Genomic DNA, 144,179 nt, shown 5'->3' on the forward strand with positions numbered 1-144,179 from the left:
TCTCATGTTACATCTAACAATTCCAGGAAGTTCTGTGTGTGTGCATGTGTATATAACCTGTCCTAAATCTGCAGATAGGCTAAATGTTGCAACTGATGAAGCGGAACTGCAATCCAAACTGTTGAGACAAAATAAGTGGAAGTGAAGCACAAATAAACTTCAAAAAAGGTTATTTCTAGTGCCGTCAGGCAATTAAAAAATGTTATCTAATTAATCGCATTTTAACCGCATAACCATTTTAGGCCTGATATTTTATATTCTATAATCATATTTCAAATTGCATGCGTCCGGATGGCAGAATTCAGTACTGTATCTACAAAACCTTCTGTTGTATTTTTGTTCAATAAACAATGTGGACTAGGCCAACAGTGACTTTCATGAAGAATGGGGAAAAAAAGTATTGAAATTGACCCAGTTTTAGCGTTTTTATCAAACATTTTGTCTGCCCAACACAATCACTGCACGTGCATATTTTAATCAATGGTTCATATGTAATCGAAATGATCGTCACAACAGGTGCAGGGCACCAGGGGGCGCTGAGAGTCACACACAGCTAGTGGCAGGCACTGATATACGCTTGCTACTACTAGCCGAATGAAAATGTATCTGTTTCACCTAACACTATTGCTCCGTGATTATAGCCACCCATCTCTAAAGCCACAACCACGTTACCATATTTGTAATAATGTAAATCATTGTGTCGTTGTACACATATTGTCTTTATAACGTTAGTAGCTAACATAGCTTAGCTTGGTAGCTATTGTGCTAACAAAATATCCCGACATCCGGCTCGCTGGCCGGCATGAACGGCCGACCCAAAATGGTTCTCTCCTCTCTGTACACCCCGTCCCCACGGGTACCCTGCCGGGGGGCCATGGACGCGACAACGGCGACAATGGTGGCAGCCTGTAGGGCATAGATATCTATAATAGAATATAGATGTCTATGCTGTAGGGTGCTCGAGCCCGTAAAGGCTAGTGGTTCACGATAGCTATGAGCTAACAACGGCCGCCGCTGTTGTCGCGTCCACAAGCTCCTCCGCAGGACACCCGCGAGGACGGGGGCACACAAAGAGGAGAGAACCATAGGCTAACGTCAGTGTAGTGGTCCTGACTGTAGGCAGCAGGGACGGCGGAGCTATATACTATATAGGCTAACTGTGATGCACCTAGTGGGCCACCATTGAACTAGTACTATGACCCGGACGGGCAAGGCATTTCCTGAAGTGACGTCACGGCCGTGCTAGCTTTTAGATTCGGCTCATTAATATGCACCTGGCTGTAGTGACGTCGGCGTTTGATAAGCTTTTTTGATTCGCATGTGCATGTTATTCGTGCGTGGACCTTTTTAACTCTTTCAGAGTGGCATTTCCGGTGTCAAATGGAAAAAAATAAATAATGAAATTATATACCAATGATGTAAACTACCCATAATTGATCAGTAGGGTTTAACCTGGAGGTTGGGCTTTAATCATCTTTAGGATAGAGGGGGGTATCATGCACCCCCCGGAAATATACTTCTAACCAGTGTTTCTAGATTTGAAAAAAATTATAGGCTTATGTTAACAAGTTGTCAGAGTGTCCCATGTATCATTTATATGCAAATTAAGGACATGATTATCAAAAAACCACAAACAAATCTGTTTAATATATCTCAGCCAATATTGCAGATAACTGAACCAATTTGGACAAGTCAATCAGGGCAAGCTTATTTGACGCATATCTCGCCTAGAAAGGCTTTCGAAATAGTGAAATGCCATTTGATGGTAGAAATTCGTTTGTTTTCACTCATAAGATGGCGGCGGTCATAAGATGGCGGCGGTCTCGTAACAATAACCTGCAAACCATCCACGTGGTACATACATGTACATAGGCTATACTATAGGTGGCAGTGAGATCCTGCTGTAACAACCTCTGTGGAAATATTATCACATTTAAAAAAGATAAAATCTCCTAACACTTGGTTATAAGTTTAACCTTAACCTAAACAAACGTATTGCTGAAAATATACACTCTATGACTGCTGTCATATACTGCAGAGAACTCTTTCATGGCAAATAAGTAATCTGGTCTTTCCAAAGACATGCGGGACACGTGTGCACGAATACACCTTAAATGATTTTCGAATATAATGCAGCGTTTTGTTCATATTGATTCTACCAAGTGTATACTTTTTATTTCTGAATTTCCCATTCTTAATTCTTACATGTGTGCATGAACACATTCATTGCTTTAGCTGCTTTGCACGAACAAACATGTACGCTAGCATATTGTTACGGTAAAATACGTGGAAATGTACATTTTAAGACAAGACGACAGTCGCAGATTTCTATTATATAATGACTATTTGAAAACAATGACTTAATATAAATGTCTTACTGGGTCGGGTCTTGCTGCTGTTCCTGTTTTTCAGGGCGGAAAAAGTTTTTTTTTTTGTGTGATGAGGATTTATATAAGAACCTCCCATGCGCAGAACAGCTTGCATAGGTATCTGTGTCTTTTGCCGGTAGCTAAATGACAATGTAATTATAATGTGATTGATTGATTGATTGATTGATTGATTGATTGATTGATTGATTGATTGATTGATTGATTGATTTAAAAGTTTATTAACAGATTGCAGAATGGGTACAGTGCAGTACAGCTCAATACATACAATTGTTAAGGGGATGCAGACCAGAGAAAGACTTCCCCCATTTTCAATTCATCATATGTACACGACTTACAGATAGACAGTACTGCTACATCTATACATTTATGACATACCAGATTTGCAAATACAGTACTGTTTGTGATACAAAAAGTGTCCAGAAAAAGAGTGTATATACATTGACGTCGAAACTGTATACATTGGAGGAGGTTGGGTAGGTGGGGTGGGGTTGGGTGGGGTGGGGGGGGGGCTGTACATTGGAGGTGGGGGGGGGGGGGGGGTTGGGCAGGGGGGGGGGGGGACAACTGGGTTAGGAAATGTTTCAACTCATTCAGAACGCAGCGGCCCGCCTGATCTCAAACCTACCGAAGTCGGCCCATGTCACCCCACTTCTTAGGGACCTGCACTGGCTCCCCATTGCTGCACGAATCCGCTTCAAGGCCCTCGACCTAGCATACCGTGCGGCAAAGGGAACCGCTCCCGCCTACCTCCGGTCAATGGTTTCTAACTACACACCCTCAAGACCCCTACGCTCTGCATCTTCTGGCCGCCTCAGACCTACTCCTATCCAAGCTCCGGGAGGGTCATCAAAGAGAAGTCGCCTATTCTCAGTCCTTGCCCCACAATGGTGGAATGAACTATACCCACCCCAGTTAGGACAGCCGAAACACGTCCAATCTTTCGCCGTCGACTAAAGACGCACTTCTTCAACCATTATCTGAATAAAAAAAAAAAAATCTAACCCTAACTAACCGTACTGTCATGCACTTGTCCTAATAAACTAACCAGCACTCAACACTTTGATGAACATTGTTGCTCAGCTTGTGCCCTTCCTGATGGCTTGTCATACAGAACATGTAAGTCGCTTTGGATAAAAGCGTCAGCTAAATGACTAAATGTAAATGTAAATTTGTAGGGGCCATGTTTCGAATTGCAGTATCCCGTATAGGTGTTCTTTGAGGGTGTTTTTAAAAGTGGGTAGTGATTCACATTCCTTTACAGCTTTGGGTAGGGCGTTCCACATTGATGTGGCATAATTGCGAAACGTGTTTAGTTCATTGTTTGAGCCGAATCTGGGTTTAACATGATTTGTTGAGCTTCCTCTATAGTGGTTGTGGTATTCACTGACCTTTGGGAAGTATTTTGACATGTACATGGGTACCTTAGTCGTATAGTGTATCTTGTAGACCAGGCCCATTGCAAGTTGCTGTACTCTGTCGTCTACTCTAAGCCATCCTAGGTTGTCAAAGTGGGCAGGGGTGAGGTGGGTTCTGGGGGTAAGGTCAAGTAGTAGTCTGACCAGTTTGTTTTGTGATGTTTGTAATTTAGATTTAAGCGCCTATGAGGTGCTTTGGTACCATGAGGTGCACGCATAGTCGTAGTATATTGAATGAGGGCTCCTGCCAGAGTCTTCAGGGTATTCTTGTTTCTTGAGAGGAGATCCGGTACAAGAATCTAGTTCGTTGGTTGACTTTTTTTATTACATTGGATGCCATTTTGTCACAGGAAAGATTTGCCTCTAGGATGGAACCCAGGTAGGTAATTTCGTCTTTCCTTGTGACAATATTGTCACCCATGCACTGCAACTGAGAAGCCGTCGGTCTTGCTGAGTTTGTTATTTGAACCGAAGAGAATGGACTCTGTTTTGCCCATGTGTAATGATAGTTTGTTATCAGCGAGCCATATGCAGATTTTGCCTATATAGTTCCGAGCTGAGGGTTTTTTCAACCTGCAACTTGTTCTTGTCAGAGACCAGCATGGCTGAGTCGTCCGCAAACAGGAACAAGTTGCAGTCACAGGCTGACGACATGTCATTTGCATAAATTAGGAAGAGTAGCGGTCCTAGTATGCTTCCTTGTGGAACACCACAGCTCACTGTGAGGGGGGGGGATAGAGTATACCGTTTACCTCTACCATCTGTTCTCTCCCCTCCAGGTAGGATTGCATCCAGCTCACTGATAAGCTATAAAATCAATTGCTTTTAGCTTGTCAATCAGAATGGAGTGATTGACAGTATCGAAGGCCTTTTGTAGGTCCAGCATGACCATGCCGCAGTATTTGCCCGCGTCCACCTCTTGTTTGATGTGGTCGTTCAAATAGAGGAGGCATGTGTCAGGGAGCAGCTAGCTATATAGCTTAGCACAAGGGCTGGAAGCAGTAGGGAGCAGCTAGCTATATAGCTTAGCACAAGGGCTGGAAGCAGTATAGGGACCAGCTAGCCTATAGCTTAGCACAAGGGCTGGAAGCAGTAGGGAGCAGCTAGCTATAGCTTAGCACAAGGGCTGGAAGCAGTATAGGGACCAGCTAGCTATAGCTTAGCACAAGGGCTGGAAGCAGTATAGGGACCAGCTAGCCTATAGCTTAGCACAAGGGCTGGAAGCAGTAGGGAGCAGCTAGCTATAGCTTAGCACAAGGGCTGGAAGCAGTATAGGGACCAGCTAGCCTATAGCTTAGCATAAGGGCTGGAAGCAGTAGGGAGCAGCTAGCTATAGCTTAGCACAAGGGCTGGAAGCAGTATAGGGACCAGCTAGCTATAGCTTAGCACAAGGGCTGGAAGCAGTATAGGGACCAGCTAGCCTATAGCTTAGCACAAGGGCTGGAAGCAGTAGGGAGCAGCTAGCTATAGCTTAGCACAAGGGCTGGAAGCAGTATAGGGACCAGCTAGCCTATAGCTTAGCATAAGGGCTGGAAGCAGTAGGGAGCAGCTAGCTATAGCTTAGCACAAGGGCTGGAAGCAGTATAGGGACCAGCTAGCCTATAGCTTAGCACAAGGGCTGGAAGCAGTAGGGAGCAGCTAGCTATATAGCTTAGCACAAGGGCTGGAAGCAGTAGGGAGCAGCTAGCTATAGCTTAGCACAGGGGCTGGAAGCAGTATAGGGACCAGCTAGCCTATAGCTTAGCATAAGGGCTGGAAGCAGTAGGGAGCAGCTAGCTATATAGCTTAGCACAAGGGCTGGAAGCAGTAGGGAGCAGCTAGCTATATAGCTTAGCACAAGGGCTGGAAGCAGTAGGGAGCAGCTAGCTATAGCTTAGCACAAGGGCTGGAAGCAGTATAGGGACCAGCTAGCCTATAGCTTAGCACAAGGGCTGGAAGCAGTAGGGAGCAGCTAGCTATAGCTTAGCACAAGGGCTGGAAGCAGTATAGGGACCAGCTAGCTATAGCTTAGCACAAGGGCTGGAAGCAGTATAGGGACCAGCTAGCCTATAGCTTAGCACAAGGGCTGGAAGCAGTAGGGAGCAGCTAGCTATAGCTTAGCACAAGGGCTGGAAGCAGTATAGGGACCAGCTAGCTATAGCTTAGCACAAGGGCTGGAAGCAGTATAGGGACCAGCTAGCCTATAGCTTAGCACAAGGGCTGGAAGCAGTAGGGAGCAGCTAGCTATAGCTTAGCACAAGGGCTGGAAGCAGTATAGGGACCAGCTAGTCTATAGCTTAGCACAAGGGCTGGAAGCAGTAGGGAGCAGCTAGCTATATAGCTTAACACAAGGGCTGGAAGCAGTAGGGAGCAGCTAGCTATAGCTTAGCACAAGGGCTGGAAGCAGTATAGGGACCAGCTAGCCTATAGCTTAGCACAAGGGCTGGAAGCAGTAGGGAGCAGCTAGCTATATAGCTTAGCACAAGGGCTGGAAGCAGTAGGGAGCAGCTAGCTATAGCTTAGCACAAGGGCTGGAAGCAAGCAACTAGCCTATAGTTTAGCACAAGGACTGGAAGTAGGGAGCAGCTAGCGCTCTGTAAAAAAATTAACTCTGACGCACAGAGATGAAATTGATGAAATTGAATTGGGTGATGGTGTTGGAGGTCTGACCCCCCACCCTGACCGCCTGGGGTCTTTCACTCAAAAAGTCCAGTACCCAGGCGCTCAGGGCGGAGCTCAGACCCAGCTCGATCAGCTTGTCCACCAGTCTGGTGGGGACTATGGTGTTGAACGCTGAGCTGTATGAACAACAGTCTCACATAGCCCCCCTTCTGACGGTCAAGGTGAGAGAGGGTGCTGTGCAGTACCTGGGAGACCGCGTCGTCAGTGGACCTGTTTGTCCTGTATGCAAATTGCATAGGGTCCATATCACTGGGGAGGGAGGCACAAATGTGGTCCTTGACCAGCCTCTCGAAACATTTCATGACCACAGAGGTGAGTGCCACCGGTCTGTAGTAATAACTGTGAATTGAACTTGCATTGCTGCACTATAGTCCATCCGTTGCAAGTCAACGCCCCCCCCCCCCCCCCCCCCCTCCATCCATTAACTCAACTGGACTGTCACTGTAATATTTATGTACAGTTGTACAGTGTCCCCCACCCACCCCTCCTACCCAACCCCCCCACCCACCCAACCACCTCCAATGTACAGTCAGATTGGTTATTTTTGGTTGAGGTTGAAAAAGCTATGTTGATTCAATATTTAATTACAGATACCATTTCAACATTTGAAAAACTGTCGTTGAATCAATTTAGTAGATTCCCCCTCCCCTCCTCCCCCTCCCCTCCCCTTCGAGAGGGTATAGTCCTAAGCAACTCGCGAGACCTAGAAGATCTCACGGGACTTGAGGTATTCAAACGTAACTTTGGCGCGATGGATGGTGTCTTCACTGACTGGCTTGACAAATAGTCTGAGCCAAACTCCTTGGTAAGTCATTGACAATATTATGTATTATGCCATTCACATACCATAATCTTGCTGTCATCGTTTGACTACATGCTACTTTGTGAATTATTACCGTGGTGGCAACTAGTAGGCTAGAACGAAGCTTGTTAGCATTATTAGCTAACATGCTAGATGGTATACTTAACTGGTAAGTGAGTTCTTATGGGAATAGTATGATTCCGTTCAGATACCATCACCGGGCTGTTATCGTTTGACTAAATGTTATCTCTAAAGTAAAATATGTTCAATAGGATAGGAGCCCCGCATTTAGTGATCTAGGAGGCAAGTATTTTGTAATAAGATCAGATAGATAGAGCAATCACAAAATAAAGAAATGAGGCTCATCGTGCTCGCAAGCCACTGTCTAAAGTCTAATTGTGTTCTCAGAGGGATGACACTGGTGATCTACACCTCTACCAGAGGCCAGCAGCCAGAGGGGGACCCTGCTGACCACAAGGCCATCTGAATCATTCTATGCTGAATTGACATGGATGGTATCTCCCTTAAGCTGATGTGAGTATAACTTCCATGTACAAACACAAACACACCCACTCTATCTATATCTCTCTTCTAGGACATGTCATCATCATCAAACCTTTATTTAATTCTTGGGAGAACAGTAGGGTTGTAAAGAAAAGTGTAAACATCTTCAAATCATTATTAACACATCCACGCTGTAAAGGGTTATTGCCCGCCATGCTTTGACCGCCAGATCTCGCGAGTAGGGTCGAGCTGCAGACTCGGAGCCTCGGTCCAGATTGGAACTTCCGCCCTGCCACAGGACTATTACTCCTGTGACAGGGCAATGCGCTGATTGGCGGAAAGTACGGAAGTATCTCGAAGTACGTCTGACGTATCTCGAATTACGTCTGATGTTTCTCTACGTTAGCGAACATTAAACGTTGTATTCATAAAATAATATAAATTCAGCAGCATGGGGAGGGCCGGGGGGAGGGGAGGTACAGGTAGTAGAAGACATAGTTATAGTACAGTGGAGAAGTAAAAATAGAATAAAAAGGCAGTGGAAACAATATACAATATTATTAACTCTAATAATAACACGCCTCGCAGGCTCATTATAATACGAGAGCCGTGGGTCTGCATTGTATAGAGCGGATCCCCCGGCCGTATTCAAGCGCTGGAGCGCTTTGCCATGGATAAAACTGTATTAATATAGTAGTAATAATAGTAGTTGGCTAGTTGCGCGCTTCTGGCCACCTCCCGCAGTGCGCGCATACACACATACTGTCTGTAGCCTATACAGTACGTGCAAAATTAGTTGTCAAGAGCCAATCGCACAGGTTGCCTCATCTCATCTGGCTCTGCAAATAGATCTAGAGTCTGAATATCATATATAGCCTGCTGATGATCTCTCTCAAATCCATTCTGAGAACGGAATGCAGTGCCTGCGACGCGGGTCTTGATTGATTGATTGATTGATTGATTGATTGATTGAAAATTGTATTAACAGATCATGCTGGACCTACAAAAGGCCTTTGACACTGTCAATCACTCCATTCTTGATTGAACATTTTATTAACAGATTGCAGAATGGGTACAGTACAGTACAGCTCAATACACACAATTGTTAAGGGGATGCAGACCAGAGAGACTTTCGCCTTGGGGGGGGGGGGGGGGGGGGTCGGGTAGGGTAGGAGGGGTGGGTGGGTGGGTGGGTGGGTGGGGGACACTGGACAACTGTACAAGCAAAACTGTACATTGGAATATTGACAAAACCATACTTGGTAATTTACTGTACATTGAGGGGGTTGGGTTACAACACAGGAGCAGAGTATAAACAACAGTACAGGAATGAGAAACAGTACTGTACTGTTGTTTATACTCTGCTCCTGTGTTGTAACCCAACCCCCTCCAATGTACAGTAAATTACCAAGTATGGTTGTCAATATTCCAATGTACAGTTTTGCTTGTACAGTTGTACAGTGTCCCCCACCCACCCACCCCTCCTACCACGACCCCCCCCCCCCCCCCAACCACCTCCAATGTACAGTCCCCCCCCCCCCCCCCCACCTACCCAACCTCCTCCAATGTACAGTTTCTACGTCAAATGTATATACTCTCTTTTCTGGACTCTTTTTGTATCACAAACAATACTGTATTTGCAAATCTGGTATGTCATAAATGTATAGATGTAGCAGTACTGTCTATCTGTATGTCGTGTATGTCATATGTTATGATGAATTGAAAATGGGGGACCCTGATGTAAACAAGACAAAAGTCTTTCTCTGGTCTGCATCCCCTTAACAATTGTGTGTATTGAGCTGTACTGTACTGTACCCATTCTGCAATCTGTTAATAAAATGTTCAATCAAGAATGGAGTGATTGACAGTGTCAAAGGCCTTTTGTAGGTCCAGCATGATCTGTTAATACAATTTTCAATCACTCAATCAATCAATCAATCAATCAATCAATCAATCAATCAATCAATCAATCAATCAATCAAGACCCTCGTCGCGGGCACTGCATTCCGTTCTCAGAATGGATTTGAGAGAGAGAGAGATCATCAGCAGGCTATATATGATATTCAGACTCTAGATCTATTTGCAGAGCCAGATGAGATGAGGCAACCTGTGCGATTGGCTCTTGACAACTAATTTTGCACGTACTGTATAGGCTACAGACAGTATGTGTGTATGCGCGCACTGCGGGAGGTGGCCAGAAGCGCGCAACTAGCCAACTACTATTATTACTACTATATTAATACAGTTTTATCCATGGCAAAGTGCTCCAGCGCTTGAATACGGCCGGGGGATCCGCTCTATACAATGCAGACCCACGGCTCTCGTATTATAATGAGCCCGCAAGGCGTGTTATTATTAGAGTTAATAATATTGTATATTGTTTCCACTGCCTTTTTATTCTATTTTTACTTCTCCACTGTACTATAACTATGTCTTCTACTACCTGTACCTCCCCTCCCCCCGGCCCTCCCCATGCTGCTGAATTTATATTATTTTATGAATACAACGTTTAATGTTCGCTAACGTAGAGAAACATCAGACGTAATTCAAGATACGTCAGACGTACTTCGAGATACTTCCGTACTTTCCGCCAATCAGCGCATTGCCCTGTCACAGGAGTAATAGTCCTGTGGCAGGGCGGAAGTTCCAATCTGGACCGAGGCTCCGAGTCTGCAGCTGGACCCTATTGGATCTCGCTGTACAGCGTTATTGAGATCAATATTGAATTTTTTCGCCATGGCATTCAAAATTCATATATACACCCATGGCCGCCTAGTTATAGTTGAAAGTGGGGGTGCAAGATTCTTTTTTATTCTTTTTTTTTTATTTTATTTTTTTTACATTTAATGAACACCTGTATGTGCAATTTCCTGCAATATAGAGCCTTCAATCTTGACCAAAATAAAGCTGCTCTTTTCACTATAAAACTCAGTTTATATTGCAGTATGATAGCTATAATAATAATAACTTCACTGCGAGGGCTCTTTTAGCTAACGCTAGCTAGGCACGTATGATAGCCAATTACTATTATAATAATAATAATAATAACTTTCCCATCCTCCCAAAGCCCCTCCGGCCCCGTTCACATCCGCAGCGGCAGTACCAACAACAACAACAATTAATTGACGCTATCAATAGCCCCAGTGAGCGCGGCGGCTGGCTGAATGAATGAATGAAAACTTTATTTAACAGATTGCAGAATGGGTACAATACAGTACGGCTCAATACACACAATTGTTAAGGTGATGCAGACCAGAGAAAGACGTTTGTCTTGTTTACATCAGGGTCCATACTAGCCCCTTTCGTGACTGTGCTGCACCGAGTGAATCCACAGTCACTTGCTCCTCAATGGGAAACCAACCTAGATTTACCCTGAAGGACTGGTTCTGGCCGAACCGTTCGTTATACAAGTATCACAGAGACATTACAAATGTGCTCACAGTTGCACGAGGGTTTCGGACAGAGATACGGGATGGTGCGCAGGCGCTGTGATCACCCAACGGCGGAAATAATGCCGCTTTGAGCAGTTTATAAAAAAATATAAAAAATATTTATTAGCAACGCCGAGCTTTCAAACCATCCCGTATCTCTGTCCGAACATATACAGAAATAAATACAGTAAAAACATACATGACATCATGACATTTATGGCATAGGGACATACATGACATACAGGTATATACTGTAGTACTGTTACATTTGTGACATATACGATATGCAAATAATATACAGTACTGTTACCCAGAGATCCTAACAGAAAATATTATATATATATGATGGGGATGAGACTGTACATTAGGAGGAGGGGGGGGGGGGTGGACATTTACGGTGGCCAGTTTCGAATTGCAGTCTCCCGTAGGTGCTCTTTAAGAGCGGTTTTGAATGTGGGCAGGGGTAAAGTGGGTTTTAGGAGTGAGGTTAAGCAGTAGTCTGACCAGTTTGTTTTGTGATGTTTGTAATCTTGTTTTTAGTGCCTTTGAGGTGCTTTGGTACCATGAGGTGCAGGCATAGTCGTAGTACCCTTGAATGAGTACTGAGAGTACCCATGATTTTTGCCATTTTGTTATCGTGAAATTGGTATTAAATTTAATTCTGATTGGCATTAAAAAGTCTTAAAGCCTTAAATCTGACTGGGCTAAACCCTGGTTATTTTCAGCCCAATTTATTCATTTCACTGCAAACCATCTGATCAATATATCACCCATACTACATAAAGCATTTACTGACGATCACGTAATTATAAACGCCGCCCCCCCCCCCTTTCCTCCGTGCATGATGACGCATAACGTATACGATCATATACAGTTGAATTTTTTAATATAGCGTGTCTAGGGAATAAACGGCAATCGATGCATTTAGGTCTATAACTCACGTTCTAGGAATTACTACAGAAAATGATAAAACATACTTATATTCTAGAAGGTATTTTTGTATTTTTGTATGAATGAAAAAGTATAACGTTCCTACATCCTGAACAATAGATAATGGATGTTGAATGCAGGCATTAAAGTGTTCCGTCTCAAGACGGATTTCCGTCAATTTGATTGGGGAGATCCGTCAATTTGATTCGCAGTCTAACGGAATTGACTACCTGGTATAATATGATTTGTAGATGCATACAGATTGAAACAAAATTCAGCCAATCAGAGGCGCCAAATATCATGAAAACGAAAATTTTTCTACCGAGGCGGCGCCAAGCAGTCATCACTCAGGGACTCGAGTGGTTGCAGCTGGAGGCTATTGGGCGAGTGACATTTGCGAGGTCTGTCCGCCACATGGCAGGGTAACAAAATAGTTGTGTCCCCTGCTGTGGTTGTGAGTATAGTATACGTTTATTAGCTTAACTCCGTAGCAACATCACACAGGTGTATCTGTAGACAGTCTCCTCCCCACCGTATATATCTTTTTTCCTACCACCCACCCCCTCCTAATGTACAGTCCCGGACTTTCCAGTGAATCATAGTGTCCTTTTTTTTCATTTTCCCAGATGCACCATGCACCAAGGATCCAGCTGATTACTGCCAATCTGGAGGATTGTTCCTTATCTGCTCTTCACTTGTGCCACTGATTCATTGACCTTTTGTGGTGTGGTATGTTTTGATTTTTACTTAGTAATACACTGTATAGTTGGGATTCTGAATTAAACAGTATAATGTTCACATATATTATGGAGCCCCCAGGGGTCGGGAGAATATTGTGGAAAACAATATAAAACTGAAATGGTAAAGCTAAAAAACTGTAGACCTGACCACAACCCCCTCGGTTCAACAGCACAATATGTTGCTTTCTCCGCTTTTAAAAGTTGAAATCATCTGATGACATTGAAGGGATAGTTCAGAATTGTGGACATAAAGTTTAATTTACTACTTGGCCATTATGTTATGTTCAATGAACTGCACTTATATAGCAATATCGCTTTTATCCAAAGCGCGTATGGCCTCTCATTCACCTATTCACACACATTCACACACCAATGGTGGCAGCTGCCATGCATATTGATCCATAAATAGTGTTTAGATTGTACTTCTATAGGTTTTTAACTTTACATACTGTATTTAAACATTATATTTGAACAAACACTGCAAGCTAAAGTTTTAAATCATTTGAATCTGTTTTATACAGCACACTTGCTTCCAAAATAAAGCAGTTTTACAATCCTGATCGTTTGTTAACACTTGAAGCTTTTTGTTTCTAACAATCTGTACAATAAAAGTGTTTCTCTGCTGAACTTTGAGTTCTGTCACTTAATTGAAGGAGTTTGATTGTAATAATTATGGGAAAACCTGTAAAATAACAGTGTTTCACTGCTGAACTTTAAGTTCTGTCACTTTATTGAAGGAGTTTGATTGTAATAATTGAGGAAAAACCTGTGAAATAACAGTGTTTCACTGCTGAACTTTAAGTTCTGTCACTTAATTGAAGGAGTTTGATTGTAATAATTATGGGAAAACCTGTAAAATAACAGTGTTTCACTGCTGAACTTTAAGTTCTGTCACTTTATTGAAGGAGTTTGATTGTAATAATTGAGGAAAAACCTGTGAAATAACAGTGTTTCACTGCTGAACTTTAAGTTCTGTCACTTTATTGAAGGAGTTTGATCGTAATAATTTAGGAAAAATCTGTGAAATAACAGTCTTTCACTGCTGAACTTTGAGTTCTGTCACTTTATTGAAGGAGTTTGATTGTAATAATTATGTGAAAACCTGTAAAATAACAGTGTTTCACTGCTGAACTTTAAGTTCTGTCACTTAATTGAAGGAGTTTGATTGTAATAATTGAGGAAAAACCTGTGAAATAACAGTGTTTCACTGCTGAACTTTAAGTTCTGTCACTTTATTGAAGGAGTTTGATCGTAATAATTTAGGAAAAACCTGTGAAATAACAGTCTTTCACTGCTGAACTTTGAGTTCTGTCACTTAATTGAAGGAGTTTGATTGTAATAATTATGGGAAAACCTGTAAAATAACAGTGTTTCACTGCTGAACTTTAAGTTCTGTCACTTTATTGAATGAGTTTGATCGTAATAATTGAGGAAAAACCTGTGAAATAACAGTGTTTCACTGCTGAACTTTGAGTTCTGTCACTTAATTGAAGGAGTTTGATTGTAATAATTATGGGAAAACATGTAAAATAACAGTGTTTCACTGCTGAACTTTGAGTTCTGTCACTTAATTGAAGGAGTTTGATTGTAATAATTATGGGAAAACATGTAGAATAACAGTGTTTCACTGCTGAACTTTGAGTTCTGTCACTTAATTGAAGGAGTTTGATTGTAATAATTATGGGAAAACATGTAAAATAACAGTGTTTCACTGCTGAACTTTGAGTTCTGTCACTTAATTGAAGGAGTTTGATTGTAATAATTCTGGGAAAACATGCAAAATAACAGTGTTTCACTGCTGAACTTTGAGTTCTGTCACTTAATTGAAGGAGTTTGATTGTAATAATTCTGGGAAAACATGTAAAATAACAGTGTTTCACTGCTGAACTTTAAGTTCTGTCACTTTATTGAAGGAGTTTGATCATAATAATTTAGGAAAAACCTGTGAAATAACAGTGTTTCACTGCTGAACTTTAAGTTCTGTCACTTTATTGAAGGAGTTTGATCGTAATAATTTAGGAAAGACCTGTGAAATAACAGTGTTTCACTGCTGAACTTTGAGTTATGTCACTTAATTGAAGGAGTTTCATCGTAAATGTAGGGAAAACTTGTGAAATAACAGTGTTTCACTGCTGAACTTTAAGTTCTGTCACTTTATTGAAGGTGTTTGATCATAATAATGTAGGAAAAAACCTGTAAAATAACAGTGTTTCACTGCTGAACCTAACCTGTCAATTAACAGTGATTCTCTGTTCTCGGGTTCTCAAATAATAAACAGAATTATCTGTAAATTTATTGTTTTTCCACTTTATTTTAATTAGGGTATTTCAATGTAAATTTTACACTAATTCTATGTCCCCAAACTGCCAGACTTTTACCGTTTTTCTACCGATTTTTTTTTTTACAGTGTACCCATAATTGCAGAGTAGGGTTTAACCTGCAAGTTGGGCTTTAACGTTAGTTAATGCTAGCTTTCGGTTAGCTGTTCAATGCTAATAACACCACCAAGCGAACCCATCAGAGCTCCCCGTCAACACCGCTCTGTCGGGAGGATGACATTTAAGAAAGTATCTGCTGTTAAAATGACAAACAGCATTGACACTTTAATTCACGGTCGGTTAAACACACGTTTGTTTTATAATGCTCACAGCAGACCGCAGTGTTGTTGATAAATTACGTGGGGCCGGGGGGATTTAAGTTCCGCAAAAAAAGGTTCCGCACCGTTGCAATCGTACGGTGCACAGCCCGTACTGTACCGGAGGACCACATTGACGCGGTACAGTACGTATCCGCGTACCGTTACACCCCTACTTAAAGCCATTACTAAAAAAACCTAACTTGGATAGTAATGTAATGGCAAATTATCGTCCAATATCCAACCTACCATTCATTAGTAAAGTACTCAAAAAGATAGTTTCAGTTCAAATTAATTCCTTTCTTGAAGAAAACAACATCTTAGAAGAATTTCAATCGGGATTCAGAAAATACCATAGCACTGAAACTGCCCTCACCAAAATAATCAGTGACCTCAGGCTAAACTCTGACAAGAGTAAGATCTCCATCCTTATCCTGTTAGATCTCAGTGCAGCATTTGATACAATTGATCACGATATTCTAATGGATCGTCTTGAAAACCTTGTCGAAGACTTTGCGATCTTCTTTGAGGAAAAAGTGGAGAACATCCGCAGCTCCTTCTCCCAACCCCCACCCATTCCAAACACTGAATCGAGAACCTCATCCTTCACTCTGTCATCTTTCTCTCCCATTACAGAAGCCGAGACCCTGACACTGGTAACGTCGAACCGTCCTACTACATGCCAGCTGGACCAGCTACCCTCCCCACTCCTCCAGACCATAGCACCGGACATCCTCCCATTCCTAACTGCAACCATCAACTCCTCACTCAACTCGGGGGTGGTCCCCACCTCCCTAAAACAAGCCAGAGTCACGCCCCTCATAAAAAAACCAACCCTGAACCCCACCGTCATAGGCAACTATCATCCTGTCTCTCTTCTCTCATTCCTTTCTAAAACACTTGAACGTGCTGTATCCAACCAACTTACTGCTTATCTCTTACAGAATGACCTCCTAGACCCCAATCAGTCTGGCTTCCGCACTGGCCACTCCACAGAAACGGCCCTCATTGCGGTCACAGAGGCACTTCACTTAGCAAAAGCGAAAGGCCTCTCCTCTGTCCTGATTCTCCTAGATCTATCTGCAGCCTTCGACACAGTCAACCATCAGATTCTCCTCGTGGCCCTCGCAGGAATGGGAGTGGCTGGATCTGTGCTGACATGGCTAACATCATACCTCAACGACCGCTCCTACCAAGTGTCATGGAGAGGGACTCTGTCGGCCACCCGCCCCCTGCGGACGGGTGTCCCCCAGGGCTCGGTCCTAGGACCCCTTCTCTTCTCCCTCTACACTAAATCACTGGGTAACATTATCACGTCTCATGGCTTCTCATATCATTGTTATGCCGATGATACTCAACTCTTCCTCTTCTTCCCTCCCTCAGATCTCCTGTCTGTCCGACATCTCCGCCTGGATGACGACCAACCACCTCAAACTGAACCTAAGCAAAACAGAATTGCTCCACCTGCCGGCCAAATCCTCCCCCCTGACCGACCTCTCCATCACAGTCGAGAATGCAGCTGTGACCGCGTCCCCGACCGCCAAGAACCTTGGTGTTGTCCTCGACGACCAGTTGAACTTCTCTGCTCACATCGCAGCGACAACCAGAACCTGCAGATTCCTCCTGAGCAACGTCAGAAGGATTCGCCCCTTCCTGACAAAAGAAGCGACCCAACTCCTCGTCCAATCAACAGTCATCTCCCGCCTCGACTACTGCAACGCACTGCTAGCTGGCCTCCCGGCCACTGCCACCAAGTCTCTTCAACTCATTCAAAACGCAGCGGCCCGCCTGATCTCAAACCTACCGAAGTCGGCTCATGTCACCCCACTTCTTAGGGACCTGCACTGGCTCCCCATTGCTGCACGTATCCGCTTCAAGGCCCTCGACCTAGCATACCGTGCGGCAAAGGGAACCGCTCCCGCCTACCTCCGGTCAATGGTCTCTAACTACACACCCTCAAGACCCTACGCTCTGCATCTTCTGGCCGCCTCAGACCTACTCCTATCCAAGCTCCCGGGGGGTCATCAAAGAGAAGCCGCCTATTCTCAGTCCTTGCCCCACAATGGTGGAATGAACTACCCACCCGTTAGGACAGCCGAATCCCGTCCAATCTTTCGCCGTCGACTAAAGACGCACTTCTTCAACCATTATCTTTCAGTGTTTTAAATAAATCATAAAAAACACTGCTTTCAGTAATAGCCTTATCGGATACAGCACCTGTAAATAAATGACAGACCCACTTGGATCACATCCAATCAATGCTTTGAGGGTTGTGCTTGACTTATAGTCACTATAAAGCTGACTTTGTAAAGCCAGTGCAGATGGCACCTGGGTCTTAAATTCAGTACCATCAATAATGACTAAAGTAGAAGGAAATTATTTTCTAAAGTTTTCAGGCATGTTTTCAATAATAATGTCTCTATGAGGCCATATGATAATTTGTCCAAATTTAGAATACATAAATTCTATGCATGTATTAAAAACAAGTCCTGCAGACTGCATGGATACTCCAAATCTCTGAGACAAATCTTGAAGTCCCAAGTTGTGTCTTAACCTACACAGTGTCAAAAATAGGCCATTTTGTTTTCCTAGTGACTTCATGTATTTACGGCCCTTTGCATAAGGTGCATCACAGCCAGCAGGCACAAGAAAATCTAACAATAACATGAATCTAACATATGTGATCCCAGTGTAGTACTTAAAAAGCCCTTTGATCTTAGTTTCTTTTTGGACAACACTTTCCACAGTACAGAATGTCTTTTTCTGAGCATCCTGTTGGAGAGATTGTATTATCTGTTCCTTTTCAATAAGCTGCCCTCTCAACCAGGTTATCGTCCTCTTCTTCTTCTCCAGCTCTGACTTCAATCTTGCACCTTCCACAGCAGTGCCCAATACTTCTAAAGGGCAAACTCCTGGAAACAGAAATGTTAAAATTATTGTTAGGGAGTTTCCACATATACATGACATCACAATAGCACTGGTAGAACGGTAGCACTGGAAGAACGCACTCGGGCCCAGGCTCTGTCAAATGACTGGTTTGAAGAGCGGAGGTCACGACTGACTGCTTCAAACTTTGCGAAAGCGGTAAACAGAAAATCTGCCCCAACAACAAAATTTCTGGAGAGTGTTTTCCGGTTAACATCCATTTGTGCCCCGGCTTTGGAGTATGGGAAAAGGAATGAGGCAAAGGCGAAGGCCAAATATCTGGAGGTTTATCCCGCCAGACATTTTCCTGAGTGTGGTCTTGTTGTCAATTCAGAGTTTGATTTCTTAGGAGCCACACCTGACGGGAAGTTGTGTGACAATGGTGAGAGTGGGATGGTCGAAGTGAAATGTCCTTATAAGGCAAGAAACTGTTTGATATTGGAGGCTTGCGACAAATTCCCAGATTTCTGTTTACAGGAAGATGAGGGGGGCAGTATTTCATTGAAGAAGACACACGACTATTATGTGCAAATACAAGGACAACTTGTGGTGACAGGCTGCCAATTCTGTGAATTCATAGTTTTTACGCAGAAAGATATCTTTGTGGAAAGAATATTCCCAGACATACAATTTATGGAAAGATTACTGCACAGACTTGCTGCAAGGTAGACCCTTACATTCTCCTTCAGTCTGAGTAGCTGTGCACGTCTGTGTAGCTGTATAACTGAGCTCCGATTGGTGGTTGATGACATCCAGAGAGGGATTGATGTTCCTGTGAAGTATCAAAATCATAATCAAATAAATGCACTTTAATTAATAAATCCATGTTGTTCATTAATCATAACATTTGGTCTCAGTATTATTTATGTATTGTTGTTTGATTGTAACAAGAACTTGCAGTATCTTTGGTTCACAAATTAATACTAGATATGAGCATTTATAACAAATGATTAAATGACATCTGATTCACACATGCAAATGGTGTTTTTAGTTAGTGATTCACATCTTCACTAACACATCACAATATTCAGACAATACCGCCTATAAGGACTTTGACAATACCCAGTCTTAGTTCTTTTTTAGATGGGGGGGTATAGCAAGGTGGTTGTCAGGATCAAGCAGGTGTCTTTTCCTTGGCAATGAACGCACCGACTTACATGTGGTCCCATCAGCTTTTATAGGGTCTGGATATTGCACAGTAGGTCCATCCCCGCCAACAAAATGCTATGAGGTGAGATAGGCATGGCAGCGAAGAGAAAGTGGGTCACAGATATTGTAAGGCATTCAGGTTACTCATGCTAGCTGATTGATTGAAAACTATATGAACAGATTGCAGAATGGGTATACAGTACAGCTCAATACACACAATAGTTAAGGGGATGCAGACCAGAGAAAGACTTTCGTCTTGTTTACATCAGGGTCCCCCATTTTCAATTCATAATGACATTTATGAGTTATGACATACACAACAGATATATAGCATGACATTTATGACATACAGATACAGTACTGTTACATTTGTGACATACAAGATATGCAAATATACAGTAGTGTTAAAAAGATATCCTAACAGAAAATATATACATACGAGGGGGAGGAAACTGTACATTAGGAGGGGGGGTTTGGACATTTACACTAACATTTAGCTAACGTTAGCTCGGTTGTTAGCGCGGAATACAACTCCCGTCACGGTGCGGGATAGTAACGTCGTATACGATAGTTTAGCTTCCCAGTTAGTGCTTAGGGTACGTTTGAACCAAGAAGAAGACGTTCTACTGCCAGAGTGCTGTGGATATTGCACGCGCTGCGTTTTAGCTAAAGTATAGGCGGAAGGCTAGGGGGTCGCACTGATCTACAGCTTAGCTTCAAGTATAGGCCTAGTAGCACAGTTAGCTCGCGCATCGCTCCACCGTCTCCCAGCCCCGCAGAGGACACAGCAACAGACGTCGCCAGACCGCACCCGCCTCCAGCATTCGCCCAGCAGACAGCCACTCCAGCTGTAGCCTGCCTAAACGTCCGCCCAGCCAGCCCCTTGCTATCACAGGTGACAACCACGGGACCGTTCGGCGGCCATCTCGCAACACGGACATTCGTTGCGGGAGCAGGCCAGCACTCGGTTGGTACACTCAAGCCAGGTACAGTTAGCGCTCCGAGCGCTGGAACTTTATCTGCGAACATTCTCCTTTTCGAGAGCGTGCCCTCTAAGGGCGAAGAGAATAGATACATTGAACTGGCACGTGCACCAGTGACTAGGGGCGCCCCGACGTTTGTTATTTTGGGGATGCCGGCTTAGATAGGACTTTTGTTTCAATTGTGGGCCCACTGTATTTTTTGGTTACATGGGTTATGTGGTTAAGGTGTGCAGACGGCACGTGTTTAATAATAATAAATCCCATTGAGTAGCTCGCGGAGCTCGCCAGTACCCTCTCTCTCTCTCTCTCCCCGCGGACGAGTGCAAAGCATATTAACCCGTAAGATCTAAGTGCTATGCATTGTGCCTTGTATTGATTTTATGCTAATCTATATAAAAGGAGAGGCGTACAAATAGGATCACTGTGTGCGTGTCCATTAATGTGCATTCTTGTTTAACCTCTTCCTTTTGGTTAATGTACATTATTGTTTAACCCCTTCTTACCCACGGCCTATGTATCATTGGGACTTTGGGTAAGGTGCAAATCTCTAGATAAATAGATACATATAAAGTGTGTTAAAGTTTCTAAAGTGAGTGATAAGGTGAGTGTTTGTTTAAAGTGAGTGTGTACATGTGGATGTGTGTGCAGTGAGTGTAGATGATGGCTTGTTACATAGTACCAACCTCCTCCAATGTACAGTTTCTTCGTCAAATGTATATACTCTCTTTTTTTAGACTCTTCTTGTATCACAATTCAAACAGTACTGTATTTGTAAATCTGGTATGTCATAAATGTGTAGATGTAGCAGTACTGTCTATCTGTCATGTATGTCATGTTATGATGAATTGAAAATGGGGGACCCTGATGTAAACAAGCCGAAAATCTTTCTCTGGTCTGCATCCCCTTAACAATTGTGTGTATTGAGCTGTACTGTATTGTACCCATTCTGCAATCTGTTAATAAAATGTTCAATCAATCAATCAATCAATCAGTCATTGTCATTGAGCATTCTGATGGCCTGGGGATAGAAGCTCCTTCTGAGTCTCTCTGTACTGGCCATGAGACTCTGGTAGCGCTTGCCTGACCGCAGCAGTTCAAAGAGGCAGTTGTTTGGGTGACTAGAGTCTTTGATTATTCTCTTAGCCTTGGCCTTGCAATGCTTGTTATGTCCTGGAGAGTGGGAAGCCCACCTCCAATTGTGCGTTCGGCTGAACGGCCCACTCTCTGTAGTCTGCTGCGGTCTTGTGTGGTGCTATTCCCAAACAGGAGGTGATGTTACCAGTCAGGATGCTCTCTATTGTGCACGAGTAGAAGTTCTTAAGGATCTTCTGACTCACTTTGAACTTCCTTAGGCACCTAAGGAAGTAGAGGCGTTGCCGTGCCTTCTTCACTACACTGTCAATGTGTGTGGTCCATGTCAAGTCCTCACATGGATTTAATCACAATTCTGTAGATTTAAAAGTATTCATGGGAACACAAGTAGCAGAAAGACTCAGTATGGAGTATTGCACATTGTACAGAGTAGACATACTGTATGTTAGCTATCATGATGTGGCAAAGCCTTCTCTGCTGGCCTAGATTGTCACATTACATTTTTTATAATTTAATATAGCCTATATCTTCATTAATGTTATATGTATTTTACAAAGTTTGTTCATCATCACCACCCACGCTATGCATAAAATATATAGGTCCGCGGAGAGGCACGCTGAGGAGGCTGTGCAAACTGCAATGGAATATGGGGCATCTTTCTCTTTACCTAATATTTAGATTCTATCCTGACATTTTTCAGTTGGAAGGGCAGTCTATATGCGTAACGTACATTTTTTTAAATAAAAGAAAAATATTTTTTTTAAAAGGGCACTTTTTTATGAGGTTCAAAAGGGCAGGTGCTCAAGCACCCATTGGGCTCTATGTGTGCACGTACCTGAGCTGGCCTAACTTCCTATATTAGGACAGCTAGCAGCCCTGTCCCAGCCTGTTTCAATCAAGCAACTACGAAAGCTACACCTGGTTTACAGCATCGGAGGAACATTGCAAATTGTATTGCTAGGTTATTTTCAACTGACAGATTTGACGATGACAGCATGTCAAGTGTGTAAGTGTGTTTCTCACTAAATGCAGTTGAAGAATGGCCGCAGCCACATAAAAATAGTGTTTCGACCAGTATTTGAGCACTTGTTATGATGTAATTGGGTTTTTCATTTAGTTTCATATATGTGAACATAAGTAGAGAAATGTTTGAAGCATTTCTGAGTTCGGTAAATAAATGCTTTGAATTTTTCAAGTTTTTGAACGTGAGTTGAAGTGAGTGAGTTGGATTGAAGAGGGTAAAGTGGATTTCCTTTGCAAAAGACATTAGTAATGTTGTCAATATGCTGCTGGTGATTATGTTTGAATCTGTGTGCTGTCACCAAATATGTTTTAATCTGTGTCTGGTCAGGTGCGTCTGTCACTGAATCATGTTTTCATGTGTTTAAGTTTCATCTGTTATGGTGGTCCGACACCAGATTTTGTCCTATAGCATGGTATGAATTATGTTTCATTGGCCTGACTGTGTGTGGTGGAAAGCCCAGCATCTTAGCTGGAATCTGTGGAGAATCTGTTGTATCCTGAGTATGTTGTGTTTTATGGGATTTTTGCTTGCTTGGTGGTCGTATGAGAAAAATTTACTGGTTGTTGTGAGTTTGTTTTAGTTTTTTGGTAATGACATTGATTTGGGCTATGGCTATGCGATGTCTATTTGTGATTCAGCATCCTGTCATACTGCCAAATAGTGGTGCATGGTGAGTTGCAACACGGTCTCTAACTAACGGTCTCCTCAGAAAATGTAAATAAGTAATGTCATAAGTAATGTATTTTTGTATTGTATCTGCAAAAGTCCCAAAACAAATATTGTGAATGCAGCGGTTGGGAGTTGAACCAACAATCATTGCAGTTGCTGGAAAGTGTTCTCACCACTACTACAGTATACCCACACACCAAGATTATGGTTGGAGTTAGTTTTTTAACATACACTTAACGGTTATGGTAAAGATATAAAGTGGATGATGACATTGATTCAGTAGTTTACAGCCACTATGGCTTCTTTTATTAGTAGGTTGATGGCGAAAAGCCTTCTTCAAAATAGGCCTACTAATTTACTGTTTTCATTTGTAATTTTCTGTTACAAATGTATTTAAATTAGGGGGGAAAGGCTCCCTCTTGTGGTAGTTTATAGTATGTGCAGAGCACCCCTTTTATGCCTCAAATGGTACAGTCCGGGTCTGTTTTCGCGCTTCTTTTGCGATCCAGTAATTGGTTTAGCGAGGCAGTCAAGGCGGGAAAGCCAGACAATTTTTGTTCCTGTTGCCGTCTTGTATTGTGTGAATGCAACTAGTGGTGGCGAGATGAAGCTTCATGAACCATTGAAGCTTTCCATCCACTCATGTGCCGATGCTTCATGGTGGTTAATTTGCTCTACTGTGTCATCAAGTGGGCAATAAATGTAAAGCAGGCAGTGATTATAATAATACTATTGTGTGTTTTTCTGACGAAATGATGGCAGGGACAGAGGAGAAAGTGCTTGTGTTACTACAACATTCTATTCATATAGTGTTTTTCTGACCTAATGTTGATGGCAGGGACAGAGGAGAAAGTGCTTGTGGTACTACAACATTCTATCCATTAATATAGTGTTTTTCTGACAATGATGGCAGGGACAGAGGAGAAAGCGCTTGTGTTACTACAACAATTCTATTCATTAATGTGTTTTTAACACTTTGGACGCCACAGCGATATGCGTGATGCATTGTTAAAAGGCAGACGCTCTAAAATATAGGAATACGTGGCGGTGTTTGCAGGGCTATAACTATATTCTATATTATAGCTATGGATACAATACTATGGCCCATTTGACATAGACTATCTATCGTTCAATATGTGTTAAAGAAATATTTTTTTCATCCATGCATTCCCGTTTTATACCGTGATGAATATGATTATAGTTTTAGAGTAATCCTGTCTAATCCCAGAAAACTATGTTATGTGCAATTCAATAAAAACATTGCCATTTCTCGCCTGTACACGCTACCATTTCAAGATCACATCTATATTATCGGTATTATGTTTCATCATGAATGCATGAAAGGGTGGGGGGGGGGTCGTTTTTTGATCATCACCAACGGCAGACATTGTGGAGTAAAATACACACATATTGTGATCGAAGTGAAATCATGGTTGGATCACAGCAAGAATGATACCATATAGGCCTTACCTTCACTAGGATGTACCCCAAAAAGAATATTCCAATTATCTGATTGAGAGTCCCAGTATTGGTGTCGATCGTGTCGCCAACATAATCCGCCACACATCATGCACCGGGAGCAATTCACGCTTCTCAATCCGACCGTTATAACCACCCCCCTTGCCCGACCAATAGAAATCCGACCGGAGACTTTTGATCGACCCACAGGCCAAGATATGTTTCAAAGGGTGCTTGATACTGCCACCTGGGTGGATGTGGCCGGTATTGCACTTTGGCATTCTCAGGATGATTCCCCATGTTAACCCAGATGTCCGTGTGCCTGTAATGAATGGAAATATCGAATAAAAGAAATAACGATGAAAACCCGACTATACTCTGGTTTTCGGGGGTCCTGGCGAGATAACCAGACTATCATCGGGTCTGGCGACCAAAGTGTTAATAGTGTTTTTCTGACAATGATGGCAGGGACAGAGGAGAAAGTGCTTGTGTTACTACAACAATTCTATTCATTAAGTGTTTTTCTGACAATGATGGCAGGGACAGAGGAGAAAGTGCTTGTTACTTTATACATTTTTATTCAGAAATAGCACATTTTCCACAGTGCTGGGGCTCAGGCAGTTTCTTTTCTTGGTCAGGATTTCACCTGCTTTGGAAAATACCGTTTCACAGGGCACAGATGAAGCTGGGGTACACAAAAACATGACAGCATGTTTATATAGGTTGGGATACACATTATTTTGTCTTTCCAAGTACTCCAGGGGGTTCTATCGATGTTCACTTCGTACAGGTACTTCTGGACCTCCACTCTTGTGTCCGCAGTGACATTCTGGGTCCAGGTTTGCAGGAATGTGGTGTCCAAACGACACCAGTTTGCTACCTAGTGAAAGAATAGCACAGTTTTTTCAATGTGTACATAATGTAAATATCTGTAGATGACAGCATCTACTCAGACGGATCTATAGATCTTAAAAGTAGCCGGCAGCCAGTGTTTCCACGGTAGACAGTGGGAGAGCAGCAGGCAGGGTGTGGGGGCCAAGGTCATCGGCCGCATTCCCCGTCAACATCCAGGAGAGGTATCCTGTTTCCAGTGTGTCATTAATTATTTTGAGACGAATGTATCACCGGGGAGGGAGAGAGGGTATCAGTCAGTACGATAAGTAAGAGATAAAAACAATGCAGATACTTCACGGAACCACAGGTGACGTGGTGAATACTGGCTGATATCCCAAAATCCAACAACCTAGGATAGACAAACAGGCTGTAAGTGATTCAATACAATAACACAAGTAGAATGTGTCTGTACATTACCTTGAGTCACAGGCTGAGAAGCTTCCGATATGGGTGGTTGTGTTGACAACGATGAGGAAGAAGATTGTGGCTAAAGAATCCTATCTTTTTTAACCTGGGATCCAGCAGTGTTGTCAGGGACACACGATGCTCAGTTTCATGATGCAGGGCTCTATAATGCCTTGAGCAGCATCGATGAGGTGTTATTGTTGTATCCGAGTTCTTTTGAACACAAGACACTTCACAACACAAGACACTTTAAAATACCAGAAATTATAAGAAAGAAATTATAAAAGCCAGTATGACGGCCGGCCGAGCCGGAGGCAACGCTGACAGTTATATATATATATTTTTAATAATTTTTATAAACTATAAAATAAGTTTGACACACATATACACACACACACACACTTTTTAATAAAACGTTTATTGTGTTTGTCAAAGTCTGGTTGCCAGACAAAACATACAAAATGTTCTCATTATCGTTTAATTTCTACCAGACAATTATCCATTTCTGTGCAATTCTGTGAGGGTTTAAAATGATATTCCTCTCAGCTAAGGTCCAGTCAAGGAAGTGACATCCTGACCAGAGTAACAGAAGTTGACATAAATATCTGACCTGGTATGGGCTAAATAATTCATTTATGTACAATAGCTTAAGTCACAAAAAAAAAAAAAAAAACATCCACAGGGGAAATCTAACTGGCGTCATATAATTTTCCCCAATCAGTCAAAGGTCCTTTACGTTTCATTTAGGCAGAAATAAACATTTACACAGATGTGTGTGTGTGTGTGTGTGTGTGTGTGTGTGTGTGTGTGTGTGCGTGTGTGTGTGTGTGTGTGTGTGTGTGTGTGTGTGTGTACATGGGTGGGGGATAGGGCAATGTCAAGAGTTCCTCACAAGACATGGAAAAAAAGTAACTTTGACTATTTAACATTGAACTAATTATATCGTGATAAAACCCTTTTTCCGTTTCTTTCCGTTTCAGCCAGAACTGGAGTTGATGACGTTAGTGCACTGAGGCTCGCAGAAGGACCCAAAGCGTCCGAAAATGTCTTTGGCTCGGACAGCAAAGTGGTAAGTGGAGCCAGACTGGAACTGGGTGAGGGTACAGGCCATAGGCAGGGGAAGGGCCTTCACTTCCCCGATCTTCTTCCAGTACTGCTGCGACGTGTTAGCGGTCGAGTTGTCCTGGTGGAAGGCATAGAGGTGATAACTGTCTATGGTCGCACAGGTCCGATCGGGCTCTGACACGCACCAGGACAACACGATACCGGTCTGGCTTGGCACCAGCTTCAGCTGGGGCTGCTGAGGGAGGGACGTCTGGGCAGCCTCCGGGGGCAGGCGAACCGTAGGGGGCGGTGCCACAGGGAGAGGAGGCAGGGCCACGGAGGAGGCCCTCGTCGGCGTGGTAGTGGTTACAGTGCGGGATTTCAAAGGAGAGTCCTACAGGGAAGAAACCAAGATGGATGAATAAATAAATACATCAATTTAACACAACAGACATGTTTATACTGGGTTAGAGTGTGTGTATAGATAGACGATACAAATGTCACATACTATGTTTATTTGGACCCATTTAAATCTTATGCCAAGGCTAAGTCCTAAGAGAGGAATGACATGTTTGATATAAAAAAATTACTGAGAATCTAAAAAGTGAATGGCCAGTGTTTTTAAAGTCAACCTAGTGCCAAATTCAACTAACAAGCCAGATTTTGAAGTTTTGAGTTTGTGAAGATGGATTGGTGGCAGCCAGGAAATTCTGTCAAGCTAATAACTCTAAAGGTTGTATTATTAATAGTATTCCATCGCAGACATCTTGGCTGGCAAACAGGTGATTGTAATCAAATAACAGGTTATCATTAAATGACAACTGTGGCTTACGACATTGCACCATAATATTGGCGCACAGCGATAGACCAGAACTCGGCCCTGCCCTATTTCGTGTAGGCTTGAAAGAATTCTTTTTTTTTGTGTGTTTTTTCTTCTTCTTCTTCATATTATTAGAATTTGAATGTATAAAAACATGTTTACTATAAAAACTAACAGTTTTAATATCTATAATAGTAACAATCCTTTGTTTAAAATACCGTAATTTTCTGACTATAAGCCACGCCTTTTTTCCCATTTTTCGACCCTGCGGCTTATATAACGGTGCAGCTAATCTATGGATTTTTACAGCTAACGGCCACTAGGGGACCTCCTAAATCTATGGATTTTACAGGTTACAGTCCACCACCTTTAACTCTCACAGGCACACAGCTGCTGCAGCAGTGCACGCCTTGCCCCTCCTCCTCCCCCTCACAGACCCATGTCAACAAACCCTTACGGCAAGAGTTGAGTGCATGAGCAGCTCAGAGCTCCTCTTTCAACATAACTGAAGCATTAAACAAAATAGCCCAGTCAACTATTCACTTTAGTTTAATACATGAGGCATTGTCTAACGTTATCTAGCTGGCTAGCTACTGATAGCTCCTGATATCAACATCTGATATCATACGTTTGGCATTCGTTTTCGCAGGTGCTGGCTAGCGTTGGCTAACTAGCTATCGTTCCGTGAGCTAACGTTAGTACCTAGCTAACGTTACTGTTTAAACAAAAATGTTAATAAATGGGAGCTTCCTCAAACAGCCATCTCTTTCCCGACAATCCCCTCTGTGCATGAACCCTTACATATGGTAATTAAACATTAAAACACCTGCGGCTTATAGTCCAGTGTGGCTTATATATGTACACATCATTCAATTTAGCTGCTGCGGCTTATATTCAGGTGCGCCTTATAGTCCGAAAATTACGGTAGACTGTTCGCTGTTTCACTCTGATCTTGTGTGGGGGATCTTGCATTGCATGGGGGTGTAATTACATTTTCATGTGAATCAAGACAAGCGCTTTCGTTTGCATTGGTGGAGTGTTAAGGCCTCTACATGCTACAGCAACTGCGACTGCAACACAACATCCACAATGCTACAATGTAGCAGACACTCTGACTTTATGCTTCTGCAACATCCATGCGCAGCCTATGCAACATTGTACCCCGTATGTAGCTAGGTTCCCTAGATAGATGAAACTTCCCTTCTCAACCAGCCCATTGATAACAACCCATATAATAGCCGTGTTTATGTTTGTTTTTGCTCGTGTTCTTGTATATAGTGTAATAGTTATATTTAGTTTGTTTGTTACGTTTATTAGTTCGTTAGTTTAAACTTTAGGTTAGTTGTAACTAGGGTTGGGCATCGTTTGGATTTGAACGATTCCGGTTCCGATTCTCCATATCGATTCCTGTTCTGAACGATTCTCGATTCCGATTCTTTGAGGTGCAGGTCACAGCTTATTTCGCAGGAGAATTTTTAATTTTTTTAAATTTTTAATTTTTTTCATACTATTCACATTTTCAGTTGACTTGATACAGTTTAATTTGTTTGCTGTACTGTAACTAGGGTATTAATTAACAAAGTAAAAAAAATAAATAAAATAAGAATCGAAATGCAGGTATGTTACTTCCGGTTCCAGAACCGGAAGTTAGGAACCGGTTCCTAATTAGAACCGGTTTTCGGTGCCCAACCCTAGTTGTAACGTTAGTTTAGGTTCATTTTAACGTTAGATAATGTACAAAATAAACGTATTTCCGGTGTTTTATTTTAAACCCCCCGACCGGAAGTATTTATGATGCTGTCGCTATCGGCTTGTGTAGTAGTTTGGTTCTTGTTGGTGTCTGTAGATTGTTGGTGAACAACTAACTTTAGGTTAGTTTTAACGTTAGCTAGCAGCAGGGATGGACGCCGTTGTGCAAATGCAGGCAGCTACAGGCACTCGAGGTCGAGGAAGAGCTGCTGAATTTAATCGGCAGGAGAGAGCTCGTCAAATGTGGCTGTGGTGTGGTCGTATAGGCACGAAAGTGCAGCTCGAACTACCTGTTGTATTAAAATAATTGATTGCTGTTTAACTTGTCCGTGTCCAGTCCTTTCGATTAGCCCCACCGTTAGGCCTGTCATGATAACACATTTTGCTGGGCGATTAATTGTCCAAGAAATTATTGCGATAAGTGAGATTATTGCGGTTTTGAGAATTTATTTTTTGAGAAATGTATTTCCCAAAAGTTTTCAATGAACCTTTTAATTTTTTTTTACTAATATAATGATAATAGCATAATAATGCAAGGAAACCGTTTCAAAGTGCAATAAACCTTTATTTAACATTGGAAGACATTTTAAATATCCTAAATCAGATCTGCGATATGAGGTAGCGTCACAAGCAGAGTAACCTCGTTCCCAGTTTTATCTCCGTGAGAGCAATGATAAAACGAGCAGAACAATGTGTGTGGACAAGAGGCGGGTTGCTAGGTTTACTGTAGGAAGGGGCTTTTAGACCCATGTTTTTCTTTTTGCTTCGAAAAGAGGGACATCCTCTCAATATGCAGGACGCGGGACATTAGGTCAAATGGTGGGACAGTACAACCAAAAGCGGGACAGCGGGTCACCCTAACTGTGGCTCTCGTTTGTTTACTGTGGCTTGCGGATTATGTGATGGGCAAGCTACTTGGAAAATGTAGTAAGCTACACTACCAGTTACTCTCGATTTAAATATAGCTCAACTACAACAAAGCTATCCCCAGAGAAATGTACCAAGCTACACTACAAGCAACATGGCAAAAATAGCTAGCTACATCGGCACTACTTTTTTTTTATTATTATCAACTCCATGATCAAGTTTCCGCCAAACAAATAGGCAGGCAATACGCAGAGTTTGATTGTTTATTATAAAACAAACTGAAACTGGAAACAAGCCCTCTGTCTGGCTTTTTGTGTCATCCTTTTAACATGTACTTGTATTATTAATGTACCTTGCGGTACCATGTACAAAATGTTAATAAAGTATGAGGAAAAAACTGTGGAAACGTAATAAATAAAAGGCAGTGAAACAATAATCAAATAAACACCAAAATATATACTATCTCTATTGAAATGGAGACTTTTCAGCACAGGATAAACTAGGGATGGGCAAAAATAATCCAGATCGATTGATCACATGATGTACTCGAGTACTCGTGGAGGAAAACGCTGTACAAAATAAACGTCTTTTCCGGTGTTTTAGACTTTGCTCTTTTATTTTGAAACCCACCGACCGGAGCGGAAGTAATGTTGTTATTATCCTAGCAGAACCTATGAGCGGACAACTTGTCTCGTCCGGTTCCGTGTTTTTGAGCTAATGATGAAACAAATGTTGAGATTGTTGGTGAACAACTAACTTTAGGTTAGTTTTAACGTTAGCTACTAACGTTAGATGCAGCTACTACAGGCAATCAACGATGAGGAGGAAGCAACTCGAAACTACCTGTTATAATAAATTAATTCATGTTTAACTTGTCCCTGTGTCCAGTCCTTTGACTAGCCCACCGTTCATTGTAAACAATGATGCATGTAATTGTATTAACGTTATTGTGTGTTGTAGCCATGTTATACATTGTATTTCGTTGGTTAGCTATTTAGCTAATGTTGATAGTGTGGTGTCACATTAAGGGAGTCTCTCACGCCAGAGTTGAAGCGTCACAGGGGAGGAGATATAGGGGAGTGGTATGTGTGTGTACGGGGTTGATTCTGTGAATGAATAAAGTAGGAAGTCACTGAAGGACCTGTCACGCGCATTATTGTATCGCCTCTTCCTTCAACTTCCCACATTGGTGACCCTGATCGTTGGATTATTAATATTATTATTATTATTATGAGTAATAATGAAGAAAACGCTGTTCGGCCCGCTGCGGTGGCAGCTGCGGTGTCTGTCAAGCTGCCCGAGTTTTGGCAGCACGACCCGGACCCGGTTCGAGGCTCAATTCCATCTGCGAGGTGTCACAGTGGACGACACAAAATACTATCATGTCGTCGCTGCATTGGATGCACAAACCACCCGTCGCGTCATGGGATTTTTGCGAGATCCACCAGCCATGGGGAAATACGCCGCTCTCAAACAACAGCTGTTACGGCTGTTTCAGCTGTCAGATACAGAGCGGGCGGAGCACCTGTTGTCACTGAACGGTTTAGGTGACAGTAAACCAACCGAGCTCATGGAGAACATGTTGGCGTTGCTCGGCTCAGGTGACGCATCATTTTTATTTATACAGTTATTTCTGCGTCAGCTTCCACCTCCAGTACGCACTGCCTTGGCCAGCTCGCCGCTCGCGAGAGCCAAGGATTATCGGGGGATGGCAGAAGAGGCTGACAGAATATTGCTGGCAACCCGCCACTACAGCGTTAACGTTAACGCTGCGCTGCCGGCGGGGGAGATGACGGGAGCTGCGGTATCGGATCGCCGGAGGGAGAATGAACTTTGTTTTTTTCATCTGCGTTATGGTGCCAAAGCCAGGCGATGTGAGCAGCCTTGCTCTTTTTCCGTCCAGGGAAATGCCAGAGCCGGCGCTCATTAGCAGCCGTGAGTGCTGGCAACACGACAAGGCTGCTGTTCATTGAGGACACGTTGTCCAGTAGGCGCTTGCTGGTGGATTCGGGAGCCCAGCGGAGTATCCTGCCAGCTTCAGCTGCGGACGACTTGAGTGGCAGTCACGGCCCCCCGCTGGACGCCGCCAATGGAACTCCGATTCGCACTTTCTGCACCAGGTCAGTGACTGTTTGTTTCAATGGACATGCTTTTAATTGGGATTTTGTAATTGCTTCTGTGTCGATGCCTATACTGGGCGCGGATTTTTTATGTGCTCAGACTTTTGGTGGATGTGGCGAACCGTCGCTTAATTGACGCTGTGTCATTTGCCACTTACCCCTGCACTCTGGGGGGGGGGGGGGGGGGGGGGGGGGGGCTCGCCCTCGCCAACATCCTCGCCACAGGGGACGTGTACCAGCGGCTTCTCGCTGATTTCCCCGCTCTGACTGTGCCCACGTTTTCTGCTATGGTCGCAAAACATGGGGTGGAGCATTATATCCCCACGGCCGGTCCGCCAGTTTTCGCGCGCGCACGCCGCCTTGACGCCGCTAAACTGGCCATCGCTAAAGGGGAGTTTGACACAATGGAGCAGCTCGGCATTGTGCGGCGCTCCGACAGCCCGTGGGTCTCGCCTTTGCATATGGTTCCGAAAGCTGATGGGAAGTGGCGCCCGTGTGGAGATTTCCGGCGCCTCAATAGTGCCAAGGATCATGACCGCTACCCTGTTCTGCACATCCAGGACTTTTCTGTTCACCTGGCCGGGACCACCATTTTCTCCAAGGTGGATTTGGTGCGGGGCTACCACCAGGTGCCAGTCCATCCCAGAGACGTGCCCAAGACCGCCGTTATTACCCCGTTTGGACTTTTCGAGTTTTTAAGGATGCCTTTCGGACTCAAGGGGGCAGCGCAGACCTTCCAGCGGTTAATGGACTCTGTGCTGCGAGGGTTGTCATTTTTGTTTGTGTATTTAGACGACATCCTGGTGGCCAGCACATCTGCTGAAGAGCATTGTTTGCACCTCCGACAGCTGTTTCAGCGGCTGAATGAACATGGGCTGATTGTGAACCCAGCCAAGTGTCAGTTCGGCCGGCCAGACAGACTTCCTATAGCTCCAATAGCCCTCACGACCGATGCCTCGGACTATGCTGTGGGGGCGGTGTGTGATCAGTGGGTGGCTGGCGCCTGGCAGCCTCTGGCCTTTTTCAGCAGGACACTGCAGGACAACAAGAGGAAATACAGCACGTTTGAGAGGGAGCTGCTGGCCCTTTTCCTCGCCACGCGTCATTTTAGGTTCCTGTTGGAGGGCCGGGAGTTCACCGCCTTCGTGGACCACAAGCCTCTGACCTTTGCCATGGCTAAGACCACGGAACCATGGTCGGCACGGCAGCAGCGCCAACTGTCCGCCATTTCGGAATTCACCACTGACCTGCAACATGTGGCGGGAAAGGACAACCTGGTGGCTGACTGCCTCTCCAGAGTGCGGGTCAACACTGTGCACCTGGGTGTGGACTACGCAGCCATGGCAGTTGACCAGTGCACGGACATGGACATCCAGGCATTCAGGACGGCCACGACAGGTCTGAGACTGGAGGATGTGGTGTTCCAGGACAGTAAGGCCACGCTCCTCTGCGATGTCTCCACAGGCCGACCTCGCCCGATGGTCCCCGCGGGCTGGCGCCGCCGCATTTACGATGCTATACATGCTTTGTCGCACCCGGGGGTGAAGGCATCAGTTAAGCTGGTGTGGGCTAGGTTCGTTTGGCCGGGCCTCAGGAAGGACGTCAAGGGGTGGGCTGCCTCTTGTGTAGCGTGCCAGCACGCCAAGGTGCATCGGCACACTAAGGCCCCGCTGGGGCCATTTCTCATCCCGGAGAGACGTTTTGATCACGTTAACGTGGACCTGGTGGGCCCGCTGCCCCCCTCCCAGGGGTTCACTCACCTACTGACCATGGTGGACAGGACCACCAGGTGGCCGGAGGCTGTGCCCCTGTCATCCACTACATCGGCGGACGTCGCTCGGGCGTTCATCTCCACCTGGGTGGCCCGTTTCGGTACCCCTGCGGATCTAACTTCGGACAGAGGGCCCCAGTTCACGTCAGAGTTGTGGAGCGCCGTGGCGGAGAGTTTGGGGGTGAAACTCCACCGCACCGTGGCATACAACCCGCAGGCAAATAGTCTCTGTGAGCGTTTCCACCGCACTATGAAGGCTGCTCTCCGGGCGGCTCTTACGGACAGTAATTGGGTCGACCGTGGGTCATGCTAGGCCTGCGCTCGGCCCCAAAGGAGGATCTGCAGTCATCTTCGGCTGAGCTCGTGTTGGGTCAGCCGCTGAGAGTCCCTGGGGAGTTCCTCCCAGGTGCCACAGCCCCCTGGTCAGCTGCAACTCATCGCTTGGCCATCCGAGACGGCGGCAGCACTTTCGCTCCCGTGCCCGCACATCACTGTTTTCCCCTGTCCTACATCCCCAAGGACTTGATGTCAGCCCTGTATGTGTTCATCCGCCGCGATGCCCACCGATCTCCACTCCAGGCTCCGTACGATGGGCCCTTCCGGGTCCTGGAAGCGGGACCCAAGAGCTTTATGGTGGACAGAGGGGGGCTTCAGGAGCGGATATCGGTGGACCGTTTGAAGCCTGCACACGTGGCCCCGGACGGGCCGGTGGAGCTGGCTCAGCCCCGACGGCGCGGCGCGGCCGTCCACCCAACCCCACTCCTGCCGCAAGTTTGCGGCCCGTGTCTGCCTCTACCCCGGCAGCAGCCCCGGACTCTCCCCCAGTCCAGCCTCGCCGCCGGCGCGGACGGCCGCCGGCTCGTGCCCTTCCCCCCTGACTGTTAAGCGCAGTCGTTATGGTCGGGTAGTCAGGCCTCCTACGAGGGGCTGAGTACTTTGGTTTTTTTTTGTATGGGTTGAGGTTGCACAAAAAAAAACACTCTGGGTGTTCGGGGGGGGGCCTGTGTGGTGTCACATTAAGGGAGTCTCTCACGCCAGAGTTGAAGCGTCACAGGGGAGGAGATATAGGGGAGTGGTATGTGTGTGTACTGGGTTGATTCTGTGAATGAATAAAGTAGGAAGTCACTGATGGACCTGTCACGCGCATTATTGTATCGCCTCTTCCTTCAACTTCCCACAATAGTATTGAATAGCATCAACACTAGATCTTTAATCTTTATTTAGCAGTCCAGTTTCTCCGGGCTGTAGAGAGTAACTACTTGGGTCTAAAAATAGCTACTTGGTTAAAAGGAGCAACGCTATTGAGAAATGTATTCAGCTATGTAGCGTTGCTACTGCCCAACATACACATGGTGCTAACAGGAGCTCCCGTGCTGTACTCTAGTAACGCCAGCGGCCCGCCTCCCCACACAGAGAGTGACTGACAAGAGGTACTGGTTCCGCCTCATTAAAACAAACACGTAAATAGCAATTAATCGCGCCCATCAAAATCATTGCATTCATTTTAATTATCGGGCGATAAATTGATTTATTGATTATCGCGACAGGCCTACTACCCACCGTTCATTGTAAACAATGACGCATGTAATTATATTAACGTTACTGTGTTGTTGTAGCTATGTTAATAAATTCTGAATGGCATTAACGTTAGTTGGGTGGCTACAACGAATTCTCACAAGCCGACATCGTAAAATATCAACACCAGCCATGGGTATACTGTTTACAAAATTGTGGAGGCTTTTAATCGTCAAGGTAAGAGGATTTGAAGGCGTATGCTATGGAAGTCGCCTGTGGCTCCACTTTGTTAAAATGTACATATTTAGGGCTATAGGATAACCACCGGTTAATTCGCTATTTTTTATTGGTTTGTCATGACAAACCAATTACATAATCCAACATATGTGTAAGAAACTAACATTCCAGTTAACGGTATATTTTTTTAATGATTCCTTACGGCGAAATCAATACTTCCATTTGTATAAATTACGTTAACTATCGAGGATAGTATTCCTGCCTGCAGAACCAATATTATTATATGACAGCCCCGCCCCCATTCGCTAACCAACCAATCAATGCTACGCAACATCAACGCAACGGTTGTTCAGATTAGATTTTGGTGAAAGGTACGCAACATCCTCGCAACACACTCTATAACACCCTCTGCAACATCTGCAACCATGTTGCGTCGCAGTTGCTGTAGCATGTAGAGGCCTTTAGGCCATGTCCAGATCCAGACTAAACCGATTTCGGTCGTATCATTCAAAGTATTTGATCGTATGTACCTTTCATCCACACGGAACTGCGTTCTGGCAGACGCTACTTTCTGAGACCGGCTTTCAGAGTGCGCAATTCTGAAGACGCCCCCCTTGCGTCACCATCTTTACAAGCGATACGCGTCTTTTCCTGAACAGATGACGCGATAACCCACCTCTGCCTTAACCCGCGTGTGCAAACTCAGCCAAACGTCACAACAACAATGGCATGTACAAAGTAGTTGCGTTCGTGTTACAGAAGCTATTGAGCTTGATCAGGCTTTTACAGCTAAATGTACTGTGCCTGCACTACCACCATCGACAACAGATTGACATCTCCCTTAATCCGCATGCAAACGGAAACATGATACATATATGTCTTATATGTCCAATGGCATCAGAGTGGTTGCGTTCGTGTTACAGAAACTATTGAGCTTGATCGGGAGGCTACTGTGATGCAATACACGATACTAGCTAGAGATTAGCGTCACATAGCTGGCCTTTTTCTGAAAACCCAAGTAGTAGCCAAGCACATATTGTTCCATAGCATACGCCTTCAGTTGATCATGACAAATCCTCTCTTACCTTGACAATTAAAAAGCCTCCATAATTTAGTAAATAAAGCTGTAGCCAGCCAGCTAGCATTGATGCTATTCAAAATGCTATCAACATTAGCTAAATAGCTAACCAACTAAATACAATAGACAGTGGTATCCTAAGGTAACGTTAAATACAGACAACGTTTGGACACAGGGACAAGTTAAACATCAATCAATTACTTTAATACAACAGAGGTAGTTTGAGCCGCGGTCTCCATCTCTCTCTCTCCACTCCTTTGAAAACTAACATTAAAGGGGAACTATCTTATAAATGGCCTTTTTGAGTGTTTAGCATTGTTTCCTAGCTATGTGAACTTATATTAATATGATCCATGTCTCAAAATTCTCATATTGGCGCATTCTTCCAATTCTCCTCTCACAATATTCACCCTCACTGAACTGAGTCATTTGAAAATGTGATGATTTGTGATGTCAGAAAGACACCGCTGCATGATAATGGAGAGGTGCAGGATGAGCTGCACACAGTGGCTGGACCTGGAGCCCAGGCTCAAAATGGCTCGAGATCTTGAGGTAGAAAAATGCTGTTTTTGAGGACTTGATTAGAAATACAAAACAATGAATAAAAAAAATATATATATTACAGAGGTGTTCCATAGACTCACAGGAATTGTGTAAAAGTGCCCAAATAGTGAAAGAAATAGTAAAATAGTTCCCCTTTAAGTTAGCTCAAGTTATCGAAAACAACGACAACACTTCCAGTCGGGGGTTTTCAAAATAAAAGAGCGTCGTCTAAAACAGGAAAGACATTTATTTTGTAAATTTGTGGCACACACTTATTATCTTGAGACGTTTTCGTTTTTACGGAAACCTTTTTTTTAAATGAAAACTAAATGAACGAAAAAGATCAAAATCGTTTTCATCTGGACAAGACCTTAGAGCGACGCACATGGCCTCCGTTTACACTTTCCATGGGATTAATGAACATGTCTCGAGTCGGACTCATCACGTTGGAGCAGCTGCACTCTGGATCAGAAAGAGATGAATGAATCGGATCTAATGAACAAGTACATATTGGACTTTGTTAATCCAGTTGATTCAGTCTCTGCACCGGTGAACACACCGCGCTATTCAACGGAATTAACGATGAGATCGGTCGAGATGCGTCTTTATGGGTAAGTGTCTTTAACACTTTGAGTGCCAATGACGCTATATGTTGTTTGTTCATGCCGACCGCTGAGTGCCAGCGACGCTAAATAGTTTTCTTTTGTAATCTTTTTTTATTAGCGATTTGAATTCATATTTCAACAATCTAGTCTCACGTTAGTGCTGCAAACTCTGAGCTCCATTGGGAAAATACCGCCCCCTATAGTCTCTCCCTGTTGTACTGCACCCCATTGGATTAGACTGAATGAAACACATGGGGGGGGGGGGGGGGGGGGGGAATCCAGCTTCCTCGTTTTACTTCTCGGGCAAGCCATCTGAGGGGATCCAAGTCATTGCAGAGCCGCAAAACAGCGTGGAATACATATTTCCAGTAACCAGCGCTGGATCAATAAGCGTGATCGATATTTGGAATGGCGATCAGGAATTGGAATAATCTTTTTGGAGAACATCTGATCTGAGGTAAGGAATCTATTTTACCAGTCTTGGGATAATCAGAGTTGTATTCGCTGAGATCTCAGCGGTTGCCCTATGTGTGATGTGTCTGTGTGTGTGCGATCGCTGATGAGGAAATAAGAGAATCGACTTTTCAGCTTGCATACGTACACATATACTATCGATAATCTAGCGTTTATTTGAAAACGATTCATAAATAGGCCAAAAAATGAAGTTTTTGTGTATTCTAGCATATTCCAGTAAATGTCTTTTATCATGGAATCTTTATATTTTCCTTGAAAACGAGGGCTTTTCAAAATGCTATAAAACGAAAATGAACCGATAAAAAAAACTATCCGCTTCGACAATGTTGACTGCAAACAAGTCATTGATAAAGCGACGGGCAGATTAGACACATAGCCATAATTTAAAACATAGATTAGGCGTTGTTAACGCTAACATTGAAGTGGATGGTGGCATTCAACGGGTAAAGGTTAAGCAAGGGCTCTGAAAGTGTTAATGTTAGCTACACAGCCATGTAAATTAAAGTTATATTGATCGCTATTGTTTCAGATAGCAAGGTGGAGAGCTACATAAACATTAGGTTGTGGTGGCTAGGAGGGATATGAGGACTGTGTGTATGTGTAACTAGGATGGATATGAGGACAGTGTGTATGTGTAACTAGGAGGGATATGAGGACTGTGTGTATAGGACTGTGTGTATGTGTAACTAGGAGGGATATGAGGACTGTGTGTATGTGTAACTAGGAGGGATATGAGGACTGTGTGTATGTGTAACTAGGAGGGATATGAGGACTGTACAGCTATTTCAGTCATGACAACATTCCAGTGACAGCACTTAATTATGTTAATGCTATTCAGGTGAGGGGGCGTTGCTGTTGCTATTGTTGATGCCCAGCTCAAACTAGCAGAAGTGTGAAATCTTTGATAAAAAATGATCAAAATCTTCTTCAAAAAATGTTCAGATAAAAAAAATATTACCCATCATTTGAAATCTTAGATTCTGTACTTTCGCAATCTGGAATAATCTTTGGCACAAACCGTTGTGCGGAGACACTTATGAATTAGGTTTGAAATTGAACCTAATGTGCAGTTCTATAGTCTCACCTGTGGGGGGCGGTGGTGGACTGTCAATTGAGTATTGTTGACAGAGTTCTGATTAATTTGTGGGGACGACCTTGCTGCAGCATCTGAACAGAGGGCAAAAAATCACAATCACACAGATGGTTAGATTACAGAGAAATAATGCACCAATTACATACTATTTCTTCCTTAACATAACATTCTTACAAATCCCATTGAAAGATTTATATTATATTATGACAGGCAGAGAGTCAAGGCACAGTGTTAGGCCTGGCTATATGTGTTTGAGACTATTTAGTGATTGGTATGAAATTACAATATCAGCTTAACACATCCACCGCCGTAAACGCTTTAAAGCGTTATTGCCCGCCATGCTTTGACCGCCAGATCTCGCTGTACAGCGTTGAGATCAATATTTCATTTTTTCGCCATGGCATTCATAATTCATATATACACCTCCGACGCTGCAGCTGGACCCTATAGGTGACGGCAACGACGGCTCAATACCGCCGCCTGGTGGATGGTCGGGCGAGTTACACTCGGAACAACAGGAAGTGGCCGATGTGTGTAGATTAAATTCATCCGGCCGTCAGACATTGCAAGGCTCCCGACAGACACATAATGGATCGCTTTATAAACGTAATAATCGATATGATTTCGGCGTTTATTGCGACATACAAACCGGAAATGGACCTAGGCGATCGACGTCCTATACTTGGGATATTTCACCGCCAGTCTCTTTGACGCACGGTAAGACAACACTAACGTTATTTTCAGCCCAATTGTTTATTAATTTCACTGCAAACCATCTGATCAATATATCACCCATAATACATAAAGCCGTTACTGATGATCGGGGAATTATAAACGACCCCCCCCCCCCCCCTTTCCTCCACGCATGATGAAGCATAACGTATACGATCATATACAGTTGAATTTTTTAACATAGCCTGTCTAGGGAATAAACGGCAATCGATAATCTATATATGTGTTTAGGCCTATAACTCACGTTCTAGGAATTACTGCAGAAAACGATAAAAACATACTTATATTCTAGAAGGTATTTTTGTATGAATGTATGAATGAAAAAGTATAACGTTCCTACATCCTGAACGATAGATAATCGATGTTGAATGGGCCATAGTAATGTCAATATACCAATAAAATTAAAAAAGTTATAGCCCTGCAAAGAAGGTGAGCCACTCCATAGACTTATAGCGCTGGCAGAGAGGGGCATTAGATGGGTACAATGCTCGGCAGGTAATGTGTTAATGATATTATGAAGTAGTAAAAAATATATAAACCACTATGCTTTTACAAAGACAGAGGTTCGACCAACATATTGCCAATATATCAGGCTGATTTTGAATATTGGCCTGATGACATTACCATCTTTCATTGGCTCAATCTTGGCACTAGAGTCCAAAGTTCAGTTATTTTTAACGTATCACTCAAAACATAGGCCTATGGCTATTTATAATTTCTGTTCAGTTCAGTCTTGTACCTGCTGAGAACTCCATGCACTTTTAAATGGATTGTTCAAATGTTTTATGAGTTATTAACCATATGTTCATTTATAGACAGCTGTGCGTTAGGGTTTGAGTGACTGTAAATTGACAGATTTTCACATTTACTGCAAATTAACACTTTGGATGCCAGCAGCGCGTTTTGTCGTTAGTTCATGCCGCCAGTTGAGTGCCGGCAACGCTATATAGCGTTTGTTTGTCGTATTTTTTTTTATTGGCGATTTGAATTCATATTTCATCAATCGAGCCTCACGCTAGTGTAGCAGAGTCTCTGAGCTCAATTGGGAAGATACCGCCCCCTATCGTCTCTCCCTGTGTAACTGCACCCCATTAGTTTAGACTGATGAAGGGGGGGGGGGGGGCCAGTTTCCTCATGTTACTTTTCCGTCAAGCCAACTGAAGAGACCAAGTGATCGCCGGCCCTCAAAACAGCGTGGATTATGTATTTCCAGCACCCAACGCTGAATCAATAAACGTGGTCGATATTTGGAATGGTGATCAGGAATTGGAATAATCTTTTTGGATAACATCTGATCCGAGGTAAGGAATCTATTTTTACCAGTCTTAGGATAATCAGAGCTGTTTTCACCTATATATCAACGTGTCCCATATGTGTGTGTGTGGCTGTGAGTGTGTGCTCGCTGATCAGGAAATAAGATAATCGATTTTTCAGCCCGCTTCCCTAGCGTGAATAAGTACACATATACTATCGATAATCTAGCGTTTATTTGAAAACTATTCATAAATAGGCCGAAAAATGACTGTTTTTGTGTATGCCAGAATATTCCAGTAAATGCCGTTTATCACGGAATCTATATATTTTCCTGAAAAACGAGGGTTTTTCAAAAAGCTATAAAATGGAAATGAACCGATTAAAAAACAATCCGTTTCGACAATGTTGACTGCAAACAAGTCATTGATAAGCGACGGGCAGATTAGACACATAGCCATAATTTAAAACAGAGATTATGCGTTCACAACGCTATCATTGAAGTGGGTGCTGGCATTTAACCACGTTTTACCATGTTAACTAGTGGCATCCAAAGTGTTAATATCGGCCCCAAATATTGGCCTCTTTCTTTTTTTTTTTAAACTTCATTTTTTAGCGTTTATCGCTTTTTCTGGTCAAGCATGACCGACAGAAACAGGTTGAATGGGATATAGATCAGGGGAAGACACTCTGAGAAAATACGGCGAGTCCGGGAGTCGAACTCGTGTACCCCAGATCCGTGACGCACACGGTTGTCCCAGACGCCGAAATGGCGCCGAGATGCGCGGTGAGCTACTGGAGCTCCCCAAATATTGGCCTCTTTCAAAGTCAAAGTTATGTTTAGTCATTTTTCCATTGACATGGAAGCACGAGATATAGTACTCAGGTCTCAGTTATAGCCATTTGATACTAGATATATACCAAATAAATAAATACTGATCCGCATGACAGACATACAAACTGATTCAATAAAAATCCATTAAAACTAATCCTTCAATAAAAACGGTCAATAAAAACAGTGAATTGATTCAATATTTGATTGACTAATTATCGATATTGGCCGTGAAAAACTCTAACCCTAACACACAGAGTTTGTCTCCTTCCCAAATACACAAACATAAATTACATATATGCTGAATAAGGCCTTACTATTGGAAATGCTGATCAATGGAGGAGGACGCTGGTTAGCTGAGGGCGGGGCTGCAACAGCATTCTTTACTCCCGTCACTGAAAACATGGAATATAATCATAATGAGAGGGAGTGCAATGAAAACACAAGATTAAAACTCACTTAAGTGAAGGAGGAGAAACAGTTTTGCATAAACCTCACCTTGTACATCATCGTCATCATCGGTGAGGTCTATGACGGAGCCTTTGGGACGTGCTCCTGGGACAGTTTTGGTTGGAGTAGACCCTGTAGCTTGGTTGTCTGAAGAAAAATAAAAACTATTAGTCTTCATTCTTTGGCCAAACCAATGTCAGTGGATCAGACAACACAAACTGTTCGTAAATCTCTCCTGTTCCTAAAATCACAAAAGGCTTAATTAGGACAAATAAACCAATTTCAATAGCAGGCCTGTCAATTGTAGCACACCCACCTGTCTTGGATGTCATAGATGTCCCTTGTGGGGGTCCCGGAGCGGTGGATCCCGTCGCTGCTGGCCCAGAGGTTGCAGGCGAGGAGACAGAAGACATAGCTCCTGCCAGAGACACCATCTGAACCGGGGACCGAGCGGTGGTTACAGTCACCCCAGCACTGGGCGTATGAATGGCCCCGGCACCCCCCTGGTACACAGCCCGGGCGAGTGAGATCTGGGCTGGGGATATGCGTGCGGTCTGGAGGGCTGAGACAGTGGCAGTGACTGAGGTAGAGGCTACTGCGGTGGTGTTGGAGAGCCCTGGCTTGAGGATGAATGTGGCGGTGGGAGTGCTGGTTTTGGCCTTGTTGAGGGAGTTGGCAGCAGAGAACGTGGTGACGGGTATGTTGACCAGCGTACCCGGTTGCCCATTGGTCATAGACAAAGGCACCTGGATGAGGAGTGGCTGGCCCTGTTGACCCGTCTTCAGCAGCAGAGTGCCTGTGGGGCTCTGGGTGGTGATGCCGGTGCCCATGCTTGAGGCTGCGTTGGAGGTGATCAGCTGGAGGATGGGGGCGTGCTGTACCATGGCTGTGGTAGTGGCAACAGAGGTTTGGATGGGATGAACATGAGAAGCTGAAATCACAGGGGAAAATGGAACAAAAAAGGATGATGAAGGCCACTGTTGTAGTTTCTGGCAAGTTGTGAGCTATATGGGTGCAACTGTTAACACTTTGAGTGCCAGCCACGGCATAATTCGTTATTTCATGCCAACCGTTGAGTGCCAGAAAGAGATATGCCGTTTTGTTTAATCGTTATTTTTTTATTAGTGATTTCCATTCATATTTCATCAATCTAGCCTCACGTTACCACTGGCACTCTCTCTGAGCTCGAATTGGGAAAATACCGCCCCCTATCGTCTCTCCGGATGGTACTGCACCCCATTGGATTAGACTGAATGAAACGCATGGGGGAAAAAAAAGAGTCCGGATTCCACATTTGACTTGTCAGGCAAGTAACCGGAGACGATCCAAGTCATTGCCCACCATCAGAACAGCATGGAATATGTCTTTTGACCACCCAGCGTTGGATCAATAAACGGGATCGATATTTGGAATGGCGATCAGGAATTGGAATAATCTTTTTGGAGAACATCTGATCTGAGGTAAGGAATCTTATTTTACCAGTATTGGGATAATCAGAGCTGTTTTCACCTATATATCAACGTGTCCCCTATGTGTGTATGTGGCTGTGAGTGTGTGTAGCTGATCAGGAAATAAGAGAATGGATTTTTCAGCCCGCTTCTATAGCGTGCATAAGTACACGTATATACTATCGATAATCTAGCGTTTATTTGAAAACTATTCATAAACAGGCCGAAAAATGACAACGTGTTTTGTGTATTACAGTAAAGCGTGATTCCTGCAGAATCTTTTTTTTCTTCCGAAAGTTTCAAAAAACGAGCGTTTTTCAAAATGGTATAAAACGGAAATGAACCGATTAAAAAACAATCCGTTTCGACAATGTTGACTGCAAACAAGTCATTGATAAGCGACGGTCATATTAGACACATAATTTAAGATATAGTTTATGCGTTCGCAAATATGAGAGCTCTGTCATTGAATAGAGCGGTGGCATTCAACAGGGTAAATAGGACACGGAGGCTGGCACGGAAAGTGTTAAGAATGACTTTGTGACTCAACCTTGAGGTTGAGGTAAATTAACAATCAGCTTATTCTAAAGCAGCAGCAGATGATACTGAAATGTGCTTGTTTTTCCTTCTGGTTTATTCTTTTCTTCCCCTTTCTATAAGCTGAAAACAAAATAATGAACATAGGCACAAGCAGCACTAGTGGGGTCCAGGCACAACGCACCCTTTTAGAGATGTAGAGAGCTTAAGAAGTAGGCTAAATAGGCTAGGATAAAATTGAAGTGTTCCGTTTCTCTATCCAGATATGTGGTGTGGAAAATGTCAAGAAGATATTATAACATTTTAGAATAGTGAAAAAACTGATTTGGAAGAAATTCTAAATGGTGGAAAATCTATCTAGATGCAAATGGACATGGCTTATATGGATATTCGACTGGACCCACAGAATCCATTTCCTGAGACTTAAGTCCAAAGCACATGGCGGGTGAGCGACGTCGCCTGGCGATGCGATCAGCTGTCGCTCAACGACAATTGCATAGCACCCCACACCACACATGACCGTTCAGGTAATAGTAAGCTATACCTTCACTACCACCGATTGGCCTGAAGATATCCTCAGAGATCTACGACAGGGCTGTACGCTAAGCTTTTTCACTAGGGGCACACTTATTTTTTAGGGGCAGATTTTTAAATAACAATTTTACCATTATAGTGCAAAAAAATATGTTCCTCCTGCCTCATTACTGTGGTCCTTTTATTTAACATTTAAGTGTGTTTGTTTTCAGGTTTATATCTTTTATAATGAACCAACTGAGAAAGTGTGTAAATCACTAATAGAACAAAAACAACAAACTGTGTGTGTGTGTGTGCGCGCGCTTGTGTAGTGCTCCTTGAATGAGACCACCACAACACACACCATTGCATTAATCAGGAGGACAAGAAACTCTGCATACCTTTGTTTCACAATGAAAAGTGCTTTATAAATAAAATGAATTATTATTATTGTAAATAACACCATGAAAGGTTTATTATTTTTATGGGTAATTACCTGCTTCATATTTGTGATGTTACTGGTTTCAGGGTGTGCCTAACGTGATCAATGTGTTGGGCCATTTATAGAGATCTATGCCAATTAATGTTTTATGTATATCCGGGACCTTTTTTTTTATAAGAATTGAGAGGCCTACTACGGTATTTGTTATGTTACCTTTATTTTGAAAACAGTGTTGCGACGCAACCTTGTTTAAGTTTGCGCTTTTGACAGTGAAATGTTCAGTTCAACTTAGCTCGAAGGAAAGACTAATCAAAAAGTTTTAATTGACCCGTATGAGGCCATAGCTCTTACGCTGGGACTTTGATTGTTTATAGAAGAGGAATGTAATATTATGCAAAACTAGAAATAAACAGTTGATTTTACCAGCAGTAAGTTGCAAGCCACTTTCATACGGGGAACCGTGACAATTATTAGTATTATCTTATTTGCATATTGTCTTATTATTAGATAGATAGATAGGTTGATACTTTATTGATCCCCGAAATTTAAGTAGACAGTATTGAAACGTCCTAATAGTGGGCTACTCACCTAATGCATGGCTGAATGTTAGAAGTGTGTCCCTGTCAATCATCACTGCCAGATCCGACTTAATTTAATCGGCTATGGTCTCTTATCATCTCTCCACATCGGATGTGGTTGTCATAAGATGGACTGATATATTGGGAGCTCCAGTAGCTCACCATGTACCTCGACGCGAAAGCGTCGGGGAATACCGTGCTGCGTCACGGATCTGGTTGACTCCGAGTTCGATTCCCGGACCCGCCGTCATTTGCCGAATGTCTTCCCCTGTTCTCCCTCCCGTTTCACCCTGCATCTGTCGGTCATGCTTGACCAGAAAAGCGATAAACGCTAAAAAATGAAGTTAAAAAAAAAAAAAAAAAAAAGATGGACTGATATCCGCTGCGTTCTTCTTGCAGAGCAAAATTAGCGGCTTAAATTTATTGAAAGGAAGTTCACATTCAGTTTGTTCGCTAGGAATTATGGGATTTGGTGTTGGATGTATGGACTCTACGCAGACAGGGACATGGTATTTAATCGCACGATAGACTACAACTACCAAGTATATAGTGTGACCTAGCCCCTTTCGTGACTGCGAGCGAGCCTGGGTCTCTACCGCAGTCACTCTCACCTAGACTGCGACCATTTGCAACTTAACGTACCAAGCGTGATCACATGGAGCGCGCTGGATCAAAAATATATCATATATGAATTTCAAAGATACCCAGCGTACAATATGGGTTTAACACAGCTTTACAGTGGGGTCTGGAAGCTCGGAGTTGCTAATAAACAGTTTAAATCATTGTTACAAAACGAGTGGTACTTACAGAGCGAGCCGTCTATTTCCGCCATTGGTGTCACCGCGCATGCGCACCAGGCATTTGCGCATGCGCGGTGACACCAATGGCGGAAATAGACGGCTCGCTCTGTAAGTACCACTCGTTTTGTAACAATGATTTAAACTGTTTATTAGCAACTCCGAGCTTCCAGACCCCACTGTAAAGCTGTGTTAAACCCATATTGTACGCTGGGTATCTTTGAAATGTATATATAATATATTTTTGACCCAGCGCGCTCCATGTGATCACGCTTGGTACGTTAAGTTGCAAATGGTCGCAGTCTAGGTGAGAGTGACTGCGGTAGAGACCCAGGCTCGCTCGCAGTCACGAAAGGGGCCAAGCGTGACCCAGATTCACTTCACACGCAAATCTTTTTTTTCCACACAGGCTATCGCAGTAAATTCATTCATTGCCGACAGATTTTTTCATAGCACCGCAACATTATGTCGCACTGTACAGCCCTGGTTGTAGGCTAATGTTTTACTATTTTTTTTATTAATTTAGGAGTGAAATGTGAATGACTTGAAATCGCTACTCGCAAGGTTGCCCCCAAATATTATTTACCACTCGCACGGGCCAAATTAAGGGGCAATTTGCGATAATCTCGTAGCAGTGTACAGCCCTGTACGATAGCCTACTATGACCACTGCTATGACAGCAGCCTTAATAACTCATTGACTGCCAATAACAAGTATATTCGTGCAAACGGTTTGTGAGAGAGGTGGCAATATTGATCCAGAAGGTGCGTTTTCACCGCACTACATTGGGAGTCAGCATTTTTTCTGGTAAATCAGAAAAATACTAAAGCCAAACCAACGAGGATGTAATGTGAACGGGACATCAGGGGGAGAGACATCCCTTCTCCAACTAACGTTATTTATTTAAATTGTTCCTGTTAATTAATAATTCACGTAAGTAGCATGGTAATAATACATAGGTTATTGATCAATGAATGTATTGATACATGTATTTATATTACAAATGATACACCAGTAGAAGTCATGTTATTTCCTCATTGTCCTTGCAGTGTCACCCGTCTGCCTAAAAAAAATAGGATTGAGGCAATATTTAGCTAGGGGGCAGAAGTTGCTGCACGATCGTCGCTCGAAAATCTCCTGATATGTGGCTTCTCTCATTCATAACAATGGAAGCGATACAATTCTGTCTGTCACCTGGCTTAAAGGATAACTCCAACATTTTGGGAAATTAGCTTATTTAACATCTTCCCTGGAGTTAGACAAGAAGATACATACCTTTTTTGTCTCTGTGCGTGCATTTCGCTTAGGGAACAGACGCTCCGTTAGCATAGCTTAGCTTCATCACTGGAAGTGAGGCGGGACAGTACCCTGACGTTCCCTACAGGTTTGTTGATATTCTCATTCCTTCAAAGGATCTGAACCGATTGAAGTTTATGGATACCATGACTTAAAATCCTCTTACCTTGACGATTAAAAGCCTCCCCAATTTAGAAAACAGTAATCCAATATAATCGTTGACAGCCCTCAAGTACAATTAGTTACTGCACACTACATCACCCCTGAGTGGAACATGGAAAGCCAAACTTTCCCCCACTGTACCGAAAATCCGTACCGAACCGTGACTTCAAAACCGAGGTACGTACCGAACCGTGGCTTTTGTGTACCGTTACACCCCTAGCGCGAATGTATGCATGGAAAAGCTAATATTGCTTGTCTTATCTGAACAGCTTGTTTAGGTTTCTAAAATTCTAGACTTCAAACCCTAGCCATACAGCAAGCAGTACCCATCGCATTAATAACATTTCATGCTGCCAAATCCATACAAAGACTAGGCAATGTTCCTTTCCATAATATCTCCATCTGGTGGACTGAATGCCATGACATTTCTTATACATACTACAGGGGCAAGTATTAATAAATAGTATGATGTTAGTTAATAATTGGTGGAAGTGGGCATTAGCCCTCATCACTTTGAAACTTGATGGCCATGTTAGGATCTTTGAAGCATGCATACCATATTTGCATATCCATCAAATGGGCAGAAGGGAAACAATTTTGTGGGCTGCGTGATTCACAGTAATGTTAATATGAATGGTGTGTATAAATTGTGACTGCACTATAACATTGGATGGCTGTCAATGACACTCGAGTCTCGAGTCATTCCCATATAGCTCGACCCCATGGCATGGAAACCCGAAATGCCGCTTTTTATAATTATTCAAGCTATCAAAGTTATTCAACAAATTTAAATATGAAAATAACTGCTGAGCAGCAGCAGGTAGGAATTTTCTACTCACCAGTTGCAATGGTCGCAGCAAAGGTTGTTGGAATCTGCTTTAGCTCCATGGAAGTCCGGACCGGCCTGTTTAGAAATATTGCAAATGTTTAGACTTGTTTATACACACACAACAGTCTGGTACTTGAACAAGAGGCTTGGATGTGGACATTCAGTCACATTCTAGGTCTTTACTTCAAATTAACTTTATTCCATAATCTGATCTTTTGTGAAAGCATGAGGCATACATATATTTCATGGTTCAAATTACTATATCTTTATTTTCATATAAGTGCTTAGCAGTGTGCAAGAGTACTTCTGTTTTTCTGGTGCTAAATACACATAGCTATTTAATAATATTCACAAACACATTATATAAATTAGGGGTGTAACGGTACACAGAAGCCACGGTTCGGTACGTACCTCGGTATTGGGGTCACGGTTCGGTACGAGTTCGGTACAACAGAAAACATTTTTATACTTTAATTTATAATTTTTTTTTTTTTTTTATCATTTATAATTATTATTATATATTTATGATAATTATTATAATAATTATTATTAAATAGAATAATTTTCTATAGGCTTGCCATGGTAGTCAGTGATACTGGTGTCATTCTGTGTTCAGGCATCCACTTGCCTACTGCCCCTTTAACAACTTATCCTTGTAAGTTTCACTTCTAGAATTTAACTTCACGAGACTGAATACTAGAGAACAGATGACATGTTACAACAATGGCAGAGGATTATTTGGATTTAAACACAGTAGCAGTTCAACTGGAGGAGCTCAGATGAAAGTCCGGAAAAGTATGTTTATTTTTTTTATTTGATCAGCTGTGCCTGTGAGAGAGTCCGCGGTTGTTGGTGTGTGTGTTGGCGACGCGTGTGTGTGTGTGTCTTTCCATTGGTTTCATTTGGTTAACATTATTGGGCAAACAAGAAAACGAAAGAAAACTCTAAAATTGTAATGCCCCTGCAGCTGTTCCAATGTAAATGTGCCTTCCTCAGTGCAGTTTCGCCCGCTCCAAGTCTGAAGTCGGACTCGGTGTGCTGTTCTCGCACGGAACCCGCGAGTGCCTGCATGTGCGACTGGTATGTATGCGCTGTGAGGCGTATTCTTCATATGGCTGCACGTGACGGCCGTACCGTAAATTCGCGGGACAAATACACGTACTGTTACACCCCTAATATAAATGTATTATATATTTAACTGCACTTTATTTTATGAAACACTGGAGAGATTAAGTACAATGACAGAGATAATGAAGCAACATACATTTCATAAGCAATTCAATAAAGCAATAATGACAACTATCCCAATAGTGTTGTGTTCCTACACAGTAGGTCAAGAGGAAAAAATGCCAGTTCTTTCATCACAACCCCGAAAAAACTCCGGCCTTTTCTTCACTCGCAGCATTTCATTGATAACGTCACGGATTTCTTTCCAGCTCTCAGTGGAGAGTCCAGTGAACTGACGCTCTAGATACATCCTTAGTGTCTTCCGTAAGTTTATAGGCAGTGCTTCCTTGCCTACTAAGCCAATATAGTTAACCTTTGAGACCCAGTCACAGTAAATGTCATAGGAGACTAAGTTGCGGAATATGAAAGAAGCGTAGCGTTCAGGTCTGGCCTTCCCATTGTTTCTCTTGCAGTTAAGGTACAGCAGCCTCTCCGTTTGTGAACTAATTGTGCGAAGTTTAATGTCTGCTTTGCATTTTCCTTCACTGTATTCTGACAACCGTGCTGCCAAAGACATATGCTGCTGGGCAGATGGGCCATCCTCATCCTCATCCTCATCCTCATCCTCATCATCATCATCATCTTCTTCTTCTTCTTCTTCTTTATCTTCCTTCATATTCTCCTTGATTGAGAGCATGGGTGTCTTGCCAACAGAGGGCGCCACCAGTCCCCCTCTGGCTGCTTCAGGCTGCGGCTCCAGCGTCTGCCGACGGAGCACGCTGTTGGGAGGAGAGGTGCAGTTTTAACTACACTCTGCACTGCCTGAGGTAACTCTCAGGCTTCACATTGTAGAACGTCACAAGACTCAGGACCTGTAACCACGTCGGGTTAAGCAGGCGGACGGCAAAACACAGACCGGAGGGCGAAAGGGGAAAGCGCCATGAAATCTTGGTTCCAAAAAAGTATGGTTTTGGTAGATGTTAGGATTGCAGTCTTTATTCTGTCTTCATTAGATTTCAATCCATTTAGTGTTTACAGATAGCGATCCAGGACAGTAAATATTCACACTGTGTTTGGCTCCCGTGTGTAGTACTGGCTTCAGTCCGGTATTGTCACGTTCATACAAAGGTTCAATGGTAAATTCACACACAATACCACCATATAAAACACTGCAACATGATTGTAATGGCAAATTATATGAATACAATTTATGTCTGGAATCTGATTGATGAAATTATGCCACCACGTCAGGAAATGGTCCGACAAACATTAGAACCTTAAGTGAAATTGAATCTTGAATACTTAACAGCCTTGCTCATAATTCAGGAAATATACTGTATATAATTTGATGAAGGTTGAATGCAGAGCCACACACATACCGTTGAGATGGAGGGGTGTTTGTAGCAGCCACAGACTTAGCAGTAGCAGCAGCAACAGCAGCTGCAAGAGCCTGCAGAAATTACACAGTATTGTGTAAGTAAGAACACTTTGAGACATTTTCATTTGAGTGACAAGAGCATCAGTTGCTGCCTTACCTCTTGTTTCTTTTTGTTCTCGGATACCTGATTGGCCTCTCCAAACTTCTTCGCTAGTCGAGCAATCTTAGTCTGGAAAGGAGGAGAGTAGGAGTAGACGTTAAATCTGTGAATCCGTGAAGGGAGTTCATTTGGATTGTTCCTAAATTAACAATCACCAGGCAGATACGGTCAAACTAAGATTTTCACAAATTTGTACATTATGTTAACACATTGTCTGCCACGCAGTTTTCCCATCTTATACCACTCTCTGCCAGTGCTGTAACCCTATGGAGTCGCTCACCTTCTTTGCAGGGCTATTACTTTTTAAATATTATAGCTATATCGACATTACAATGGCCCATTCAACATCGGGTATCTATCGTTCCGGATGTGGGAACGTTATATTTTTTCATTCATACATTGTCGTGTTAGTACTGTCGTGAATATAAGTATGTTTTTAGAGTGTAGAGCAGTAATTCCTAGAACGCGAGTTATAGGCCCGACGCATATTATACATAATCGATTGGCGTTTCGTTCCTATACACGCTATATTAAACCAATTCAAATGCATATGATCGCTATACATTATGCTCCATCATGCGTGAAGGAAAGGGGGGGGGTCGTTTATGATTCCTTGATTGTCAGTAACGGCTTTCTTTAATACGACATCATATGTTGATCAGATGGATTGCAATGAAATAAATGCACAATCGAGCTGGAATTAACGTTAGATTCTTCTTACCTGTGGCCGATGAGTCTGGAGAATAAAAATTCCAATTATTTGATTTCGATCTGCTAGATCCATTTTCCATTTGTACGACACAATAAACGCCGAAAGCATATGGATTATTGCGTCTCGAAAGCGATCCAATGCACTCAAGGTGTTTGTCTGGATCCACATAACAAGATAGCTCTGCCGGAAGATTTTCCCCCCGATGCACAGAGCGCCACATCCGGTTTAGAGTGGAGTGCAACTCACCCGAAATCCACCAGGCGGCGGTATTGAGGCGTTGCAATATCAGACAGAGTCCAGCTGGCTCCCGGAGCCTTGCTGGATGAATTATGAATGCCAATAGCGAATAAACGAAATAACGATCATAAAAACGAGTAAACTCGTTGTTGGCGTTATTAGATTGGCGGGTATACTAGTTTTTGGCGCAGAAGCAGTTAACTCATTGGTCGCCAAAAATGAGAATACTCGTGTTTCATCACCAACGGTTGAGCGCCAAAAACTAGTTCTCTAGTTTTTAGATCCTTTGATCTTTTTCCTTTGATCCCCAGTCTAAACACTCGTGCGGACCTCCCTGTGTCTCCCTGGCACCGCTGCCTACGTTAAAATTGCAATGACGATCGAATCCCACCAAGTGGCAGTACCTTCTGAACTGGGTCTGGTCTCTGGGTCTTTCTCCCTCTGCTTTTTTTTGCTGCAGGAACTCCTGCCCCTCAGAGGGAATCAGGACACAGCAATCGGTCGGAGATTTGATCGCCTCAAACCTATCGTTTCCCGTATGATAGCCATGCCCAATATACACGAGTAATTACAATCGCGATGGGACGACTCTGATTATTCATTTTGGAGTACATTCTGAGTAAGGTAAGGTCTATTTTAGGTATATTTGACCGAACCTAAAACATGCTTTTGTATCGATCACAGTGTCGTGTTTTACCGAACCTAAAACGTGCTTTTGGTAACGATTGCAGCTTCGAGGTAAAACATGGTGAAGAAACATGGTATATACCTTTGATTTGGAAATATTTGGAGTTTCAGGCAAGGCATATAACAAGTCATATCTCGCAATCTAGAAAAAAATACTGGATTATTTTGGAAAGGGCCAATGTTTAGCGTGGAATAGCGCACACACTAAAGTATGTAGAAATTAACTAGTTTCTCAGTGTTGGACTATAAACAATGCCTGTCAAATTAGCCATACTATTGTCTCCATAGCTATAATACAGAACACACGATGGGTCCGCAAACAGCACGAAAATGGTCAATAACGCTGGCGCCATTGAGTAGAGATGGGAAAACTGCGTGGCGGTCAATGAGTTAACTTGAAAAACAGCTTTCAGTCAATCAAATAAAAAAATGTATGGGGGAAAAGGTCTGCTCACTTGTAGTTGTGTAAGGGTGGTCTGGTGTTTGGTGGCACAATCAATCTTTTCTACTCTGTCCTTCAGCTCTTGTAAATCCTGGTCGAAGACAGTAAGTTGCAAAACCCGCAACTGTTCCTCCACCAACTGTTGTAGCAACTGGAGATAAAAAAGAAATACATATTTAGTGAAGTTTTCAAACATTCAACAGAATTAGACCTCTCTATAAATGATAAAATAGTTTTTCAGTAGGATGCGCCTCTTTATACCAAACATTAACATTTTAACAATTCGTCATCGTTGCATATCAAAAATAAGTGATTTGAATATATATTATAGTTGTAGTTATTGTTTTGTCTGCGTTTATATATCGAGTTGCGTACAAAACATGCTTCTTCCATGTATACAATTATCTTTTCGATCCACTTTTTCTCCCATTTTCTATTTTTCTCCCATCCCAATTTCGTATCATCCAATTCCCCTGTCTCGAACGCTGTTTCTTGCCTCCCACAAGCCGGCTGCAATGTGGACTAAGTCATACATAGCACGAGTCCCCTCCGATACTCGAGGTAACAGCAGTCGCATCTTTTCACCTGCGCGGCGCGATCTTTCAGCGTCAGGGGTCCGCCACCCCCATCGCTTCCTGATTCTACTGCGCAGGCACACCAACCGACCTGTAGGAGTCGCTGTCCACTAGGGCTGTCCCCGACTAAGGATTTGGATGGTCGACTAGGATTGGCCAAAATTTGCCGTTAGTCGACTATTGGTCGACTTAAATTTATTTTTTTTTTTTTTTATTTTTTTTTTTATCATTCCATTTGGGCTGTGGGGGGTGCTTAATGTCTGAAGGAGTCGACTGAAGGCTTCTTGTGCTCTGCAAAAGCATGCAATTGGTCCACTGATGGATACATCTTGATATTTGTCTAGTCTAGTGTGTTCATTAGATGGGTGAAATCCTCTTTCAGTGCCTCTGTGCCTGTTTTCGTAGGCAGTTAGCCTCTGGTATGCGTGCCATTAGCATTAGCCACGCTTCTAGGCCTCTTTTCTTTTGGAAAGAATGATATTTTTATATTCGACTAAGAGGTTGGCCAGTCGACTACGACTCTTTTCGACCGATTAGTCGACTAATCGATAATAGGGGTCAGCCCTACTGTCCACAACGCCCGATCCCCACCCATCAGTTTCCCACCCCCTAATACTGCCAATGTGTATTAGTACGGACGACCAGCTAAACTGAAAGCAATGTGGAGCGCTGTGCTTGAACAGGCGAACCCAGCGTCTCCAGTATTCGTGGTGAGCGCCTTGCCCAAAATATTTTAACCCAAAGTTTACAATAATTTTATTATCATTATTAAACTCTTAAAAAAAAACAAAAAAAAAAAACAGTGAAGTAACTGCCACTTTCTGTTAAACCTTGTATCAATCCTTGTATCCTTTTTGTCAAACAATAAAAACGGTCTTGCATCCAATATTGTGAGTACTCTTGACATAAACCAGACACCATAAAGAGACACTGGAAAAGGCTGAAAACCTGGAGATAAAAAGCCAACAAGCCTCTCATATTTAGACTATCTGTACCTAACCTCTGGCTTATTCCTAATGATTGTGTGTTAACGTTTGGCAGCAGTTGTCTTGTACAAAGGCCTTTGTCTGGATTTCATATCCCCGTTTTGGGTCCAAACAATGAGAAGCACACTCAGACAATCAACCTCTGCCTCCACTGCAGAGTCCAGACCATTTTTATTTTCCATTCCATAAATGTTTATCTCACCAATATGCATCATCTGTGATTTAATCTAGTGATAATTACTTAACTTTTCTTTTTTCCTTCATATTTTATTTAACCAGGGTAATCACATACATATTATTTACTGTGAGTATCATTCTTTCCCTGTATCAGTGTCAAGAGTTTAGTTCAAGTTTCAAGTTTGTTTATTAAATATCACAATAAAATACACACTTTACGGTGAAATGCTTGGTTCTGTATGAGCCCATGAGAGTGTGCTTCATACAGTAAACAAAGTAAGTAAGAAAGTAAGTAAAGAGGAATATACAATATACACCAAGTTATTTATACTTTATTTAAATGAAATTTTTACAGTATAGAATATTTTGAAATTGTTACGTTTGCTGATACTAATTTACTTTGTTCAGGGGAGGACATAAAATAATTATTGAAAACAGTAGAAAGGGAATTGATAAAAGTTAAAGAAATGGTTTGATAGGAATAAGTTGTCTCTTAATGAAAACAAAACAAAATGTATGGTATTTGGTGGTGTTCCTAGACTGTGAAATTAAACTGAATTTAAATGGAACTGAAATTGAAAGTATATGAAACAAAATTCTTAGGTGTGATTATAGATCACAAACTCTGTTGGAAGCCACATATACAATATATCAAAGGTAAATTAGCCAAATATGTTGGCATTCTGTACAAAACAAGGGAGCTGTTAAATCAGAAATGTTTGCATATATTGTATTTTTCACTTGTTGTGCCATACATGTCATATTGTGTTGAGGTCTGGGGGAATGTTTATAAAACAAATATAAATCCTATTATTAAACTTCAGAAAATAGCTATTAGAATAATAAACAAAGCTAGTTACCTAGAATCGACAAATCCATTATTCATAAAGTCCTGCACATTAAAATGTGTAGATATGGTGTACATAAAAACCTTGGAAATCATTTTTCTTGCTAAGAGTAAAAGCCTGCCAGTTTGTATTCAATGTCTCTTTCAACCAAGAGAAGGAAAGTATAATTTAAGAGGGTTACATATTCTTAAAACATGTAAAAAGGTAAGAACTAATGTAAAAGCTAAATGTGTTTCAATTTTGAGAGTTAAATTATGGAATAGCCTTAGTGACGGGTTGAAGTTGTGAAGTTTTTCTTTCTTATATTAAAATATATTTAGTTTTTAAGAATTTGTAAAGGATATGCAAAAATAAGCATGTGCTTCAGCCTATTCCTTTTTTTCAGTCGTTGATTTTGGATTTTGTGTCCGAGCTTAGGGATGGGAATCGAAAACCGGTTCCCGTTGTCCGATTCCTGGAATTGCATGCCTCCGTGACTATCGATTCCTCTTATCGATGCCAGGTTTTTCCTACAGTTGCGCATAACGTTAGCGCCATGCATGTAGCCATGGCAGACTATTTGATTCCTTAAAGGGGAACTCCACTTTTTTTGGAAATTAGCTTATTTAACATCTTCCCTGGAGTTAGACAAGAAGATGCATACCTTTTTTGTCTCTGTGCGTGCATTTTAGCTTTGGGAATAGACGCTCCGTTAGCATAGCTTAGCTTCATCACTGGAAGTGAGGCAGGACAGTAGCCTTACAGTGCCTTACAGTGTATTGCAAGGTCTGACATTGACCAAACTTGATATGCATGACCTTGGTGGGCTCTAGGTCAACTCCTGAAAAGGGGGTCAATGTCAGACCTTGCAATCAAAAGTTAGGGGGCGCACTGAAATTATGGCAAGGGTTATTAGCCCCCTAACTTTTGATTGCAAAGTCTGACATTGACCCCCTTTTCAGGAGTTGACCTAGAGCCCACCAAGGTCATGTATATCAAGTTTGGTCAATGTCAGACCTTGCAATACACTGTAAGGCACTGTAAGGCTACTGTCCTGCCTCACTTCCAGTGATGAAGCTAAGCTATGCTAACGGAGCGTCTATTCCCAAAGCTAAAATGCACGCACAGAGACAAAAAAGGTATGCATCTTCTTGTCTAACTCCAGGGAAGATGTTAAATAAGCTAATTTCCAAAAAAAAGTGGAGTTCCCCTTTAAGGGCTCAAAATTGCCTGGGTTTTGGTCATATGCTCCCGAAATGCTCCCGCTGTTTGGCTGCTTTTATGTGCAGTGAAAACTACTCCAATGTTTTAGAACCTAGTCATTGAATAACCTAAGATTAGCCTCGGAGCTAACGCTAGCTAACGTTAACTAATCAAGCTCACAGAGAGAGATAACAGCTGACAGCAGGTAGTACAGGTACAAATAAAATAAAAAAGGGGGTGGGGGCTGTTGTGTAAACCTTGTACTCTTTAGTTCACATATAATAAGAGACGGAGAGCGTGTGATCAGGTTTGTTTACTAATGTAAGCCAGGAAGTACCGTGCAACATACAAACATGTCCGTGTGTGTGTGTGTGTCTCTGAAAGACCAGAGACAGAGAAGTCAGAGGAATAACGACCTGTTGAATGCAACTACGGTTCAATAGATTAAATTAGTTTAAGATATTGAACTGTAGTTACATTCAACAGGTCGTTATTCAATAGATCAAATACATTATTTTATTTAAGTGTAGGCTATAGTTAATGTTTTATTTTTTACAGTTTTTGTATTTTTCTGACATGGGGGCTCAACAATAAATGACAATCAGAAATGTCAAGTTGCATGTTGTTATTCTAACCAGCTTAGTTCTGTTGAATTTCCAATTTATTTATTTAAATTATAAAGTGATCAAGAATCGATAAAGAATCGGATCGATAAGCAGAATCGATAATGGAATCGTATCGATAACATCTTATCAATTCCCATCCCTATGTGAGCTTGTCTTGAATATGTACATTTGTTCTTTTCCTTTTGTAAGTCCACACAGTGTGTCTGATTTGTCTGTAAACAAGACCGAAAAATAAACTTCATTCATTCATTCAGTACAATATAAAGTAGTAAAAATTAGTAAACAGCAGGGCTGTACGTTAACTTTTTTTGCACATAGCACTGGTGCTACAGAGGTTGATAGTTTTGTAGCACAGGCCAAAATCTTGTAGCACAAGTATAAAACGTGTTATAACAGTCACAAATGTGCCTATTGTATTTGTGTTATTTAGTTGCAGTGCCATGTTTGGCTGTCATTTAGTATATCGCCATGTGTTATTATTACTATAATACTCTCATATGCTATTTTCAATTAATATCATAAACAACATAAGGAATATTAGCATAATTTTGAGTGGACTGAAGGAATGAGTCAGCTTTAATAGTTTTAAATGCAAATAATTTATTGAAACATAGAAGTGGGGTCGGTTGGGACACACACACACACAATGGGGGACCCTGATGTAAACAAGACAAACGACTTTCTCTGGTCTGCATCCCCTTAACAATTGTGTGTATTGAGCCGTACTGTATTGTATTGTACCGATTCTGCAATCTGTTAAATAAAGTTTTCATTCATTCATTCACACACACTGTTTCAACTCACCACCCCCGCATCATATTGTAGTCTAGTCTGTCTTCAAACTTCCACTCCTCTCGAAACTTTTTTATATTTGAATATCAACATTATCTGTCCATCCTCAGTAATCCTCAGTTTACTATAATATACTCCTGTCCTGAGTCCTGACTAGTGACTTCATCGTCTTTCCAAACGCACGCACACACACACACAGGGAAGGGGAGAGTGCCCCCCCATTTCTCTTTCCCCAGTCCACACTGTGTCTGCTGGCTCTGCGCCTCTGCCTCTGATCAGGATTAGCTTGTTAGCTTGCTAACGTTGTAGTGATTGTAAGGTACATAAACGTTAATTTCGGGGGCGATGTGCGCATAAAGGAATGGCGACGGTGCAAAGCATGTAGATGCATTTGACCCGTTGCGAGGAGAAAAAAACACCACAGACTTAATTCGGGACGTGTAGGCGCACTGCTGTGTTAACGCAGCAGTGCGCACCAACCGACCAACGCGCTGCTCTGCTTGCAGAAGCACGGATAGGGCGGATATGACTCCTCGAGTTGTCAAGAGTTTTTTCAAAATAAGAGTATCATATGCACCTGAACGTTGCTAGCTGTCGGAGCCTAGTTATTATAGCTGGAGCTGCGCGTGGGCAGAAATGAGACCCACTACAGGATTTTCAAAAAAGGAGTATCTATATGAACCGAATCCCTATCGCACCAGTGCTACTGAAGTAAATCCATTCATCGCACAGACCGCTGTTGCTGTAGCACGTGCGATATATATGTCGCACTGTACAGCCCTGGTAAACAGTGAGGTACAATGCAGAAAATGAGGTACAAAACTTTGAAGTAAGGTGCAATTGCAAATGAGGTATGAATGTAGTGCAAATCTCTTTAATAATAGATAAATATAATGTGGTGTTAAAGTGTCTAAAGTGAGTGTTAAGGTGAGTGTTTGTTTAAAAGTGAGTGTGTGCATGTGGATGTGTGTGCAATGAGTGTAGATCAGGAGTGGGCAATACATTTTTACAAGGGGCCACATAAGAAACCTGCACTGTGTTGGAGGACCGAACCAATGATAACTTGAACTTAATTCTGCTCAATATTCATTATCTCCCATTGTAAAAAAAAAAAAAAAAAGTAGTAAATTATATATTTTGATTAGCTGCTACTGGTAATCAGAAGAATAAACATAATAGAAGTAATAAACAGTAAAAACTAAAACAATCATTACATCAGTGTTCCATTTTATTTGCAACTTGTTAATCTTCACAAACACTGAAGAGATGTTTTGCAGTGTTAAAAGACATGCAATTGATCAACTTCATACAAAAAACAATACATGCTTTAGATTTTTCTCAGTTCTTACTTGTATGAGTAACTAGGAGGGATATGAGGACTGTGTGTATGTGTAAGGAGGGATATGAGGACTGTGTGTATGTGTAACTAGGAGGGATATGAGGACTGTGTGTATGTGTAACTATAGGAGGAATATGAGGCCCGTGTACAGTATGTGTAACTTTTTACTTGTTCAGTGAGAGAAATCCAGTCTGGTTTGGGTTTGAACAAGTGCATTGAAATCTGGCTGAATATCTGAGGTTGATATGCGAAGGACATCGGAGAGGAGATCATCAGTGATAGAGGATCTGTATCTGGATTTGTTGAACTTCATCACTGAGAATGTCTGTTCACATACGTAGGTAGATCCAAAGAGGACTAGAATCTTCTGAGCATGCCTCCACATGTGTGGAAGCCGGAAGGTTCTCCTCTTTGAGAGAAGAGTAGAAATCCAGCAGTGAGACTGACCTGAAGTGCTCTGCCAGAAGTGTGTCAGACTGCAGGTCAATGAGTTCCATCTAAACATCACTGGGTGCATTATCCACACTGCAGGTGAAGGGAGAGGAAACCATGTGCATTTCACTCTCAACAAGTCTTGAAATCGCCTCGAAAACTCACCATGCAGTGCTTCGACCTTGGATGAGTATCTGTGGAGGTGATCAGCTGATGGTGTGGCTTCATTCAGTGTTGGCAAGCGGGTAAGATTGTTGTCCTTCATTTGGCTTGAAAGAAGCTGCAACTTTCTCATGAAAGCTTTCACTGTGCTGTACATTTCATGCACAAAAAGGCCCTTGCATTGCAGTTTGACATTTAGTTCATTCAGTAGTGCACATCTACAGCAAAACAAAGTTCTGCCAGCCAGTCTGCATCTGAAAGCTGTGGGATGTCTTTTCCTTTCTTCACACAGAACTCCTGAATCTCCTCTCAGGTCCCAGAAAGTTTTCAGCACTTTGCCCAGGCTGAGCCACCCGACAGCTGTATGGTATCTTACGTCACGGTGTTCAGTCTCAGTTTCCTCCAAAAGTGCAACAAATCACTGTCTGTGATTCAATGCTCTCGCCCTGATGAAGTTAACTACTTTAGTTACAACATCAACAACATGATTAATTGTTAACACTGACTTACACAACACCTCCTGATGTATAATACAATGCAAACATGTCAATTTCTGCCCAGGGTTCATTTCTGTCACTTTATCCTGCATTCTCCTCAAAAGTCCAACATTTCTCCCCGTCAGGTTTGGACAACCATCCGTTGTCACACCAGCCAGCTTGTCCCATTTAAGTCCCAACTTGTCCAAACATGCATTTACCTCCGTGAACAAATCACTCCCGGTTGTTGTCCCTTTCATTTACTGCATGGCTGCCAGCTCCTCCGTGAATTTAAAGTTTGCAGTTATCCCACGTAAGACGATGAGCAGCTGGGCAGTGTCACGTACATTGCAGCTCTCATCCAAAGCCAGGGAAAAATAGTCAAAGTTGACCGCTCTGAAGCTCCAGATTTCCTGCGATGTCCTCAACCCTCCTCGTTAGTGCGTTGGGAGAGTGGCAAGTTTTTTCTCCGGGCATATTAGCCCTTATTAACACTCTTTAATAAACTCTGTCAGAGGGATATGACATAACTCGTCTTGACAGCTGCTTCTCTGGGTGCGCAAAGTTTTGTAAAAAGTCCTTGTTAGTTTTGCAGTTTAGCTAGCAAAGCATCCAACTCCCTTGCGCGCTCTTCATCCGACAAGTTATTGTATTTCTCTTCATGTTTGGTCATGTAGTGGCGATTCAAATTGTAATCTTTGAATACGGCGACCTGTGTACCACAAACGCTTTACCTTTGACTTCTGTAAATAAATATTTAGCAGTCCATATCTTGGTAAACGCGGCATTCAGTATCAACTTTTCTTTTGTTGGCATGAGCTGACATTTGGATGGTTAGCTGCAGGCAGTGGTGCAGTGGTGATTTTAATGATTTTTATACAGTGTATGTGAGGACGTATTTGAACACACCTGACGATGTATTTGAACACACCCGACGACCTGAGCTATTGTTATGCAAAGTAGCCAGGTGTCGAGTGGAACGCATTCCAGAGTGCAGACTTGCGTGCTCCTGCTCAAAGAAGTTTGGTACGCCGTTCTGATTGACCACGGGCCGGACACGGACGCCCAAAGGGCCGGACGTGACCCACGGAAAGTAAATTGCATTGAGCATCCTGATGGCCTAGGGATAGAAGCACCTTCCGAGTCTCTCTGTACTGGCCATGAGATTCCGGTAGCGCTTGCCTGACCACAACAGTTCAAAGAGGCAGTTGTTTGGGTGACTAGAGTCTTTGGTTATTCTCTTAGTCTTGGCCCTGCAACACTTGTTGTAAATGTCCTGGAGAGTGGAAAGCCCACCTCCAATTGTGCGTTCGGCTGAACATGCCACGCTCTGTAGTCTGTTGCGGTCGTGTGCGGTGCTATTCCCAAACCAGGAGGTGATGTTACCAGTCAGGATGCTCTCTATTGTGCATGAGTAGAAGTTCTTAAGGATCTTCTGACTCACTTTGAACTTCCTAAGGAAGTAGAGGCGTTGCCGTGCCTTCTTCACTACACTGTCAATGTGTGTGGTCCATGTCAAGTCCTCGGATATGTGGACTCCAAGGTACTTAAAACTGTTCACTCTCTCGACCGGTGCCCGTCGATGCTGAGGGGGCTGTAGTCCCTGGCCCCCGACCTCCTAAAGTCCACAATCATCTCTTTTGTTTTGCAGACGTTCAGGAAGAGGCTGTTCTCCCGGCACCACAGCGCCAGGTTCTCTACCTCTCCCAGGTAGGCCCTCTCGTCGTTTGCAGAGATCAGGCCCACCACAACTGTGTCGTCAGAAAACTTGATAATTGTGTTGCTGTTGCGCAACACAATGTTGTTGCTGGTTTATGATTGTGTATCCTTGCAAACATTGCAGGCAAGAAATTTGATGATGATGATGATAATAATAATAATAATGATGATAATACTTGAAAAAATTATACTAAAATCCAGCCAATGTTGTGAGGCTAACATAAGAGTGATGTGCTCTCTTTTCTTAGTATCAACGTTGAGCTGAAGAAAGTTAAGTGACATCCAACATTTGATGTCTGCAAGGCAGGTATGACTGTTTGGATCACATGGTTTTAAAGTATGGCCGTCCTCTGTACAGAATAAATTCTTAGTCGACCAATAGTCATAGGATTTTTCAGCTAATCAATTAGTTGATTTCATCAACAAATAATAATTATAATAAAATGGCGGGATTGACTGAGTCACATGCTATGCTGAAGTAGATGGTCTAGCATTTCCATTCCCTGTGTTACTTTGATTGCAGTATCCATACTAAGCAAGTAAAGCAACAATCTGAAACCCAGCTGAAATGATTGTTTTGGTTAGAGAATTAAAAGTTTGGAGACCAAAGTTGTTTTTTTAAGGGGGGGTTAAACCAGTGTTCAGAGGGAGGGGGAAATGTCAGATGTCAGAAAACAATTAACAATAGTTAATAATAAAACCATCACCGTCTATGACTAACTTAAAAGGGATAACATCCAAGGCACAGAAGAGGGATTTAATTTAATAAATAAGATATAAATGTTAGGACACTAGATGAAATTGGTTCAAAACAAACAAGGCATAATTTATAGCAGTCACAATAAGCTCATGGTCTGGATGGGCAATACGGAACCCAATTCCCTCTACTTTTTCAATGCAGTATGCAAAGAACACGTTCCTGTGAGGAAGGTGTACCGCAAGGCTCCGTCCTGGGCCTGCTGTTAAATTTCTGGTGTACCACAAGGCTCCGTCTCCGCTGTTATTTTACATCAACATGCTACATCTTATTTGTAAGTTTGGCATTCATTTGTACTGCTATGTAGATGACACCCAACTCCCATTAAGCCAAATGATCACTTCCAATTCCTAAATTCAGAGTCATGTTTATCTGCAATTATTGATGTTGTAAAATGTCCTGCTCCTAAATGCTGACAGAAATGTGATGACACTTGTTGGCCCTGCTAGACAGAGGCGTATGTTTAAGGATACCGCTCTGAAATTTGAGAATTGTTATTTCAGTTACCCCATTAAAAAGCCTGGCGTCACATTTGATCCTTCTCTTTTCTTCGATTCACACATAAAGGATATTACCAAAATAACTTCTTCCATCTTCGTAAAATGTCTAAAAGCTGACTATATTAAAAGATATAATCTATAATGCCATCAAACGGCAACCTCTAAGCCAAAGAAGACAACATGGTACTGCACTTTGTTTACAGTTTTGTCTGATGTGTGGATTGGATTTTAATGGGTATAGGGGAGGGGTTGCTACTCCTGGCCACACCTTAAACTCTACCAAGAAAGGTCTGGAGAAATAAGTTACCCACATATCAGACCAGAATAGATAGCGCAATATCAAGCAGGCTTTTGCCTAAAGGTCACTATATGATGGCATTACTGATTATACCAATGTCAGATGCTGAAACCCTAGTACACACATTTGTATCGCATAGACTCAATTACTGTAACGTCTTGTTCTCGAGACTACCAGAACTTTAGCATTAAGTCTTCAACTCGTACAAAACACAGCTGTCAGAATCCTGACAAAACCAGATCATTTCACTTATATGATGCCAATTCTGTCCTACCTATATATCGACTCCAAATCCAAGTTGGATCTGACTTTAAAGTGCTTTTGCTAACATATCAAATTGCATGGGCTTGCACCGCTGTATTTGTCAGATCTCATCGCACGTTATTCCCTGGGATGTGCCTCTGCTTGCAAGATGCTGGTTACCCATCTATCCCTACGGTTAAAATAAATCAGTGGGAATGTGTGGAAAAGCTTCCTGATGCAATTAGGGAGGCAAACTCACTATATAGAGATATCCTTTAATCCCAGTTTACTCACTCCCTTACGGCGCACTTAGCCTTGCCTGTTCTTACGGCCTAATAATAAATTATAATAATATATTTGATTCTTAGTGCGCTTACCTTAGCAAGGAATTAAGGAACATACCCTAGGAGTGACTGTTTGTCTGGGTCGGTCAGTCGGTCTGTCTGCATGTATGGGTCTGTCTGTATGGTCCCCAGCCTTGCCTTATGCCCTGGACATCGCTGCTGAGTGTGCCTGGTCTGCACCCTGCCTCTCTGTCCTGCACTGTCTCACAGAGTCATGTGTTCGTTGTGATGCCTTTTGATCATCCTGGGTGGCGAACCCAATGGATGTCGTTGATGCCATCTCTATGGACGTTGTTTCTGCCCTGTTGCCTCCGCTTCCCACGCCTATCTATGTATGTGTCCTTGAATTAATCAACAGAATACAGTGGTCAAGTAAAACGGGGTAGAATCACACAAACCTTTTCAAGTTGAATGCGACTGCCAGCTTTCGCAGTGATTTTCAATTCCAACTCTGCCTCCAACTCCACACCTTCCACTTTGGGCCTCTTCCCATCCCTTTCCACCTCCTGTCCATCTTTCTCATCACCCTCCGATCGAGAGCGTTTCAGTCCCGAGGTGGAGCTCCCCTCTTTCACCCCTGTGAGAACAATGCAAGCACCAGGGGTCAAGTATTGAACTGGTTACTGGTGTTGAATTTTGGTTTAATGATGTTAATAGGCTAAGGTTTTCTTAGTTGTGAATGTAAAACTTTGCACTGAGCAGGTAGAGAATTAAAAAGGAAAGATGAGGTGGGTGAAGGCATGTAAGTCACAATATTGCCATTAGGTGGCGTGCTTCTTCTCTTAACCCACTGAGTAGGGCTGGGCGATAAGACCACATCACGATATTTTTCGTTGATGGTATAACGATATTTCATTTAGTTTTCCAGTGCACATTACAATGTGATATCAAGTGTAATATTTTTATGTTATTATCGTGTAATACAATTGTCATAGTGCTATCTTATTGAAGATGGTCTATTTTCTTTAATTTTATTATAATTTATTTTTTTAATACTGCTGCAAATATATATATATTCTTTTATATAACTTAAAGAAATGTATATATTGTGGATGTATGTTGTTGTAAAAATCCATAATTTTGCATGGATCCATGATGGCATACCTTCATATTTGGTATACTGGATCCCAGCCCTACCAGGTACCATATAATCTGCAATAAATTACATTGTTTCTTCTTTTGTCTTTTTTATAAGTTATTCATTAATAAGAGTTACCATTTTTGGTCAACATCCACATCCAGTCATTTGGAACAGGTAATACAATACAGTACAAATACTTTACATGAATGGGGGAAAACACAGAATTTCAACTTTTGAGATAATGTTATCCATGTGCCTTGGGACATTTTGGTCTGAATTAGAAGTTCCTATGGCTAGAAACAAACATTTATTCTGCCCCTTAATTTGTGACATTACACCAATGTAAACCTGCCTAGAAAATGTATTGCCAAAAAAATATATAGATGACTTGACTATCTTCTGGGGATCTGACAATATCCAGGACAATCTTCTGGGGATCTGGGTTCATTTTCTTGTGTGTCGCACCTTGCCTTCCTATCTACAGTGTCTACTCAAGTCTACTTCAAGTTCGCATCGGACAGCAGCACTATAATATAAAGTTAATGCATTTATTATGCATGGATGGAAAAGTTAAAATGTGTGCAACAACAAAGACAGTCTCTCATTTATTGTCACTGGAACAGCTCCAGATTATATATAGTTACAACATCAACGATTAAGGTGTATATAGTTAGGACATAGGGCTGGGTGATTAATCAAGTTTCAATTACAATTTTGGCATCTCATGATCATGAAAACAAGATAATCGAGATAAAACTATTATTTAGTCGTTTGCAGTAGGTTGTGGCAGTGATTGCGCTGAAACATATTTGGTGATATTTTTTTTCCTTATATATGTATTCATTTATTTCTTGTTTTTTGCAGTTCAATTATATTTCAAGTTCAATGTTGTCGTGTTAAAAAGAAACAGGTGTTAAAAGTTGAATGAGTAATTGTATTTAATAATTAATTTCAATATCAATCAAAATAACCATGATTATAATTTTTGCCATAATTTTGCAGCCCTATTAGGACATCAATGGGACATGGCGGCAAAAAACTTTAGAAAATTGCTTCCCCCTTTACCACTGATTCTAGAATGGGAAATATATTTTCATTTTCTTAATTATCATTAGTAGGGATGCTCGATATTGGCTTTTTTACTGATACCGATATAGTCCAACTCTTAATTTCCGATACCGATACCAACCGATACCGATATATGCAGGGTTTCCCCGCCCAAAAAACTGAATAATTTCAGGTAATTAACATTACATATCTCTTGTTGTGGAATTAACACAACATTATGCATACTTTTGACAATAAATAAAATCAGAATTTGTTCTTACTTGCTTGCCTGGGTAAATAAAGGTTATAAAATTTTTCTTTTTTGAAAACCGATAGATATTTTCCGATATCACATTTTTATGCCAATATCGGCTGATAATATCGGAAATCCCTAATCATTAGGGATGTTCGATGTTGGCTTTGTTTTTACCGATATACCGATATTGTCAAACTCTTAATTTCCACCAAATCATAATTTTTTGGGGGGTGAAATATGAGTAGTCTTTTGCCATTTAGTACCACTCTCATACCTGGGTCAGATGGAGGAGTGGATGAGGGACGAGAGGGTTTTGAAGATTCTGCAACCTCGTTTTTTTCCTTTTTCGTCTCCACTTTCACAGAGTCCACCTCCATCTTTTTCTCCTTAATTGGTCCTACTTTAACCTCCGGTTTAAAATCCTTCTCTTCCTTAACCTCCTTCTCTTTCTCCTCCTCTTTCTCCTCCTCTTTCTCCTCCTCTTTCTCCTCCTCTTTCTTCTCCTCCTCCTCCTCATCCTCCTCCTCATCTTCTTTAACTTCCTGATCCAGCTCCGGAACCGTTGAAGAGGAAGGAGCAGGGCAGGGAGAGGATGAACGAGGAGAGGAAGAGGTACCCTTTGGGAAAGTAGGTTTCTTCTCGGTTCCTGTGGTGACCTCGGGGGCCTCGGCCTCGGCCTCCATAGAGTCGTCATCCGTTTCCATGGGTTCAGTGTACTCTGGCTCCGTCCTATGGTCTTTCTCTGATTTACTGTCGGATACTGCAAGTGTGACTGGTGAACATGGAGCTGAATCTTTAACAGAATCCTTACAAGAATCCACGTCTGGTTCCTTCCTTATAGTGTGCGTTTCCTGAAGACAAGAAAAGTGTGAATGAATATGATGGCATAGGAAGTACCTGAGGTGTGTGTAACTCCTAAAAATAAAAAATAAATGCTTCCAACTGCCAACTAAAATAACTTCTGTCATTACTCCATCATTACATCTGGGAAGATTTTATTTCATCTCAATCATTATACCAACCTCTTTCTCCATCTCAGTAGTTTTCTCTTCATTCTTCTCCATTTTCGCCACCTCTGTGGTCGCCTCCTGTGTGACTTCCTGACCCTCCTCCTCTTTTGAAGCCGTCCCTGAACAGTCATTCGATGCGGTCGAGGAAGTGGTCTTCTTCGCCGCCGCCTCCTCCTCCTCCATCTTTTTCAGTTCAAAGTTCAGAGAGTGGAATGGTGATACGGGTGACGGAGGACTGTCTTCATCTACGTTGGGACTTGTGGAGGGGGGAGGGGGAGGGGAAGGGGACAAATTTAAAGAGAGGGAAGGTGGGGGGGAGCCCCCAGAGGCCAGCGAGACAGGTGATGTGGCTTGGGGGGATTTTGAGTCCGATGTGTCACTCTGCTCTTTGTCCAACCGCTTGTGTCCGTCCTCTTTGTGCGTGCCGTTCAGTAGCGGTGCCAGTGGAGGGGAGGATGAGTTGGATGAAGGCGGGGGTGTGCTGCCCGTCAAGGTGGTGTGAAGAGTGTCCAGTTGCTGCCGGTCACTGATCTTCATGGTTTTCCTGGCTCGGAAAATCTTCTTCTTCTCCTCCGCCACAGCGACTTCCATCTTTACCTGGAGGGGAGTGACAAGGAAAAATCACATGTTAGTATTAAAGCGATGCCACGAGGAGACCTGAAACAGGCCACGATGCCAAAGAGAAACTGAGAGGAGCAAAACGGCACTGGCTCTCCACACCTGTGAAACTGCCCTGGTCTACACGCACAGCAGAAGTATAGGTAAGCTGTGACTGCAGTGCTTCGAAGGAAACACTAGGGGTCACTGTGGAACCCTCTGAATTTTCTTCTTTGTTCTGTTCTGGAAGGTTCTTTTTCCACAAGGTCTGCATACCAAAACTATTCTGTTCCACAATAATCCATTTCACTGCAGATTTGACTCCAATAGGTTATTATAATCTAAGCCATTTCTCTTTACTTAAGCAGAACAATATATTCAAACTCAAGTGTTATCCTGGGTGACAAAAGTCAAGATGCAGCTCAGTGTGGCAATAAGTCTTTTTTTTTTGTCACTCAAGATTACCACTGACTGCACTGACTTTTCTCTGGCCTCAGTTAGCTGATGAGCCTCGGGATACTAAGTGAACTTCAGTCTTGATTCAGCGCACGGAAATGGCAGTGTAACAACAACAGCGGCAATGGCCAACCTTCTCTACCATCCCCCCACACTCCCATTGGTCACATCCTCAGCGAATCAGAGCTGCCAGTTTAAGGCTTTGCTGGCAACAGAAAAGAGGTTATGTAAAGGTTCAGGATTTTCCGTACAGTTTCGAACTGTTGTACGCATTCTAGTTCTGTGGCTAGTTTTCACATTTCGTGTGCCTTTATGTATGTGATGGTACAGTATTATCTAGGATAGAAGACGTTCCTGCACAGAGGAATCAGTCTAGCAAAAGGGAGCAGCAGGGTAAAAGAAATAAAAAAATAATTATCAGTCTGCATTCTTTGATACAAATTTACTTCCACAGCAAATACAATACATTACATATATCGTAAAGATTTTGATTTAATCAACAATGTCTTGGTGTCCTTTCTAAATCATAGATTGGGTGTCAAATTCTCCAGCAACCTAGGGAGGAAAAAGCACTTTAAATGTAAAATGTAAGGCAGCCATAATAATCATAGCAGTAAATAGCAGCCTCATATTTTGTAGGAAAGACTGCTGGTACCCGTCTATGATGCCAACTGTGTAATTACATAATGTGCCGCTTGGCCATTCATTTTGTACCTGAGGGAGTAAAATAAGGTAGACAGTTTTAACTACCACCAGATCAGTTACATGTACCAGGCAGTGGTTACCCTTTTTAACATCAATATCACAAGGAACCTGACAAACATAACTTACATTAAAGAAATGTCTACTCTTAAGGAGGGAGAGAATATTTTTTAGGATGCAATATAGAAATGATAACCTAAATGGCTAATACAGAAAAAGCAACATGAACACACACTGACACACACTAACCATGACCTATATGCACAAGGAACCAGAGCAAGAACTGGCTTAATGGTTCATATGCACAGGGGATCAGAACAAGAAGTCAGTGGCTTTAATGTTTTTTTGGTTAATGCTTGGTACAACTGATATGTTTTAAAGGAAAGGTGTGGATTCTATAAAATGTTGAGTAATGAAAGCAACTTCTTGTCAAGAAATCCAATTTGCTATGGCCACTCCGCTACCAGCAACATGCAGGACCAGTAAAGAATATGACGAAACAACAACAAAAGTAAAAACAATGGCCAGAGAAAGGGAAAAGTCAAAATGCAGGACAGAAACCTACAGATGAAGACCTTACCAGCAGACATTATTATTGAATGTCAGCTCAAGGTCAAGAAGCTGCCACACAGGGCTATTGTTTCAGCTGTGTTCGGTGTTCCAGATACACAAGTCTTGGTCTTTTACTACACGTCGATCACATCCCATCTAACGGCATATATTTTATATGGCATAGAAATAACTGTTAAAATGGCTCTGAAGGCAGAATAGCCCAAAGAGGCAAAAATATATACGAGAGGTAAATACTAAATACATCTTTCAATCAATCAATCAATCAATCAAATTTATTTATATAGCACGTTTAAACATGACGCTTGTCAAGTGCTTCACATAGCTAAGCTAAGAACAAAGAAAAAAAACAATCAACGGATAGACAAAGGAAAAACAGAACAACACGTCAACAAGTACGGCAAGAGTCAAAGTGAGTCAGGGAAGGCCAGGCGATATAGGTGGGTTTTGAGTTTTGATTTAAAAGACTCGATGGAGGGGGCAGATTTAATTAATTTAAATCATTTGAACAGATTGGAGCAGTGACCTGCTTCCGTTTTACATTGTGAAGTTGGTTCTAGTTACAATTCCAGTGTGCCTGAACTGCAATTGAAGACCAAGAAGAAAGCTAGAGACCATGCCAACCACCCCGTGCCTTTACTTCCTGTAAGCACTGTGTGCTTCCGCCTGCAACTTGGTGAGCAGTCATGAGATACCCAGGAAATTTACTACGTCCGCTAAGCAGACTGCACACTCATGGTGAATGTAAAACTCAGTGTCAAAATTAGCATCTGGCAAAATGTGCATAACACTTCACTGTAAACCACAGCCCACACTGCTCATGTTATGGTGCTAATATTACACAGACACAGCAGCGTTTCCGTTAGCCGGTAATTACCGGTATTTGACCGGCAAAATCTGTTGAAGTCCGACATATTTAATCTCTCCGGTCTTAATGTCCGGTGAAAATAATTCCCTGAGTCTAAGCCAGCGTTTCCGTTAGCCGGTAATTACCGGTATTTGACCGGCAAAATCTGTTGAAGTCCGACATATTTAATCTCTCCGGTCATAGTGTCCGGTGAAAATAGTTCCCTCTGGGCACAGGGCACAGTTTGATTATTTGAATTGTATTTGGATGGGCTGGAGTTGGGTGGCCTATGCGATGAACGAAACAATCATTGCGTTTGTTGTCGTTGCTTCGCCAAGCAGCCGGTCTGGTAATGACGACGCTGTGTCAGCAGAGCTTGCTGCTGGATTTGCGGAAGGCATGCAGCTGCAGACCCACAGAACCCACCAGCTTTGCTGGCACAGTGCGGTCCCCAGACCTGGAAAGCTGCTCTGCGGGTCTGCAGCTGGATGCTTCTTGCAAACTAACTGCGGCCGGCTCGCGCTGACAACAGCTTTCATTGTTGGACCGGCTGCTTGGTGGAGCAACGATGAAACGAATGTAATGAATCGTTCGTCGCATGGGCTATTTAATTTTGGCCTGTTTTGGTACGGTTCGGGTGGTCAAGTTGTGCTTGGAGGGAGTTGTTTTCACCGGACATTATGACCAGCACCAAGTCGTTGGGAGGTGGAGATATACATCACGCAAACCCACGATAATGTTGCCGTCTCTCTCTGCCAGATTTCTCAGTTCTTCGCTTGATATAATTAATGCCCACAGACACCTATTTGATTTAAAGTCGGCAGCAGCACGAGTCTCGGGACTTATTTTATTTGGAATATAATGACTTTATACGCAAAGGTAGCCTAGTTTTAAGTAAAAATATTATAAATCTACATGCCTTGATGATGTCATTCTTTTGTTTTGTTGTCATTCTTTTGCCTATCAATTGTTTTTAAGCTCAATAAACTCTGACCGGAATTTATCTCATTTGACCGGTAGATTGAAATCTACCGGACACTGAGGCCGGCAACAATTTTTTCTAATGGAAACCCTGAGACACAAGCAAGGTGTGATTTCCGTTTGCTTTATGAACCGTTTAACACATGTCCCTCAGATTCCCACTTCAAATTTTATTTTAAATAAAATTAAAGATATTTAATTCTCATAGCTTAATGAATGACCTGAAATCAATGTAATTGGTCCATCAAAGTCAGGAGAAGTCTAAACTCCCAGCATGTTATGTTCACTGGCTCAGTTCACATTCCAGTGTTATTGCACAGTGTGGTGCACAACCTCCCCCACCTGATCATTTCATTAACTGCATGTGGTTTCACTGCAGAAATTCAAAATGGCCACCAACTATGGTGTGCACAGCCAGCCTAAGCTCTCAGCAGCTAGCTGAATGCGTCTCCATGGCAGCACCAGATATATCATGTTGCTTCACCACCCCGTTCATTAATAATTTGCTATTGATGTTGAGTCAACATGAGATTGCTGGCTACATAATAAATAGATTACAGACAATATACAACTGTCAACTTAGTTAAAACATAATTTTTTTATATATTGAACACAACTGAGTATTTCTGTTTTGGTATTTTCCTCTTCTAGGTCCCATGATCCAAGTCACAACTAATCCTCAACCAACTCCATTTCATCCTTTATAATCTGCAACGGATTATTAGCTAGTCTACTGTCAATTCATCTTCAAACCATTGTGATAAAGCACAATGTGCAAACGGTCCCAAGATTAATCAGCAGTGACAAGCAGTCGTTTCATTTTCTGCAGCCAAGCCCACTACTCAGGCTGCGGTTACACAAGGGGAGAACAGGAACGTTGTATTTTCACTTTTCACAACGTTGCATTATCAGTCAGGTTAGACAACGCGTTGTCTCCTGAACTCTTTCGTTGTCAGAAGCTAGGCGTGGTCAGACGGCAATGGATCTCATCACTGAATTCAACACTGAGGCGGGGGAGGTATTTCGTTGCATGCACAAAAGCGCGAGCTCAGGGTTCAAAATGAAAAATATAGCCTCAAATGTCGACTGGGAGTTGGTGTTTCAACTTGTTCAACTTGACTAACAGGGTGAAACATCAGTTTCCTTTTTTTCCTCCCTCAATAATATTATGTTATTTATGTACGTTATCATTATGTAAACAAATGCACATATGGATTGTTTGCTGCAACGTCTCTTCACCGTCCGTTATTTTCTGCACGTCGGCAGATCTATGTCGGAGTACGTTACTCCACTTCTCCTTAAACTTATATTACGATACCGTTTCCAATCACAGCTCATGAGCAAAACCTGCTCTCTCGTAAATTACACACTGGACTGTAGCCTTTTTTCTCCCACTCCAACACACTGGCATTTACGTACAATACGCAGGTGCGTTGGCTTGCGCTGTCTAAAGTGCGATAAAAGGATATAAATAAAAATACTATCAAGTAAATAAACAGTGTAAAGATATATCTCTTATACAAATAAACAACACATAAGGTATAGAAAATAATAAATGTGGAGTTTAGGTGATAGCCTAATCCACCTTTTGTTGAACTAAATCTAATCCTTAATCTGTACCTTCAGAACAGTTTGCCTTGGAACATTGGCTATAGGCTTTTAAAACAATTGAATAGGCTAAACTTCATTTTAACTTCTTGAATTCACATTTCTTTAGTTTGCAATAATGCAACTGCAAGCCAATGTTCTGAGACATATTACCTTTTATTTGTTAGGCTATTTGAACACACCGTTTAGCCCTAAATGGTGGATTCAAATAGCCTAACAATTACAAATAAAAGCCAATATGTTTTGGAACATTGGCTTGCAGTTGCATTATTGCAAACTAAAGAAAATGTGAATTAAAGAAGTTAAAACGAATAACAGGCCGCGAACACCTGAGCTACTTGGTCGTTCGTCAACTGGAAAAATATGGCTGGATCGGTGGATCCTGTTCTCTTCCGGTTCTCACCGGACATTGGTGAGGGCACGCAGACGTCGGTGTCTAGTGCGCATGGGCGTTGGACGGCTCCGGCTTGCGCAAGGTTACATGGCACCATTCCAAGGGACTTTGAGAACGAAAACACCTTCTGAGCGTTGCTGCTGGGAGAACAAAAATGCCAGCTAAAACCCTGTTGCCATTTAACTTGGATCATTGTCAGATCATTGTCCCAAGTATGGCAAAGCAGCAGCAAAGGTTAGCGCTGCTTGAGGCTCTAACTACCCAGGTCCTTGAGTGTTCTGTTTGCGAGGAGGAGGAAGTCACAGGTGACCCGGTTTCTGCTAATCAGTTAATACTGAGGAAGATGGAACTGGAGTTTAAATTTTAGCAATTGAGACACGCCGAGGCAGAACGTGTGCATGAGCTTGGGCATGAGCGTGCAGAGCGTGATCGCGCAGCGGCAGAACATGAGCTTAGAAGAATTGGGGTAGAGGTGCGGGCAGAGCATGATGAAGATAGGTTCGATGTTACTAAGCATTTACGTTTGGTTCCCCAATTTTTGGAGAGGGATGTTGATAAGTATGTTCAAAAACGTAGCACAGACTCTGAAATGGCCTAATGACCAGTGGACATTACTTCTCCAGAGCGTGCTTACCGGGAAGGCACAACACGTTTACGCATCATTTTGCCCAAACACCCAGGTTTACACCGTGGTGAAGGCTGCTATCCTCAGAGCGTACAAGCTGGTGCCGGAGGCGTATAGGCAACGGTTTCGTGCTTTTAGAAAGAACAATGCACAGACCTATGTGGAATTCGCTTATGAGAAAGAGCTATTGTTCGACCGGTGGTGTGCGTCGGAGAAAGTTGATACCTTGGTAAAGACGCAGGAACTTGTTCTTCGAGGTATTTAAATCTTGTTGCTACAAACCCGTAACCTCTGGCAGCGGTGACGTAGGCGATGGTGGTGAGCGAGGGATAAGGAGAGACGTCCGTGAGTGTTTTCACTGTGGGAAAAAGGGGCACATAAGGGGTTTCATCCTCCACAATGATAACCGTCCTACTACGCAGATGTCGCAGATATCGTTGGTTGTGACACCCACTTCTATGGGTAAAGGTATGAAAACCTATTTACCATTCATCAGTAAAGGGTTGGTATCCTTTTCCAAGGGTGGTAGGAAGATTCCTGTGACTATATTGAGGGACACTGCTGCGTCTGTCAGTTATCCGTAGGTATGTGTTACCCTTCGATAACAGGTCTAAAGTAGATGCTGGGATAATGGTCAGATCTTTTGGTATGCATGTCATGAAAGTTCCGCTACATACTATTCATTTAGAATCTGATCTGGTATCGGGCCGGTGGTGATTGGAGTACATTTACATTTAGTAAATGAGTAGACAGCCGCTTTCCTGTCGAGGGAGTGTCGTTAATCTTCAGGAACGATCTGGCAGGAGGAAAGGTGTTGATAAAGCCAGATGTCATTTGTGGTCCAGCAGAGCCTGTCGTGGTGGACGTTCTGGCGCATGCATATACGGGAGTTGTTCCATCAAGTGCAGTTACGCGGGCCATAATGAGTACGATTCTGGCCGAGGAGGTGGACTTGTTTGGTACAATTGTATCCACTGATAATGTGGTGCCTGAGTTTCGTGACTGTGACCTACTTATGGATAATCCCCTGGGTGCATTATCAAAGGAGCCTGAAATGGAAGGGACGCTCCCGGGGAAGCTCAACTTGTTGTCATCGCCTCAGCTATTGCCAAATGGGTCCGCCAGTAGCAGTGGTGACTTTTTTTCCCCCCGCGAGGAGCTTATCGCTGATCACAGCAGTGTTCCCAGCCCATCGTGTCTTTGTGAGAAAACTGTATTGGTGGAAGAGGAGGCCGAATAACCTTTTGGGAGATGTCTGGGGTTTCAGAGGGAGGCTTCAGAGAGCAGGTGACCTGGCAAGGAGAGGTCTTGGGGTCGCGCAGGACAAGGTTAGAGGGTGGTATGACAGGAAGGTTCGACAGAGAGTTTTCATGCCGGGGGAGGGGAAGTCTCTCGGGGATCCTGTTGGGGGGGGTCCTAAACCGTGCCTGTCTGTCTGTCATTGTCTGTCCTTGAACCTGTGTTCACTGTACCTGTGTCAGTCTCGGTGGTGGCTCCATCTAGAGTTGACGTGATAATAAGCCTTTGTTTTTCAGAAGGGATGGGAGAGCTGAGGGATGATGTCATTGTTCCATCCGGGGCATGGGTGAAGGGGAGACTGGGGAGCTTGAGTGGTTGGACGGCCTTGGTCATCGTCTTGGCCACCTTTCAGGCCCTGGCCTGGCCCGGGCCGGCTGGAACTGTTGTCGGTGTCCTCTTGGTCATGACATGTGCCATCATAGTTTTTTGCAAATGCAATGATGTTTTTTTGGAAATGCCATTATTATTATTTTTTGTGTGAAGGCCATTTAAGTGTTTGGGATACATTGATATAGCATCTTCATGGTAAAAAAAATAATAATAAAAAGAATACATCCAGTTGTGGGGTTGGATGATTTTAGCGGTGGTGGACAGTTTAAATTGAAATTTTATTTCAGTGTTAGTGGACGCACCATCATCATGCTGCTTATATTTTTTGTTGCAATGCTCCAGGCGGTTCTGATTTGAAATTTTCTTCTCTAGATTTGTATAGTAGAGAATCATTTTTTATGTTCATCCCCCATCATACTTTGGGGTATGTACATTTGGGTGTGGGGGTGTTACGTGTGGGGTCTGTTTGTGCCCTGATCAGGTGTTTCCAGTGTGATGTGTTATGTCTAGCTGTAGTTCCCTGTCCTGGTCTTGTAGTCCTTGTCGTTTCTCTCCCGGGTGTACCCATTTGTAATCAACCCAGGTGTGTCTCGTCTCGTCATTCCCTCATGTATAACTGTTCTGTCTGATGCTGATCCTGTTTGTACAGCTTTGTGTTTTGTTTGTCATTATTTTATGTTACCCTTTGATCACAAAAACGATGGTAAATATTAATTAAATATCTTTTGTTGGTTACTTTGGCTACCGTATCCTTATTATGTTACATTGACCAGACAATGAGCATTCCTTCAGTCAATGGTAACGTAATACCAGTGATACGAGTCTCTAGTGCAAAGAATCGAGATAGTCGGTACGGTGATGAGAGTCTCTAGTTCTCAAGTCCCGAGTTGTGACAGTGATGGCTCTGGCAACAGAACCGGCCGCCCGAGCCCTTTGTTGTAGAGCCTGATGGCTGCCGGTATAACGGACCGGCCCAGGCGGTTTGTGGTGTGTCAGGGAGGATGAGTCTTAGGCTGAACGTGCTCTTCATTCTGGCTAGCTCCTTGTAGAGAGGGGTTCTCCAGGATGGCTTCTAGCTTTTTCCTCATCCTCCTCTCAGCCACCACCTCTAGGTTATCCAGCTCACCACCCACTACTGAGCTAGCCTTCTTCACCAGCTTGTTTAGCTTGCTGGAGTCCCTCGAGTTTATGTTGCATCCCCAGCACACCACAGCAAAAAAGAGGATGCTGGCTACAACCGACTGGTAGAATGATAGCAGCAGTTGGTTGCACACGTTTAATATATATATATATATATATATATATATATATATATATATATTTTTTTTTTTACAGCAGTTCTATATAGGCTTCAAATGAGCATACAGAAGGGCAGATGTGTGTCATCATTACATTCATGAACATGCATGTTTGTTGAAAATAAAGGTGTGATTGAGGTTATTAGCCATGTTGTCCGCTCTGAACTCGGCAGAATCTGCACCTGGCTCGCTGATAACAAATTATCATTACACCTGGGTAAAACAAAATCCATTCTCTTTGGATCAAATAGCAAACTCAGCAAGACCAACGGCTTCTCTGTTACAGTGGGTGACAATATTGTCACAAGGAAAGATGAAATTACCTACCTGGGTTCCATCCTAGAGGCAAATCTTTCCTGTGACAAAATGGCAACCAATGTCATCAAAAAAGTCAACCAACGAACAAGATTCCTGTACCGGATCTCCTCTCTGGTAAACAAGAATACCTTGAATAGCACCTCAAAGGCACTAAAAACAGGGCACACAAAACAAACTGGTCAGACTACTTGGCCTTACTCCTAAAACCCACCTTACCCCTACCCATTTTGACAACCTAAAATGGCTTAGAGTAGACGACAGAGTAGTACAGCAACTTGCAATGGGCCTGGTCTACAAGATACACTACACCACTAAGATACCCATGTACATGTCAAAATACTTCCCAAAGGTCAGTGAATTCCACGACCACAACACCAGAGGGAGTTCCACAAATCATGTTCAACCCAGATTCGGTTGCACTACAGCAGTGGTCACCAACCCGTCGATCTTGATCGACTGGTCGATCTTTGAGACTGTCCCTGTAGATCTTTCCATGAAAATAAAAAAAAAAAAAAAAAAAAAAAAAAATTTTGTATCTTACCCTGAGAGTCCACATTACAGTTCTACTTTTGTTTTGATGTGAAAAGTGATGCTGCACTTAGCACTGACTGAGAAAGTACACATTACAGTTCTACTTTATAAAATGCTAATTGTAAATATGTTTGTCAATGTTAATAATATGAGAAAGTCCACATTACAGTTCTACTTTTGTTCTGATGTGAAAACTGATGCTGCACTTAGCACTGACTGCACTTAGCACTGACTGAGAAAGTACACATTACAGTTCTACTTTATAAAATGCTAATTGTAAATATGTTTGTCAATGTTAATAATATGAGAAACAAGACCACATTACAGTTCTACTTTTGTTTTGATGTGAAAAGTGATGCTGCATAAGATGACTGCACTTAGCACTGACTGAGAAAGTACATAATAGTTCTACTTTGACGTTTTAATGTTGGACCAAAGCATTGCATGTAATTAGAATACAGGCAAATAAAAGTGATTTAGTTTAAAGTACAATCTTGGCTGTCTTTTTCTTTCAACGCTTCAATAGGTAGATCTTGCCTTCACCAAAAAAAAAAAAGTGATCTTGGGCTTAAAAAGGTTGGTGACCACTGCACTACAGGAAAACGCACAAGCAGTTTTCAATCAAAGGAGGCATGTGGTGAGTTTTTTCACGTTCAGACATGCTGTCAATGGCACAAGCAACATGGGTCACTGACCCTTATCCAACAACACCTAAGTAAACAACTAAGCCTTATCCAACACCTAAATGCCAGCCTCAACAAAGACTTCCTATATAACCATAAGATGCTGGGAATCAACAAATAGTTGTGTACTATTCTACCAGCTGCTCTACTTTATCATGGTTTATTTTTGTTGATTTGTGCCTCTTCCTGCAACTTGAGGTATACCATCATGGATCCATGCAAAGGTATGGATTTTTACTATACCGTCATCCATGATATATATATATATTAGGGGTGTAACGGTACGCAAATACGTACTGTACCGCCTCAATGTGGTCCTCCGGTACAGTACGTGCTGTGCACAGAACGATTGCAACGGTACAGAACCTTTTTTTGCGGAACTTAAATCCCCCCGGCCCTAATATAACGTGCACAACTAACCGGATGTTGTTTGTTCATCCCACACAGCCACGCAGCTACACTGAACGAGAGCTGTAATTCAGCATAGCATATTAGCCTTAGTATGGTGGGTGCAATACTAACTGACAAGCCAGAGCTAGAAGATGCTCCCACAACATTCAAGTCTCCCGTTTGGGATCATTTCGGATTCCCAGTTAACCACAGTAATGGACAAAGACAGGTGGATCGCACTAAAGCTACGTGCCGGCTAGCCCCTTTCGTGACTGATGCACACTTGTGATGCAAGCCTTGCATCTGGTTTCCGAAGCAATGTGCAGACATTTTTATAAGCCCATATTTCGCTATTAACACTTCAAATCATTGGTAAACAAATGTAGAGCTTTTGACTGCTGTTTTGATAGGGTTGGGACTTTACTCTTGACATTACTTGGGTGTCCCATGAACAGGGTTTCCATTAGCCGGTAAATACCGGTCAATGGCCATCTAGAATTTCAATTGGCCAGCAAATATAAAATGTGATGGCCATTGTGGCTGGTAAAAACATATACGCACTACATTGACTGTGGCGAGTGAATATGCATGTGCTGCAGCCGTGGCTTACGGAATGCACTGCAACGAGAGAGAGCAAATGCATATTCTGGCAGAGACATCACCTTCTGGCTATACGCAAGACACACATTCGCAAGTTCAACAACAATCACAAAGCACTGTTGTGGTCCAGTTTTATATAGTTCTACAGTCGCGGTAGACTACAGTAAACAAATGTCCCTTTATGTGAAATTCCCCCACTACTAACAATGAAGGAAACATGTGGAAAACATTGAGGCAGTACCAGTGAAAAAAAAAACTGATCTGTCAGGGAGGCAACAAGTATGAAGTACACAGGATGAGCTACACTACTGTTTGCTAATTATGTTAAGTAATGTAAGCCGTAAGGTAACTTTAACAGTATTAATGTGAAATTGTCCGAAGGAGTCCCGTCAAGATATTGTTACATCAGAGACACAATATATTTTTCTTTTTTCGTTTTCAATAAGGAGTATCTGTTGGTTGGACAGGGTTGACGCTGTATCCATCTCCGGCAGATTTATGTCCGCACATGTCTCTATGGCTGCACATGAATTACATGATATGGCCGTTCAATTTTACATTTGGCCAGTAAATTAGAATCTTATCATCAGCCATATTGGCCGGCCAAAAGAATTGCTAGCGGAGGGCGGCTACGTGGCATAGTGGGCAAGGCGCTCGCCACGAAATCTGGAGACGCTGGGCTTGCCTGTTCGAGCCCAGCGCTCCACATTTGCTTTCAGTTTAGCTGGTCGTCCGTAATAATACACATTGGCCGTATTAGGGGGTGGGAAACTGATGGGTGGGGATCGGGCGTTGTGGACAGCGACTCCTACAGGTCGGTTGGTGCGCCTGCGCAGTAGAATCAGGAAGTGTCGGGGGCAGCGTGAGCCTCCCACACGTTACTCCTCGCCACTGAGAGATCGAACTGCGCAGGTGAAAAGATGCGACTGCTGTTACCTCAAGTACCTGAGGGGACTTGTGCTATGTATGACTTAGTCCACATTGCAGCCGGCTTGTGGGAGGCAAGAAACAGCGTTCGTGACAGGGGAGGGTTGAATTGGATGATACGAAATTGGGATGGGAGAAAAATATAGAAAATGGGAGAAAAAGTAGATAAAAAAAAAAATTGCTAGCGGAAACCCTGCCCATGAACCCCAAACATTAACATAGGATGCCATATTTGTGATGATTTCCAATGACCAATCAACGGTCTGTATCACACAGTAGCACGGCTAGTACCCAATTGGTACCTACCCCAGAGCGAAAATCGGCACAGGTACTGCAGCCCGGTGCGGTTCAGTTGGCAGTGGAGAAAGCAAAACAAAGTGGGAGCACCGACTCTGGCACGGCACGATAATGAATAAGCGCCATTAATGTTACCATACAACATTGTAGCGACATGTCCTCACACTTGACGGTCACTTTTCAATGAGGAGAAATGAGGGAGGGAGAGACGGGGATGCAGACCTGTGTGTGTGTGTGTGTGTATGAGAATGTGAGAGGCAGGGAGACAGGGACTGCATGCAGGCAGACCTGTGTATGTGTGCGTACACATCATCAATATTGTTATAAGGTAATTCACTTTTCTGCAGTTCTCACATCGCAAACTGCATTGCAATTTTTGAGACAAGTGTGGATTTTCGTTTAGCAATGATCAAAAAAGAAAAAAGCTCTGCAACTCTGAAGTCTGTAACAGAACGGTCACTATGGCAACAGCCGTTACCACTATGGTAACGGCAGGATCATCTGTCTCCATTGAGCCAAGTGGGACAAGAGCTCATGGGGAAGAGTGCTTGCGGGAGGGTTATCATCAACTCATGCAGACAGGATGACGGACACATTTCTCTCAATGTTCACACTTGTGCCATTTTTCTCCAGCCGAGAAGTTGGGGGAGAATACAGGAAAGGGGGCTGGGGCAGAATTTAGACTATTCCATCTGACTAAGGGTCTGTTCCTATACAAGTTGTGTAGCCTCAATAAGCCAATGCAGGGTGACAGTTACAGCCTGAAAATTTGGCGTACAACCTGCAAGCACATGGAATATGACAAAGAAAAAAACTGTGATAATGCTTAATGTTAAAACACAAACATGAAAATAAGTGAGGGTTTTTTAGGTCAAAGCTATTCATTGCATAATATTATGACAAATACGTAATAACCATCAAACTAAAACATTTACAAGCAGTCAAATGTTTTTTTTTACCCACACGAATCCTAGCTAGCAGCGCAGACAGAGGATGCGCACTGCAGAGCCTGACACTTAACACCACCCATCCCCCACTCTAGCTTATTCTCGACCACAGTATGGAAATTCACAGCCGAGCATGGACTAAACCATTCTGATAGAGGGGGGTTCTCCATACCAAAAAAAAAACAAGGGACAACATTTACAGATTAAATCCATCCATCTCTTCTTCCATACTATAACTGAGAATGAGGGCTTTGTGTTATCCATACAAATCATGAAAAACAAAAACAGACGGACTAGAAACAGTACAGGCCAAAGAGAATGTCCCCTATGAAGGTGTACTAGATGATTAATCATTACGAATCGTAATACGATTAATCAGGATAATTAACTAAGATATCCCCCATGAATGCCAAGCATAGTTGTATGATCATTTTGTCGTAAAATAAAGAGATTCTTGTTACTTAAGATTTCATTCCTAATTTAGACAAAATAAATCATAACTGTAATCTTCTCAATCAAAATTATACTGTTATGTTGTAAATAGCTTCACTGCATCATTAACCAACTATGCTCCCTCTCCTTCCTAGTTTGTATCTGGGCTGCCTGCAGACACACAAAATGGCCACCAGTTTTGGCATGAGCAAAAACCCTGAGCACATAGCTGAATAAACCCCGCCTACTGAGCACACAACTGAATAAACCCCACCTACTGAGCACACAACTGAATAAACCCCGCCTACTGAGCACACAACTGAATAAACCCTGCCTACTCTCTTTAAACCTTGTTTTTCCAAACGTTTCCCACATACAATGGCCATTTAAATCTGAATGTTTATCTTCTCAAGGTTAACATATTTTAGATTTTCCTTGCCTTGCAGTTCAAGATCTTTGATTTATTCTCCTTTTTTTATCTCATGAGTTGGCCTCACAACGAAGCAACTCTCTAGCTGTGGTTTCTGAACTCAAGGAAAGGTATCCACTTTTTCTTTCGTTTACCGCTTGCTCATAATATAACATGAGTTTTCTGAAGTAGCACAGTAGGCCACACTTACGGTTCCACTCATGTTCCAAGAAGTCTTCACTCCATACATCCTAGGTTCAACTTGAATATGTTTGGCTCCCAGATGTGTTTCTCAGTTACAAGGACGTTGGCATAATTCCATTCCTGACCATGCACATGCTGAAAGAAAGCTCGTTTAAAATCAGGCCTGCTCAGTCAAGCATATGACTCAAGCTGCTTCTGTTCCCTCTACCAAGCGATGTTAGCCGTTTCTCTTAAGGGAACAAACACGGTTGGATTACAACAAGAAGAAGTAAAAAAAAATATATATATATATATACATTATTACCATAGAGCTTAATTAACAGTGACAAGTCTAACAAAACAGACCTGGGTCTAACTTTAATTTTTTATTTTTTTTTTAAATGTGTGTATTAGCTAGGGTAATAGCTCTGTGCTCCTTTGCTCAAACAAACAGATCTTGAGCCAGGACTAAAACTGTAATGAGAAGAAACATGTTAGATTGAAACAATAAAGAGATAGCCTACATGTCAAATATTTAAAAAAAGAAAAGTTAACCTTTGACAGAAGGATCTGTGCGACTGAGGCCTCCTTTACACGTCGTACGCAAACACGCTCTTTTACAGTGATCAAGGGAACAACACACAGCTGAGCAGCCAAGAAAGAAAGAAAAAAGGGAACAGGGGAGGAGCCAACATCAGAATGTTCCATCGGAGTCACTGCAAGGGTGTATTCTACAAAGGCTGTATACTAAATACTGTAGGTCTAGATGCATACCATCATAGCTTAAAACATTCAACTGTCAGCACATGGGTACTGACAGTCTACCACACTGCATATAGTACAATAAAAAAAATTGTATAAGGCATTTTTCTTAGCTAAAATGACTATCATATAAAAGTAGTTTCACAAATTAACTATCTTAACTCAGCATGTTGTGCACTTTTCTCACACAGGTCATAGCTAGCAGCGCACAGCAGTACTGAAGTGCACACACACCCTGACACACAACACAGCAACAGCACCCCTCCCCCACTCTCGCAACTCTGCCACAGCCAAGCATGGACTAAACCATTCTGATAAGAGGGGGGTTTTCCATACCACCACCACCACAAAAGAAAATAAACATTAAGGGACAAAATGTACAGCAGGATTAAATACATCCATCTCTTCTTCTTCCATACTAAAACTGAGAATGAGGGTTTTGTGTTCATGAAAAAGTGTTAAAAAATCATGAAAAACAGACTAGAAATAGTACAGGCCAAAGAGAAGGTCCCCTATGAAGGTGTACAAGATGATTAATAATTACGATCAATCAGGAGAATTAATTAAGATCCGTCGTGAAAATTGTATGATAATTTTGTCGTAAAATAAGTGATTTTTGTCGCTTAAATATTTTACGGCTAATATCTTCCTAATTAGACAAATAAACTGAAACCCTGCCACATAATTGTAAATCAATCCCCCCAATCAAAACTATATTGTCACAAATAGCTTCACTGAATCATTAACAAACTCCATGCTCTCCCTCCTTCCTAGTTTGTATCTGGGCTGCCTGCAGACACACAAAATGGCCACCATGGCATGGTCAAAAACCCTGAGCACATAGCTGAATAAACCCCGCCTACTGAGCACATAATACTGAGCACATAACTGAACAAACCCTGCCTACTCTACTTCTGAAAAGCTTGTTTTTCTAAACATTTCACATACAATGGCCCTTAGCCTGAATATTTACATTATATTTATCTTATTAAGGTTAGCAAAAGATTTTAGATGTTCCTTGCGTTGCACTTCAAGATCTTTTATTTATTATCTTTTTAATCTCACTAGTTGGCCTCACATACTTTACAATTTGACAGCATGTCGTTGTCAAGTTTCAATTAAAATATCTGTTTGTCAAATAAAGTTACTGCTTTAACAGAGGGCCCTATCAAAACTAAATAGGGTAAACCGCCTGTCATGACAAGATGCATTGCATTAATTAACGTGTTTCACTCCCCTGTCTGCGGAAATGAAAATAAATAGTTGCCAACCCTTTTTTTTTTTTTTTTACCGCTTGCTCATAATATAACGCACATTTTCTGAAGTAGCACAGTAGGCCACACTTTTTTGGGGGGGATAAAAAGGTTCCACTCATGTTCCAAGAAGTCTTCACTCTACACATCCTAGATACAACTTGAATATATGTTTGGTTGTCAGATGTGTTTTCAGGTACAAAGGAGAAGAGATCAGAAACTTGGTATAATTCCATTCCTGACCATGCTGAAAGAAAGCTAGTTTAAAATCAGGCCTGCTCGGTCAAGCACGTGACTCTCAAGCAGCTTCCGTTTCCTACACCAAGCAATGTTGGCTCCGTTTCTCTTAAGGGAACAAACACGGTTGGATTACAACAGGAAGAAAGAAAGAAAAAAATATTACAAAAGAACTTGACTAACAAGTCTAACAAAACACTGTACTGGGTCTAACTACCAACTTATATATATATATATATTATATATATACACCAGACAACAAAAACACTTTAAAATAGTGCGTTAGCTACAGTAACAGCTTTGCACTCTTTTGGTTAAACAAACAGATCTCTTGAGCCAGGTCTAAAACTGTAATGAGAAGAAACATGTTAGATTGAAACAATAAAGAGATAGCCTACATGTCAAATATTTTTTTAAGAAATGTTCATCTTTGACAGAAGGATCTGTCCGACTGAGGTCTCCTTTACATGTTGTACGCAAACACTTTGCTTTACAATAATCAAGGAAACACACAACTGAGAAGAAAAAAAAGAAAAAAACAGGGGAGGAGCCAACATCAGAATGTTCCATGCGAGTCACTGCAACGGTCTATTCGACAAAGGCTGTATAAACTAAATATGTCTAGAGATGCATGCCTTCACAGCTTAAAACCTTCCAAGTGTCAGCACATGGGTACTGACATACTGCATAGACCACACAAAAAAATGTAAGTGTGTAGAAGGCTATTTTTCAAAGCTACATGACTGTGCCAAATAAAAGTAGTTTAACTTTAATATCTTAAAAACAGCATGATGTGCACTTTTCTCACACAGGTCCTAGCTAGCAGCGCACAGCAGTTCTGAAGTGCACACACCCTGACACAGACAACACAGCAACAGCAACCCTCCCCCACTCTCGAGCGCAACTCTGTCATAGCCAAGCATGGACCAAACCATTCTGATAGAGGGGGTTTTCCATTCCACGGAAAAGAAAAGAAAAAAACATCACAGGGACAAAATTTACAGCAGGATTAAATCCATCCATCTATTCTTCCATACTATAACTGAGAATGAGGGCATTGTGTTATCCATAAAAATCATGAAAAACAGACGGACTAGAAACAGTACAGGCCAAAGAGAAGGTCCCCTATGAAGATGATTAATAATTACGAATAATCAGGAGAATTAACTAAGATATCCCCCATGAATGCCAAGCATTTTGTCATTAAAAAAGTTTTTTGTTTGTTACTTAAATATTTAACAGCCAATATCTTCCTAATTAGACAAATAAACTGAAACCCTGCCACATAATTGTAAATCAATCCTCTCAATCAAAATGATACTGTCATGTCGCAAATAGCTTCACTGCATCATTAACCAAAGTTCTCCATGTTCTCTCTCCTTCCTAGTTTGTATCTGGGCTGCCTGCAGACACACAAAATGGCCACCATGGCATGGGCAAAAACCCTGAGCACATAGCTGAATAAACCCCTCCTACTGAGCACATAATACTGAGCACATAACTGAACAAACCCCGCCTACTCTACTTCTGAAAACCTTGTTTTTCGAAACATTTCACACATACAGAACCAAGCATTTCACCGTAAAGTATGTGTATTTTATTGTGATAATTAATAAACAAACTTGAAAACATATAATGGCCCTTAGCCTGAATATTTATATTATATTTATCTTATTAAGGTTAGCAAACATATTTTAGACTTTCCTCAATTTGAATACATGTTTGGTTGCCAGATGTGTTTTCAGGTACAAAGGAGAAGAGATCAGAGACTTTGGCATAATTCCATTCCTGACCATGCACATGCTGAAAGAAAGCTAGTTTAAAATCAGGCCTGCTAGTTTAAAATCAGGCCTGCTCGGTCAAGCATGCAAATTTCGTCCACCAAGTGATGGCTCTGTTTATTTTAAGGGAACAAACTGTTGGATTACAACAGGGAAAAAAACACAAAAGAAACAATGAATGATTACCAAATAACTTAATTACCTGTGACAAGTCTAACAAAACTCTGTCCTGGGTCTAACTTTAAAAAAAAATGTAAAGACACCAAACTTTTAAAATAGTGTATTAGCTAGGGTAAAAGCTGGTCAAATATATATTTTTAAGAATAGTTAACCTTTGGCAAAAGGATCAGTGCAACTGGAGTCTCCTTTACACATTGTACACAAACACTGTTTTACAGTAATCAAGGGAACAACACAGTCTATTCTACAAAGGCTGTATAAACGAAATAGGGCTAGATGCATACCACCACAGTTTTAAACCTTCAACTGTCAGCACATGGGTACTGACAACAGTCTACCATACTACATAATAAAAAAATATGTAAAACAATAATATTTTTTAGAGTGCTTTTTTTCAAAGCTATGACTAGCTAAATGTAGTTTTACACATTTAATATCTTAAAAGCAGCATGTTGTGCACTTTTCTCACAGGTCATAGCTAGCAGCACACAGCAGTACTAAAGTGCACACACCCTGACAAAGACAACACAGCAAGAACACCCCTCCCCCACTCCCAAGCGCAACTTTGCCACAGCCAAGCATGGACTAAACCATTTGGACAGAGGGGGGTTTAAAGGCCAAACTAGGACTAAACCACACCCCTCAAAAATCAAACCACAACAACAATAACAGCAAAGTCCTAAATTTACACATTGCAGTCCTACATAAAAGCTTTTTTCGCCCGTGGGTACACAAAAACGTGGTAAGAAGAAGTAATGTTTAGACAACATAGCACGTAAAGATAGATACAGGGGAAATTATTCCAAGTTAGAAAACATTTGGGATCATTTGTAATTAATTACAATTAACTCTGTAACAACAAATGACCTGCCAATACTTGTATAATCATCATAAATCAACCGGCAACAGCACCCCTCCCCCTCCTGAGCGCAACTTCTGCCACAGCCAAGCGAGGACTAAACCATTCTGACAAAGGTTACCCCCCCCCCACGCAAACTAGGAAGAAGTCACCCCACCCCCCCAAAAAAAAAAAAAAAACAACAACAACAAAGTCCTCAACGTATACTAAATCAATTTGGACGTTTCAGTCCTAAATAAAAAAGGTCCAGAACTTTTTACTCATGTACACAAAAAGTGGTACGAAGAAGTAATGTTTAGGCAACATAGCACATGAAAATAGATAGTCCAAGTAATATAGATAGTCCAAGTAAGAAAACGTTTGGTATCATTTATAATTAATTACAATTAACAATGTAATGGATACAATAACACATTACCTGCAAATACGTGTATAATCATCATAAATTGTACAGTGATTTGTCATGCAATATTAACCAGCAAAATGCACTTTTTACACAGACCCTAGCTAATAATGCACTACCAGTAGCAAAGTGCACAGCCTGCCTCACTTAGCACCCCTCCCCCACTGCACCCCTCCCCCACTGCCTCCCCCGCAGTGTGGACTTAACCATTCTGAAAAAGAGGGGGGTTTGTCATATTACACATAACTACAAAACCTTTAAAAAAAAACATACAACTTATAGTACATTTTGTCCATTTCAGCATTATCCCCTTAATTAGGCTTTTTCTCTTTACATAAATCTGAATAGCTTTGATTTGCTAACATAGCAAACATGTTACCATCCCCCTTCTCTATCCGCAGAAACCCAAAATGGCCACCAGTGCGCAAAGGAAGGTCCGCAACAATGCTGAGCACTTCAGTCAACTGAGAACCCATTTATGAACTCTCTGAAGTCTCTGTCATAGCAAGAGTAAAACAAAATACTCAACCTATTTTTGTGTTTTCAATCCATGTAGCCATCCTAAAGCACAATATTAACCAGCAAAATGCACTTTTTACACAGACCCTAGCTAATAATGCACTACCAGTAGCAAAGTGCACAGCCTGCCTCACTTAGCACCCCTCCCCCACTGCACCCCTCCCCCACTGCCTCCCCCGCAGTGTGGACTTAACCATTCTGAAAAAGAGGGGGGTTTGTCATATTACACATAACTACAAAACCTTTTAAAAAAAACATACAACTTATAGTACATGTTGTCCATTTCAACATTATCCCCTTAATTAGGCTTTTTCTCTTTACATAAATCTGAATAGCTTTGATTTGCTAACATAGCAAACATGTTACCATCCCCCTTCTCTATCCGCAGAAACCCAAAATGGCCACCAGTGCGCAAAGGAAGGTCCGCAACAATGCTGAATACTTCAGTCAACTGAGAACCCATTTATGAACTCTCTGAAGTCTCTGTCATAGCAAGAGTAAAACAAAATACTCAACCTATTTTTGTGTTTTCAATCCATGTATCCATCCTAAAGCACATATCCTGGCATTTTCTTTATTTTCTCTTTTTTTTTTCTCTCTCACTGACATAACCTATATGGCATGTGCCACTGTCATATTTAACTAGTAGGCTATGACTCTAATGATAAAATATATAATTCAAGTTTCTAACAAATTTGTGTTCGTAGCTACATTTCTAAATGTAGTACAAAGCACAGATAACTGTGGTATCATAGGCTAATGTAAAGTGTAAATCATATGTAAAGTGGTGCAATGGCTACATCTAGCTGCTTCTTCTGAGCTCCACTAATATTCAAAAAGGTAAAAACTGGATAGGTCAAGACCGTTTTCAGCACCTAAATACCATACACACCAAAATAGGCATCATTTGGCACGTTGGTTCACATATTTTGCATTAGCTGTGGTTTGATCAGGTAATCATGACATATTTAAAATATTACCATTATATCTTTTAGAATTCAGTATTTTTCTTTGATTAGCACAGTGGCAGTTAAATGAATGTCATTGTGTGTCACGAAGCAAGAGTGCAGTCTGCATTCCAATGTTAATGCTCACAACGCGCAGTCTTCCCTTCCCCTCCCCCACTCTCACTGCATCTGGATTCACTGCAGCAACTCAAAATGGCCACCTGCTTTTCTGTGCGCTGCCAGACGGAGCACTCTACTGAAGCAGGCACATGCAGTAGAAACATCATATCAGGTTACAGCACAACTACATCCAAACTAATTTGCTTTATGTTAATTTAGCATCAACACATTTAATAATAAATTTAAAAAAATGCTGCAATGAAATATCATTAAAGGGTGGCTAGTTTCGCACTTTCGCTGTCCAGCTAATACATTTTTTAAACATTGTTACGCAGCACTTATTTATATTATCATCTGCAAGCAGGGTAAAATAATATTCTCAGAACATCATATCCCTTCACACTGGTGCTATAGAGCATTGTTTACCATTTTCTCTTTTCAATGTGCAAACTAGCTTCTCTCATCGCGCTGTACGGTCTAGATAGTCCCATCACCCTTGTGAAGCTTCACGTAGGCTTGACCCAAGTTTGTCATTCATTACAACAAAAACCACACCACCATGATCAGTCTCCAGTGCAGACAGATTGGCTATAGGCCTAGTTAAACCAACTCCTCCTGGACCCATTTTGAACTTGCATGGCCAGATGATCTATTGAGGGTTTGGTGTGCATCTTATCTGACGTTTTGTTTTACAGGGTTATACCAATCTTGTCTCATTAGTGAACAACACTGCTAAAAACTAGGGATGGGCACGAGTAATGTTTTCATTAGCCAAGAGTAGTGCTTGAGTAATTGTTTAGGGAAATTTACATTCTTAGAACGCATCTTAAAGAGCATGGCAGCAGCAAAAGCAAGACATTGCACAGAGTCACACACACGCTACACATGCAATATACCCGATGCTTAATGCGTATTGTCAGTCAAAACAGTCAGTTACCATTTGTAATAATTACATTACCTCCACTAAGTCTGCAACAGGTCTCTGCTCATAGAACAGCATATGTGTATCAATAGTATATGAATGATGCTACGCAAGGTGGGTGACATGTTGTTGGCACAATTTGGAAATGCAGAAACACAAACAGCTGTTTTTATCTTTTAGATAACACTAAGCTAACAAACCTTTTGCGGTTACATTAAGTATACTATCCATTAGGGCTAGAGTTGTTCCGATAACGATACCAGTATCGGAAATGCCGCCGATACTGCCTAAAATGCTGGTATCGGTATCGGCGAGTACCCTCTAATTCTCTAATTTATCAACAACACTGCGGTCTGCTGAGTGAGCATTATAAAACAAACGTGTTTTTAACCGACCGTGAATTAAAGTGTCAATGTTATTTGTCATTTTAACAGCAGATACTTTCCAGATACGTTGCCATCGTCCCGACAGAGCGCTGTTGACGGGGAGCTCTGATGGGTTCGCTTGGTGGTGTTATTAGCATTGAACAGCTAACCGAAAGCTAGCGTTAACTAACGTACGTTTTTACTTTAACGTTACCTTGGCTAAAGTTGGGGCTATTCATAATCCAGCAATAATGGCTGCAGACCTGCAAGCAAAGTACAGCAAGTTGGCAAATGAGTATTCCAAGTTAAATCACATTTTCACCAGTAACGTTACAGTCTTTCCATCTACCGGTAGCTCATGCTAGCTAACCTAACGTTAGCTCACGTTAACATCGTCACTGATCGTAGGGCTGGGCGATATGACCAAAAACGTTATCGCGATAAAATTATTTTCATATAATTCGATATCGATAATTATCGTCGATATAATGTCTGTCAAGTTTAATTAACTTCTTATGCTGCTGCGAATGTCTCGAGTCGAGTTGATGTCGTCATCAGTCCGCGCACGTTAGCAGTTAGCCGACAAGCGGAATATCTCATGACAATGTAATAAATATGACACTAAAATACTCTCTTCCGCCACAATACATTGCAACGACGTCCACTGTATACCCACACTACTATAAACGTGGCCTCAGAATTCACGCCACACACATACTCGGCACGTAAATATATAAAACATCGCCGTGCAAGCTAGTTAACCTAGCCAGCCTGTTGCTTCTAAGCGGTGTATTCCATGACAATGTGCTAAATATGACACTCAAATACTCTCTTCCGCCACAATATATTGAAACGACGTCCACTGTATACCCACACTACTATAAACGTGGCCTCAGAATTCACGCCACACACATACTCGGCACGTAAATATATAAAACATCGCCGTGCAAGCTAATTAGCCTAGCAAGCCTTGTTGTTGAGTGAGTCCTACCTCTCTACCCAGAGGTGCAGCGCGGGTCTCCTTCGCTCTCGGCCATCTCCTTCACCGATTGGTTGTTAGTGCGTGCTCATATCCAAGCTTGGAGAATCGATATATCGAAACTTTGCGACCACGTTTCATGTTTATTTCGAGGAAATAATTTATCGCGATAGTTATCGTTATCGTTTTATCGCCCAGCCCTAACTGATCGACCACCTCGCGTACACAATTAATGACATGTTGCGGACAGCCATATCGGTGACAATGTTTAGCTTTTAGTGCCAAATGATAAGAGTCTGAGGCGGAGTCTCAAAAGAGAATGTTGAATATTTATTGTGCAAAAATCACACAAAAAACGGAGCCTCGTGGAAGCAAGTGCAGCAACGAATAATGTCCGTGTGGAACTAATGTGCCAACAACCTTTCCGTGGGTGAACTCATTGAGATAGTTTTCAATTATTGATACTAATACTAATCTATACAATCACCTGTTGTTGAATAAATACCATTACTTAAAAACAGTATATATAAAACAGTAACTGTGTAAAAAAAAAAGTTTTATAATTTATATATATATATATATGGTATCGGATCGGGAAGGAAAAAATGGTATCGGAACATCTCTAATTAGGGCTGGGCGATTCTTACTCAAATGTGAATCACGATTTTTCTCTCTAAGAATTGAGGTCACGATTCTCTCACACACTTCTTATTTTTTTCAATAAAATCATTTATTGCACTCTTTCTTAAACAGACAACATAAAAAAGAAAAGAAATAAATAAAAATTATTAAAAAATCATCATAATTTAGAAATGAGATTGCATAGGTCTATGAATGCTCCATAGCTTCCAAATTCCAGATTCCTGCAACAACGCACACCTCAATTTGGGGGATGTATTTGGTGGTAACCAAAAAAATTACGTGTTTGGTCCGAAAAGCACATTAGGCATATGTTGCCACAAGGTGGCCAAAATGACTCTGTGGCCCTCCCAGTTGAGGGTCAGAGTTCAGCACAGTAGATGCATGGCATTGGCTACGATAACTAGGCCTATTTGCTAGTGCCAGCATGCCAACAGTCAAAGCTACCTTCTAGTCATCATTCAGGGATCAAAGGTCCCAACTCGCGTATCACAAGTCGGTGTCTCTGTGACAGTGTTGAGCACGCTAAGGTCTCCGTAATCAGTGGGTTCATCAATTATAATGGATGTTTTCTTGCACCGCTCTCCTGAGGAACTGCATACATGTGTTGCTCAAAGACCCGAGGCAAATGGATTTGTTGAAGGCTGCTCTCGTTTACCATCAAAGCACCTCCCTGCTTGCAATGGTTGATCAGGAAAGGACGAGCTTCCTCGTTTTCATCTAGTACTGTATGTACACTCAGGAGTTTTTTATTTAACGTGCATTGGTTAAGACTATTCATTCAATTCACACATGCACTAAACCAAAAGTCCTGTACCGAACGGTTCGGTACGAAGATGTGTACCGTTACATCCCTAACAGATGCCCTCTGTAAGTATGAATGAGCCTTACATAAGCTATTCCCCCCCATTTACCTGACACTGTATATCCATTACATAGGCCACTGACTGGGCTCTTCAAAAACAATTCAGTTCAGGCTGTAACAACACAGGTCAAGAACAAAGGCAGGCACTCCATCATCCCACTCAGCAAATTATTAAAATAGGGCTAGGCTAGCCTAAATTTATTAATATATTCCAAATTAAACATCCTTGGGAGGTACCACCACTCCTATTTCTTAAAACCACCTTCCTTTAGCACCCCACTGCCACAGTATCAAGTTTCCAACAGAACCCAAAATCACCTATCTTCTACCACTTGCAGGTGTCTTTCTTTGCTTTTCATTTGCAGGTAAGGCGGGATGTATCAACAGTATGTTTGTTTATTTTCCAGTGTCAGAGGCAGTTTTAGGTCTGTATTGTGCTCATTTCCCCACAGGACCCTGTTGAATAAGAAATCTGATGGACTCAAGACTAGATGGCTAGGAGGACAGGTGCTCATCGACATCGAAGACAATCCTTTATCGGACGTATGCATATTTTTTTAATACCATTTCTGTCCAGTCAGGTGGATATTTCTCACCTAAGGTATCTTCCTACTTGCAAACTACGGGAGTAAAATCGCTTTTTGCACATTATCGATAAGTTCCCACTCAAAAATAACAATTAAGATAAAGCCTAGCTTAATTAATAGAAAATGCAAGATCAATGAAATGCTGTATTTAAATACAGTATTGTCTTTGTCTTTTAACATTAAAAAGATAATAAGGATATAAGGCTAAATGTCAAACTGACTCAGAATTGGTGCTTCAACACCTAAAATGCAGTATGATTTAATGAATTTTTTTGAGTCAAAATGTACCCCAACAAATCTTTCTAAGGAGTCCATAAGTAGGCCTAGGCCCTTGCACACAGACTGTACGCGTGATTTGTCCTCCTGCAGCTGAATGCTAGCAAAAGCTGGGAAGAGGGAGAGAAGAGAAGGGAAAGGGGAGGAGGGAGGGGGACTGAGCCACAGGAGCTTCCATCTGATTCAGCCACAGTAATTATTTTGTACCCATGCGCAGCCTAGAGAAACCAGTCTACAGCTACAGGAAAAGAGCCCGCATTAACCATCAAAGAGAAGAACAAAAACCCCATATCAGGATGCAAATGAAGGGTTACAACATGGGTTCTCTGAGGAGATGGGTGCAAAAGTGTCAGAAGGAGCAAAAGGTGTTCCATTATTAATATATAAAAGAGATCTACGTGCAAATGTATGCAAGTGTAAGTGTCCCATTTAACTTGAGATCATTTCTGGAGCAACTCTTCCATTAGTAGGTTGTACAGTTTGACGCAGTCTGCATAAGCTCTAGCTAGCAGCGCACAATCAGAACTGAAGTGCACTGCCTCACACAGTGTCGGTGCCCATCCCCCACTCCAGCACAGTCTGTCTCACAGTCTACAGGTTTACAGCCAAGCAAGGACTAAACCATTCTAGTGTAAGGGTGCTCTCGTCAACAAGGGAGGGAGCTAGAGAGGTGAATGACAAAGTCACCCATCAAAACCGCAGGCTAATATTCCTCTGAACTACAAGTAAAATAACAATTTTAAAAAGACTATTGAAGAGGAAAAATATGTGAATAGATTTAGAAAGTTGACCCTTTAACAGACAAACATTTCGGCTAAGAATAATTTGATCTTGAAATGGTTTTCAGGCAAGGTCGTACAATGCAAAGTAAAACTTTCAAGATATAGCTTGACATATCAATATTAAAGGGGTCACAAAAAGGAATCGGGCCAAAGCGTTTTTTCTCTCCTATGTTTTCATATGAATATGGCAGATTCCGCAGGCCTCTTCTGTGAACACGAACGTTACTAATGACAAGGGTCATGTTCTTGTGTAATTTTAAATTGCAAATGCAGCATTTAATACGTGTAACTTATCCAAAGCACAGTGAGACATGGAAAGCATGAGAGTCACCATCAATTCCTCCTACATTAACATTCTTCACCAACTCCAAATATTTTCATAATTCCCAAAGCTTCAAGTTTTTCAATAAGCTAGTTTACTGTAAACTATATTCTTCCCACCCCCTGCTCCTTTCTATTTAAATGATTGTTTGAGCTGCATGCTGAAACTCAAAATGGTCTCCAGTGCTGTTGTGCGCAGCAAAGCACTTGGCAGCAAGAGGAATCCATTTTAGCAGAGACTCCACCCACTTAGGAGTCTATGACTTCGTATAATTCTTAAGAGGAAGACAATGTAGCCTGCTACTTTTCGTGGTCTATAACACTAAGGAACTTTTGCTATATTTTTTCCCTTTTGCTCAGTACATGAGTTGTAAAGAAAACTCAGTTAACCGCTACATTCCTTCCATTTATTTTAGACCCTGATGAGCACCTGCCTGTGTCACAACACATTGTATAATTTTATTAAAGCATATATACATTACACATTAGCCTAGGTAGTCAAAAATAGAAATAGCCTACTTAACTTAAATTTTTGCTTTTAGTAAAATGATTTATTTCCCCTTTTTTCCCTCCAAAAAATTCTAACTTCCCCTCTTACCTTTACATTTAGCTGATGCTTTTATCGAAAGCAACTTACGAATTGCGTAGAAGTAAAAAAAAAAATGGGGGTCTCACCCAAACTATCCAGATATTCAAGTATTTGTTCCTTTCATAGGTATTTGAAGCTCAATTCAGTATTTGGAAGCTTTGTTTTTATATTTTCATAATAAACGCAAAACAAGCGGATATCTTGCTACTGTTGCTGGGGGGAAAGGTTAGATTGTGCATTGTGGGACCACACCTCTGAGTCGGCATGCCACGATAAAACCAATGATATATGTGTATATAATATAGGAAGGAATATAAATCTGTAATGGATTGTTGTGGGTATGTGCAAACGTGTGTGTACGCGCGTGCACGTCTGGACATGTGCAGCTTCTCTCTAAAATCGAAGTTTCAAAGTTGTTTATGAGGTTTATTTTTCGTGGGGTTTTGTTGCCTAGAGACAATAAGATTAAAGGTGAAGCCAACCCCCCCACACACAAAAAAACACATTAATAATAGTCCAAATGTCCAAAAATAGTCCAAATGTTGTGGACACACATCTTCCTCACCATCTAAACACACATTTAACTATTTGTGTTTAGTATCACTAGTGGGTGACATGCAAAATTATATTTTATTATAGGTTAGGCTATAAAATGGCGTGATCAAAATGCGACAAAGAAACACAGGCTAATTCAAGACTGAACCAAGACTGTATTTCTTCCCCAGTCATTATCAGCTGGATAGCCAATGGCAGTTGCACAGCAACTGGCTGGAGCTGGTTGAAACCGGTTCCTGATATTCAGATTGGAGAGGGGAAAGCAATAAACCTATTCCATCAGGTCCTTTGCTTCATCTAATCTTCAGAATATTGACATGACACGCTTGAAATATGCCTACACGATACAGATTCTTAACCTGTTAAGCCCTAGCCCTATTTTCTGAAAATCCGCCTAAAAATACATACCTAAGTAAATGAAATATTGCACCACTTCTACAAGGCCCATCTACATGTTCTTGGTATCTAGGGACATCTATGGATCTCATGGAATGTACTCCCACTGTCAGAAATATTGTGTCTGTTACTAGGCTTGAGTAAATTGTGATGAAACAAAGGAGAATATAGATTATGATTTTTCTTTGACAGTGAATAACACCATGCTAAAAATGACCAGACATGGGCGCTCAAGTAGCACACCACGTACTGCGCTGCGTCGCAACACGGCCGTCCCGGGTTCGACTCCCGGACCCGGCGACCTTTGCAGAATGTCTTCCCCAGTCTATCTCCCATTCTTCCTCTCTCTCTGCCCAGTAGTAAAAAGCCAATAAAAACCTACCAAAAACATAATTAAAATAATAAATATACAATTGACCAGACATGAAAAACTGCCACTGAGCTTGTTCAGCACCTTCTTGAGATCATGTGTACAACAAATCTAAGCAAATGAATAAAGGGAAGATGATTAAACATAATGTTTTGTCGATACAGTACTGAATTCTGCCATCCGGACACATGCTATTTGAAATATTATTATAGAATATAGAATACCAGGCCTATAAATTACCTTATTGTGGCGATAAGAAAGTAGTGAGCCAGAGACGTAGGTCGAGTTGAGTACTTTACTTATCCTGCACATAGCATTTACAATAACAACAACCCGTCACCCGAAACCGGAAGTGGCATTTAACCTTTCCCCTAACCAGTACAACCCACACTCTTAAAGGCACAAGCCCACCTTGGTGAATGTCTCTTAATATAAGTCACCACACAGGCCCCCCCAGAATTCACCAAAACAAAAACTGCAACTAATTAATAGCCAGTGATCAGTCCATCAATGAACAGATTACCGCATGAAATAGTCAACGTGGAGGGGGACGGATCAAGCGGCCAAACCGACTGCGCCTAACCAGAGGGGGATTAAGGGAGAGAAGTGGGACCAGCGGCCGGGCCACGGGAGGGGCCAAGGCCGGAACAGAGGACGGGGCAGGGGTCTGAGCCGAAACCGGGGGCCGCCCCCCCCGCCGCGGGGGTAGGGCCAACTGAACTGGTTCGTCCTTGTCCAAGTGGGCAGGCTTAAGACGGTCTATAGTGACCCGCTCCGGCCTGCCCCTCCAGGACACGGAAAGGCCCGTCATAAGGGGGCTGCAGCGGGGTCCGATGGCTGTCGTGCCGGATGAACACATATTTGGCCAATGGCAGGTCCCTGGGGATGTAGGACTGGGGAAGGCAGTGGCGGGATGTTGGAATGGGAATAAGGGCATCGGCAACACCCCGGGACACTGTTTGATGGTAGGCGACGGACCAGGAAGCTGTGGCCTCCGGAAGAAACTCCCCAGGGACCCGCAGCGGCTGGCCGTACACCAGCTCGGCGGACGAGGCCTGGAGGTCCTCTTTGGGGGCAGAACGAAGACCAAGCAAAACCCACGGGAGGCGGTCAACCCAGTTGCCATCCGTAAGGGCAGCCCGAAGAGCGGCCTTCATGTCCCTATGGAACCGCTCGCAAAGCCCGTTGCCCTGCGGGTTGTACGCCGTAGTGCGGTGGATCTTCACCCCCAGGTGCTCTGCAACTGCAGTCCAGAGCTCCGAAGTGAACTGGGGGCCCCTGTCGCTTGTGATGTCCCCCGGTGTGCCAAAACGGGCCACCCAGCAGCCGATGAAAGCCCGGGCCACCTCCGCTGCCGTAGTGGAGGACAGTGGAACAGCCTCCGGCCACCTGGTGGTCCTGTCCACCATGGTGAGGAGGTGAGTATATCCGCGGGAGGGGGGAAGGGGGCCCACCAGGTCCACATTCACGTGATCGAACCGCCTCTCCGGCACTATAAACGGTGCTAAAGGGGCCTTGGTATGGCGGTGCACCTTGGCGCGCTGGCACGCCACACATGAGCCAGCCCAGGTCCTAACATCCTTCCGGAGGCCAGGCCACACAAACTTGACCCCCACCAGCTTAGTCGAGGCCTTCACACCTGGGTGGGAAAGGCTGTGGATCATGTTAAAAACCCGGCGCCGCCAGGCCGTAGGCATCATAGGGCGCGGTTGGCCAGTGGAGATGTCGCAGAGGAGAGTGGCATTAGCTGTTTCAAACACCACATCCTCCAGCTGCAGTGCAGTAGGGCCCGTCCGGTAGGCCTGAATGTCCGAGTCTGTGGCCTGGTCTGCCGCCATGGCAGCATTATCGAGTCCCAAGTGGACGGACCCGATGACCGCCCTAGAGAGGCAGTCGGCGACAAAGTTGTCCTTGCCCGCCACGTGTTGAATGTCCGTGGTTAACTCGGAGATCGCCGATAGCTGCCGCTGCTGACGTCCCGACCACGGCTCCGAGGTCTTGGCCATGGAGAACGTCAGCGGCTTATGGTCCACAAAGGCAGTGAACTGGCGGCCTTCCAACAGGAATCTAAAGTGCCTAGTGGCGAGGAACAGACCCAGCAGTTCCCTGTCGAAAGTACTGTACTTACGCTCGTTGTCGCGGAGCTGTTTGCTAAAAAAGGCCAGTGGCTGCCAGGCCCCGCCCACCCACTGCTCGCACACCGCCCCCACTGCATAGTCAGAGGCGTCTGTCGTGAGGGCGACCGGGGCAGTGGGAGAGGGGTGCACCAGCAGAGCAGCATTGGCTAGCGCGGTCTTGGCAGCCCCAAAAGCGATGTCCATCCCCGAGGACCAGTCTAACTCGTCCTTGGGCACCTTGCCCCGCAGGGCCTCGTACAAGGGGCGCATGAGGTGGGCAGCATGGGGAAGGAACCGGTTGTAAAAGTGCACCATGCCCAGGAACTCCTGTAGAGACCGTACGGTGCGGGGGGCGAGGAAAACTGGCAATGGCCTCCACCGTGGCGGGGAGTGGGGTGGCTCCCTGTGGAGCGACGTGGTGTCCGAGGAAGGTGATGGACTGCCCGAACTGGCACTTGGTCGGGTTGACGATGAGGCCGTGTTTACTGAGCCGCTCAAACAGCTGCTGGAGGTGTGTCATGTGCTCCTCTAAGGATGCACTGGCTACAAGAATGTCATCCAAATACACAAACAAAAACGGCATGTCCTGGAGCACAGAGTCCATCAGCCGCTGAAACGTCTGCGCCGCCCCCATGAGCCCGAAAGGCATTCTTAGGAACTCAAAAAGTCCAAAGGGTGTAATGACAGCTGTTTTGGGCATGTCCCGTGGATGGACCGGCACCTGGTGGTACCCGCGCACCAGGTCCACCTTGGAGAAGATGACGGCCCCCGCCAGGTGGGTAGAGAAGTCCTGTATGTGCGGCACAGGGTACCGGTCGGGGGTTGTGACGTTATTAAGGCGACGGAAATCGCCGCAGGGGCGCCAGCTTTTGTAACCATATGTAATGGAGAAGCCCACGGGCTGTTCGAGCGGCGCACAATGCCCAGTCGCTCCATGGTGGAAAACTCCCCCCTGGCGATTGCCAGCTTGGCTGAGTCGAGACGCCGAGCCCGGGCATAGACTGGGGGGCCTTCGGTGGTAATATGGTGTTCCACCCCGTGTTTGGCCACTGCAGATGAGAACGTGGGTGTGGTGAGGTCAGGGAACCCGGCGAGCAGGCGTTCATACGGGTCCCCGGTGGCAAGTGTGTTGAACAGGCAGAGAGCTCCGCCCCCCCCAACCGCCCCAAGTGTGCAGGGGTAAGAGGAAAAAGAGAGGGCATCGATCAAGCGACAGTTTTTCACATCTACCAACAGACTGAAGGCACAGAGGAAGTCTGCTCCCAGGAGCGGCATGGACACCGCAGCCATCACAAAACCCCAGCCGAAACGGCGCCCCCCAAAACACACCTCCACATACCTGGTGCCGTAAGTACGTATGGGCGTACCGTTCGCTGTGTCCATCTGGGGCCCGTGTCTGCCGTCCATGGTGTCCACGCCCTGTGCCGGCAGGATGCTGCGTTGTGCGCCCGAGTCCACCAGCAGCCGCCGGCCGGACAAGGAGTCAGTGATGAACAACAGCTTGCAGTCATGGCCGGCACCCACAGCCACTAATGAGCGCCGGCCCTGGCGTTTCCCTGCCCCTTGAAGCTGCATGGCTTGCGACACTGCTTGGCCCTGTCCCCAAACCTGGCATGGTAATAACAGAGCCCGTCGTCGGGTTGGCGTCGGGCTGTCACGGCAGCCGCGCTGTCTGTATAAACATCCAGTGGTGGGGCTGAGGTGCCCTGGTGGGGCAGCAGTGCATGGACAAACTGCTGCTACCTGTTGGCCAGGAAAACCCTGTCTGCTTCTGCAGCCAGGCCGCGATAGTCTTTGGTGGAGGAGAGGAGGGAACTGGCCAGTGCCGTGCGCACAGGCACTGGAAGCTGCCGTAGAAAAATGTGCGTGAACAGAAAGGAGGGATCCGCTGATCCCAGCACAGCCAGCATCTTCTCCATCAACTCTGATGGTTTGCCGTCACCGAGGCCGTTGAGGGACAGCAGGCGGTCCGCTTTCTCTAACTCTGACAGTTCATACAGCTTCAGAAGGAATGTCTTTAGCGCATTGTACTTGTCAGCTGCCGGCGGATCCTCCAACAGCATCATCGCCCGTGCCGTCGTCGAAGCATCCAACGCCGACACCACATGGAAGTATTTGGTTATGTCCTGCGTTATTCCTCTCAGCTGGAATTGGGCTTCGATGTGTTGAAACCACGGCCGGGGATTATGCTGCCAAAAGTCGGGCAACTTGACGGTCGCAGCGTAAATGTTCATATTAGCGTCGTTAGCATTCGGCACGGGTGCGCGACGCCGTTGTCTTGAGACATAATGCTAATGCTAATTTAACGTTAACAAATGTTCTTCACAGGGTCACCAATGTGGCGATAAGAAAGTAGTGAGCCAGAGACGTAGGTCGAGTTGAGTACTTTACTTATCCTGCACATAGCATTTACAATAACAACAACCCATCACCCAGAACCGGAAGTGGCATTTAACCTTTCCCCTAACCAGTACAACCCACACTCTTGGCACAAGCCCACCTTGGTGAATGTCTCTTAATATAAGTCACCACATTATTATATATAGCCAACTCGCACATCTATGGATCGGGCCAAATCTCAATTTGGATTTAGTATCTCCAGGCGTGCACTGAAGAACCGCGAATTAAATCTACTGTATGTACAGTTCCATTCTAATAATGGACATGGCTCCGCCATTTTGAATCCGTTTGCAAAGTGGATTGTTGCTAAATGTTCACAGAAGGTTGACACACTAACTGCGCTCCAATCTATGCCAATAACGTTCAGTTTTGTGGTAGAGAATCCCAAGAAATAAACAAGTCATTTGCTTGCAACAAGCTAGAATCGGCTGGGTACTGCAGTTATTCGAATTTTCAATGCTCATTGAGAGCTCTGGATACCCTCTTCTCATATGACTACAACTGGCGACGGCCGCTAATTCAAAATGGCAGATATTTGCTAAATTATAAACACATTCCATACACTAAAATCTCACTAATAACACTTTACCCTATTCATTGGTAAACAAACATGTTGTTGAAAAAAATATACACTATGACTTCTGTTGTGACTAGGGGTGGGCATGAGTAATCGATTGATCGATTACTCACGGCTATGAGACAACTCGATCTTTCAGCCAACAACAGCCAGCTACTGCACTATGAACTGCCAGCCAGCTTGCTGGCTACCCGAATCCACAACAGCCAGCCAGCCAACCGTACAAAATACAGTCTCAGCCAATCACATCGATTTGTACAGTTAGTTAGCTCCACTCCATTGCGAATTAAAAGATAGCCAGACAGCACAGCCTGTATTAGCTAGCTACAGTTGCTAGGTAGCTAACGTTAGCCAACGGAAGAACGGTAGCTAGCTAGCCAACAGCTGCAAAAACGAACGCCAATGGTGTTATGAGCTATCAGTAGCTAGCGAGCTAGATAACGTTAGACAACGCCTCGTGTATTAAACTAAAGTGAATAGTTTACTGGGCCATTTTGTTGAATGATTCAGTGATGTTAAAAGAGGAGCTGCACGCTTGCCATCTCGGAGCGAATGAGAGGATGTTGACAAGATGGGTCTGTGAGGGGGAGGGGCAATGAGGGCACTGCGAGCAGCATGTCTGAGCGTCAACAACTTGCTGTAGGAGGAGAGAAGACAGTGAGTAATCGATCACTACTCGAGTACATCATGCGATCAATCTATCTGGATTTTTTTTTAATGCCCATCCTTAGTTGTGACATGGTTAGGGTCTTTACTCTTAGATACATTTGGAGAGAAAAAACGCTACTTAATGTCATACAGTCTGGAGGGATTGATGTAATTTGCGGTCCGCCGATGGACCGCTCTGGCTAAAGAGGTTAAATACTACTGCAATTCATAGTATCCCTTGATTGGCAAAACCAGGTGGCTGTAATTGATGACAAAAGAAGCCTCGTCCAATCAACAGTCATCTCCCACCTTGACTACTGCAACGCACTGCTTGCTGGCCTCCTGGCCACTGCCACCAAGCCTCTTCAACTTATTCAGAACGCAAATGATCAAACCTACCGATGTCGGCCCATGTCACCCCACTTCTTAGGGACCTGCACTGGCTCCCCATTGCTGCACGAATCCGCTTCAAGGCCCTCGACCTGGCATACCGTGTGGCAAAGGGAACCGCTCCCGCCTACCTCCGGTCAATGGTCTCTAGCTACACACTATCAAGACCCCTACGCTCTGCATCTTCTGGCCGTCTCAGACCCACTCCTATCCGAGCTCCGGGAGGATCATCAAGGAGAACCTGCCTTTTCTCAGTCCTTGCCCCACAATGAACTACCCACCCCAGTTAGGACAGCCGAAACCCGTCCAATCTTTTGCCGTCGACTAAAGACGCACTTCTTCAACCATTATCGGAAATAAAAACAAAAAAATCTAACCCTAACTAACCTTACGGTCATGCACTTGTCCTAATAAACTAACCTACACTGTAGCACTCAACACTTTGATGAACATTGTTGTGCCCTTGTAACAGATCGGTTCGGACATGGCCTGAGTGGGAGTTGATCCCCGGTCTCCCGCGCCGCGGGCGGCATCACAGACCCCTATACCAAGAGGTGAATTCACTTCTAAGTAATGGGTCTGGATGCCTCTGGGGAGTGAGTTTACTTGCAGTACCGCTGCCGTCCACAGTCACTTCACAACACTGTCCATCGTGACTGTAGGATAGACACACGGCACCTCCGTTACACTCACCCCCTAAACTCACACCACCCAAGGCATCCGGGTCACTTGGCACCAGTGTAACAGATCGGTTCAGACATGGCCTGAGTGGGAGTTGAACCCCGGTCTCCCGCGCCGCGGGCGGCATCACAGACCCCTATACCAAGAGGTGAATTCACTTCTAAGTAATGGGTCTGGATGCCTCTGGGGAGTGAGTTTACTTGCAGTACCGCTGCCGTCCACAGTCACTTCACAACACTGTCCATCGTGACTGTAGGATAGACACACAGCACCTCCGTTACACCCTTCCTGATGACTTGTCGTACAGAACTTGTAAGTCGCTTAAGGCTGTCCCCGAACACTGTTTTTAGGGTTCGAACGTTCGCCAGGATTTTTCGAACGGACGTTTGAACGTTCGTTTTATTTTATTAATTAATTTGATTATTATAGATTTTACGGGGGGCGGTGACAATGTTTTTGTTTACAGTGGTGGCTGTTCATGTAAACATGTAAACAAAGCACTCGGAAGAAAATAAAGGGAAAAGACAGCAGTCAAACATACCGGTAATATCATATAACGCACTAACTTTTTTGTTGGGTATGCGCGCCAGCCACTTCACCCAGGCGTTGTATACTGTATACTCCAAAATCTTTTATCTCCAGTTATTTTGTTTCTTTCTTTCTCCCGCACGGCCCCGTACTTCAGAGTTAGGTTGTTGTAAACGGTGGATCTTTTGGGCATGGTGTACCCAGGCTTTGCGCGATGTTTACTCCAGAATCTTTTATCTCGTTATTTTGTTTCTTTCTTTCTCCCGCACGGCCCCGTACTTCAGAGTTAGGTTGTTGGAAACGGTGGATCTTTTGGGCATGGTGTACCCAGGCGTTGCACGATGTTTACTCCAGAATCTTTTATCTCCAGTTATTTAGTTTCTTTCTTTCTCCCGCATGGTGTAAATGGGCATGGTGCTTGAGCACTGCTGTGTTGTGTGTAACCCGCTCTAGCGTCCCCACCTCCCCGGTCGTGTCGCGTGTGCACCAAACGTTCCACCCAAAAACGGATTTTTTTTTGGCGAACATTCGAACCCATTCATTAAAATCCGAATGCCAGGGTAACGAACGAATGTTCGAACGTTCGGGCTCAGCCTTAAAGTCGCTTTGGATAAAAGTGTCAGCTAAATGACTAAATGTAAATGTCTGCAAAAAACTAGCAGGTGATTATCATTAAATGAAAACCATGGCCACATGCTGGGGCAAAAGTGGGCAAAAAAATTGGCAAAAGTGGGCTAAAGTACAGCATATGATGCTGCTTGGTGTTCCATCAATCCCATTCACTGCATATGCATCAACCGTAATCCTCTCCCACATTAGTTGGGCACAGTGTCGAGCAATTTTGCAGGTCAAAGTTTAACTAATTTGAACTTTGACCTAGCGAGCGAGGCAGCATTTCTTTGCAACAGAAGGCGAACAGTGCATCACAATTTTGTGTCGTTTTGAATGGTTGAACACAGATTGAAGGACTTGCCTACCTTGGCACTTAGTAATCAACAGTAATCAGTTGGTGGGGGGTGAAGTTGTGAAGTTATCTAAATCACTTGAAGCATGAATGTGATATATCACAAGAAACTACTCAACCTTGACCTGCCTCAAATAGATCCACCATCAGCTCTATTTTTCAATCTTTCAAAATCTTCAGTTGCTATTGCATGCACTTATCTGTGTTTCATTACACATATGTGTGCATGCTTACCAACAGTTTTGCCTGTTTTATTGCAACACTACTATCACCAACATCTAAGAAGGGAGATCCCCCCTATTCCTATTGCTAGGTTTTAGTGGGTTTTTCCTTACCTTCGTGTGGAGTATGTCTGGGATTGTTGCATTCATTTATTTTAAATGTTTTGGACTTCATGGTGTTTTTGTTTTGTTCTTGATTTATTGTGATGTTTCTTCTTGACTTGTTTAACCGTTTCCCGGCCAACCACGGAGATGTCCGTGTTTCGGATCCAACGGTTGAGGACCAACCACGGACGTGGCAAGGTTGTTTTGGCTTTTATTCCATTGCAATATCCTACTCAATGTCACGAGCAGCACTGCAGAAGTACCCTACTCTTTGAATTCAAAAAAGTGCATTACCGGCCAGATCCTCTTAGGGGCGCTATCTCGATAATGCAGTGTTCCCTATGGCAGAAGTTGTCTTGTTTTTTCTGGATCTCCAATGTAGTTTTCTGCTAACCTGAAGCTATGCCTGTAGCCTGTTACACGGAATACGTTTTGGGACGCGGATTTCAGTGTGCAGTAAAGGAATATATCATCAGCCAATGGACATATCACTCTACCAGATGGCGATCGATAACTGGGAAATCCTTTGGGGGATCCAACTGGCCCACGGTAAGATCTTTTTCACGTAAAATACATGCTGATCAGGCCTTGTTATGATAGCCATCCACCAATGGGCGGTTAGGTGGCGTAGCGGAGATTGCGTTCGTCACCAACCCCGGAGCTGTGAGCTGGATTCGCCTGTTCGAATCCAGCTCACAGCTCCGGGGTTGTCACCAGCTTGGCTGGCCGTTCACACTAATACAATTGGCTGTATTAGAGGGTGGGAGAAGCTGGCGGGGTGGGTCCGGGTCGTTGTAAACAGCGACTCCTACAGTTCGGTCGGGGCGCCTGCTGAGCGCGGATAGGACCTGAGTGGGATAGTGTGATCCTTCCACACGCTACGCCCTCTCAGGGAGGATCCGCGCTGCCAGGTGAAAAGAAGCGGTTGATTGGCTGGACGTGTGTCGGAGGAAGCACGTGATAGCCTCCACTCTCCCAGATGATCTGACTGTGGGGGGTAAGTGCGAAGCGACTAGGAAGGGATTGGGAATTGGCATACGACTAACATTGGGATGGGAGAAAATTGGAGGAAAAATGGAGGGGGAAAAAGATCAATAAAAAAAAAAAAAGCCATCCACCCGATCAGCGAATGTGGCTACTGAGGCTAACGCGGTTATTGGTAATCAATAATCAGAAACGACGTCCCCCGCCCCCCCCCCCTTTCATGCATTCATGGTGGACCATCATATCGATCATATGCAGTTTGATTTTTAACTCTAGCTTCTGTATAGCTGAAACGCTGTTCGATTTAATGTTATTAGCTTAGCGGCCTGTATCTCGCCTTCCAGGAAATATACTAGTCCAAATCCCATATAACGCTTATATTCAAGATGCTATAAAATGAGAACGTATTGATGAACAAATTATTTCTTTAAGCCATTTTGAAGGGACAGTTTATGGTCTCAATTGACAATGAGAATGGACAGATAGCAATACTATAAAGTATAGATTTAGCTCTACAAACAGCCTCACGGACTATGCAAGTCTGTTTAGAAATGCTGGCCGGCTAGAGTGATATTAGACGGATCCAAATGGCCCCGAATGTGTTAAAGAAGACGACTCCGGCCGATGGGGACATTAACGTGTGTTGTCAGGCCTTACAAATAAATGTTATTTGACCGCCTTTAACTCATTCCCCGCCACAGAGTTTACTCGTTATTGGGAGCTGACGCTTGAACGCCAACGAGTATACTCGTTATTTGATCGTTTTTCCTTTTATTCGATATTTGTATTCATTATTCATCCAGGGACCTTGGTGTTACCATAGGGAATGAGTCTGAGGTCGCCAAAGTGCAATACCGGCCGCATCCAGCTAGACGGCAGTATCGAGCACCCTTTGTAACCTTGTATCTTGGCCTGTGGAACGGCCGAATGTCTCCGGTTTCACTTTTCCTTGTTGGGCGAGGCGAGCGGTTCTCCCGGTTCCATTGAAGCGAGTCAAATATCCCGATCCATATGTTGTGGTGGGTTATGCCGTGGACCAAATGGACATTGGATGTACCAGATGGCAATCAAACAATTGGAATATTATTTTTGGAATACTCCCGATCAAGGTAAGGACGATCTGACGTACATTTTTGCTTGATCCTGCAATGCTTTTATACCGATCGGGCTGATAATAGTTTTTAGTGTTCATTTAGTGTTCACATAATACCTATGATATAGATTTGATTTTGGAATAATAGCGTGTACAGGCTAGGGTTGGGCGTGAGTAATCGATTGCTCGCGGCTATGATAAAACTCGATCTTAAATTATTAAAAAAAAATTACTTTTTCTTTTATTTGTTTACATATTTGTTTCACATGTATGTGTAAGATTATAACCGTTTGTTGGTTTCATTAAACATGTACATGAATGAACTAAATAAAGTTTTAATAAAACAAAAACGTAGGCGGCTGGGTGGCGCAGCGGACATTGCGCTCGTCACCAACGCAAGATACACCGGTATCGAATCCGGCTGTCAGCGTTGCCTCCGGCTTTGGCCGGCCGTCATACTAACTCAATTGGCAGAGTTAGCGGGAGGGAAGTCGATGGGTGGTAATCTGGACGTGGTAAAGCGACTCCTACAGGTCGGTCATGGCGCCTGCACAGCAGAGACAGGAAAATGGCGGGGGCAGTGTGAGCCTCCTACACGTTACTCCTTGCCAATGAGAGTCCGCGCTGGCAGGTGAAAAGATGTGACTGGCTGCCTCCACATGTATCGGAGGGGACATGTGATGGGCTTCTATCCTCCCTACGACCGGCCAGTGGGGGGCACATGCGAGCAACGATCAAGACAGGGGAGGGGAGAATTGGCACGACTAAATTGGGATGGGAGAAAAATAGAAAAAATGGAGGAGAAAAAGTGGATCACATTTTTTTTAAATAAAAATACTTTCTATTGATTTTTTTTTTTTTTTTTTTAATGTCCCCTCCACGAGTAATACACGATCACTCAAGTATAGCATGCGATCAATCAATCTGGACTTTTCTTAAAAATGCCCATCCCTAGTACAGGCAAGAAACAGCAACGTCTATAGTGGAATTGACGTATAAGGCTATAACTCAGCATTTCAGAAATTACCCTAGACCGCTCTAAAACCATACTTATATTCACCACGGTATAACACGGGAACGTATGGATGGAAAAATGTATTCTTTTTCACATATTGAACGATAGATAGGTGATGTCAAATGGGCCATAGTATTGTATCCATATCTATAATATAGAATAGCTCTACAAACAAGGTGACGCACTCCTATCTTTTAAAGCGTGGCAGTGCTAGAGCGGGCCCGACTAATTCCCGGCGGTCAATGAGTTAACTACGAGTGAAACACAACACTCTAACTTGCCATCTTTAGAAGGAAAAAAATTACTTTTTTTTTTAAACAGACGTATATGGTTCTTCGTCAGAGGTACTGAATTCATTGACCCATTCAACTAATAATTAGCTCCCAACACCTGCCTACAGGCATGCATAACACCCAATAAAAAGAGTGGGTGGGGCCTTTCAAGAAATCTGCCCCTTTTTCAGTTTCACGAAAAAAGGATAGGCCAGTGCACTATGTGAGCACTGGCACTAGGTGGTATGGGGGAGGGGAAACTGGAAGGAAAAAAAGGAGGGAAGCATATCCCAAACATATAGTCCTACTTTGTGTGTAGCAACTGGAGTCACTGACACTGTGAAACACTCCAGACTGCCAAAAATCTGGGGGATGTCTTTACAGAACAGACACTAAATAGGTCTCCAGGGTGTAAATCCTGATAAAGTCAACAGCCTACAAAAATAACACAGGGAAGAATGCATAGGGCCTAGCACCAACCTAAAAGCAAGGGAAAGGACAAGCAGGGAAAATAAACCGCTCAGCTCTAGTATTACAATTGACGTTAAGCCACACCCACAGCCTAAGTCTACACCCACAGCCTAGGTCTGTGTGCTGCATGGAAAATTACAGCAGGACTGTACCACTTTTGACTTTGAGGGGGGATTTCTCAACACATTATTAACATGGCAAGATATACAACTTTGAATGAGTCTACCTTTGTGTATTGCACATATTGAGATTCAGGGATTGCATCTTTCCATTTGATAAACTAATATCTAGCCTAAACTAAAATAGTTGGGGAAAACATCTCATCTACCTTTGAGGATTTATTTTATTACATCATTTAATAATTTAATCATAATTTTCCTTGAACCTCTCAGTAGACAAATTCCAGTAATTAAGATGCGTCACCCGCCACCACCTTTTTTAGTTTTTCTTTCTCTTCTTTACCACTTACTGGTGGGTAGTAGTGCTACTTGTTTTAGTGGCAACACAAAATGGCCACTTCTATAACAGGGTAGGATTGGAGCCGTCAGTCTGAGTCAGTAAAATGTCAAGGATTTCAAGGCAATCGATTAAAACCAATGGCAAAGTTCAACTGGGTTAAGAAAATGATTTCCACTTTATGACAGGATGATTAGTCATCAGAATTAAAGTTGCTAATTCAAGCTGTTTCTATATAATGTTCTATTTTACTTATATTTATTAATTAATTAATGTATTTAGTGTGTGTGCATGCTCAAGCATCCTCAGCATGATGAATTTATTTATTTAGAGTGGCGTAAGCCTGAAGTTGTGTGCGCGTACGATTTGTTTGCTAATGCAGTTTTATTTGCAAAATGTGAAGAAAAAAATATTACATAAACCATATTTTTCCATATTGAATTAATATTATAAATGTATAATATATAAAGCAATGTAGACAATGTTGTATTTGTAATGTATTTCCGCTGCCTTCTAGCTAGCCAAAAATGGCCTGGAACTGTTAGCATTGCAGATCAGGTCAATGACATCCGGTCGTTTAGTGTTAGTAATGTGGCTCTTAAAATGACAAAATTAGTTATTAGTTAACGAAACATATAATCCTCCTGTGAAACGTAATTTTATCTACATGTAGTGTCATTTTTGCCACAGACGTAAAGGGGTTTGTAAAATGACAACATGAGAGGTATATAACATTAACAGGTCTTGCTAGATGTTTCAGCTAAACAGTTCAAAAGCGTTGAGCATTAATGTTAGCATTATGTTGGAATTGACTGAAAAAGCATCACCAATGTCAGTGAAATCGTTTTTTAAGTTAGAAGCAAAATGCTAGCTAGTCGCCCAAAGCGTAGATCAGCATCCCTGCATTATCCTGCAGAGGGCGCTCTATACATGCAAACAATAATTATTACACCGAAACAATAATAGATAATAAAGAAAAGAAAAAAGAGAGGGGTCAATATGAGCAATACTTAAATTACAAGGAGTTGCATGGTGATATGAACTAGAATCAAGAGACAGGTTGTCTATTTGACAAGTGAAAGCCATTTAGCTAGCTAACATGCAAGCCATTTAGCTAGCTAACATGAAAGCTGCATGGTTCCTTGCAGTAAAGTTAGTCAGCCTAAGTACTCACCAATGGTAGGCAACGTGGTGTCCGGCGACGTTCCCGTGAATCTCAGTCACTGCACGAGGTTAATTATACTTCCCGCTCTAGCACTTTCCCGTCCCAAGTTACTAATGTTTGAGAGGTCTGCTAGTGTACCGGTAGCGTGAATGCTTTACTCAACGAGACCAGTAAGCTGCACCAAAAAAAATTCTTATAAGAGTGCGTTCTCTGACACAGCGCTCGACTCCTCCTTCTTTCGTGCTCAAAAAAAAAGAGAGAAAAAACACTCGACAGCCAGAGCGGTGTAGACCAGCTCCCGCACACAAAAATTGTTTTGTCGTTTTACTTTTAGTCTCTCAACTTGTGCTGATGATGAAGGTGTCCAACAAGGTAAGTATTACACTCACAAGATATCATCGGCTGTTGTGGATCAAAATGACGGTCTTTTATGACCACAGTTAGCAGTATCCCTCGTGCAGAAGCTGAAACACCAACGCTACACAGACGGACCAGATGGTCGCACACAGGACTAGAAACAGCAGCGCAGAGGCAAATACTGTTGGGGGAGGGGTGCGATCTGTTGTTGAGCGAAATGAAGACTGGGGGAGGGGAATAGTCAGTGGGAGGAGTCTAAGCAAGAATAGTCTGAAACATATTTTTCTGAAACTGCACAGCAAATTAACTCATACAAAAAAATGCACAACTATGGGTTAAATGGGAAACACTACCCCAGTCTTTTATATTGAAAAACACTTGTCTAACCAAGGCTAAAAATCATACATTTTTGTCAGCCTATTGTGAATTGATAATAATGAGATCAATACATGTAGAAATGTTGTATGTCCATATTCAATACCAATAATTAGACAGAATTTGTTGAGTTTTAACCATTCTGTTAGAGAAGCTTATATAATGTCAGCCATTTTGTTTAATCACATGTCTGTAGGAAACCTGTAATTCCCAGAATCACCAATAGAGGGTGCATTATGGTAGCATTCAATTGCTGTTAGCAATGAAATTTATATAATCAGTAATCGTTAATGCAAGGACACAGCACTCCATATTTAGACCGTACCAATTCAGCATGTGCACCTGCATGCATACACACGCACGCGCACACACACACACAACACAAAAGCCTCCCCTAAACCAAGCATTCAGACAAAAGGAAATATTACCCACTGGCTGTGAGGGGTAGATCTAGGTCCACAAGGTCTCACGTAGCCTAGCACAACTACACGTCTTACCTCACTTGAACACAATTTCGTGCCTCTGTGCCTAAACAAAGTTTGAGTCTGTTGCGCAAGTTAACCTGTTAGGCTTATACGAAAGGGAATCAGTCTGAGCAAGGGGGATTTTTAGCACAATCTTCGACTATTTAATAATCATGCACAAACAACCTTTAGAACGCGTTTCCATTTTTTTACATTTTCAACATGAAACTTAAGTTGTAGTCGGTTAGAGTCAGAGTCGGTCAGAGTTTCATGGATTGTTTTGTGAAGCAAAAAACGTCCATGTTGAGTAACACTGTTAAATGAGACAAGCGTCCTCAACAAAGAATTCCCTGTGCTCCTTTCACAGTACCTTGTTCAGAATCAGAGGCACCATTCAATTACTAGAAACAGATGTGAACACAGACTTAAAACAGGTTTGAAGTGATCAAAAATACCTTTTTCATATAGAGATGCAGTATTGTCCAAATTATCAATTACACCCTCACGGATTCCAAATTTGTTATCAAATTTACAAAACTCATTAATGAAATGGATCTTATTTTTTCATGCCCACCAGAACACACACCAAAACAACCACATACATAGTTGCCTTGGTGCTGATGAGCTAAGTGCAATGCATTTGCAGTGGTGGATTTTTTTCTATAAATTTCCAAAAACTTCAGTTAGTACCGATGAAAAAACAATCCGTTTAGTACATGTTGACTGCAAGCAAGTCATTGATAAGCGACGGGCGTATTAGACACATAGCCAGAATATAGAATATAGAAATAGCTCCGCGAAAATCATGAAATATCGGAAAATCAGTCCCAAAAGGCTGGCATTCAATCGATAAATCGTGCGCCCCCTGCTGGCACTCAATGTGTTAATACAGGTAAGTGTTTGAATATTGTTCCCAATTTATGGGGGATAAACATGACATTCTGCTGTAAATGATAAGGTTTCCATCATTGCAACAACAAAAAAACTATTAAATATTTAGGGTGTTGAAAGAGTATAGACCTCGGGAGTCACGTGATAGTTTTAAGACAGTCGGGTTCCAGACACATTTTTGCCTTTGGTCTTTTACCATAAGAGTTTCTCAAGATAGCGGGTTTATATGGTTCCACTTATTCAATTGGTTGAGCATAATTAAATGAGTTGTCTTTACATTTGAGAAAAACAAGAAAGAAGTCATGGGTACAAGACTGTGTACCTAATGCAACTGAATCGTTTCCATGGTAACTACTACAGTACCCATATGCCTCTGCATTTGAAGACCAGTCTCAAGCAAACACTGCAGAGCTGAGAGGACGGCATTACGAAACCAAAATAGTCAAAACAACAGACAGAAGGGCGGTTAGGTGGTCGAGCGGAGATTGCGTTCGTCACCAGCCCCGGAGCTGAGCTGGATTTGCCTGTTCGAATCCAGCTCACAGCTCCGGGGTTGTCACCAGCTTGGCTGGCCGTCTGCACTGATACAATTGGCTGTATCAGAGGGTGGGAGAAGCTGGCGGGGTGGGTCCGGGTCGTTGTAAACAGCGACTCCTACAGTTCGGTCGGGGCGCCTGCTAAGCGCGGATTGGACGTGAGGGGGATAGTGTGGTCCTCCCACACGCTACGCCCTCTCAATGAGAATCCGCGCTGCCAGGTGAAAAGAAGCGGTGATTGGCTGGACGTGTGTCGGAGGAAGCACGTGGTAGCCTCCACTCTCCCAGATGATCTGACTGTGGGGGGTAAGTGCGCAGCGACCAGGAAGGGACTGGGAATTGGCATACGACTAACATTGGGATGGGAGAAAATCGGCGGAAAATGGAGGGGGAAAAAGACCAATAAAAAAAAAGAAAAAAAACAACAGACAGAATACACTATTAGTTATATACTCATGATTACCTGACTAATTTGTTTTTAAACGCTGTAGTCTTCATGTTTTACATGTTTTTGAGTGTTTTATTCATGACTAAAATAAAAACAAGGATGGCAGCAAATGCTGTAAAACTAACGAGAATGACACAAATGTCAAAGTAGTTGTGCTCTTGTGATTGGTTGAAGATTGCCAAGACTCATGGGTACTGTAGTAATTATCATGGAAACACGTAAAGATTACGATATAAAACACATTTTCTCATTTAGCTTTATTAGTTGTAACAGTATAGCGTAATAATTAAAGAATCGATACCTCCATCAATGATTATTAACCTACACATGGTTTGGCTGTAATATGTTTTGATCGTCAATGGGTGGCTACAATGGAGGACAATCACAGGTGGAACCTCACTCCCCAGGTCTATTCAGGTTCACCTGGTCACCCCGAGCACGTCCATAGAAGCTGTCTTACAACTGCATCTTACTCATCTTGTTACTAATGTGAAACAAGTAAAACATGTCGTCCCCCACCAGTGATGTAGTTCTTCCCCTTGGGTCAGTCAGTGACTTAAGTTTGGGTAAAGCAATAATAAATGTGTTCTGAGTTTGTCACACCATAGAAAGATGTCCTTAAGGGATCATCCCTATGTTCCCCGGGTCCTATGTTCCCCGCTTGATTGATTAATAGATTGAAAATTTTATAAATTTTTATTATTTGATTAATTATTAATGTCCGCCTTGTTTCGAACTGGTTAAGGTTAGAGTTTGGAATCAGGCCTGGTGGTCTAAAATCAATCAAAGCGGGGAACATAGGACCCGGGGAACATAGACATGCTCTCTCATTAACCACCCAGCCAAATTTGAATGATTAAATATATATATATATATTTTTTTTATAATAATAAATATTATAAAGCCCAGCTGAAAAACTGCTCATCTGGCTGCTCAAACAATTTCTTTGGATTGTGGGAAGGCGTGGTCAGATCACACTTGATTTATTTTTCCATTCAATCATGTTTTGCTATTAACTACCAAATCTATCAAATGGATGGATGGTTAGAAAATTAAGCAACTAGGCGGTTAGGTGGCCGAGCGGAGATTGCGTTCGTCACCAACCCCGGAGCTGTGTTGTCCGGGGTTGTCACCAGCTTGGCTGGCCGTCTGCAGTAATACAATTGGCTGTATTAGAGGGTGGGAGAAGCTGGCGGGGTGGGTCCGGGTCGTTGTAAACAGCGACTCCTACAGTTCGGTCGGGGCGCCTGCTAAGCGCGGATAGGACTTGAGGGGGATAGTGTGGTCCTCCCACACGCTACGCCCTCTCGATGAGAATCCGCGCTGCCAGCTGAAAAGAAGCGGTGATTGGCTGGACGTGTGTCGGAGGAAGCTACTGCAGCAAACACTGCAGAGCTGAGAGGACGGCATTACGAAACCAAAATAGTCAAAACAACAGACAGAAGGGCGGTTAGGTGGTCGAGCGGAGATTGCGTTCGTCACCAGCCCCGGAGCTGAGCTGGATTTGCCTGTTCGAATCCAGCTCACAGCTCCGGGGTTGTCACCAGCTTGGCTGGCCGTCTGCACTGATACAATTGGCTGTATCAGAGGGTGGGAGAAGCTGGCGGGGTGGGTCCGGGTCGTTGTAAACAGCGACTCCTACAGTTCGGTCGGGGCGCCTGCTAAGCGCGGATTGGACGTGAGGGGGATAGTGTGGTCCTCCCACACGCTACGCCCTCTCAATGAGAATCCGCGCTGCCAGGTGAAAAGAAGCAGTGATTGGCTGGACGTGTGTCGGAGGAAGCACGTGGTAGCCTCCACTCTCCCAGATGATCTGACTGTGGGGGGTAAGTGCGCAGCGACCAGGAAGGTACTGGGAATTGGCATACGACTAACATTGGGATGGGAGAAAAATCGGAGGAAAATGGAGGGGGAAAAAGACAAAAAAAAAAAATTAAGCAACCAACTAGCCAACTGACGGCCTGTCTCCCACCAGACCCCCCCCCCCCCCCCCCCCCCCCCATCTCACTAACCTCCTTTCCCCCTACCAACCCTCTCGGTCTCTCAGATCCACCTCAGCCTGCCTTCTTTCCACCCCCAAGTCAAACCCACAGTTTTAGGGAGAGAGCTGTCCCTCCTCCAAGACATTAGAGGCAGAGTCCCTTGCAGGTTTCCAAGAGTGTGTTTGTATGTTGTTTTATTTATTATTATTATTATACAAATGTTTACCTTATATCTGCTCTTATTCAGCAACGCCCGCTTCACTTTCACACAGTTCCATTCATACTTGGGAGCTGAGCACATAATTAAAATATGTAAAATTTTTTACTAGACCTCCCGGAATATGGCGCAAATTTGTTTAGCATTTTCCATTCACATACATGGAACGGTTAGCATGAGATTTTCTACACTAAAACGTGCTATAAACGACCAAATCTATCAAATGGACCCTACTTGATTGATTGCTGAACCGAGCCTACACTCACCTAGACAAGCCGGGGAGCACTGTGAGAGTCATGTTTTTTTACTTGCTTTTGATACCATACGGCCTGGGCTGCTGGGTGAGAAGTTGGAGGCGATGCAGGTAGAGGACCCCCTGGTGTCCTGGCTTGTTGACTATCTGACGGGCAGACCACAGTATGTGCGCCTACAGAGCTGTGTGTCGGACAGACTGGTCAGCAACACCGGGGCCCCGCAGGGGACAGTCCTCTCTCCCTTCCTCTTCACAGTCTACACCAACGACTTCCACTATCGGTCAGAGTCCTGCCACCTTCAGAAGTTTTCTGATGACTGCGATAGTGGGATGTATTAAGGACGGTGATGAGAAGGAATCGTCACATGGTGCGATAAAAACCACCTGCAGCTAAATGTGACGAAGACCAGGGAACTGGTTGTGGATCTGGGGAGGAGGAGGAGTGCATCTGTGACCCCCGTTTCCATCAGGGGAGTCGATGTGGACATGGTTGAGGACTACAAATACCTTGGTGTGCACATCGACAACAAACTGAACGGGTCAAAACACGCAGAGGCACTCTGCAAGAAGGGCCAGAGCCGACTCTACTTCCTCAGAAGGCTGAGATCCTTCAACGTCTGTACAAGGATGTTGAGGATGTTCTACGAGTCGGTGGTGGCGGGCGCCTTCTTGTAAGCTGTGACCTGCTGGGGCAGCGGACTGAGAGTGGGGGATGCAAACAGGCTGGATAAGCTGGTCAGGAAGGCCAGTAATGTGGTAGGGGTGGAGCTGGACTCTCTAGCGGTGGTTGTGGAGAGGAGGAGCCTTGCTAAGCTCCATGCCATCAGGGACAACTCCTAGTCCCACCCACTCACTATACACCGACTTGGCTGACAGGAGGAGCACATTCAATGCTAGACTAAGGCTGCGTCCCATTCTTCCCCTTGGCCCTACGGATTGGCCCTACCCCTTGGCCCTACCCCTCGAGTCACCCTTCAGAGCGGAGCCACAAGGGGTGAATTGCACTACGAAATGGAACAGCACTAGCACTCAGTTGCCGACAGCGTAATGACGCAACTCACCCACACGCTGACTGTTTACATTACTTACAGGCAGCTTACATCAGAAGGACCATGAAGCTTGCTCTGCATACCATGTAAATTATAACGAATGTCTTCAGTGTTTATGCTTGTATATAAAAGGTTTTTGGTATCAAACTCTTGACATTTTGTGTTGTTATTTTGTAGCACAAGTTTAATCAAATGTTAGTCAGGTTCTTTATATTCATACAGTATGTCAGTCAAATAGAAAATGAATGGGTAGGACTATAATAAAGCATATACAGTAGTACTACATGGTATTGCATGGTACTACATGGCAGTATAGCGTACTACATGATACAACAGAATATGACCATGGTAGTACAGGATACAACATGGTATTGCAGGTTAATACAGAGTACTGCAGTGTATTACATGGTACTGGTAGTGGTAGTACATATTAACTTTTTACTTCTAGGTTCTCTTGATATAAATTCTAGTAATTTGCATGTATATGTAAAGAGAATACAAATCCACTGCAAATATTAACAATTGTAGAAAATACATTTTAATAAATTAATTTACCCCCCCCCCCCCCCAATACAATACCCACACTATTGTTCTGGCATTTTGTCAACCATGCGTTGAAACAGGGCCAAGAGACAATCTGTTTTCCTCCCACTCAAATGTATATACTCTCTTTTAGAAACTGTCTCAAACAGTACTGTAAATTTGTATATCTTGTATGTCATAAATATCTGGATGTAACAGTACTGTTTACCTGTATGTCATAAATGTTATGATGAATTGAAAATGGGGGACCCTGATGTAAACAAGACGAAAGTCTTTCTCTGGTCTGCATCCCAATTGTGTGTATTGAGCCGTACTGTATTGTACCCATTCTGCAATCTGTTAATACAATTTCCAATCAATCAATTCCATAGGCGAAGCAAGACGCTTCGCCAGTAATCCTATAACTACGGTTATAGGATAACCAACCAATTTGCGATATTTTTTATTTGTTTGTCATGACAAACCAATTACATAATCCAACATATGTGTAAAAAACTAACATATTCCAGTTGACTGTATATTTTTTTAATGATTCGTTACGAAGAAATCAATACTTCCATTTGTCTAAATTAGTGCTACCGCTCCGCCATTTTCTTTTTCTTTAGATTTGCGAAAGGTTTGCAGTGCATTCTGGGAAATACCATCTCTCCCTTGAAATCGAGCCTGCATCTTGGCAGACTCCGTTTGTAGGGCCATTTGGAGGGCTGAAATGTCACTACCCCTTGATCCAAAGTGAAATGGGACACCCCTACACTTCGCGGGAACGCGCAAAACGGAGCCGTAGGGCCAAGGGGAGAATTGGGACGCAGCCTAAGGCTGGAGTTACACCTAGGGTGTTTTCGTTTCGTTTTTCAGATGAGTTTAGCTTTTCCAGGTGGCAACGTAGTGGCAGCAGAGTTAGACATTCGTTTTGCAATCTGAGCACCTTCGTTTTGCCTCCTGAGCACAGTGATGTAGTACAATGCCAAAGCAGTAGATGGCAGTAGGTGGCGAACATGAAGGCAATTTTCAACCAATCAGAACTTGAAATGTGCCAATACACTTCCTGCAAAGAAAATGTCAACAAGCCACCATCTTAAATGCCTATTTACCCAATGCAGCACTTATTTTTCAGCTAAATGTAATAAAAGTGCAATAAACAAAACGGATACATTCACTGTGTGTTCTGCCTCTCATTTGTTGATGAAACAAAACTAACATCAACACAAGTGACCACCAAGAGCGGATAGTTTAGTCTCAAAAAAGATCGGCGATGTTGTTAGCTACATTGTTAGCTACATGCTAACGTGAATGGAATTTTATATTAGAATGTATATACATAACAGGAAATGTGAATCCCGGACCGTATTTTATTATTATTATTTTATTCTTAGGCAATTGTTTTGGTTATTCTTATTCGTGACTTTGTTTTGTATACCTATGTTTACTGTGAGCGATTTGTTGTGCCAAATTTCCCTCGGGATGATTAAAGTATTTCTATTCTATTCTACTTGGCTAGAAATGTAGACTAAGCTACTAACTAGCAAACTACCGAAATCTGTGTTTTTATTTAGCTAGACCTCCCGGAGTATGGCACTGATCTTGTTAGCATGTTCCATTCACTTACATTATGTTAGCAATAGCTTTGCAGGTTGTTTCCATCCTGACACCGCATACTACAGTGACTAAATCCCGGTGTGGTCCGGGGTCAGTTTTCTCCCCTACAGACTAATAGTTAAGGTTAGGATTTGGGGAGGGAAAGTTGATTCTAGACCAGAGGGGTAAGTTCACCCTGCAGAGTCAGAGACTGCCCCCTAGCGGCACAAAAATCAACATTACAGTGTGATGAACTGACAAAAGAATGGACACAAAGAGATAGATCCATAATCGTGTCCACAACCCCCTCACTTAAAGGGGTAGAGGACAATAGCCAATTTCAAAGGGAAATAAGAGCAGATGTGCTGTAGGCAGGGTCCTGTATCATAGATATGATTTTTGAATGATGAAATCCAGCTTCTGAAACCGCTACAATTCACACCTCAGCAATGCCAAAATGACCAGAAATTATTCATGATAATGAAAAAAAATTATTCTGCCATAAAAATATGAGAAGTGGTTGCTGATAAGTAGTATAATGTGAGAACGTTTCAGTAACCAACATAGCCCTAATACTAAGCAATTACTGTCAGAAATCTATGCTGGGCGCAGATGTCCAACTTATCACAGAAGTTCTCAGGGAAATCCCCCCTTTGGCTGCTGTGGTTGTCAATCACACCCGTGTGAGAAGCAAGAGAAGAGAAACACAGAAGACAAAAGCAATGGGGCGGTCAGGTGGCGTAGCGGAGATTGCGTTCGTCACCAACCCCGGAGACGCTGGATTCGCCTGTTCGAATCCAGCTCCGGGGTTGTCACCAGCTTGGCTGGCCGTTCACACTAATACAATTGGCAGTATTAGAGGGTGGGAAAGCTGGGCGGGGTGGGTCCGGGTCGTTGTAAACAGCGACTCCTACAGTTCGGTCGGGGCGCCTGCTCATCGCGGATAGGATCTAGGATCCTTCCACACGTTACGTCGTTACACCCTCTCAGTGAGAGTCCGCGCTGCCAGGTGAAAAGAAGCGGTTGATTGGTTAGACGTGTGTCGGAGGAAGCACGTGATAGCCTCCAGTCCCCACTCTCCCAGACCGACTGTGGGGGGTAAGTGCGCAGCGACCAGGAAGGGGATTGGGAATTGGCATAACGACTAACATTGGGATGGGAGAAAATCGGAGGAAAAAGGAGGGGGGAAAAAGATTTAAAAAAAAAAAGGACAAGCAATGCACAACGGAATCAATAAGGTGTTACTATTTTAAAAGCGAATTATGCAACAATGTTTTAATATATTATGTTCTCAGACATCTACCACAAGACTGAACATTCAGTAAAAGGAAAACTCCATGGGAGCTCCAGTAGCTCACCGCGTATCTCGGCGCTATTTCGGCGTCGGGGACAACCGTGCGCGTCACGGATCTGGGGTACACGAGTTCGACTCCCGGACTCGCCATATTTTCTTAGTGTCTTCCCCCGATCTATACCCCATTCAACCTGTTTCTGTCGGTCATGCTTGACCAGAAAAAAAGCGATAAACGCTAAAAAGAACCAGCTGTCTGGTCAAAGTAAAAAAAAAAAAAAAGGAAAACTCCAACATTTTGGGAAATTAGCTTATTTAACATCTTCCCTGGAGTTAGACAAGAAGATGCATACCTTTTTTGTCTCTCTGCATGATTAGGCTTAGGGAACGCCCGCACCGTTAGCGTAGCTTAGCTTCATCACTGGAAGTGGGTCAGACTTTTACCCCGAAGTTCCCTACAGTTAGGGCTGTCTTAAATACTTCGAAGCTTTGTTCGATGGCACGAGCTTCGAACATAAAAAAATTAATCGAAGTTAAAAAATAAATGTTTTCTTTTCTTTATTTTTTTTGCCTCCAAAATCTTGCGCCTCCATTCCAATGAAACGAAAGTAAGTGGCGCCTCGACTCCACCTCTCTACAACAAGCATGTGGAGATTATCTGTGTTGAAAACAACAAGGACATGTGCAGCAGACATGTCGACGAAGAAGTCATCAGACGTGTGGTTACACGTTAAAATATGCAAAGACAATGCCCAAAAAGCCGAGTGCCAGATATGCCAGAAGAAAATGGCATATCACAACTCTACAACAACTTTGTCAAATCACCTAAAAAACGTAAGTATCGTTGTACACGACGGCGACGCCACACAAAACATTAATAAGCTTACTATGACTAATGTGTTACCAAGTTGGCTAATTTAATTGTAATCATCTGCTTTTGTAGGTGCATTGTCTGATATAATTATAAATTAAATATAATATAATTGTTTGCTTGATAGACGAAGGTTGCAACATAATTATGTAATGTCATGTCGTTGGCTGTGAGAGCAGCCCCACTGCACCCAGGCAGCGCAGCCAAGTGAAACCTTGTCGAAAGGGGCTACTTAATTAATTAATCCAATCCACTTTATTTATAGAGCACATTTAAAAACAACAAAGTTTACCAAAGTGCTGTACAAAAAATATATATATATAATACATTTTATTTTATTTTTTTCTCAAAGCTTCGAATTAAAATCGAAGCTCGGCCCCGAAGCTTCGATTGCCAAAAAAAGCTTCGAAGGTCAGCCCACGAAATACACACGAAATACAACTCCAAAACGTTCCTGTAAACATGTTGTGACCTGTGTATTTACCATGTGGCAGTGGCGGCCGGTGGGTACTTCGCCACTAGGGGCGCTATACCAAACATTTTGCAAACATGTACAGTACAGTACCACGCAACAGACTCATGGCAAGACGTGAGCGATTCGACTCACGCTCACGGCAATGAATCGGCTCTTATGAACGAGTCGCTCAGCTGTTACTACAACAACACACAACCAGTCAAATAAAGTATAGTCTAGACTAATTCACAACTTGAAACACAATATATAAATAGAAAAGTTAGAAACAAAACTCGCCCGTCTCCAAACACAGGCAGATCTCTCCCTCTCTCCTTCTCTCTCTCACACACAGCGCGACGTGGAATCGATTCGTTACACAATCAGACCTATTATATACCAAGAATAACTTCAGTATGAGTACAGGGCTGTACACATATTTTGCATATTGTTAAACGAGCCAAGGCTAGCTATTAAACTATCGATATGAATCGAAAATCTGGGACCCTGATGTAAACAAGACAAACGTCTTTCTCTGGTCTGCATCCCCTTAACAATTGTGTGTATTGAGCCGTACTGTATTGTACCCATTCTGCAATCTGTTAATAAAGTTCTCATTCATTCATTCATTCAAACATAGACGATATTGAACAAGCCATAATCCACGTATTTTCAATCCGAGAGAGCTGCAGTAGTTAAATCAATGAGCCATCGACATAGTCAGTGTGGTAACGTTATTATTGCATCCAAGATTGATACACGGCTGGGCAGGAGAGCTTGATAAACGTGTATAATCCACTGATGATGTATTCCAGACCACTGTCCACTGTAGTCTGTCTCCAGACTGCATCCGCCATATAGCTTGTTAGCCAAGTGTTAGCTCGTTAGCACAACACAAGTACATTCCTTTGTCCATTTCCGCTCGAACAGACTGCAAACTACCTGGCGTTCTATCGCCATGCTCTAAGACAAACTCTAACCTTAACCAACTTTGAAAGAGTGCCTAAGCTTAACAGTCTAAAGAACTTGCAGTCACGGCACGCTCGTCTAAGACAAACAGCTGCCTGCATCATTCTCACAACAACACAACTATCTCCACCGACCAACCTAGGAATAACCTAGAATTGGAACATTAGAAATTGGATTCGGCCAATCAGAGATCGTCTCTGTGAAATTCTGCTACGGAAAAAAATACTGGCGTCGGCCAATCAGAGAGCGTCTCCGCGAAATGCGGCTACAGATATTCTTGACGCTACTGGCTAGACCGCTTCAAATCGCGCCCGGATTCCAACATAATAGTCATATTTCAACGCACAACGCGTTATGCACTGATTGGCTGTGACGGATACAGCGATCAAACTGTGACGCGCACTCAGAGCGCTATCGCGTATAGCCCGGGCCGAGAAATACAAAAAAAAAAAAAAACGTGATGTCACTTCCTGCTCTGGAAAACGAGTGTTTTTTAATTGCGATAATAACGTTATATTGTGCATTGGAAATACAAACATACTTAAAATGAGTAAATATTATTCATTTTAAACATGTTTATATTATTTATAGGGCTATAAAACAAAAAACTAAAAACTTATTTTTCTTGTTCTCTCATATAACCAGGGTAGTTCCTGAGGGGGGGCGGCGCCCGAGCGCCCCTAGTGGCGAGCCGCCACTGCCATGTGGAGAAATAAAAAATTGTTGAATTCGACATTTACGTTTTCTAAGCAAATATACTCGGAACAATTTTTTGCCTAACCACTCCTCTGGGCGCAGTGATTTCACGCAACACAGTGCTACTTTCTAATGCTAACGCTACAATTTCCAATCAATCAATTCCATAGGCGAAGCGAGACGCTTCGCCAGTAATCATATAACTACGGTTATAGGATAACCAACCAATTTGCGATTTTTTTAATTTGTTTGTCATGACAAACCAATTACATAATCCAACATATGTGTAAAAAACTAACATATTTCAGTTGACTGTATATTTTTTTAATGATTCGTTACGAAGAAATCAATACTTCCATTTGTCTAAATTAGTGGTACCGCTCCGCCATTTTCTTTTTCTTTAGATTTGCGAAAGGTTTGCAGTGCATTCTGGGAAATACCATCTCTCCCTTGAAATCGAGCCTGCATCTTGGCAGACTCCGTTTGTAGGGCCATTTGGAGGGCTGAAATGTCACTACCCCTTGATCCAAAGTGAAATGGGACACCCCTACACTTCGCGGGAACGCGCAAAACGGAGCCGTGGGGCCAAGGGGAGAATTGGGACGCAGTCTAACACTCCCAAGATGTAGCACTGAACGGCACAGGAAGTCCTTCATTCCGACAGCCATCAGACTTTACAATGCATCACTGTGCATCACTGAGTACAGGGTGACAGTTACCATCTTCCTGGACTTTTACTTTTAAAACAACATTGTTCAATATTACACTGTACAGATTTCTGTATATTTTTACTGTATATTTTATATTAGAATGTATATACATAACAGGAAATGTGAATCCCGGACCGTATTTTATTATTATTATTTTATTCTTAGGCAATTGTTTTGGTTATTCTTATTCGTGACTTTGTTTTGTCTACCTAAATGTTTACTGTGAGCGATTTGTAGTGCCAAATTTCCCTCGGGATGATTAAAGTATTTCTATTCTATTCTATTCTACTTGGCTAGAAATGTAGACTAAGCTACTAACTAGCAAACTACCAAAATCTGTGTTTTTATTTAGCTAGACCTCCCGGAGTATGGCACTGATCTTGTTAGCATGTTCCATTCACTTACATTATGTTAGCAATAGCTTTGCAGGTTGTTTCCATCCTGACACTGCATACTACAGTGACTAAATCCCAGTGTGGTCCGGGGGCAGTTATCTCCCCTACAGACTAATAGTTAAGGTTAGGATTTGGGGAGGGAAAGTTGATTCTAGACCAGAGGGGTAACTTCACCCTGCAGAGTCAGAGACTGCCCCCTAGCGGCACAAAAATCAACATTACAGTGTGATGAACTGACAAAAGAATGGACACAAAGAGATAGATCCATAATCGTCTACACAACCCCCTCACTTAAAGGGGTAGAGGACAATAGCCAATTTCAAAGGGAAATAAGAGCAGATGTGCTGTAGGCAGGGTCCTGTATCATAGATATGATTTTTGAATGATGAAATCCAGCTTCTGAAACCGCTACAATTCACACCTCAGCAATGCCAAAATGACCAGAAATTATTCATGATAATGAAAAAAAAGAATTCTGCCATAAAAATATGAGAAGTGGTTGCTGATAAGTAGTATAATGTGAGAACGTTTCAGTAACCAACATAGCCCTAATACTAAGCAATTACTGTCCGAAATCTATGCTGGGCGCAGATGTCCAACTTATCACAGAAGTTCTCAGGGAAATCCCCCCTTTGGCTGCTGTGGTTGTCAATCACACCCATGTGAGAAGCAAGAGAAGAGAAACACAGAGGACAAAAGCAATGCACAACGGAATCAATAAGGTATTACTATTTTAAAAGCGAATTATGCAACAATGTTTTAATATATTATGTTCTCAGACATCTACCACAAGACTGAACATTCAGTAAAAGGAAAACTCCAACATTTTGGGAAATTAGCTTATTTAACATCTTCCCTGGAGTTAGACAAGAAGATACATACCTTTTTTGTCTCTCTGCATTCATTAGGCTTAGGGAACGCCCGCACCGTTAGCGTAGCTTAGCTTCATCACTGGAAGTGGGTCAGACTTTTACCCTGAAGTTCCCTACAGTTAGGGTTGTCTTAAATACTTCGAAGCTTTGTTCGATGGCACGAGCTTCGAACATTAAAAAAAAAATCTTTTTGCCTCCAAAATCTTGTGCCTCCATTCCAATGAAACGAAAGTAAGCAGCGCCTCGACTCCGCCTCTCTACAACAAGCATGTGGAGATTATCTGTGTTGAAAACAACAAGGACATGTGCAGCAGACATGTCGACGAAGAAGTCATCAGACGTGTGGTTACACTTTAAAATATGCAAAGACAATGCCCAAAAAGCAGAGTGCCAGATATGCCAGAAGAAAATGGCATATCACAACTCTACAACAACTTTGTCAAATCACCTAAAAAACGTAAGTATCGTTGTACATGACGGCGACGCCACACAAAACATTAATAAGCTTACTATGCTACTATGACTAATGTGTTACCAAGTTGGCTAATTTAATTGTAATCATCTGCTTTTGTAGGTGCATTGTCTGATATAATTATAAATTAAATACAATATTGTATTTACAATCAGCCCATGTTCATTCAGCCACTGAAACAGCTGTCGGAGGTGCAAACAATGCTCTTCAGCACATGTGCTGGCCACCAGGATGTCGTCTAAATACACAAACAAAAATGACAACCCTCGCAGCACAGAGTCGATTAACCGCTGGAAGGTCTGCGCTGCCCCCTTGAGTCCGAAAGGCATCCTTAAAAACTCGAAAAGTCCAAACAGGGTAATAACGGCGTCCACTGTGACACCTCGCAGATGGAATTGAGCCTCGACATGTTGGAACCATGGGTCCGGGTCGTGCTGCCAAAACTCCGGCAGCTTGACAGACATCGCAGCTGCCACCGCAGCGGGGCGAACAGCGTTTTCGTCGTTATCACTCATAATAATAATAATAATTCAACGATCAGGGTCACCAATGTGGGAAGTTGAAGGAAGAGGCGATACAATAATGCGCATGACGGGTCCTTCAGTTACTTCCTACTTTATTCATTCACAGAATCACCGCTGTACACACACCTACCACTCCCCTATATCTCCTCCCCTGTGACCCTTCAACTCTGGAGTGAGAGACTCCCTTAATGTGACACCACAATATAATTGTTTGCTTGATAGACGAAGGTTGCAACATAATTATGTAATGTCATGTCGTTGGCTGTGAGAGCAGCCCCACTGCACCCAGGCAGCGCAGCCGAGTGAAACCTTGTCGAAAGGGGCTACTTAACACTTTGATCGCCATGGTTAAATTCATAATTTACCATCCCTCGCCATCTCTATTTGTCTATGGAGAAGTTCCCCTTCTTTGCAGGGCTATAACTTTTTAAATTGTATTGCTAAATTGACATTATTATGGCCCATTCAATGTCCTATATCTATTGTTCAGGGTGTAGCAACGTTATACTTTTTCATTCACATATTCATACTAAAATACGGTCTAAAGTATAAGTATGTTTTTATCGTTTTCTGCAGCTTTCTCCAGAACTTGATTTATAGCCCTAAATGCATTATATTGATGATCAAATACAGTTTGGTAGGAATCTGTGCGAGATAAAAAATTTCAACTGGATGTGCTTCTAGGAGTTACTACGTATGATCTGATGTTGACCGGATGGGCGGGGGGTCGTTTATAATTCCGTGGGCAACGTTATATCATTCATCTAGTGTGGGTGATATGATCATCAGAGCAGTTAGTAAAGAACACGTTGGAAAATAACGCTGGATCTTACCGTATCTTCCTCGTGCCGTTGGGCGATGAGCGTGGAGCAGAGATATTCATATTATGGGATGTAGAAATACCCGATCCATTTCCAGGTTGTATAATAGTATATACGTCCAAATCATGTTGTTTGTCGAGTTATTTGCAACCGATCGACATCCATTGTGTCAAGATGGAGTCCTGCTAATGATAGCGAGTGCCCGGATGAAATATGGGTGAGCACCACTTCATCCACATGACTTCCTGTTGGGCGATCTGCCGATCGGCCACCAGATTGCGCTCTTGAACCGTTAGAGAGTTGAGTGGAGCTCAGCAGTATATCTCAGGTCCCCGGGGGAGAAATATGATTTCGATCACAGATTTTTGAAATATTGATATCAAAGGCGTGTTACGGCGTCTTCGGCAGAATGAGCATGGCGGGGAATGACGAGTTACGGTGTTTCCGGCGATTAAAGTGTTAATTAATTAATCAATCCAATCCACTTTATTTATAGAGCACATTTAAAAACAACAAAGTTTACCAAAGTGCTGTACAAGTCCCACAACATAAGATACAAAATATATATATATATATATATAATACATTTATTTTTATTTTGTCTCGATGCTTCAAATCGAAGCTCGGCCCCGAAGCTTCGATTGCCAAAAAAAGCTTTGAAGGTCAGCCCACGAAATACACTCCAAATACAACTCCAAAACGTTCCTGTAAACATGTTGTGACCTGTGTATTTACCACGTGGAGAAATAAAAAATAGTTGAATTCGACATTTACGTTTTCTAAGCAAATATACTCGGAACTATTTTTTGCCTAACCACTCCTCTGGGCTCAGTGATTTCACGCAACACAGCATAGGCGGCGGGTGTGTAAGGCTGGGGCAGGCTGTGCCTTCCCAGACCAGTCGACACATTATTTTTATAAATTTAGCCTTTATTTTTTCCCCTGTGCAGGCCATGTGAGCGGATCGGAGCGTGAGCAGCGCGGGGCGCGGAGCGGGCGGTTTTGACGTGAGCGAGGAGTGGGTTTTAAAATGAGTCGGCGCGACGTCCGGAGCGAGAGTTCTCCTCCGCTCCAATCCACTCCAGGCCGCTCACAGTGGTTTAACACTGTTGATGTAATATATACATGCAGTACAATGCCAAAGCAACAGATGGCGATGTACAAACATGAAGGCCATTTTCAACCAATGAGAAGGGTTCAGGCTTCGTCACTGTAGAGACGCCCACCATAGATATCTATGACGCCCACACTCACTCCTGTTAGAAAAAGTATCGACGCCATTGTTGTTGACGTTAGCTTACATGCTAACGTTAATGGCAGCGACCATAGCATTGTGGCTCGGCTAGCCTATCATCGCTTAATAGAACTAGTGAATGGATAAACAACGTTATTTAACATTGCAGAATGGCTACAATTACAATGCGGCTCAATACAAACAATTGTTAGGGGGCCCAGGGGGTGTAGACTGTTGTAGTTTGAGCTCATTTACACCATGCTCCAAAAAAGAAAAAGAAAAACTGCCGAGCGATCTGGCGCGGGGAGCGGGGAGCGCTCGATTCAAGGTGAGTGGGGAGCGAGCGGAGAGCGACTTGGGGGCGGGGTCAACATGAGCGATTAGCGGAGCGGACCAAGCTTTAAAGAGCGAAGAGCGGATTTCTCGGCCGCGCCGATCCGCTCACGTGGCCTGCCCCTGTGTACCTGTGTGTGTGTGGGGGGGCTGGGGTCGGCCGACCGTCAATGGATAGGTGTGGTGACACTTAACATTCCAGACGGCCTGAATACACTGAAGACTCTGGCAGGAGCACTCATTCAAGGGTACTATGACTATGCTTGCACCTCATGGTACCAAAGCACCTCAAAGGCACTAAAGTAGAGAATAGGCTGGTTTTCAACACAGTTAAATTTTTCAGGAACACTGTCTTTTCATCTCAACCTGTTTTCTTATACAAACAAATTGTCAGATGCAGTCAGGTTCATTCTTATTTTACTAGGTCAGCTGATGATGGACAGATTATGTTACCACGTCCAAAATCAAATGCTTTAAAGAGGACTGTTGTTTATCGTGCCATCAATCATTGGAATAACTGCCCACTGAACATAAGTAAATTGAATAGTAAAGTGTCTTTCAAATACCACCTGAGAATGCACTACTTAAATATGTGAGCAAAATATTCTGATTCTAACGATGTCTACAATGTTTTACTGTTTTTAGATTATCATTGTTAATTGTGATTGTCATATGTATCTCATGTTGTTATGTTTTGTGTTTTCTGTTGTCTTTCTGTGTGGACCCCAGGAAGACTAGCTCGCCACTTAGGTGACAGCTAATGGGGATCCTTTTAAACAATAAACAACAACAATAAACCTCAAAGGCACTAAAAACCAAATTACAAATATCACAAAACAAACTGGTCAGACTACTGCTTGACCTGACTCCTAGAACCCACCTCACCCCTGCCCACTTTGACAACCTAGGATGGCTTGGAGTAGACGACAGAGTACAGCAACTTGCAATGGGCCTGGTCTACAAGATACACTACACGACCAAGGTACCCATGTACATGTCAAAATACTTCCCAAAGGTCAGTGAATACCACGACCACAACACCAGAGGGAGCTCCACAAATCATGTTAAACCCAGATTCGGCTCTAACAAGGGACTAAACGTTTTGCAATTATGCCACATCAATGTGGAACGCCCTACCCAAAGCAATCACAAACTACTGTATTTGCAAATCTGGTACGTCATAAATGTATAGATGTAGCAGTACTGTCTATCTGTATGTTGTGTGTCATATGTTATGATGAATTGAAAATGGGGGACCCTGATGTAAACAAGACGAAAGTCTTTCTCTGGTCTGCATCCCCTTAACAATTGTATGTATTGAGTGTGTGTGTCTCTGACAAGAACAAGTTACAGGTTGAAAAAACCCTCAGCTCGGAACTAGGCAAAATCTGCATATGGCTCGCCGACAACAAACTATCATTACACATGGGCAAAACAGAGTCCATTCTCTTCGGTTCAAATAACAAACTCAGCAAGACCGACGGCTTCTCAGTAACAGTGGGTGACAATATTGTCACAAGGAAAGATGAAATTACCTACCTGGGTTCCATCCTAGAGGCTAATCTTTCCTGTGACAAAATGGCATCCAATGTAATAAAAAAAGTCAATCAACGAACTCGATTCTTGTACCGGATCTCCTCCCTGGTAAACAAGAATACCCTGAAGACTCTGGCAGGAGCACTCATTCAAGGGTACTACGACTATGCTTGCACCTCATGGTACCAAAGCACCTCAAAGGCACTAAAAACCAAATTACAAACATCTCAAAACAAACTAGTCAGACTACTGCTTGACCTGACTCCTAGAACCCACCTCACCCCTGCACACTTTGCCAACCTAAGATGGCTTAGAGTAGACGACAGAGTACAGCAACTTGCAATGGGCCTGGTCTACAAGATACACTATACGACCAAGGTACCCATGTACATGTCAAAATACTTCCCAAAGGTCAGTGAATACCACGATCACAACACCAGAGGGAGCTCCACAAATCATGTAAAACCCAGATTCGGCTCAAACAAGGGACTAAACACGTTTCGCAATTATGCCACAACAATGTGGAACGCCCTACCCAAAGCTGTAAAGGAATGTGAATCACTACCCACCTTCAAAAACACTCTCAAAGAACACCTACGGGAGACTGCAATTCAAAACTGGCCCCTACAAATGTCCTAACCCAGTTGTAAAATAAAGACCAAGCATGGCTTTGTCAGTATTTCAATGTACAGCCCCACCCAACCCCACCCCACCTACCCAACCTCCTCCAATGAACAGTTTCTATGTCAAATGTAGGTCAGTATTCCAATGTACAGTGTGTGTCCCCCCCTCCAATGTACAGCCCCACCCCACCTACCCAACCTCCCCCAATGCACAGTTTCTATGTCAAATGTATATACACTCTTTTTCTGGATTTTTTTAGTATCACAAACAGTACTGTATTTGAAAATCTGGTATGTCATAAATGTATAGATGTAGCAGTACTGTCTATCTGTATGTCGTGTGTGTCATATGATGAATTGAAAATGGAGGACCCTGATGGAAACAAGACGAAAGTCTTTCTCAGGTCTGCATCCTCTTAACAATTGTATGTATTGAGCTGTACTGTACTGTACCCATTCTGCAATCTGTTAATAAACTTTTCAATCAATCAATCAATCATGTGTGGGGGGCTGGGGTCGGCCGACCGTCAATGGTTAGGTGGACACTTAACATTCCAGACGGCCCTGCAGGCAGGAGCCCCCACCCACCCCCACTTCAAAACATGGTTAAGAAATAACTTCTCAACAACATCCCTGCAGAACTCTAACACCATATGCTTGCCTGTACCTAATATGTAGAATTATTGTTTGTTTGTACATTGTCTGTACATGTCTGATGTAAATATTTAGCATTTATATATAAATAATATATGTGGGCATAATGCAGAATTAGGCAGCCTGTGTGTGTGTGTGGGTGACAATGGGTAGGTGTGGTGACACAGTTAACATTCCAGACTGCATCCAGTACTGTACCAATCACGTCGCACGCACCCGTTTGTATAAACATCTGAATTCGAATGCACCCGCCAGTTGGTTCCCGTAGGCACAGCAACATGTGAACGATCTTTCTCAGCAATGCGACGCATCCGGAACTGGCTAAGAACCACCATGGGCCAGGAGAGACTGTCAACTCTGAGTCTGCTTCACATTGAAAGTGATCTGACACGCACACTTGAAGCAGAAGAGATCATTGCTGCCTACGATGCCAAGACAAAACGTCGCATATTGCTGCATTAAGGTAAGACTGATTGATTGAAATCATATTGAATGCCTTAATTTGAACACATAATTTGCACTACAGTATATCTCACGAAAGGGGATAGGCTTGCTGTAGTCTAGTTGTGTGTATAAATTCAGGACCATGGACAGTAATTAATTTGTGTCACCGCTCCCCCCCCCCCATTCTCGCCCCATTACAGCAACACAGACGAAAGACGAGAAGAGAGACAGTCAGACTGGCGAAGAGAATGCGCAACCCGTTACTGATTTAATTTGCAAATAAAATGTGCAATATTGACTGCAACTACTGATATTATTAGTATTTCATAATAACCTACATGTCTGGTCTTAAAGGAAGGAGGAAAGTAAAAGTCACTTTAAGCAAGGAACAGATGTGGTTCATCTTGGAAAGTTTATTTAGATAAGTATAATGACGGAGTTAAAATTATATATTGTATAATAGTGTATATAGGAACCAGTGCCTTCTCAGGAATTTAGCATGTCTATGACCACCCGCATTTCACATGACATTTCCCTGAATAAACCTCTTGATTCTCTAATAAATGTCCTTGAATTTGAAACAAACCTTGTTGTGTTGTTATTATATATCCTTTCTAATACTATTGCAATTGTATAGTTAGTTCATATTTCATGATCAGTGAACCGTTAATCATATTGGATGCCTTCATTTGAACAATTAATTTGCACTATATATAAATGAGTGGGGCTCGCTGTAGTATAGCCTAGTAGTGTGTGTGTGTATATGAAATCAGAACCTGGACAGTTTGCGTGCAACCAAAAATAAAAGGTCAAAATTACGGTATTTTTCCAAGGCATAAACAAAGTAATTTAGAAGCTGCACCGGGCTGGCCCTGGGCATAACTACCGATCACCTGAGGCTGTATGTTGTTTTATCTTGGCAAACAAGGGCTTGCTCTAAGAGGACATGATGAGAGTCCGAGTTCATCAAATCGTGGAAACTTTTTAGAGCTACTGTATGTATATTGTTTTCAAAGCATGATGAGATCTAAATTACGAAAAATGTTCACTTCATTGCAACTTGTGATTCAAGTTGTGAACAGTCTTTCTCACCAAGACGAAACGTCGCATTTATCTGCATTAAGGTAAGACAATGGTTAATATATTATTGGATGCCTTCATTTGAACACTTAATTTGCACTATATATAAATGAGTGGGGCTCGCTGTAGTATAGTCTAGTAGTGTGTGTGTGTATATGAAATCAGAACCTGACAGTTTGCGTGCAACCAAAAATAAAAGGTCAAATTTTTCGCGCTGCGCTCGCGGGGGGGCGTTCCCTTTACAGCCTACCAGTGTCGGCGTCAGAACGAATGTATCAGGGGGGCATATGGTAATTTTGGGGGGGCATAAAATATACGCTTCAGAAAACGCATTTCCCGCAAACCAACACGCATTTCAAAACATGAGCGCACTGCAGGCATAAGAGATAAGACAGTCTCTCTCTCTCTCTCTCTCTCTCTCTCTATTTCTCTCTCGCACGTCACGTCACACGTCACGTCACAAACACACTGGCGTCTTGCGCACACACACAAAGTGAAAGATCACGTATTTCGTTTTCGTATTATTATACACCTGGCTGAGAATCTTTGACGAGTCCAAACCAGCATTATTTTAGCTCAGCTAAGACTGTCTGTCAATGTCCGTGCATCACCTGCGTCAGCTGTCACTATGGTTACCAGGCGCTCTGTCACTTCAAATGACTGGTCTACAAAACGAATGACAACAGATATATTTTCACATCCTGTGGGATCGCGTGTTCCGTCCACTTTTAATGTGTAATGCGAGTCGCCTACTTCTTCCACTATAGCCTCAGTCACCACACTGCTAAGTGTACTTATAAGTTCATTTTGCATGTCATGACAAGTGTATGTGGCGTTTCGAGGGATAGTTTTCACTATGTCAGCCAATTCTGGGTCCTTTTTAATTGTGTAGTCCAATAAGGACAGGAAAAGACCACTTCCCCCCTCATGTCACCAAAAGCATCTAGGTTTCCACGTAAAGGCAACTGGTTTTCTACCAGAAACCCGACAACATCCACGAGAGCCGAGAAGTAGTACCTGTTCCTTCGTAGCTGGTCTGTGTTGACAAGTGTCGAAATCTCCTTGCCGGTATTGCCGTGAAGAAGCCTTAGGTGCGCCTGCCCCAGCCAACCATTTTCGTATATCCATTTTATTTGTATGTCCGTCTCCAAGAAGTGATTATTATATTTTACCTGAGTCTGACTCTATCTTTGACTTTCGCGCTCACTGACCTCACTCAAGTCACGCCCTACCCATATCAAAATCAATTCAAATGCAGTCACGCCCTACCCGTCAACTCAACGTGACCAATAATAACGCGTGCGTGAGCCGTGGCGTGAGATCAAACATACACTTCCTTTAAGACTTTTTTTGTTTAATTTCGTTTAATAATAGGCTAAATAGCCTATTTATAAAGGAAAACATCTGACTTTTACTATAATAAAAAAAATTAATGTTTAATTATTTAATTTTTTTATAATAATTGACCATGCCGGTTGGAGGGGCACAGTGCCCCATCTGGGGGGGCATGGCCCGCGAATGCCCCCCCATGGCGCCGACACTGCAGCCTACCCTGACCTAAAGCCCACCCGCCGCCTATGCAACACAGTGCTACTTTCTAACGCTAACGCCAGTGTTTGTTTACATTTTCATTTCATTCAAAGGATCCGAACCGATTGAAGTTTATGGATACCATGACTGTGGTAAGTTTGAAGGGGCTAGCGTTACACAATAAATGAGTTATAATAATACCACGAGTGTGGATTCACTCGCCCAAACCCTGTAGCCGTGCATCGCAGTCATGAAAGGGGCTAACTAGGTCGATAGTCCAGCAACGTTGTGACTGTCCTATTCATCAATCTCACAATATTCGCTAATGTTAGACAGATGGAATACAGCCTTCCATCTAAAAACATAAATGAAAACTTACCACAGTCATGGTATCCATAAATTTCAATCGGTTCGGATCCTTTGAATGAAATGAAAATGTAAACAAACACTGGCGTTAGCGTTAGAAAGTAGCACTGCGTTGCGTGAAATCACTGAGCACAGAGAGGAGTGGTTAGGCATATTTGCTTAGAAAACGTAAATGTCGAATTCAATTATTTTGTATTTCTCCACGTGGTAAATACACAGGTCACAACATGTTTACAGGAACGTTTTGGAGTTGTATTTGGAGTGTATTTCGTGACTGTAGGGAACTTCAGGGTAAAAGTCTGACCCACTTCCAGTGATGAAGCTAAGCTACGTTAACGGTGCGGGCGTTCCCTAAGCCTAATGCATGCAGAGAGACAAAAAAGGTATGTATCTTCTTGTCTAACTCCAGGGAAGATGTTAAATAAGCTAATTTCCCAAAATGTTGGAGTTTTCCTTTAAGGAATGTTTTGTGTGCATTTTACCACAATTGTGGATACCTGCCCTCTTTGCTACTTAACCAAACTTACCTACAGCCACTTGACTTTAATGACAGCAAATCCTAGCCCTACAATGATTGCTTCCTTGTCTGCAACAGTGTTGTTAAGTGACAGCAGAGGGAAGAAATAAGTGGACCACACAATGTATCATGAAACAAGGACACTGTCATAGATGCAAACTATTGTTGCATAGAATAAACTGGTCTTACATAAAGTGCCATACCTTTTAGCCACCACTAGGAGCAGAGCAGCTAAATGTGAGTGCGCAAGAGTGAGGTAGTGACATTGCCAATCCAGAGCTGCCAACTCTCAAGCATTGGGTGTGAGACATGGTGAGATTCATGCAAATGTCTCACACCACACCTTCATTTCTCACTCAGTCAAATATTTTTTTATTACATTATTATAATAGAGGATAAAAGATATACATTATTTGTTTATTTATTTTACATGTGATCTACATTCTGTATATTAAATATCCCCCTGGTTCAGCACGCAGCATTTGATTTTGAACGAACATAGCCAAGCCATTAGGCTACTTTGACGGAAATTTGCAGCCTGCTTTGAAAACGGCCTCCACTAGTGCTCTACATCGGAGGCGTCGACTTTGAGAAACATCTGACGGGTATTAGCCTATTAACATTATTACTACTACAGTACATGATAGTTAATGTAGTTTAGAGTAGGTAACGTTAGGTAACTTGCCTGATTCGCCTATGGAAGATTTGCAAATTCATGCAGTGGTGATCCATTAACTCATTCCCCGCCAACAACGAGTTTACTCGTTATTGGGCACCATGCGTTGAACGCCAACAAGTATTTTGTTTCGTTATTTGGTCATTTTTTCTTTTATTCGATATTTTGATTCATTATTCATCCACTGACCTCGGTGTTGCCAAAGTGCAATACCGGCCGCATCCTGCTAGATGGCAGTGTCGCCCACCCTTTGAAACCTTATATCTCACCCTGTGTTACACTTAAATCCCTTTGGGCGCTAAATTTAGACGGAGCCGAGTAAATTGCTTTATCTGACCACTTCAAAACGCATCTGGCACACTTGATCCATAAGTTGTGCCAAATTGTTGTACCAGATGGACACCAATGCTGGAAATCGTGATCAGACAATTGGAATATTCTTTTTGGAATAGCCCTGATCAAAGGTAAGGACTATCTGACATCAATTTCAGCTTGATCCAACAATGTTTTCATATCGATCCAGCGTGTGTAGTTTTCAAAACGAATGCTGTTACTGGCAATCAAAGCATCAGAAACGACCCCCCCCCCTTTCATGCATTCATGATGAAACAATACCTATTATATACATTTGATTTGGAAATAGTAGCGTGTCCAGGGATGAAACGCCAATGCTTTTAGTAGAATTCATGTAGCGCCCTATAACTCAGCTTTCCAGGAATTAGCCCGGATCACTCCGAAACTATACTTATATTCACCATGGGATAACGCGTGAACGTATACATGAAAAAAATTATTCTTTTTTGCATCTTGGACAGAAGATAGTTACTGTCAAATTATCATAGTATTGTATCCATAGCTATAATATAGAATATAGATATAGCTCTACAAACAAGGTGACGCACCCCTATCTTTAAAGCGTGGCCTAGGAAGGCTTGGCTCAATGAGGCAACCTAACGTTACCTGCTACAATTAGACTGACATTGTCTGATGTATCGAGCTGGCTATGAGCTCATTTTACTTCATAGTTAAACAACATTTCTACAAATACAAGAGACTCGGAGTGGGATTCACCTTTAACACTTTGATTGCCCATAACGAGATTTCTCTGGTTATCAGCCCGCAGGTTGAATGCCCATCACGAGAATATTCGTTTTTTTTTAATTTATTAGCGATCTGAATTCATATTTCATCAACCGAGTCTACCGTTGGTAAGCCTGCCCCACCAGGCGCTCGGATGTGAAAAAGCGCCCCCTATCGTCTCCCAGATGGTAATGCACCCTTTTGGATTGGACTCAATGAAAATTGATGAGAAAAAAAAATCTGGAATCCACATTTTACTTCTCACGCATGTAACCGGAGCCGATCAGATTCATTCTGGACCCTCAGGACAGCGTGTAATATGTATTTACAGTACGTAGCATTGGATCAATAAAAAAGGATCGATTTTCGGAATGGCGATCAGGAATTGGAATAATCCATTTGGATACCATCTGATCTCAGGTAAGGAATCTATTTGACCAGTCTTAGGATAATCAGACCTTTTTTCACGGAGATATAAGCTTTCCCCCTATATGTGATATGGCTATTTTGACTGTGCGAGTGATCAGGAAATAAGAGAATCGATTTACAGCTTGCGGCACCAGCGTGCATACGTACACATATACTATCTATAATCTAGCGTTTATTTGAAAACGATTCATAAATAGGCAGAAAAATGACAACGTTCTTGAATATTACAGTACATCAGCGTTTATCAGGGATTTTTTTATTTATTTTTTTTAACGAGGGCTTTTCAAAATGCTATAAAACGGAAATGAACCGATAAAAAACAATCCGCTTCGACAATGTTGACTGGAAAATGAGTCATTGATGGGCGACGGGCAGATTAGACACATATTTAAAACATAGATTAGGCGATATTAACGTTAACATTGAAGCGGATGGTGGGCATTCAAGCACTAAATGTGCGCCCCCTGCTGGGCATTCAAAGTGTTAATGGCATACTAAGTATGTTTTACTCACTAGATGCCACTAGAGCACCACCAACATTTTTGTTTATATAGCAAACCTGACATTGTTCAGAACACACTGTCAAACTAGGCGTTGCAGATCAAATATGACTCAAGATCTAGCAATATCATATCAAACTTACCACAAATCTATTTTAGGTAGAAAAAGAAAGCAAACAAGCCGCCATTTTCTTTTTGAAAACGGAAGTGGAGAACCATGGACTGCCCACTAGTAGTGTGTTTATCCAATCAGGTGCATTCCATGTGGGGAAATGGCAAGTAGGGAGGGGATACATGCACGTAATGTGCACATAAAATGCACTCGCTGCCCAAAGGTTGATGCCCAGGAATATCGTGAGCACAGCAAAATAAGAAAACACAGGCAGAGTTAAGGATCTCTGTAGATAAAGCCACCACCACACACTTCTAGTGGGCCATAAGTGATGCTTGAGAGGGATCATTAGGTTTATATGAGTCTATTAGGCCTGTCCCCGACTAAGGATTTGTATAGTTGACTTTGATTGGCCAAAATGTTCAGATTGTCGACTGGAAGTCAAGATTATAATTTTTTTTATCTTTCCATTTGGGCTGTGGCCTGTGGGGGTGCTTAATATCTGAAGGAGTCGACTGAAGGCTTCTTGGCAATTGGTCCACTGATGGATACATTTACATTTGGCTGACGCTTTTATCCAAAGCGACTTACAAGTTCTGTACGACAAGTCATCAGGAAGGGCACAACTCTATCAGCTGAACAACAATGTTCATCAAAGTGTTGAGTGCTACAGTGTAGGTCAGTCTATTAGGACAAGTACATGACAGTAAGGTTAGTTAGGGTTAGATTTATTTCCATTTTTATTATTATTATTATTTTAAAATGTCAGATAATGGTTGAAGAAGTGCGTCTTTAGTCGACGGCGAAAGATTGGACAGGTTTCGGCTGTCCTAACTGGGGTGGGTAGTTCATTCCACCATTGTGGGGCAAGGATTGAGAAAAGGCAGGTTCTCCTTGATGATTCTCCCGGAGCTTGGATAGGAGTGGGTCTGAGACGGCCAGAAGATGCAGAGCGTAGGGGTCTTGAGGGTGTGTAGCTACTAGAGACCATTGACCGGAGGTAGGCGGGAGCGGTTCCCTTTGCCTTGAAGCGGATTCGTGCAGCAATGGGGAGCCAGTGCAGGTCCCTAATAGTGGGGTGACATGGGCCGACATCGGTAGGTTTGAGATCAGGTGGGCCGCTGCATTCTGAATGAGTTGAAGAGGCTTGGTGGCAGTGGCCGGGAGGCCAGCAAGCAGTGCGTTGCAGTAGTCAAGGCGGGAGATGACTGTTGATTGGACGAGGATTTGGGTGGCTTCTTTTGTCAGGAAGGGGCGGATCCTTCTGACGTTGCTCAGGAGGAATATGCAGGTTCTGGTTGTCGCTGCGATGTGAGCGGAGAAGTTCAACTGGTCGTCGAGGACAACACCAAGGTTCTTGGCGGTCGTGGACGCGGTCACAGCTGCATTCTCGACTGTGATGGAAAGGTCGGTCAGGGGGGAGGATTTGGCCGGCAAGTGGAGCAATTCTGTTTTGCTTAGGTTCAGTTTGAGGTGGTTGGTCGTCATCCAGGCGGAGATGTCGGACAGACAGGCCGAGATCCGCTCAGAGACGCGGATATATATATTTTTTTTATCCCCTTTTCTCCTATTTTCTATTTTTCTCCCATCCCAATTTTGTATCATCCAATTCAACCCTCCCCTGTCTCGAACGCTGTTTCTTGCCTCCCACAAGCCGGCTGCAATGTGGACTAAGTCATACATGGCACGAGTCCCCTCCGATACTCGAGGTAACAGCAGTCGCATCTTTTCACCTGCGCGGCGCGATCTTTCAGCGTCAGGGGTCTGCGATTTGGAGGGGCGCCGCCCCCATCGCTTCCTGATTCTACTGCGCAGGCGCACCAACCGACCTGTAGGAGTCGCTGTCCACAACGCCCGATCCCCTTAGCTTAGCTTGTAAACTATTTTGATGCCTCAAAATGATGTTTTGGTTTGATAAAATGCTTGTTATGATACAATCATTCTAAGAATTATGTGTGTAATACATTTGTTTAGTACACTAATTGCAACAAATCTGAAACTGCATAGTGCACTTTTAAATTAGTATCTTTGTGAGGTTACTGTTATAATTTACATTACATTGAAAAGATATAAAGATATATTTTTTTAAGCTGGATTTTCTAATACAGAAGAGGTATTATTTAGAACATTACTTCATATTTTTCTTGTTATTTATTTTGTCCAGTAAGACTTGAAAATATATATTATTTTGTCATAGGTTGATTGTTATTTTCTTGAGATTTGTCAGATAGATTACTTTAGGCATAATACAGCATGTTGAGTAACTTTGGTTATAGAGAGATATTATTTTGTTATATAAAATAATATAAACAATAATTTTATATCCATACAGAGCAGGCATACTTTAAATATATTATAATGATAAGGCATCTTTGAGTAAACTTTGAGTATCATTAAGTATCTTGAGGCTGAAGGCAGTGTCCTCTTTAAAAAAAAAATCACAATATGGTCACCCTTGAAGTCGCATGATAATTCACTTAATAAAATAATGACGAGTCAGCCTCCTAAAAAGACAAAAGTTAGTGACACGACTCACACCACCGCCGCCAAAGTAAGGACTTT

At 42.8% G+C, this 144,179-nt stretch overlaps 1 protein-coding gene across 3 annotated transcripts; it reads right to left on the minus strand.

Annotated features, from left to right (window-relative positions):
• Positions 1 to 26,535: 26,535 nt before the first annotated feature.
• atf7ip (activating transcription factor 7 interacting protein) lies at positions 26,536 to 114,226 on the minus strand. Of its 3 annotated transcripts, none has more exons than XM_084319072.1 (13): positions 113,751 to 114,226; positions 69,536 to 70,120; positions 68,788 to 69,364; positions 66,528 to 66,706; positions 54,687 to 54,824; positions 52,593 to 52,664; positions 52,437 to 52,507; positions 49,901 to 49,965; positions 43,605 to 44,219; positions 43,337 to 43,435; positions 43,156 to 43,233; positions 40,015 to 40,097; positions 26,536 to 27,545 (listed from the first exon to the last, which is right to left on the minus strand). In XM_084319072.1, the coding sequence occupies exons 2-13, from the start codon at positions 70,112 to 70,114 to the stop codon at positions 27,084 to 27,086; spliced, it is 3,018 nt and encodes a 1,005-aa protein (XP_084175198.1). In that variant the 5' UTR covers positions 70,115 to 70,120; positions 113,751 to 114,226; the 3' UTR covers positions 26,536 to 27,083. The 3 variants fall into 3 exon arrangements, with proteins under 3 accessions (XP_084175198.1, XP_084175200.1, XP_084175199.1); XM_084319074.1 differs by lacking the exon at positions 113,751 to 114,226 and adding an exon at positions 90,952 to 91,040; XM_084319073.1 differs by lacking the exon at positions 113,751 to 114,226 and adding an exon at positions 70,244 to 70,462.
• Between the last annotated feature and the right edge of the window lie 29,953 nt (positions 114,227 to 144,179).

Source organism: Notolepis coatsorum (assembly GCF_963971535.1).
Source record: "Notolepis coatsorum genome assembly, chromosome: 7".
NCBI classification, from domain to species: Eukaryota; Metazoa; Chordata; class Actinopteri; order Aulopiformes; family Paralepididae; genus Notolepis; species Notolepis coatsorum.

Bases quoted from the DNA above. Each gene is read 5' to 3' on its own strand.
- atf7ip (XM_084319072.1), bottom strand. From the start codon at position 70,114: ATGGAAGTCGCTGTGGCGGAGGAGAAGAAGAAGATTTTCCGAGCCAGG. The intron at 43,436-43,604 runs GTGGGTGTGCTA...ATTTTTCTTCAG, and splicing joins ATCTATGACATCCAAGACAG to ACAACCAAGCTACAGGGTCT. The intron at 43,234-43,336 runs GTGAGGTTTATG...CCATGTTTTCAG, and splicing joins TGATGACGATGATGTACAAG to TGACGGGAGTAAAGAATGCT.